This window comes from Rhinolophus sinicus, linkage group LG01 (genome assembly GCF_036562045.2).
Source record: "Rhinolophus sinicus isolate RSC01 linkage group LG01, ASM3656204v1, whole genome shotgun sequence".
NCBI lineage: Eukaryota > Metazoa > Chordata > Mammalia > Chiroptera > Rhinolophidae > Rhinolophus > Rhinolophus sinicus.
This window is the reverse complement of record NC_133751.1, coordinates 133,606,962-133,751,140: the sequence shown is the minus strand read 5'-3', so window position 1 is coordinate 133,751,140 and position 144,179 is coordinate 133,606,962. Positions and strand designations below refer to the sequence as shown.

At 34.1% G+C, this 144,179-nt stretch overlaps 1 protein-coding gene across 6 annotated transcripts; it reads right to left on the bottom strand.

The window, feature by feature from the left end:
* Positions 1-26,978: 26,978 nt before the first annotated feature.
* On the bottom strand, positions 26,979-132,250 carry KYNU (kynureninase). Of its 6 annotated transcripts, XM_074335797.1 has the most exons (15): positions 128,862-129,105; positions 125,775-125,911; positions 122,245-122,426; positions 103,185-103,305; positions 97,436-97,518; positions 89,285-89,346; positions 87,429-87,500; positions 83,912-83,986; positions 81,462-81,608; positions 66,951-67,049; positions 66,091-66,164; positions 44,231-44,283; positions 42,262-42,347; positions 35,960-36,190; positions 26,979-34,043 (listed from the first exon to the last, which is right to left on the bottom strand). In XM_074335797.1, exons 2-15 carry the CDS (start codon positions 125,783-125,785, stop codon positions 33,906-33,908), a joined length of 1,434 nt encoding a protein of 477 aa, XP_074191898.1. In that variant the 5' UTR covers positions 125,786-125,911; positions 128,862-129,105; the 3' UTR covers positions 26,979-33,905. The 6 variants fall into 6 exon arrangements, with proteins under 6 accessions (XP_074191898.1, XP_019591459.2, XP_074191910.1 ...); XM_019735900.2 differs by lacking the exons at positions 125,775-125,911; positions 128,862-129,105 and adding an exon at positions 132,153-132,250; XM_074335809.1 differs by lacking the exon at positions 125,775-125,911 and having other exon boundaries at positions 128,920-129,105.
* Between the last annotated feature and the right edge of the window lie 11,929 nt (positions 132,251-144,179).

Below are 144,179 nucleotides of genomic sequence, written 5' to 3'. Positions count from 1 at the left end.
GGCCAGTAGGAGAAGTAGAGGTGTGGAATGGGCTGGACCCACACCTGCATATGGTGGTTGAGAATCACAAGGGATATCTTGACTGTAGAAGTTCCCCCAGAGGAACAAGGGACCCCAGACCCACAAAGGGCTCTCTAGCCTAGAGTACCAGTGCCAGGAAGTAGAGCCCCCAAAACATCTGACTGTGAAAAACAGGGGAGATTCTGTCTATCAAGGTGAGATGGAACACTGTTGGAAACCCAGGCATCCTCTTAAAGAGCCCATACACAGACTTACTAACTCACAGGCACTGAGTCTGGGCTCCAGCAGAGGGACGGTAACTGGGGAGGTGCTAGAGACATACAGGAAGAGACTGAGTTGTGTGGCTTCAGGTTGAGGACTAGAGGGATTGCTGCCATTGTCCTTTTGTAGAACCCTTCTCCCGTGCAGCCTACATTTTGGGTCCATCTTTCCTCTATTGAGCACTCCCCACAGACAGCCAAATCTGAATCTGCATTGACCTGGTGAGCTCCATTCACTTCATACTGGTGACTTCCTGGGACCCCTCCCCATCCAACCTGACCACTGCCAGAGACACTTTGAACTAAGGGCAGTCAGCCCTGCCCTGAATACTGGAGGAGTCTCTTTCAGCAACAAAGAGCTGCCCTCAGCTTACACGCTACCAGAAGCACATTCAGTGGCTAGCAGCAGCCCTGGCCCACGCAGCACTCTCTCTTTGACAACTCTTGGAGGTCTGCAATGCCAGGCAGATGGTTGCTGGCCTCAGTGTGCTCTGAGCCTTTTGCTGAGTGGCCCCAGGTTGAGCACTGGTGCCAAACCTGAATCTTCATTAAGCTGGTTAACAGTACTCTCCCCACCCTCATGACTTCCTAGACTTTGTATCACACAACTCATGTACTGCCCAAGACTTTTTTGGTGGGTGGGTGAGTCCTACAGGGTGTTGACAGTCAGCGGCAGGCCTCAGGGTGACCTGGGCCATTTCCTGAACTGCCCCAGGTCCAGTACTGGTGTCAGCCAGTTTCAGCTCACAGGAGGTCCTATTACATGTTTCAAGGTCTAGTACAGGCAGTGACCAACCACTGATCACTTTGAAGCTCTTACCATGTGGCCCTGGGTTAGTCACAGGCAGCAGCTTACCTAGGCCTGCATCAGAGGCCCTCTGCAGAGCTACCGAAACCAGCACATCCAGAGAATGTCTTCAGACGACAACAACAGAGCATCATTCAATTAGCCCCACAAACAGCAAAAAAGTGATCTCAGCAGGCACTTTAGTCCACTGGGTGGAGTCCCACTCCATGAGATCTACCCCCACACAGCAGGTCATAAGGTGGGATGACAGCCAGTCCTCACAGCCAGTCAGCTTGAGGGACAATCTAACCCACTAACATCCCAACAGCGATCAAGGCTCAACTACAACAAGAGGGCACACATAACCCTCCTGGAGCACCCAACACAAGTGAACAGGGAGTCTGAACCACTGGGTCCCACAGGGCACCTACTACATAAACCAAGATTTTGAGAGAGCAAATCAACCTAATACATAGAAACAAGCACAGAGAGGTAGCCAAAATGAGGGGGAAAGAACGCACCAAAAGAAAGAAGAGGAGAAAACTGCAGAAAAAGAACTAAATGAAATGGAGACAAGCAATGTTCCAGATACAAAGTTCAAAACACTCGTTATAAGGATTCTCAAGGAACTTAGCGAGAACTTCAATGAAGAAATGGTAAGCATAAAAAAGGACAAACTATAAAAAAGAACCAGTCAGAAAGGAAGGATACAATAACTGAAATGAAGAATACATTAGAAGAAATCAACAGCAGATTAGATGAAGTAGAGGACTGAATCAGTTATTTAGAAGATAAGGTAGCAGAAAATACCCAATTGGAACTTAAAAAATAAGTAAATAAAAAATATAAAGACAGTTTATAGAGCCTCTGGGACAACATCAAGCATAACAACATTCATATCATAGGAGTACCAGAAGGAGAAGAGAGAGATCAAGGTATTAAGAACCTATTTAAAGAAATAATGATTAAAAAATTCCCTAACCTCATGAGGAAATGGACATACAAGTCCAGGAAGCACAGAGTCTCAAACAAGATGAACCCATTGAGGCCCACACCAAGACACATCAAAATTAAAATGTTAAAGTTTAAAGACAAAGAGAGACTCCTAAAAGCAGCAAGAGAAAACCAACCAGTGAACTGGAACAGAGCATCCCTAAAACTGTCAGCTGATTTTTCAAAGGAACTTTGTAGACCAGAAGGGATTGGCATGAAATATTCAAAGTGATGAAAAGCAGGGACTACAACTAAGACTACTCCACCCAGCAAGGGTATCATTTAAAATTGAAGGAGAGATAAAGAGTTTCTTTTCATCATCACCAAACCAGTATTACAAGAAATGTTAAAGGCACTTCAGTAAGAAGAAGAAATGGGAGGGAAAAGAGAAAATAAATAAATAAATATGAATAATAAAATGGCAATAACTATGTACCTATCGATAATCACTTTAAATGTAAATGGATTAAATGCTCTAATCAAAAGGCATAGGGTAGCTGAATAGATAGAAAAACAAGACTCATGTATGTGCTGTCTACAAGAGACTTGCTTCAGATTGAAAGACACACACAGACTGAACGTAAAGGGATGGAAAAAGATATACCATGTGATTAGAAATGTAAAAAAAATAACAATAATAAGCTCAAGTAGCAATATTTATACCAGACAAAATATACTTTAAAACAAGGCTATAAAAGAAACAAAGAACAATACATAATGATAAAGGGTTCAATCTATCAAGAGGATATAACCCTTGCAAACATTATGTACCCAACATAGGAACACCTCAATACATAGGGCAAATATTGAATGACATAAAGGGAGATATCAATAGTCATAGTAAGGGATTTTAACACCCTATTAACATCAATAGACAGATCTTTCAGACATAAAACCAATAAGGAAACAGTGGCCTTAAATGACACATTAGACCAGATGGATTTAATTGATATTTTTAGAGCATTTTACCCCCAGACAGCAGAATATACATTCTTTTCAAGTGCCCATGGAATATTTTCCAACATAGACCACATGTTAGGCCACAAAACAAGTCTCAGTAAATTTAAGAATGAAATCACATCACGTTTGTTCTCTGACTACAAAGGTATGCAACTAGAAATCAGTTATAAGAAAACAAAAACAAAAACACAAACAAAAATACAAACAAAAACAAAACCTGAAAAACATGCAAACACAGGGAGGCTATATAACATGCTACTAAATAATGAATGGATCAACAATGAGATCAAGGAACAAATCAAAAGATACCTTGAGACAAATGAAAATAAAAACACAATAACCCAAAGTCTATGAGATGCAGTGAAAGCGGTTTTATGAGGGAAATTCATAGCAATTCAACCCTACTTCAAGAAATAAGAAAAATCTCAAATAAGCAATCTAAACTTACACTTAAAGGAACTAAAGAGAGGACAACAAACGAAACTGAAAATAAGCATAAGGAAGAAAATAATAAAAACCAGAGAGAAAATAAACAAAATAGTCTTTATAAAACCCAAAAGATCAATGAAACCAAGCGCTGGTTCTCTCAAAATGTAAACAGAATTGATAAACCATTAATGAGGCTCATCAAGAAAAAAAAGACAGTGGACCCAAATAAATAAAACCAGAAAGCAAAGAGGAGAAGAGACAACCAACACCACAGAACTACAATTATGAAAAACTACTGCAATTATATCTTAACAAATTGGACAATCTGGAAGAAATGGATGAATTCATAGAAACATACAATTTTCCAATACCGAATCAAGAACAAACAGAAAATCTGAACCTACTGATTATTACTAGCAAAATTGAATCAGTAATCAAGAAACTCCCAACAAATAAAAGTTCTAGATGAGATGGCTTCACAGGTGAATTTTACTGATATTCAAAGAATTAATACTTATTCTACTCAAAATATTCCAAAAAATTGAAGAGGAGGGTGAGCTTCAAAGCTTATTTTACAATGCCACCATTACCCTGATTACAAAACCAGATAAAGATATTACAAAAAAGAAAATTATAGGCTGATATCCCTCATGAACATAGATATGAAAATCCTCAACAAAATAATAGCAAACTGAATTCAGCAATACATTAGAAAGATCCTATACCATGATAAAGTGGGATTTATCCCTGGGATTAAGGTTTGGTTCAATACCTGCAAATCAATTAATGGAATACACCACATAAAGAAAATAAAATATAAACACTGTATGATCATATCAATAGAAGCAGAAAAAGCATTTGACAAAATCCAGTATCCATTTATGATAAAAACATTCAGAAAAGTGGGAGTAGAGTGAACATACTTCAACACAATAAAGGCCATGTATGAAAAGCACAGCTAACATCATACTCAATGGGGAGAAGCTAAAAGTATTTTCCTTACGATCTGGAACAAGACAAGGATGCTCACTTTCACCACTTTTAATCAACATAATATTGGAAGTCCTAGCCACAGCAATCAGACAAGAAAAAGAAATAAAATGCATTCAAATTGGAAAGGACAAAATAAAACTGTCATTATTTGTAGGTGACATAATACTACATATAGAAAACCCAAAAGATCCCACCAAAAAACTATTAAAACTGATAAATTTAGTAAAGTAGCAGGATACAAAATTAATATTCAGAAATCCGTTGCATTTTATATACAAATAATGAATTGTTAGAAAGAGAAAGTAAGAAAACAGTCCCATTTACAATTGCATCAAAAATAAAAAACCTAGGAATAAATTTAACAGAGGAGATAAAAGATCTGTACTCAAAATTATAAGACGCTAAAGAAAAAAATTGAAGAAGATACAAATAAATTGAAACATATACCATGCTCATGGATAGGAAGAATTAACAATGTTAAAATGTCTATATTACCCTAAGCAATGTATAGATTGAATGTAACACTGAGCAAGATACCAATGACATATTTCCCAGAGCTAGATCAAATAATCCTAAAATTGATATGGAACTACAAAAGACCCCAAATAGCCACATTGATCTTGAGGAAGAAGAACAAAGTTGGAGGTATTATGCTACCTGATATCAAACTATACTACAAGTCTATAGTAATCAGAACAGCATAGTGCTAACACAAAAAAAGACAATAGATCAATGGAACAGAATAGAGAGCTCAGAAATAAATCCACACATATTTGGTCATTTAATCTATAACAGAGGAGACAGGAATTTACAATGGGGTAAAGATAATCTATTCAATAAATGGTGTTTGGAAAACTGGAGAGTACGCGAAGAATTAGAATTAGAATTAGAAGGAGAAGGAGGAGGAGGAGGAAGAAGAGGAAGAGGAAGAGAAGAAGGTAAGGAGAAGGAGAATGAGGTGGAAAAGGAGGAGGAAGAGGAGGAAGAGGAGAACAATAAGAAAAAGGGAACAACATTTTTACACCATATATAAAAACAAACTCAAAATGGATTAAGGACTTAAATGTAAGACCCACAACAATAAAACTAGAAGAAAAGATAGGCAGTAAACTCTCTGAATTTGCTCTTAGTAATATTTTTTTTTCCTGATGTATCTCCTTGGGCAAGGGAAACAAACAAACAAAAAATAAAATAAACAAATGGGACTATGTCAAACTAAAAATTTCTTGCACAGCAAAGGAAACCACTAATAAAACAAAAAGACATCCTACTGAATGGGACGTAATATTTGCCAATGATACATCTGTTAAGGGGTTAATATCCAAAATTTATAAAGATCTTATACAACTTAACCCCCCCCAAAACCGACCATCCAATTTAAAAGTGGGCAGAGGACCTGAATAGACATGTCTTCAAAGTGGACATACAGATAACCAACAGACATATGAAAAGATGCTCAACATCACTAATCATCAGAGAAATGCAAATTAAAACCCAATGAAATATCACCTCATACCTGTCAGAATGGCTGTTATCAATAAATCAACAAACAACAAATGTTGGCGAGGATGTGGAGAAAAGGGAACTCTCATGCACTGCTGTTGGGATTGCAGATTGGTACAGCCAGCATGCAAAATGGTTTGGACGTTCCTCAAAAAATTAAAAACAGAACTACTTTATGACCCAGAAATTCCAATTATGGGTACTTATCAGAAGAAATCCAAAACACTAAATCAGAAAGTATGCACCCCTATGTTCATTGCAGTGTTATTTACAATAGCCAAGATATGAGGCAACCTAAGTGTTCATCAATAGATGACTGGATAATGAAACAGTTGTACGTATATACAATGGAATATTACTCAGCCATATAAAATGAAATCTTCCCATTTTGCAACAATATGGGTGGACCTAGAGGATTTATTTATGCTAAGTAAAATAAGTCAGACAGAGAAATATGAATGCCATATGATCTCACTTATAAATAGAATCTAAAGAACAATATAAATAAATAAATAAATAAATAAATAAATAAATAAATAAATAAAACAGACATACTCATATATAGAGGGAACAAACTGATGGTTACCAGATGAGAGGGGTTTGGGGGCTGGGTGCAAAAAGTAAAGGGATTAAAAAGTACAAATTGGTAGTTACACAGTAGTCATGGGGATGCCAAGTAAAGCACAGAGAATATAGTCAATAATATGGTGATAACTATGTATGCCAGGTGGGTACTAGATTAATTGGGGGATCACTGTCTAAATTATACAAATGTCTAACCACTGTGCTGTTCACCAGAAACTAATATAAAATAATATTGAATGTCAACTTAACAACAACAAAAAATGGGGTGGATGATCATCAAGACTAATTTGGTATATTTTACATTTTCTCAAATGACTGGACCAGAATAAGGGCTATTACCTTTAAATCAATTTAATAGAGGAATACAGAGACATTATTAAAAGGGTCATACTAAGAATGCTCAGCATTTTTGTAGGAAATAATTTCAACAATAAATAGCGTTTGGCACTCACTTTAGAGACTCCAAAATGTGGTCATCACACTTAATTGATTTTTGCCTTTTGAAAAGTTCCTTAACTTCTTTACCGTCTTCACAACAACCTCAACAATAATAGTAAATAATGGTACTACAACCTATCTTGGGTTATTGAAAGGCTTGAATTAAATGAAGTATGTGTAAATGCCTAGTGTATTAACTAATATTTAAGATATAACAGAACTAAAAAAACACCAAAAAACCCAAAACAAACAAAGATATCTTAAAGGGTTTATTTTCCCCCTTGTAATGCAGGGTCTCAGCTCCCACTCCCCCCACAAGAACACAGGATATGGTGAGGCTAAAAAGGAACACCAAAGGAGCCATGGATAGGGGGTGCATACCACTATAGTCTTGCTGGTGGTTGGGTTGGAGACACAGGAAGCAGGAGCCACAGGATCTGCAGTCCATTGTCTGCTTCTCTGCCAATCAACCAACCTCCTAGCTTAGCCACAGTTGTTATATCAGTGGCTAATAGCTAACTGGTTACAGCTGATAGCCATCTACTACCTGAATCAGCACCTTTCCAAGTGAGGCGGAGAGCCTGGAAACTGCTCTCTGGGACTCCTTCCCCAAACCCCCACAAAGTATATATTTGGCTTTAGTACTAAATAACATAAATCTGTGTCCCCCCACCCTCCCACTTTTTTTTTCACTCTTTCCTCCATTTATTCAACTATTACTTTCATAGCACCTACCAAGTGTGTGGAATGATCTTCCATGTTACTAAGGAACTCCAAACAATGTAAAACATATTTCCTCAGTTGGAACAGCTTATTAAATACTTGGTATTATAAGCCTTGCAAAGGTAAAACAGTAAAACAGCAACAAGAGATCATTTCTAATGGTAAGAGAAAAAGGATGGTGAAAGAAATAGTGGACCACCTGTGTAACAAGATCTGAATGGTCCAGTTTACACTGATCACCTCTTTTTTGGTTGCCTGCGACACTTAGGCAATTGATTTGAGTCTAGTGCTCATATAGAATAAAGGTTAAAAGAGCTGCCCTTGTAGTTTATCAGCTAAGGCTTTAAATTCTGGTTCTACCAATATTAGCAACATAACTATGGGTGTAACTTAATAATAGGTTCTAACTATAACTTAGGGCCTCAAAGCCCTGGTTCTGTTATCATCCATCACCTAGCGCTGTTTAGAAGTTTAAATGAGTACTATAAAGCTCTTAAAGTAGTATCTGATCAATAACGAAAACTCAATAAAGGGTAGTTAGTAGTTGTGGTGAAAAAGAGCAACACTAATTTTATTAGAAATAAATTTTACAATTATTATCTTATTTAGTGTTCAAACAAACCTGTTAGTTGGATGTTGTTATTCTTATCTTGTAGTGAGGAAAATAATTTTTTATGGCACTGTTTTCAGAGAATGAAAGCAAAAAGTTCAAGAGCTTAGAAGAAAGGATCCTGTTCATAAAATGAGCTTGGAAATTTATGATTGAATAATAATACATAGCCAGGAGAGATATATGGAGTTAGTTTCATATCACTTTCTGCTAAAGTTATATGATACTAAGTGAAAATTCTCCAAGCTCATGGGTCTTTAGACCTGGAATGGAGACCATTTTTACAGAAATAAATGCAAAATATAATCAAATTTATTTATTCAATGAGGATTACAGGCTCTCTTGTTTCATTAGAAAATTTAGTAATGATATGTCCCAAGTCTAAGAATATCTTCCAAATGTTCACCCATTTTAAGTTAGGAAGGCTCTATTGGATCTTACATATATACATGGGAAGTCCATCAGAATCCCAGATACAGATCCATCATTTCTTAGTCAATATATTATATGGTCTCTAAGAACCAGAAACATAAAAAGCAATTCCAAAAATTTCATGGAAATTAATCCCCAAAACTATGTTGGGTGCCATAATTGTTTCACCATGGGTAGCATTTTTTTAAAATCTGGGAAGATTTAAAATTAAGTATTAAGATGTTAAAGGCAATAACATGCAGGATATTATCATTTTGTCATTATTAAGTAAGCTATGCATACTTGGTATTTCAAATATGTGAAATATTGGGGGGAATTTAGTATGTTAGAATGATTGACCAGACTTGTGACTCTAGTTTAAAACATGCAATTGTGAAATTGACTTCAACTTGAGAACTTAACTTGAAACCTCAGTAAGTTTATTTATAGTATTAGAATATCTCATTGGTATAGGTTCATTCTATTTTAAATGTTATTTAGTAAATTTTATAAGAATTACTTAAGTACTTTGAAAAATCTTTGCACAATGTAAATTAAATATGTAATAAATGAAATCAAGTATGAAATTCACAGCTGTAGTTTAAAATGTTTAGAGGATCTTATATTTCTAAATGGGAACTTATATTTCTAAATGGGACCAAATATCAATATAATACTTCCTATTTAAAAGTGTTTTTTTCTTCCAGAAAATTTAGTAATATGCACTAATTGAATTTTATTTCCAAATTGTTATTAAATCCTAATTTGGACAATTTTCAAGTTCTCTCTCTCTCTCTCTCTCTCTCTCTCTCTCTCTCTCTCTCACACACACACACACACACACACACACACACACGGAAGAGTAGTAAGATCTTTTTTACAATATATATGAAAGGGGGAAAAAAAGCAATCTGATGAAAGATCACTGAACTCTTCTTAACTATCATTCAGCTAAGTGGGATGACAACTGGTTTCCCAAAAGAGGTCTTAATACCATTAAGTTTACCTGAAAATTGCTTAAGCAGTTTATCAGGAATGCTAATTTCATCCCAGAAGGCTGTAGTGATTAAAGATCTGTCCCAGACTAGGTTAGGGGCAATTTTTCCTTTATAAATCTTTTTAATTATTAAATTTATTAAATTTTGTGGACTTACACATACAAAATTAATTTTGAGAGTTGATTATAACAGTTTAAAAATAACAGTTTTTCACTTTTTTTTTTTTTTTTTTTTTTTTTTACCAACGCAACTTAAGATTAGAGTTTTAGTTACCCCCAAACCACCTTCAAGTACACTCACTTCCCACCCCTAAAACCACATACGTTTATCAAACAATATTAGCTTTTTGCACAGACTTCTGAATATGAGTGTGTTTTTTTGGGTATATTTGTAATATACACACACATATATATGCACACATATATGTGTGTGTGTGTGTGTGTGTATATATATATATATATATATATATATATATATAACACATATATGCATATGTATATATATATATATCATGGTTAGTTTATATTTTATAACATTTCTACATTAAACATGAATTTGGGATGGTTTGTCATAAAATTCACACATAGGAGTTCTGCCAATGAAGTTCATGAACTTGCCACCATGTGCTTGCATTGGCAGCACTGTACAAACAATTCCATAAGGTTTTATAACCTTGGTATATCAGTGTCTCACAGCTGTATTCATGTCGACATATTACGGTGTCTTGCTGAGTGGTGTTCATTATTGATGTTGCCTGCTTTTGTGTGCCACTGTGAGAATGTCTGAGCTTGAATTGGAGCATTGAACAACATCAAATTCCTTGTTAAACTTGGCAAGACTGGAAGTGAAATCAGAGATATATTAGTCTAAGTTTATGGGGATAATGCCATGAAGAAAAAGGCAGTGTACAAATGGATTAAACGTTTTTCTGAGAGGAGAGAACACGTCACTGAGGGGAGAGAATGGTCAGGACAGTCAATAATGAGGAGAACTGACTAAAACATTGCAAACATTCATTGACTTGTGTTTCAAAATCATTGGCTGACTGTGAGAAACATAGCAGACCCAGTAAATATCAATAGAGAAACAGGAAAATCTTAACTGAAATTCTTGGCTTGAGAAATGTGTGTGCAAAAATGGTCTTGCATCATGACAACGCACGATCTCACATGGCACTGTTTGTGAGGGAGTTATTAGCCAGTAAACAAATAACTGTATTGGAACACTCTCCCTACTCACCCCCAATGGCTTCTTTTTTTACCCAAAGATAAAGGAAATATTGACAGGAAGACACTTTGATGATATTCAGGACATCATGGGTGATATGATGACAGCTCTAATGGCCATTCCAGAAAAATATTTCCAAAATTGCTTTAAAGGGAGGACTAAGCACTGGCATCAGTGCATAGCTTCCCAAGGGGAGTACTTCAAAGGTGACCATAGTGATATTCAGCAATGAGGTACGTAGAACTTTTTCTAGGATGAGTTCATGAACTTAATTGTCATATCTTGTATACAAGTGCACCCAGGCTCATTAGATTAAAGATAAAAAATTAGAAACCATTCTGGGAAATGGGGACTCACCAGGTAGCAGGAATAAGATCATTACCCCTATTCCTTTCTGGATAGCTAAGCCTGACATCTCACATAGATATATAAAACTAACAGCAAGTAGAAGTGACCAATATAGGAAATATTAAACTATCCCACCCCAAATTGATCCCAAACATTTTATCTTGTTTTCCTGATCTCAGTCTTTTGTTTTCGTTCTCTAACTTCGATGCCCATTTCTTACCCTTTACCCATAAAACACTCATTCCTCAAAACACTTATTGCTGAGAGTGTTGGGGACTGACCTCCTCAGTGAATTTCTGTGCCTATCCTGAAGTCATGCCTGCCCCTGCCCCATACACACACCTTGCAGCTATGGAGAGGATGTTGCAGCACCCCAAATAGAGGAACTCAATTGAAGGGCAACTCTGAAGTACGGTCTCAGCGGGGACTTCCTACAAGATTGGCCAAGAAATTTGTTGTGACTGTATTAAAATTCATCTTTTTTTTTTTTTTTTAGTTAAAGTTTTTTTGGGTGACAATGGTCAGTAAAGATACATAGGTTTCAGGTGTACAATTCTGTAATATATCATCTATATATCACACTGTGTGTTCACCACCCAGAGTCAGTTCTCTTTCCATTACCATATATTTGATCCCATTTACCCTCATCTACCGGCCCCTTCCCTCCTTACTCTCTGGTAATCACTAAACTATTGTATGCTCCCTTCAGCACAGTCTTATTTCCTTCACCATCCCCTCCCCTCCGCACAGACACACGTTGATCTCTAGAGCATTTCCCAATAAACCTTCTGCACACAAATTTTCATCTGAATCTGCTTCCTGCAACTATGAACTTCAAAGAGAACATGAAGGAATGATCTGGAAGCCTATCTTTCAAAGAAAAATCTGCCTTTGATTACTGACAGGTGGTGGAAAATGAAGGCAAAGTGTTTCAGGTTAACAAGGGATCAGGAATTCTACAAGGCAGCAAAGGGAAATAAAGAGAAACTCACTCTGGTAGACAATCTAATGACCCCCAAACGCATCCGTGTCCTATTCCCCAGAAACTGTACCTATATTACCTTAAATAGCAAAAGGGTCTTTGCAGGTGTAATTACGGTTAAGGACCTTTACACAGGAAAGTTATCCTAGATTATTTAAATGTGCCCAATCACATGAATATTTTAAAGCCAAGAACCTTTCCTGGCTATGGCCAGAGACTCTGGAGAAATGACCTGACTCCAGATGCAATGATTTTGGCTTTGGAGATGGAAGAAGGGGCCATGAGCCAAGGAATGTGTGCAGCCTCTATAAACTAGAAGAGGCAAGGAAATAGATTCTCGAGAAATGGATGCAGCCCTACCAACACCTGGATATTAGCCCAGGGAGACTTGTGTGGACTTCTAACCTGCAGAACTGTAAGTTGTATTAAGCCACTAAATTTGTAGTAATTTGTTACAGCAGCAATAGAAAACTAAGACACCAATCCAGGGAAGAACTTGAAGAAAACAAAGGCTCACTGAGGAGGTGGTAAATTATAGTGACAGAAGCTGATGACATCTTAAAGGAAGGAGGAACAAGTTGGGGAACAGAAGTCAGTTCTCATGTAAACAATATCCCAGAAGTTGGAGAACAACAGTTCCTGTTAGATAATCATTTGTTTCTCTTTAGCTGGCTGCTATGATAAATCTGAGACGACTCTTCCACATTTATGATGCTGACAGATTATTAAAATATGTGATGAGACCTGATTCTCCAGTTAGTAGAAAGGGTTATATCTACACACAAGAGCCAAGCATGTAACCCAAAGGTGCTAAATAATGTGCACAAGCAAAATGAGTCTCTGCAACTCAGTTAAGTCAGCCTAGCCTTGCTTTTGAAAGATGACTAGGTATTTAGGTGACAGGACACAGATGACCATTGAAAAGTATTTTCAATTTTGTTAATCATGAAATCTAAAAACTATGTAGCTATTGAGCAGGAAGTGGTATTCCAGTTAAAGTAGACAAATTACTCCTATGAAAATGTCCTGTAGGAGGAGTTAGTTATGGGAGAAGATTTTTATAGTGTTAATACTACTTAATATTAATTAATAATTTATTATAGATTGGATGAAAGTTTGTGGGTGGAGTGAGATTACTCTGTTTTCCTTAATTTCTTGCCTATATGTTTCAAACCTTGCTGGGCTAGCAGTAAAAAACTGAGCAGTGTGTCCCTCAGTGATGAGGGGCTTTATATTTTATCCTCATTTTTAAAAAACTTTTCTTTTAGCTGTTCTGATTGAGTGTTTTTCACTACCTGATCTTCCAAATTGCTGATTCGATCCTCTGCTTCATCTGATCTGCTGTTCATTCCATCTAATATATTCTTCATTTCAGTGATTGTATTCATTTCTGACTTTTTTTTATGTTTTCTATATCCTTTTTTATGTTTCTTATCTCTTTGTTGAATTTTTCGTCTATTCTTCCCTAAGTTTATTAAGCATCCTTATAATCAACATTGTGAACACTATATCTGCTAGATTTCTTGCCTCCATTTTATTTAGTTGTTTTTCGCTTTTGTTTTTCCCTGAAGTTTTTCCTGTTCTTTCGTTTGAGACATATTTCTTTGAGACCTATCTCCTCATTTTGGCTGCCTCCCTGCATTTTTTTTCTATATATTAGGTAGATCTGTTTTGTCTTTCAGTTTTAGCAGTGTGGTTTTATAAAGTAGTTGTCCTATGGGGCTCTGTGGCACAGTCTCCCTGTTCATCTGAGCCAGGTGCTCCGGAGATGCTCCTTGTGTGGGTAGTGTGTGTCCTCCTGTTGTAGTGGAGTCTTCATTGCTGTTGGCATGTCATTTGGTGGGATTTATCCTCAGGCTGACTGGCTACGAGGACTGGCCATGACTACAGCACAGAAGCTGTTGTGCCAGGGCTGACCCCACAAAGTGGGATTTGCTCTAGTCAGGCTTTGGTGCCTGCTGTGTCATTTGTGGCACTAGTTGAGTAGTGCTCTGATGTGGTCTGAAGCTGGCCACCAGATGTGCTGGTTGGGCCTCTTGGGTAGGGCTCTGCTGCAGGCCAAGTTCAGCTACTTCTTATGCCCAGCCAGAAGCCTGTTGGTAGGAGCTACAAGATAATCTGCAGTTGGTAGCTGCCTGTGCTGAGTTTGGAGATGCCTGGGAGTGATTAGGCTGTGAGCTGAGGCTGGCTGCCACTGGTGTTGGGCTTGAAGCAGCTTAGCAAGAGGCATAAGGCACACCAAGGCCACTTTCTGCTTGTTTGGGGTTTGTAGAGCTTTAAGAGATTTTAGGAAAGTTTGCAGCAGAAGCCCAGGCTGGACTAGCCTCTGAAAGTTCTGGTTGGCATGTGAATTGGGTAGGGTGGGGACTCAGAATCACCAGGATGGTGCAAGAGTAGGGGGCTTCTGCCTTAGAGAATCAAATTGATGGAGACTCAGATTTGATGCTCGCCTGTGCTTTCTGTTTGTGTAAGTCTCCACAAAGGAACAGTGGCACTTATTGGCACTTTAGCCCTGGAAAAAGCTGCCCCAGGAGGCAGACAAGTCAGTTCCTCACTGTATGTCCCTGGTGCATTTCAAGCTGCTGTCCCTTCTTTGGAGCTTAGGGCAAGTATTTGTGAGTGACAGAGTCGGTACTCAGGCCCTTTAAGAGGACATCTGGGGCTACAGAAGCCATCCATCTCATCTGGATAGAATCCTCACTGGTTTTCACAGTCAGATGTTGTTGGGACTTCTTTTTCTGTCACTGGTGCTCTGGGCGGGGAGTCAGGTGTGGGGCTGGAAACTCTCACTCCTCAATGGGGACCTCTGCAGCAGAGATATCCCTCCAAATTCTTAACTTCTCCATGTGGATGTGGAACCAGTCCCATTTCATGGCTGTGCCCCTCTTACCAGTCAGCATAGCTTCTTAGATATAGGAGTTTCTGTTCAGCTGGTCTTCAAGTGGTTCTCAAAGGTGATTGTTTTGTAATTTAGTTGTAATTTTGATGTGATCATGGGAGGATGCAAACACAGTGTTTACCTACTCTGTTATGTTGACCAGAAGTCTCGAGGGGCTTTTGCCTTAGAGAATTTAGGGCCATGTTGGTACCAGTGCTCAGAAAATATCTTTCCTTCTCCATAGGTTGCAGGAGGTGGGACTAAGTTAGTATCTTGGATGGCATAATGCTTAAATTATTGTTTTATTCTCCTCAAAATTAGTGTGAAAGTAGTGGAAACAGTTTGGGGAGAGAAGAAAGAAAGCAAGTTCTCCCCCAGGTGGGACCACCTCTCCTTCTTAGGATGGAGGTTAGTGTGTGGAAAGGGTTCCTCATGTACTTTCTATATATCAATAGATAGATCCTGTTTTCAATGCTAAATCTTCCATATTTAAAATAAATGTGTAGTGATTGGAGCCAGAGAATCCTCTGAGGTACTATTCTGTATTCTGACAGGGGAAAAGCAGGATTATGAAGACACTGAAGTATCTAACAGAGTCATCAGTAATCCTCACTTGTTATCCCCAGAGAGGAATTGTGTAGCAATTGAGAACTGTGAAATCTTCACAAAAACACAGTGTATAAGAGGGAGGGAAAAAAAAACATGCAGAGAGTGAGAACTTAAGAGTTCTAGAGTTCAACAGTGTTGGACCTGAGTTTCTACATCTGTAAAATGTGGAGATGTAAGATTTAAGGGTCCCAGTGGCCCATGAGCAAATGGCAAGTCTACAAAGGAGATGACATATTGGAGACCCATATTCTTTAAATAAGTCCAGTGTGAATAATTTCTCTTCCATTATTGGAAAACAGGATGTTTTGGTTGGTATCAAGATAAAGTATCTAGCTTGTATTTTGGAAAACAATGTTATTAAAAAATAGACTTCATCTTTAAAACCCTAGAATCCCATTCAGTGTGGGCCATGCTTGTTGTCTTCAGAGGTATCTGGGACGTCAGGAGGGAGTTGAGTCACCTTGTTATAGTCCACCTGGGTCTTCAGCTCATTTGGTAGAATGGAAGTCTGCATCAGTCATCCACACAATTTAGGCCATTCTTTATTTTGAATCTTTTTTGACTGAGCATATTTAGTTGACATGTTGAATGTGAAACCAGCTATATGCAGCAATGCCACTGCACATAGATGACACTGTTTCCTCCCTGATTCACTCCTTCCCTCAATTAAAATCCATTAAGCTGGGACTTTTGAGGATTTCTAGCAACTAAAAAAACCGAGAAAGTCTTCATTTATCCCCTTGGTTGGGGTAAAAACTCTCCTGTTTCTTCATATTTATAAAACCTGGTAAATGTACCTCTCTTTAGCTCACTCTCACTTAGACTTAGTGATATTAATGTATATTTCTGCTACTTGATATTTTGGGGTAGGAATTGTGTTTTCTCTGTTCCAATATCTATTTACAATGTTGGTTATAGTGCATTTAAAAAATATTTTTAAATTCTAAAGCACAATTTCTAATGATGTTATAATAAAGCAGTCCTTTATAGTTGTGAATTTAAGTTGACTCATTTTCTACCTTTATAAATAATATTTAGATAAGCTTGCTAAGTATAATAAATAAAATCAATAAATAGCTTTATATAAATTCACATCGAATGGATTGGGGACAGATCAGATTAGTAATACCTATGATTAGTACGTTTGAGTCCCCTTCCTACTCTACTCCCAGTTACTTTACAGGGCTTTGGAGCAACAAAGTTTTATCAGGAGGCGGGGAGTGAGGATGTTATATGTTTTGCTTAATTGTATGGTAATATTTAAATTCTCACTCTTTGAATTTACCACTAAGCTATGTTATATGACAATTTAAGTTTTTTGATATTTTCTCCATGCCGTCCACAGCATTGGGGATTGTCCCAGTTGTACTGATTATCTCTTGCTGTTTAAAAAATAACCCTGAAATTTAAGGGCTAAAAATCAATAAATTTTATGAATTTTTCGTCAAGAATTTGAGTAGGCCTTAGCTTAGTGATGCTTCTATTCTATTTAAAATCAATTGAGGACACTCAGTTGTATTCATGAATGGACTGGCCTAAAGGAGTGAAGATTTCTTTACTCACATATCTGTCACTTTATAGATAACTAGATAACACTAGATAACAGAGTTCAACCAGATCTGCTGATGGGATTGCCTACATGCTTTCTCCATCACGGCACTCCAAAGATAGCGGGATGCTTCCAAAGGTAGTCAGCTTCCACTTGATCCAAGAGATGAGTATAAACAGCAAGATTTCTACAACAGCTACAAAACGCTTATACCCTATTGGTCAAATAAATCATTAAAGTCAGTTCAGATTCAAGAGGAAGAGAACTAGATTCCACTTCTCAATGGGACTAGCAATCAGGAACTCTTGGACAGCTTTAATCTAATATACTCATTTAAGAAAAAGAAAAAAAAAAGATAATTTTTAGCAATTTATTTTCCAACTTGAATGTTTTCATTTTACTTTATTTTTTATTATTGAGGTTGATCATTATATTAAATATTTATTGATCATTGAAATTGTTTGTGTATGTGTGTGTTGTCTATTCATGTTCTTTGCCCTTTATTAGGCATTTATTTTTTCCTTACTGATTTGTAAGGATTCAATATAGTTTTTAAATCTTTAGGAATCTTTTTTAATTTATATATTGCATATAGATATGGAAACACTAAAATTAACTCAGACTATATCATTTTTAGAGAGATTTAGAGGTATGGAATAGATTTCATATTATTTAATCTTTGATTCTTTGGGAAATAATTCCAAACTTAGTGATATGAACACAAATAAAAGGCCTGTGAAACACACACACACACACACACACACACACACACACACACACACAGAGTTATAACATTTTGCATGATTAAGTAATTATAGATAAAAAATATTTCTATTTCCTGAAGGCCATATGCTAGATCTTTTTACCATGTTTCATTAACCCATTTGTTCAAAATAATTTAAAGATAAAAGAAACATTGGAGATGGTGGGGGGAAATGCTAATATTTGTGGGTTATCCATTGAGCTAGTCGCTTTGACAAATGGTTTATAAAAATGTGTTAGTATATTTAATCCTCACAGCAACCCTGAAGAGTAGAAGCTAGGTAAGTACTCATTCTACCCACAATGTTGTAAATTAGAAGGTTAAGGAATAACCTTCAAGGTGTTACAAATGATAAGTTTAAGAAAATTGCCCCATATCACAAGTAGGAATTCAAACTTAGTATCCTTCCCATTTCCCTATATTGCCACCCTGGTATTTTTACCATAAAACCACTCTGCCACAAAAGTGTTTTGGTTTTGTTTTTGTTTTTTTAAACTTCATTCAAATCATTATAAAGGACACTTAAAACACACTGGTTAGTACTATGTCAATATATATATTTCTACTGTCAGACATGACAAAAATATAGCAGCAGATACCTAAAAAAATGAAGTTTTAAATTTTGCTATGTAGAAATCATAAAGAACATTTCAGTAATACAAACTCCGCTCAAACCAACCAACCAACCAAACAAACAAACAAACAAAAGCAACAACAGTCGAGCAAACACTGAGTTGACATTTTCCAGTGAAAATACTGTCTGTAATAATATACTACATTTTTTTCATTGACACACACTTACTAAATAATATGTAAAATACTGACACCTAATGTTAACTTTTTGTAATATAATTTCAGAAAATTTTTTTCAGTATCCCAAAATAGAATATACTAAAGAATTAAGGTTAAGCAAATAAAAATCTCACAGTTTTTGAAAATAAAGTTATTGATTGTCTGGTGTGTTAATGGGATAATATTTCTGAAAATTAAAGGAAGAAAAAGCAGCTTACATACATTTAAAGCTTATAATAAATGTCATGGGCACACAACTGAAGTGAACTTTAGGGGCATGAGTGTGTTATTGACAACACCTCAACAAACTAATGTTTTAATGCAGGGGTCAGTAAACATTTTCTGTAAAGGACCAGAGAGTAAATGTTTAGACTTTGTGGATAATAAGGTCTACCTCAACTCTGACCTTGTAGAATGAAAGCAGTCATAGATAACACCTGAACAAATGAGCATGGCTGCATTTCAAAAAGAAGTTGGCAATGAAATTTGAATTTCATATAACGATTATGGGTCACGAAATTAAAAAAAAAATATTTTCAATCATTTGAAAATGTGAAAAAAAATATTGTTAGTTTGCAAGCCAAACAAAAAGAGATGGTGGATAGGGTTTGGCCCAGACACCATAGTTTGCTGACCCTGTTGTAATGACTCAGTTGAATGGTCAAGGTTGCCAAAATGGAGAAACATTTCTTTTCCCTTGGGATGAGAACAGATTAAATTAAGGGAACATTCAAACATCCAGTAAATGGTTTGGTTCCTATGACTACTACTCACCTCAGACTGATGTTACCCACTAGGTTGTTTTGTATTAACTGAATTAGCTACAGGAACACCAAACTATACTCACAAATTAATGTATTCACTTTGCTTCATCAAGTTATACAAATGGAAAGGAACTTAGAAAACTTAAACATGTTTTTGAACTTTTAAATAGGAAATCTTGCCCATGAAATGTTTCTCAGAATCCTGAAGTCATGTCCACGTGAAGCCTTCACACAACACAGACTGTTCCCTTGTTTTAGAATGCTCTTACCCAGACCATCTGATCCCTGTTTCCATCATCCAGGTCTTATGAAATATCACCTCCTTAGCAGGGCCTCTCCTGACCAACTAATCAGTAAAAAGTTTCCCCTTGCCAGTCTCCCTTCGTGCTCTCTCTTCTTTTTCTTTACACCCCTTACCAAAACTCGTACTCTAATGCTATCTGCAATGCTTTTGCTTAATGGCTACCTCCTCCTAGTCTCTGTGCAGCTGGGGTAATGGTGCCCCCTTTTGCTCTTCACTCTGTTCCCTGAGCCTAACTGGGCAGTGTCTGTAGCCAGGGCTCAGTTAATATTTCTGAAGGATGACTATGTAAATCAGATGAAATCTGATGACCTTTGGTTGATATGCAGTGATGAGGGTCCTGGGCCATTACCTGGTCTGATTCTGGCCCTTCTTTCAGTGTTTTTAAGGAAACTGCAGAATTTCATTTTAAAGGGAAAAGATTCAAGTCCAGTACATCATTATTTATTATTCAGCTACATAAATATCCTTAAAAATAACGGTTGCTTTTCATTTTATGGAGGCAGAGTCTAGAAAACTTAGTACAATGAAAACTACATTGAATAATATAAATATAACAGTTAAAAAGCCATAAGACAGAGAAGTGGAAAGATAAATTATACCAGAAAAGAAACCACTAGATAATCACTGATAGATGAGAAAAAGCCTCATGATATAACTCCAAAGTTTACAAAACATTTTCTTGTTTATTTTTCTAAGAAGTGAATGGAGTAAGCAGTGATTTTATCTTATTTACATTTGAGGAATTGGATATCCAAAGTTAGTATTTTATGAGTTTACATTATGAAAGGTGAGGGAGCTATGAAAAAATAAAATAAACCAAATTTTCACTGAGCTTCATGAGAGGATGTATTACACATTGTATGTGAGCTCTAGAGACAGACTGCCAGATTTGAATCCCAACTCTAGCTATTTGACCTTGGTTCAACTAAGTTGCTGCAAGTATCAATTGTCTGTTCCTTTATATTTAGAAGTAATATTCTATGGTATGTCTATACCACCATTTGTTTAAGCATTCAACCTTTGAAAGACCATTGAGTTAGTTTCAATTTTTTATCAATTGTGAATAAAGTTGTTATAAGATTTTGTACAGGTTTTTGCATTAACATAAGTATTCATTTTGCATTATATATATATATATATATATATATATATATACACATATATATACATATACACATACATATACTTATATATAATATGTATATATTAAATACACATATAGAGAATGCCACAAAAATGTATACACATTTTAAGGAAAAAAAAAACTGTATTAAAATTATGCTGATGGTAACTTTGAGCACCTCTTGTAATTAAAGAAGTCAAACGTGACTTATATTCATCTTTTCTTATCAGTATATATTATTACTATTTTAATCCAGATTTTTCCTTTCTTAAAAATGTGTATGCATTTTTTTGGCACCCTCTGGTGTAAGATAGTGGTTCAGTTCATGCTTTTGCATGTGGCTATCCAGTTTCCCAACAGTGTTTATTGAAGAGACTTTTCTTTCCCCATTGTATATTCTTGGTTCCTTCATTGCAAATTAATTGACTGTATATCCATGGGTTTCATGTGGGTTCTCTATTCTGTTCCATTGATTTATGTGTCTATTTTTATGCCAATATCATACATTTATATACCATAGCTTTACAATAGAGTTTGAAATAGGGGAGTGTGGTGCTTTGAACTTTGTTCTTTCTCCAGATTGCTTTGCCTATTTGGAGTCTTTTGTGGTTTTATACAAATTTTAGAATTGTTTGTTCTATTTCTGTGAAAAATGGCATTGGAATTTTGATAAGGATTTCACTGAATCTGTAGATTGTTTTGAGTAGTATAGATATTTTAACAATATTAATTTTTCCAATCTGTGGCATGCAACATTTTTCCATTTATTTGTGTTTTCCTCCATTTCTTTACTTAATATCTTGTAGTTTTCAGTATACAGATCTTTCACCTCCTTGGTTAAATTTATTCTTAGGTATGTGTTTTTGATGTAACTGGAAATTGGGTTGTTTCCTTAATTTTGCTCTCTAATAGTTTGTTACTAGTGCATAGAAGTGCAATAGATGTTTGTGTATTGATTTTGTATCCTGAAGCAATACTAAACTTATTAGTTCTACTAGTTTCTGATGAAAATTTTAGGAATTTCTATATATAATGTCATCTGCAAATAGTGAGTCTTACTTCTTTCTTTCCTACTTGGATGAACTTTATTTCTTTTTCTTGACTAACTGCTGTGGCTGGGACATCAAATACTCTGTTGAATAAAAATGACGAGAGCAGGAATCTTTGTTTTGCTCCTGATTTTAGAGGAAATACTTTTAGCTTGTTTAATAATTATTTTAGTATTGGTTGCCCTGGGTAATACAAGTGATATCTTAACTCAAACAATCTAGTTTGTATTAGCACCAACCTAATTTCAATAGTATATAAAAACATTGCTCTACTATAGCTCTGTTTTTTCCTGACAAATGTTTCAAAAGGAAAGCAGCAATTCACCTTCTCAGTCCTACAAATCCATTCTTCCTTCTGTGTTTTTCTTTTCTTTATTTTCTCTCTTGTAACAAACTATGAATATAATTTTAAAATATTTTCTAGGGGCGTTTGAGATCTTGCTTCCTGGCAATGTCAGCAGTGTGGCTCAAATGAAATCTTATAAAAATTCAAAATAACGTATTTTCTAACCTGCAAGTAACTAATAAATGACTAAAAATAATTTGAGTTAAATGAACAGATGGCTACTATAAAGATAATTGTACTTTATCATATAGTTTATCTGTACTCAAACTTTCTTTGTTAGACATATAAGTGTCATATGTCTGATACCAATGACTGAAATAAACTTTGTCCTTTGGATAATTTATTCTTTCCTTCAGTCAACATACACACAAATATGTGCACAAACTCACTAGCTTTAATATTTTTGGTAAAGTGTATATTATTCAAAATTTGCAGGATGTATTTAGATTTGCAGAGATAAATATCTTTTTTGTGGTTCTTTCTTGAACTTCTGATACTCAAAATAAAATACTTCTATGTCTTCACTAGATGTATCATGTCAAATGTTATCATCTGATAGCACTCCTTTTTTCCATCTTATGGATGTTAAATACATAAAGGGAAGAACAGATTTCTATTTATGTGGCATCATGCCTCCTCAACTTGCTCAAGCCTGGATTATAGTACTATGTTGTCTAGCTTCTCCAGAAACATTCTTTTTTTCAGTTACAATGGTAAAAATTCAATATTTTTTGCCCACATGTTTTAAAGATGCCATTCATTAACAGCCACAGTTTAGTTATATACAAACTGTTTGAATGTCATCAGAACTTTTTAAGTTATAACTTTCCAATTATGAGCCATGCCTTATTGTCTATATCATCTGTCAAATAAATAACTTTTCTTCTTGGAAGAAGAATATCTGGAGGTGTTTTTATTTACATGTGTGTTGAAAGTATAATAAAAAACATGGTTAACTGCATGTCACAATGAATAAAACCACTACAATGAAAATATTACCTGTTTTTCCCCAACTTAACAGCATTTCTTTAAATACAGTTAATTCTTGAAAAGAAACAAAACAAACAAAAAAAAACTTCTGTCCTTAATCTCTATTGAAGTGAAAACTTTCAGTATCAGTATTGTTGAAATTTTTGATTCACTTTTCTTGAAAGAGCATGGACGTATGTTAAAAGATGTTGAGAATTTAGGATTTTCTTAATATTAATTTGAAACATAGAAGACATATCTACTACTATGTGAGTGTACTTAAAGGAGATATATTACTAATGTTCAGGAGAATAGAAGAAATACTAGCATAAGTATTTATTAGAGTCTGACAAGCATTATTAGTTTCAAATTAATTTTACTCTCTGAATAAAGAAAGCAATAATTTTAGATTTTCTAGAAGCCTATTTTAATTTATAACCTAGGCAATATGTTCATATACTGATAATTAGAATGGGCACAAATTAATCTTTCATGATTAAGCATAAATAATAAAATGTTCTTGTTTAGATATTAGATAATAAACATACTTTAATAGTGTAAGCCGGTTTAATTTCATTAACGACTTCATCAATTTTTAGTTTTTAAATATAATGATTCTTCATGTTTCTTAACTATTTTCTACATATCACACAATGCATTATGCTTTCTGTTTAATTTTTTTATTAAAGCAATTCATGTAACTAGTTAACAGTTACACAGTATTGCCTGTATTAGTAATGTGTGCTATATACTATTTAAAAGATTGTATGTATTAAACTACTTAATCTGTAAGACAACCCGGTGAGGTACTACTATTATTGTCTAATTATTACAAAGAAGAAATGAAGGCATTGAGTGTTTAAGTCACAAGATCATATGACTAGTAACTACCAAAACCAATATTTGCAGCCTGTATTTTGGTTTCAGAGTCTGTGAGCTTAACCCTTACAGAGTACCTTTTCGCATATTTCAACTTTTATGCCCTAAACTGTAGTCCTCTGACCTATCATACCTGCCTTTAATTCTTTCTAACAAAGAGGCAATGGCTTGCAACTATTTCAGCTGTTTATGCTTATGTTTAGTTCCATATTTTTAAATAGTATAAATTTATTGCAATTTCTTTAACTTCAAATTTGCAACATTATTTTTCTTCCTACTGTGGAAATTAAAGATTTAGTTATTATAAATTTCCCTCTCCCCCATGGCCCACAAACACATACACACAAATATACTTTCTCTTCCCTCATTCTCTGAATATAGTGAAATCATGATTTAGATTATATCAATATTCATTGTTTGCATGTTTATAACTCCATAAATATTATTTACAGCTGGTGTTGTGTGTATGTAAAAGAATAGGAACATATGTTAAAATATAATGAAAACATTGCATTTTTGTAACATTAAATTGAGAAATAGAGGGTATATCTTCTGCACTACATGGTTTACCCTGATAATGTTTATTTTATTGTACAATCTTATTTTCTTGTTTTACATTTGCTCAATATTGTTGTCTCTATACTAATTTGAATCCTCAAATTAGTTCTGAGAGAATTTAAAACTCTTCTCAAAATAGTGAAATATATCAGGCATTAGGTATTTCATCAATTTGTGTGTGTGTGTGTGTGTGTGTGTGTGTGTGTGTGTGTGTGTGTGTATGTGTGAACGAGAGAGAAAGACAGCTAAATATATATTGCATAGAGCCCTCTGAGCAGTCTGGTGTGGTTCACCTCTAGGGCTGAAGGACAACTTGACAACTTTTGCCACGGAACTTCTCTTCACACTCAATTTGGGAATTCCACTTTATTTTTTATTTTTGGCAGCTTAGTTTTTCCCAGTAACTTCTGAGAAGTAGTACATGGAAAGAAAACATTCTAAAACCTTGCTCACCTGAAAATATCTTTATATTATCTTCACATTTAATTGATAGCACTGCTTTCCACAGACTTCTAAATTGAAAATAATTTTTCATCTGAATTTCAAAAGCATCCTCCGTTGTTCTCGTTAGTGGTGAGAATTAGTGGTGAGACTCTCTGTATCATTGTGATTGCTGATATTTTGAATGTAACAATTTTCTCTGTAAAAGTTTTTAGAATTTTCTTTTTATCCCTAGTGCCTTACATTTTTCCCATGATGTGATTTACATTTTTAAAAAAGATAAACTTATTTTGTTTAGTACTCATTGAGGCTCTTTTGAAAGCACATCCTTGTTTGGGAAAGTTTCATTTTTTGATGATTTCCTCCTTTGTATTTTATCTATTCTCTCATTTTGTGATTACTATAAATAGTCATGGGGATATAAACTGAAGCATAGAGAATATAATAAAAAATATGCTAATAAGTATGTATATTGCCAGGTGGGTACTAGTCATGGGGTCCACTTTGTAAATTGGAAAAATGTCTAATTACTAGTCTGTACACCTGAAATTATGTTGTACACCTGAAACTAATATAAAATAATACTGAATGTCAACTATAGTTATATCTATAGCTATAATTACATAATTATAGCTATAGCCATATAGCTGTAGCTATATGTATGTCATCTATATTTATATTTATATCTATACTGATATATAGTCACAGGATTTAAAACACAGCGTAGGGAATATAGACAACAGTATTGTAATAACTATGTACAGTGTCAGATGGGTAATAGACTTGGTGGGGTTACCACTTATGAGGGTTATAAATGTTTAATTATTATGTTTTTTTGTATACTTGAAACTAATAATAAAAAATAATTGGGAAAAAAAAAGAGTAGAATAAACGTCTACCTTGTTGGTGCCAAAAGTAAATAAACCTATGTATACAGAGGGTGCCAAAAAATGTATACACATTTTAAGAAAGGAAAAAACTATTAAAATTGTAGTACTCAATATATACCAATAACAAAAAATGAATATAACTCACGTTTGACTTCTATGATTACAAGAGGTGCTCAAAATGCTTACCATCAGCGTCCAGACACTTCTGATTACGAGGAACTACTGCTTGAGCAACTTTACCAAAGCGCCCACTTGTGTACATTTTTTCGGCACCCCTGGTGTATACACATATGATGAAGATAGTATATATTATATATGATTAAACTAGTAATTAATATTATTAGAACTTAGATTTTTAACATAAGAGATAAAAATGTAAACAATTTAAATAAAAGATCCTGTTATATTTAATTGAATTTAAATATGAATATGAAATAAAGATATAATTTCTCTTAAATTATGTATTTTCTAAATGTGGTAACTTAAAATTCTGTAAACAATAATCAATCTAATTACAATGAACTTCTTACTGTTATGATTTTGGTTTCTAAATACCAATTTCCTCCAAAAGGAACTTGAGATTGCTAGAAGATTAGGTGGTATCAAGTTTGAGATATGAAATATACAAGGTAAGGCAATATCTTGTCAACCTAAAAACAATAAAGCTATCAAGAAATAGTTGAGGTAATATCAAAAGACTCAGGAGCCACCTTAGAGGGTCAAAAATCGAGAAAGTGGAACATTAATAAACATAATAATTGCAATAAACCAAAAACACATCAGAAATGTTCAAATCTATTAGTTTGTAAAGATCTTCTTTATTATTTTGTTCTTTGAAGATACATCTTGCTGAGATTAAAAATAACATTACTAGAGGGCAGGGAACATACAATGCATCTTTCTCAAACACATAATGTACGTGCTAATTGCCCATACATGCATTAAATCCATCATCTCAGTAATAGGGTACCCTAATTCAGTGACTTTCATGTTGTGCTTTATGATGTGATGACTCCACAGTGTTTGCAGGTTTCTTTCTTAAGATTACGCAAAAATCCATTTACTTAAAAATCAATAGTCTAGCAACTTCAGTTTAGGAAACAGACAACCTAATTTGATGCAAATACATATAATTTTGAACTCAAGAATAAGTAAAAAGTTATTGAGCAGAAAATAGCTATAGCAAAAGTTTATTTTTTTTAATTTGAAATTAAGTTATTGACCTCACATCCCGCATTATCTTCAGTCAGTTTTATATAACAAATGTAATTCAGTGATACACAGATAAGCCTATGTAGTACAATAGCTCTCAAGAGCATCACTCTAAAAGAATTGGTATTTATATAAATGCACTTGAGTTATTGAGAAAGCATAATTAATTCTTCACATATTCTACTTAAGAAAACAAAGAGTACTCATCCATCATATTTTTGTTTTTAGTTATAAAACATTTCTTGACAATTTAACATGTTGCAGGGGTTAGAGAAAAACAACAACAACAACAACAACAGCCTTTTAAAGTGAGATGGCAGGAAACTAAGAAATTCTCAGAACCCCCAAATGAAACAAAAGCAAAACTTGGCAGATAAGCAAGGATCAAGGTTAGCTGAGGAACAAGCATGGCTTTCATCCTTAAGAGTTTCTGCCAAATCCTAGAGTCATTGAGCTGCAGTGTTCATGACTAAATGGGACATGGAACAAGCCTAGGACTGGCCAAGGTAAAAAAAAAAAAAAACTGATAGGAGAGCCCTGTAGGATGTTGACAGCCAAAGAATAAGTAAAGGGTCAGCAAGAAAAAGTATTACCTTCTGAGAACTTGTAACTATAAATTGGCCCTCACATAGATTAATATACCCAGTTTCATACTATTCATGCAATCTGAAAAACCTGAAAACAAGAACTTAAAATGTTCTTGTGTCAGAAATAACCCTGGGCAACAATTTAAAGTTAACAATTACCATATACAGAGGGAAACAAGCATTATATATGAAAACCAACAAAAACAGAACTGTGAATTGATCATTTATTAGATGTAGAATATAAAATACTTATGATTATTAAGATTTGATAAAGGAGATTTTGTCTTAGATTGGGTTCCCTAGACATGGAGCTTGAGGTTGGGATTTAGATAATGTTTTAATTGAAAAAGTGCCCATCAGGAGAGATTTAAGGAGAATATGGAAGCGGAAAGAACTGAGCAAGTGTAAAATCCAGGTAAACTTCTAGCCTTGGCTTAATCCGCTGATTAATGATAGTTTTTGAAGCATAAACTGCAGTGTGTGTGTGTGTGTGTGTGTGTGTGTGTGTGTGTGTGTGTGTGTGTGTGTGTCCTCATTCTGTTTTTCCTTTCTACTTGTGTGGAAGTTATACATTTATTCTCTGCTATTTTAGTAATCACACTGGCTATTTTAACACCCATATATGACAAAGACAATCAATACTAGCTACTATTGGCATGGTTCAGGAGCAGGGAAATCCTCATTTCTTACTGTTTGAAGTGGAAACTGATGAAACCACTTTGAAAAATAGTGGAATTACTATTAATGACTAATAAAATTGAACATGTGTGTGCCCTATGAACCCAGCATTTTCAGTTATATGTCCCGGTCAAACTTTTGAGTGTGTATACTAAGAATGTCAATAGCAGCATTGCTGCAAAATTTAAAATATTTGGAACAACTTATGCGTGCATCAGTTATAGAATGAATTAATAACTACAATTATATAAAAGAACACTGAGCAGCAATGGAAATAGATGAAAATGAATATGCAACGATTGGATGAATCTTAAAAAATATAATGTTGAGCAAAAGAAGCAGAAGAATGTATACAGTATGATTACCTATATACAAAGGTCACACAGGAAAAATTCGTTAATATAGGTATTTCATAGGTACATGCATAGGAATAAAACTTCGAAGAAAGAAAATTATTATCATGAAATATAATACAGTATCTCTGCATTTGGGGAGGCAGAGGAATGCAAGCTGGGAGAAAGGGAATTTCTAATGCTGTTTCTTAACGTAGGTGATGAGGACATAGTGCTGATTATGCTTTGAATGGCTTGTATATATAATTTGATGTAATTTTAATGTGATTAGTATGAATTATTTTAGAATGTAAACTTATGAGTAGCTTCATACACCTTCTCTTATTCAACCACTAATTAATATCCTGAGATTCTTCTTTCATGGTGTCATCTGTTTGTCTTTTGTAGAAGTTACAGTTTTTAATTACATATTTACTTGGGTATTTATTTATTTATTATGTATTTCTCCCACTAAGCTACATGTTCCATAAAAGCTGAAACCATGTCTTATTTTTTATTTTATTTATTTATTTTTTTACAACACCGAGGTTCAAAAACAATTCCCTCTACATGAAATCATATATGGTTGAATTTTAACGTTTTGAAGATGAATTTTGCCAAAAGTTGTAGTGGGATGCTTTGCTAAATCAATTATGCAATCATTCAATTAAGTAAAGGAAAATATAAATAGAGTAGCACACTACGTGGTACTTGGTAAGTTATCAATAAATATCAGTTGTTGCTGGTGTTGTTGAACAAGTCCTCATCTTTTTATTTCACTCTACCATCCAAAGTAGCTGTACAAGTTAATTTCATTCCAATTTGTTTCAACGAGGCAATAGTTATGTTATAGTCACTCTTGCTGTTAATATATACAAATGTGCAATATTTTGCCAATCCATGAATAGTGGTTATTGCATCAACTGCTGGAAAGCTATGAAGTCCAATGGGACTGAATGCAACTGTAAGTTTTACAGTGGACAAGAAGGGTCTGTAAATTTGGGATAGAGGTTGAGAGGTGAAGCACTAATTTCCTAATTCTAATACTCAAATGCAAGTATTTTGGGGGTAATTTATTTCACTATTTTAGAGACAGAACAATGTTTGGAGTATTTCATCAAGGGAAATTCCCATAAAAAAAGAAATTGTGATAACATTATAAAGAGACATCTTTAAATGACATCTGTGGGAACGAGATCCTTAAATGGATAACATTATAAAAGGACATCCTCAACTGACATTTGTGGGAATGAGATAAAATAGATAATAAATATCAGAGCACAGTTAAATAATTTATGAAACTTTTGTTTTTGCTATATATACAATTATAAATAGGATATAAAATGCTATCCACTGTGAGAAGCATGCTAATGTCAGGGATAGTAATGGCAAAGTATGGCCAATGGCATTTGTAAGAAGTTGTTGACTGAAAATTGAAAGACTTTTCTTTCACAGATGTTAAAATATGATTAAAAATTGTGTATTAGAATTAATTAAATAAGGTATAGACTCACATAAATACTGGTCTCTGATATTAGATATATTTCTTAGTGTGGATTGTAACCTAAAATATTTTAAAGCCACTGTACTAGAAAATGTCTTTTCTGTTCTTTACAATGGAGTTGGATGGAATATTGCAAAATTATACATATATCAGACTGTTCAACTATAGTGCTTTTTAAGAAACTCTTTGGTAAATTAAAACTAAAGTAGTAAGCAATATTTCTAAAGTTGACACAAAAACTCCCCATACATTATGAAATTGCCAGTCAAATTATAAATTAAACCAACAAAAATATTTCACTAAGCATGAAATATAATAGGTAACCAATACTGTGTACATAATATTGGGACGAATGAAGACCTTGATCCAAAAATACCAAGAAATTGGACAGCCAAGTAGATTCCTCAGTGACACAGACTCTAAAAATTATATCCAAATTTTCTGAAAAGTATACAACTCATTGCCAGTTATGTGTAATCAGTTTTTCAATACTTCCAACAGAGGAGTTCCAACATGGTGGAGTAAACACTGAACTGTGCCTGTGTTCTTCCATGAACACATTAAAATTACAAGTAAATTATAGAACAATCAATCTGGAGAACAATCTGAAGTCTAACTGAGCAGAAGTCCTATAATTAAAATTAAAAAAGAAGCCACATCAAGATTGGTAGGAGGGGCAGAAACGCCGAACAGACCTCAGACCTGCATATGGTGGTTGAGAATCAGGAGGGCTATCTCAACTACCTTTGTTCCCCCCAGAGGAGCAAGCGACCGCAGCCCCCACACCAAACTTCCCAGCCTGCAGCACTGGTGCTGAGAAAAGTTGCCCTGACAACATCTGACTGTGAAAAACAGTGGGAATTCTTACCATTCGGGTGGGACAAAAGGCTGTGGGAAAACCAGACATAGTCTTAAATGGTTTACACACAGACTCACTTGCTCGCCGGCACTGACCTTGGACTCCAGAAGAGGGACGGTGACTTGGGGAAGCCTTGGAGACACATAGGAGTGCAGACTGAGGTGTGTGACTTTGGAGGGAGGACTGGAGGACAGTTGGCATTTTCCCTATATGAGGTCCACCTTCCACACAGCCGGCAGCGGCCGCCATCTTTCTTGTATTGAGCCCGCCCCCACAGGTCAAATCTGAATCTGATTGGCCTGGTGAGCTGCACTGCTCTGCCCTGCTGAGTCACTGGGACCCTGCCCAACCCAACTTCAGCACCACTGGAGGCACTTTCTCCTCAAGCAGCCATCCCCACCCATATTGAACTTTATTTTGGAAAACTATCAGAGTCTTGCAGGTACCATGTGGGTAGTGACTGGCCTTGGTGTGCTCTGAAGCTTTTGCTGAGTAGCTCCAGGCTCAACATCGGCCCCAAACCAGAATCTACATTAACCTGGTGACCACAACTCTTCCCACTCCAGTGACTCCCTAAGACCCTGCCTTATACAACTCACATACTGCATGAGGTGTTATCAGCAGCTGAACCATAAGGGAGCCAGCAGGTAGCTGCAGGCCTTGGGGAGTTTTTTTTTTTTTTTGTGGAGAACTGGTACTCATGGCAGAAGTCCTCAGTTTGCAGCATGGCCTCCCCACATGCCTCCAGGTCCAGTACAGGCAGTGAACTGCAGGTCACTTTGTAGCTCCTACCAGGTAGCCCCGGCCAGTCACAGGCAGTGGCTGATCTAGGCCTGCACCAGAGTTCCTCCCAAGAGGCCCCACAACCAACACACTTGGAGGTTGGCTTCAGATCACAGCAGAGCACTGCCCAAGTAGCCCCACAAGCAGCACAGACAAAGGGTGGTCTCAACAAACACCATAGCCTTTTTGGGTGAAGCCCACTCAGTGGGGTTAGCCCCCTACACAGCAGCCCATAAGCTGTGGACGTGACCAAATCTCATAGCCAGTCAGCCTGAGGGTTAATCCCACCCACTGACATGCCAACAGCAATCAGGCTCAACTATAAAAGGAGGGAACACACAACCCACACAAGGGAGCACCAGAGCAGGTAACCAGGAAGACTGTACCAGGGCCCCACAAGGCATTTACTACATAAGGACACCTGGCCAAGACTGAGAGAAATAGCAGGTCTACCCAATAAACAGAAAAACAAACAAACAAACAAACAAACAAACAAAAAACAGAGAAGCAGCCAAAATGAGGAAACAGAAAAATGTATCCCAAATGAAAGAACAGGAGAAAACTCTAGGAAAATAACTCAATCAAATGGAGACAAGCAACCTACTGGACAAAGAGTTCAAGACAATGGTCATCAGAATGCTCAAGGAACTTAGTGAGAACTTCAACAAAGATATAGCAAGCATACAAGAGGACATAGAAAGCATGAATAACAACCAGTCAGATGTGGAGGCAGCCTGTGTATCCTTCAATGGATGAATGGATACATATATTCAATGGAATATTGCTCAGCCAGTAAAGGGAATGGGTTCTTGCCGTCTGTAGCAGCATGGATGGACCTGGAGGATATTGTGCTGAGTGGAGTATGTCAGACAGAGAAAGACAGATGCAATGTGATTTCACTTATATGTGGAATCTAAGAACAAAATTAAGGAATGAACCAGAAACAAACTCATAGTTACAGAAAACATTTTGATGGTTGCCAAATGTGAGGGTGGTTGGGGATGTAGGTGAAAAAAAGGGGGAAGGATTAAGAAGTACAAATTGGTCATTACAAAGTAGTTAATGGGGATGTAGGGTACAGCATAAGCAATATAGTCAATAATATGGTAATAACTATGTAGTGTCACATGGGTACTAAATCTATTGGGTGATAGATGGGAGGACGTTGGGGGACAGGGTGAAAAAAGGTGAAAAGATTAAAAAGTACAAATTGGTAGTTACAAAATAGTCATGGGGATGTAAAGTAACACATAGGGAAAATAGTCAATGATGTGGTAATAACTGTATGGTTTCACGTGGGTACTAGACTAGTCATAGGGATCACTTCTTAAATTATATTAATGTCTAACCACTATGCTGTACACCTGAAATTAATATAAAATAATATTGAATGCCAACTGTAATTAATACATTTAAAAACGGAGGAAAAGGGGGAGGGGAAGATGTCCAAATTTCCAGGTATAAAATAGAGTCATGGTTACGTAATGTACAGCGTGGGGAATATAGTCAGTAATTTTGTGATAGAATAGTATGGTGTCAGATGGTTGCTTGGCTTATCATGGTGATCACTTCTTTAGGTATATAAATGTTGACTAACTGTGGTGTACCCCTGAAATTAATACAATATTGTATGTTAGCTGTATTTTTAATAAAAATCTTTAAAAATAAAATCAAAACGTTAAAACACTAAAAAGGATACCTCCAATAATTAAAATGAATAGTAATAAAATAATCACAGAAATTTTCAGTATTATTTGCTTAATTTGTTCTAGACAACACTGCCACATTTTCTTTCTGCAGAGTCGATTGCAGAAATGAGATGATTGATAAATTTATAAACATCATGGAAAGAATTATAGAGAGGAACTGGAGCCACTCGTAAGCCATTTGGATCCCGCTTGTCACACTATGGGGGAAAAAATAAAGCCACAATAGGGTTAGCGTTATTCACATAATAAAAATCTGTATTCAAGATAAACTACACAAAACAGTCATGATTTCCTTAAAACTTAATATATAAGCATTTTTTTTAACTTTAAGTAAAATGTAGTGTTTCTGTTATTTGAAACTCTCCTCTTAATTATAATTAAAATATTAATGGGTTGTTACATGCATTTCCAAAAGCACTTTTCTGAAGTCCACTCAGCAATCATCTTCTTTAAGCATTCAATAGATCATATATATCTAATTTGAGTGTGGAGAGACAACAGAGGGCCTGAAATCTTGGGCACATTTAAATGAATAGAACCTCACACTGTTTTGCAGAATTTTAGTCAAATTATCCTACATGTAATTCTCTAATCCCTAATTTTGCAGGTAAGGCATTAGCTATATTCCTGATGTGAACCCCGAGAAGATTTATTTGATGTGAACCCACCTACTGAGATGGACCAGTGTCAACTGGGGACTCAAATTTTATGAATAATGAGAGTGTAATGGACATTTACTATTAGGGGTTCCTCACATACTCTGTATACCTGGAAAACCATCAGACTGAACACTCAGCTTCCTGCACTATGTCCTGCTTATTTATGCCATCTGCAACAACTGCAGAGAAACCTTGGTTTCAACTTTCTACCAACGTGCTGAGACCTACACTGTCCAACCAGAACTGCACAAATTGTATTCTCACTTGCATCTATCCTGATGAGTCAGAACTGCCCAATTTGGATACCTCATTTACATAAATAGATATAATTGGGAATTCCAGTGGGAACCTCCCTTTTGTTTTGGGAGGACATACTTTAAGCTGCTATGTGAACGTGTGTCTCCCAAACTACAGCTCCTTTTACTCAAATAAATGCTTTTTATTCTTTATTACAGTCTAAAATTAATTTTAGTTTACAGTAAAAATGCTGAAATGTTATGAAATGGGTCCAGATATCTTGGACTAGTCTGAAGATCACTACAACTATCTTATGAAATACCCACGATAGGCTAGACAACAAGCAAGTAGTAAATGGTTTGTGCACTGGTCTACTTAATTTCCATAACAACTTTTTGAGGCTTTTGCACCCAAAAAACAGATGAGAAGTCTCAATCCAGCAGATGTTAACTAACTTTCCAAAGAACACATAGCTTGAACATAATAGAGCTTCATTTGGAACGCTGATATTCTGATTTTTGCCTCCAGAATCTGCTGTGACTTCTAAAGTTTTAGAGGACTGCATGAGTGGAGCAGTCCCTGGATCACATTACCAGTGGAAATACATATGATATCACCATTTTTTTCCTGAAATTATCCTATTAACACTTATTGTTCCCTTCAAGAAACTAAGAAGGCTACTTAGGCCCAAAAGTTAAAAATAAAAATTATTCCATGCAATGCTAACACTCTTGAGATGTGTCTATATGTTTTATGACTTAACTGACAAGGATGAAATAATTTGACTCAATCAAATAACTAAATAAGACTGACTTCGTTTCCCCCTCCTCCAACATACTGATATATTCTTTAATTCCATTTATTCAATAAATATATATTGGGGTTTTCACTAGTAAAAACTAGTGAAAATGTGTCCTAATTGATTATGGTGAAACATTATCCTTTGCTCAAATTGTAATGAAAAGACTGAATAAGTGAAATAAAATCATTTCCTATATTTAAAATTTGTGGTTTCTTTTCTTTTATCAGAAATGACAGATCTCTATGCCCTTCGATTATCAGTGCTGAATACTTTAGTTGGCACTCAATTTATCCTCACTAACTGATGGATTGATGTGAAATAACATGCAATAGGGAATAAACCAAAGATTCTAAATTTTATTCTTAACATGCAACTGATAGAAAAAACCAGGTAGCAAAGCAAGAGATATACTTACAACTACTCCTCTTTTTTCTAGTTCTTGGAATATATAGTCAATTGGACAAGAAAATGATAATGTGAGCTGACAGCCGCGATCCTCTATACAGGATGGGGTAATTATGTTCACAACTGGTTTCTTGGTTCCTTCTTTATCTTTGCCATAGCAGTGCTTGATCATGTATTCCAGATAACCAGTTAGCAAAATAGATTTTCTTCTCAATGCTTTCATAGTTGCTTTCTTAAAGATCTGTAGAAAGAGAAACAATCAGATTAACAATGTCTTGATGATTTACAAAAAAGCAAAATTTAACTATAAATCATGCATAAAAAAGGAAATGACCATTTTTAACCTCTCCAATAATCATTTCATTTAAAATACTCTTTTTGTAAAAAACATGTACTCTTTTAAATCCTTTGCCATTAAAAACTGAGTGCAAAGTTTCCATACCAGAAAAATTATACAAATGTCATTTAAACAATATTTGTAAAAGAAGAAAAAAATTAATACAATATTTCTTAAATTAGCTTAGTATAATTACTATAAGTAAATAAATACTTAATAAATAAATACATTTAAATATCATAAAATTCAAGCTTTTTCTCCAAAACCACTTTTTTACAACCATAGTCAAGAAGACTTTTTTCTATTCCAATATAAAGATTGTTTGGTCCACAAAACAATGCAATAAGAGGTAAATGTTTGTACATATGTGGAAGGCAGTATTACCAATATTAATTATAATTGTTTTACCAATTTCTAAACCTCCCTCAGTTTAACAATAAGAAAAAAAGCAGGTAAGTAATAAAGCCAAGTTTTGTCAGATGGTGAAGCAAAAAATGTTACATAATACATTTATTACTGAGGCATTTTGGCTTTCCTTTTTTCTACTTTTTCTTTCATCATTTTGGTTTACTTTCTTCTGTTAAACTCTAGCACTGGTCTGAACATACTGCTATTTGCTGCCTGAGGTGTCTTATATTAAGATGAGTGACAAGGGTACACAATAACTGGTGTAGGAACATTAGAGGTCAGAACAGACATGCTTTTCTAGCTTATCTCTTAAGGTCAAGTAGAGTTTAAAAATATATCCTACATATAAGAACTGAATGAACTGCAAGCAGAGTGTGATGCACTGGCTTGTCACTTAATGTCCCTTTTCTGTATCATGTTATGCCACAGAGCAAAGATAAGGTCATTCAGTGATATCTAGACTTTATAAAGTCTGTGAAAACAGTTTTTTTCTGTATATATGTGTGGGCAGGCATTCTAATAGAACTCAAACCTTTTGGATATGCGTTTTCTTGACTTTTATTGCATGGAGGCTATAGATTTGGCTGAAGGAGAGAAAGGGAGTTTTACTGAAGATCTAACGAGGAGAAAAGAAAGAGAGGATAGGGTTTTATCTGACCTCACAAACTATGTCTGCAGCTTGGGAAGAGATCAGCTGCAAGTAGAAGCTGATATCTTTGTTTTAAAAGGCATCTGAGATATGCAGTGAAAATAATATAGTAGTCCCCCTTTATCTATGGTTTCACTTCCCATGGTTTCAGTTGCCCTCGGTCAACCGAGGTCCAAAACACTAAACAGAAAATTCCAGAAATAAACAATTGATCAGTTTTAAATTGTGCCATTCTGAGTAGCATGATGGACTCTCTCACAGTTCTGCTCCATCATGCCTGGGACATAAATCATCCCTTTGTCCAGCAGCTCCGCGCTATTTACACTCTTGCCCCTTAGTCACTTAGTAGTCGTCTAGGTTATCAGATTAACTGTCACTGTATCACAGAGCTTATATTCAAATCACCCTTATTTTACTTAAGAATGACCCCAAAGCACAAGAGTTATGATGCTGGCAATTCACATATGACAAAAAGAAGCTATAAAGTGCTTCCATTAAGTGAGAAGGTGAAAGTTCTCTGCTTAATAAAGAAAAAAATTGTATGCTGAAGTTGCTAAGATCTACGGTAAGAGTGAATCATCTATTTGTGAAATTGTGAAGAAGTATGAGTACAGTACAAGGTATTTTAAGAGAGACCACATTCATATAACTTGTATTACAATATATATTGTAATAATTTATTATTAGACAGTGTTGTTAATCTCTCACTGTGCCTAATGTATAAATTAAACTTTATCGTAGGTATGTATGTGTAGAAAAGAAAAATAGTATATATGGAGTTTGATACTGTCTGTGGTTTCAGGCATCCATTGGGGGGTCTTAAAACATCTTAAAAGGGGGTGCTACTGTACTGCTTTAGGACTCAGGTAACCCTGGTTATATGAGTTTGGTAGGAGGCATCTCTTCGTCTCCTTGTATGAAACAAAATGTATGCAGATATGGCACAATGAAGACTGGAGGGAACACCTCCAAGTTTGGGAACAAATGAGTCCAGTTCCAGAATCAACATTCTCACAGAGGACTGGAGCAGGGGCTGGCGAGGCACGTCCAACCAGAGTTCCGACTGTCAGGTTTGGAATTTTAAATATGAGATGAATCTTTCCCAGCTTTTCTTTGGAGATTAATAATTAGTTGATGAAATTTTAATTAATAAGTAATTCTGGAACGTTTTCTAATTCTGATATGGGCTCCATAAGAAGCAGATGCGGGTAATATGTGAAGTAGCAATGATTATTTCATTTATGTTCATAGGTTAGTAAGACTTTGGGGACTATTACTCATGTTCATAGTTTTTTTACAGAAGATTTTGCTCTTGCAAATTTCTTTTGATAACTAGAAACCAAACTTTTTTATGTCATATCTCAATTCTAACATACTGTTACTCTTTGTTAACAACAAAATAACTTTTAAATATTAAACTATTTTCCACATTGCAACCACAAAAGGACACCTGCATTCTAAAGCACTCTTAAATTCGCAGAGTGTAAACGTCTCTTCTGAGGCCTTACATAAAAATATTGAGAGGGACTAATAGAAGGAGTTAACAGGGAAATGAAATAAATATCCTCTTTTCTTTTTTGTTTCTCATTATTTCTGTGCCTTCGGTACTGAGAAAGAATAATTTCTTTAAAAATAAAAAAATGAAAAGTGTAGTTTGAAAATTTTCAACTTATAACAGAAGTCTTGGCAGAGTTTCAACTACTTGCATTATTTTTCTGAGTAAAATGAATGCAAAGCTAGGAAAGTTAGATACGTTTAAATAGGAAAAATAAGTATAGCATGGAGTTTTCAATTGTCATGTTTTTTCTTATACTCTTAAAATTGGCTGCCTAATAACTTTCTGAGGAAATACATAGTACATTTCTTTTGACTTGCTTTGTATTTTAATTGAATCCTCTAATTTTGTATTTTGAAGCTATTTATTTCATTATAAATTCATGTACTGAAAGGGTTTAAAAATTGTCTATGTACAAGGATTGCTACACACAACTATGACTTTTGAAAATACAATATAAGTATTATTTAAATTCAAATTAGTAATTGAATGATTTAGGGGGACCTCTAAAGTAATCTTGTCAAAATATCTTCATTTAAAAATTGAGGCAAATCAATTAAAGAGTAGTTGCCACGTGTGTAAGCCACACTTAGTGTCCCCATGAGAGACAAAATATGTGCCACCTGGTTCCTACGCTAGTGTTCTTTCCTTTGATCCACAATATTTAAAAATAATATTGTATAAATGATTAAGAGGCAACAATATAAGGAAAAAGACAATTTGAAACTGATTATAAGATGCTATTTTAATGGTACAATCAAATGAACATATAATTAGAAACAAAGCCGTATTGATCTCTTTTTAAATCGCATTTCAAATCTGAGATCATATTTATGTACACTGATTCTTAAGTATAGTATCTCTTCTAGGTGACATTTGACTATGTAGAATATTTTTCAAAAGGTAAGTAGATACAACAAAGTAATTGAATCATGTGTTTATTTCTTTCATTTAACTCAACCTTCAGATATGACCAACCATATGCAACAACTTTTAAAAAATTACGTAGGTACCAACATGGTTAATTTACCGATGCTTACTCATATGACAAACTCAGAAACATCTAGAAAGTAGAACATTTTTAACACTTAGGTAGAGAAGAGGAAGCAGTGATATATATTGTTTTGTAATTTCAGAATTTTGCAAGTTATAATGGGAAAAATTTTTTTTCTTAAAATACTTTCTTCAACATAAGGTGTGATTCCCTAAAAAAAGGTTTGGTTAAATATAGCCTCAACAGTGGATTACCTAAGTGAGGTATTTCCAAGAGTCTCCAGAGAAATACTTAGGTGATAAGAAGCTCCAGAGAAGTGTATATCTATTTTCTTATGGCTCTTAGGGTCCTTTTGCTAGATTTAAGTTTAGATATTAAAGGAAAATGTAACTCAATCTTCAGATTCCAGCTGAGAATAAAAACCTTGTCTAGGTGACTATCAGTGTGGTAGGAAACTAATGATAGGGAAAATAAGAATCTAACTCTTCCCATAGCATAAGGAGTGAATATTAGAAGAGTCCACTCACAGCAAAGAATATACCAAATTGAGTTGTTTAAAAGAAAATGTCTAGATATTGTTGAGAAGTCATTTGCAAAGATAAGGAAATTAAAAGGAAATAACTTGAAATACTATTTCTTTCTAAGGCCTGGTGTCTTTCTTTTATAGTGTAATTCATCTTCTACCTGATACAAACTTGCAAAGTAAGCAAAACTTTATTTTATTTAAAATGTTTAAGGGGGGTGGGAGATGAGGATAAGGGGGATCGAATATATGGTGATGGAAGGAGAACTGACTCTGGGTGATGAACACTCAATGGGATTTATAGATGATGTAATACAGAATTGTACACCTGAAACCTATGTAATTTTACTAACAATTGTCATCCCAATAAATTTAATAAAATAAAATAAAAAATAGAATATTCAAAAAAAAATGTTTAACAGAAGTTTCTCTGAATGAGTATTATAAAAACAATTCAAATATCGTTATCTAATTTGCTAAGCAGATTCCAAAAAAATAAAAAATAAATAAATGTATCACTGACTGAAAAATCTTGTTACTGGGTCTATTTCAACTTAAAACAAAAAAAATCTGCCAAAAAGAAAAAACAGCATAAGCTCCATCTAGTGGTCAAACTGAGTAAGTTCTCTTTAAATTGAGATGAATTGATTCCTAGGATGTAGTGGTGAAGTTGTATTAAAACAGAGGAATTTGACACTGCCATCCAGTGACCAAAACGAGAAACTGCTATAAGTGGTCACAGAATTCTAGAATTTAGGTTTAGAAGAGATTTTGGAAGTCTTTCAGTTATTCATGCTGGAATATTCCACAGCAGGATTTCCTAAAATATCATAAACTAGATTGTTTTAGGAGGCTTTCTATTTTAAAAAATCAAAATTTTATTTGAATAGCTATCTATTTTAAAATATGTATGTATATTTACTTAAAATATATTTTACTTAAATGTGTATATATGACACATATTTCCTTAACATTTATATATTTTAATGTTATTATATAGAATATAATTAGTAACAAAATAGATTTACTTAGATAACTTTAGTCTCATCCTGAAATTAATTAATATCCAAATAACCAGTTAAAATATATATAGGTAGATATAGATAAGTATCTAGATATATAGAAATAGATAAGATATGCATATGTAGAAAAACAAACTGATTCCTTGGATATTATTATTTAGAGTGAGACTAACTTATATAAAGTGAAATATGAATAAATTTAAAGAAAAATATTGAGCTAGCAAGAGTAGAAAATATACATGGACACAATGGCATAGAAACCCCAGTTAAAAAAAATTCACCTTATCTCATGAGATAATTTTTTTTTCCCTCCTTAAAGTTAGCCTTTTTAAGCTTTGTCACCTGGTACTTTGTCAGTTCATTGATTCACAGAACTGGAAGAAGAGTCCCCAGTAATCATAGCAATGTCTGGCACACAGTACTTTCTTAATAAATAAATATTGAATGATTGAATTAATTGAGAATTAAATATTTCATGATTATTTTGTCTGTTGAGATACTCATATAAGATGAAATAATTTATTCGAGTTTACACAAATTCTAAGTGGAACTAAAAATGCGTCTCCCCAGGTCTGTTCCGTTAAACATTTATTAAGTGCCAACAATGTTCTGCTAATGGCTGGAAATACAAATAAAAGGAGACAATTAGCACACAGGTACTATCCTAAAGGAAAACACTACCCTTGGCATGCTGTTTGTGCACAGTGCACATTTATAATCTTGGATTAGCTAATAATTGGATTAGCAGAGAAAGTACTACAGCATATCACAATCAGCTAAAGAAAAAGGAAAGGTGTGGGAAGGTTGAAACATAGAGTACTTACCTCTAAACTAGCATATAAGGGACAGATCAACAAAATGGGAGGATTTGAAATTCGAAATCCACTGGCCCCAGGGATTAACTGCAATTCTGAAAAATTATATGTCATTTTTATAGAATGCATCTTAAAAAGTGATCTTTATAGATATTTTTAATGACAGTAAAATAGTAGAAAGAAAAATAATAAGATTTAAAAACATTTAATCCTGAGATTTCGGAGATATTTAAGAGAAATTCTGTGGATCTAAAATACTGGCATATTTCTTCTTCACCTACAATGTCTGTCTCTCCTTCCCCACCATTTTAGCAGCATACCAAACACTAGAGCCCTTAGACTCAAGATAAAAATGACCTAGAAGCTTTTCTGGACTCCATCCTCTGCCCTCCAGATCCTAAGCCAGCATTCTTTGTTCTGCTCCATGCTTTGCTTTTCTATTATGAAACCGTGTCAGTGAGAGGAAAATATTAGGATTTACATGGCTTCTAATTGTAATGCCCAAAGGAATATATATGAAAGAAATGATCTATGAAGGTGACTTTTAACACTAGGATTATTAAGACAATGGCTTCTCTTACAAAAAAAAGGGGGGAGAGGGAATGTAAAAAATAATCTGCCTAAGTATGATACATTGAAAACATAAATTAATACCAGATATTATCTTAATTAGAATTAATTAGATTGAATAGTAGAAAATTAAATCCAATAGAATTAAGATTGCTATTTAGAGATCAAATTAAAGCTAAGACTGACTAAAAGAACTTTAGAATAGTCTGGGTCTTTAGAGATTCATCTAACCCAGGATTAAACAAACTATGTCCTGTGAGTCAAATGTGGCCCACCATTTGTTTCTATAAATAAAGTTTTATTGAAACATAGTGACACTCATTTATGAATGTCTATGACGGCTTTAGCACTACAATGGCAGAGCTGAGTATTTGCCACAGAGATAGTAGTATAGCCCCAAAAGCTTTAAAATATCTCCTGTATGGCCCTTCACAGAAAAACTTTGCCCCAGATCTAGTCCAATTCCCTCATTTATAGATAAGAAAATCCAGAAGAAATACTGCAAGTAACTGGAATTATAACACAGCTAATCATTTCAGCAGCCAAGATAAAATACAGGTTTTCTGATTTGACTGGAAGAGCCAGCTCATCTTGATCCTTTGTATCTTGGTTGTTGTAAATATAAATATACTTAAAATAGCATCTCAGAGTTGGAAGCAATCTGAAGGATCAAGTTTGTTTAAGTTGAACTTTCAAAACCCTTATAAAGCTTTCTGTATCCCATGTGACTGAAGAATAGAGTCACTGAGGAAAAGAAGTAGGGTGGCAATGTGAGAGCACCCTGTGCATGGTGTACTTTCATTTCTACCCACTGGGGTGTAACCACTACCATTTAGTATGTGGCAAAAGCTACAAAAGGAGGGAAATTTGGGAGAAGAAAAGGATAAAAATGAACATTTCTTAAACAGCACTGTTATATGTCACTTTATTTAGAGATTTGAACTTGTCTTATCCTCAAATCAAATCTTGAAATATATATTATTCATATTAAATATGTTGAGAAGAAAAAACTTAAAAATATGATAATAACTTGTGCAGCATCACAAGACTAGTAAGCAGCAAAATGGCATCGACATCGAATTCTCTCTGGGTCTGACTTCAAGCCAAAAAATTCCTCTTGTCCTCACTGCCTGATGTTTTGGATACTCCATATTGCTGAGATCTGAGTCCCTTATGCTAGATTTCACTTCATCTTCTCTCTCTACAAAGAGATAGACTCAAAATCATGCTAAAATCTATAAACACAGTCTTACATTCTGGAAATGTCACTTCTTATCTTAAAAGTTCTCTGTGGCATTTTCAAAGTGCACTCTCCAGGAGACATGTGTATTACATATCATACAACGACAGTTGAAAATTAAAATAAAGTTAAAATAAAATGACATGAAGTAAAATTGAATATACTTACTGTTATCCATTTTAAATCTTGTGCTGAGTTCATGGCCAAACCATCCCACTAACCTAAAATATAAATTACAACATTAGATATTTTAGTCTATAAAAATAAACACAATTAATATAGGAATCTGGGCCTGCATATTGAAGCCATTTGTGAGAGAAGTCAGCAAATATTTAAGCATATAAATACTATATGATATCCTAAGATAATATTTATAATCTTATCAAGAATGAGGATAAAATCAATTTATTCATATTACTAGTTATATTATTTTGTGAAGTTGTCATCTGAATAGCTACATTTAATGACTTTTTTGTTATTTAAAATAAAATACAATAAACAAAAACATTGAGTTTTTTAAAGCAAAGATAAAAGCTCAACAAATCAATTAATGCAATAATACAGTTTTCACAGTAGTATCTCTAAAGAGAAATGGCATAAAAATAACCTATATTTTGTTGAAAATTTTTGAGTGATTTTATAAAGAAATCAGTTACCTTCATACTTTAATAAGAATGTTAATTGGCTGACATAAAATACAAAATATGTAGGAAAAATCATGTACATGTGTGTGCATATTAGATTTTAAAAAATTACAAAATAACTTAAAGGAAAATGTAAAATTTGAGAAAGGGTAATAGAATATTCCTGCTAATCATTTCTCCCTAAATATATTATTTAGTTTTAATGTTGCCAAAATTAAAACAAAATTATTTTTTTAATTATTATTATTTTTTACAAGATAACAAATCCACTTTATTTACTTTTCAGTAAGTTTAAATCCTTGAGGGTATAGCATTACACGGATTCTGTGTCCGATGGCCTTTCCACTGTGGTTGGCAGCCCACGGAGGGCACAGCTCACTGGCCCATGTGGGAATCAAACCGGCAACTTCGGTGTTAGGAGCACGGTGCTCCAACCACCTGAGTCACCAGGCTGGCCCCCACAAAGTTGTTTTTTCAAGGCAGTTTTCTTTGGAACTTGGCAAATGTTTTTACATTTATGCAGAATATATGAGTGAAAATAATACATGAATAATACATTTTGAAATAGAAGAATATAAAGGTTATTGTGCTACATTTTATATAGCAGATTACTAAGTTCATTTAATAAATTAACATTGTACTGGTAAAAGAATCATCAGGGACACAAATGGAACACGACAGAGAACAAAAACAGACCTCAAATCACATAACAATTTATAATTGATAATTGTGACATTTCAAAAAATGCAGAAATTAAGAAAATATTTTCACATATTTATATGATTTTTATGAGAAATTATTTTTTAACTATAAAATATACTAAGAAAATATACAGGAACTTATCAATAGATTCATAAACATTAAAATTCTATATAAAAAAGACAGACAAAATTAAATGGCAAACCAAACCAACGATGAGGAGAAGGGTGCTACTTTCCTAATATAAAAGAGTTTTCAACAAGTTTTTTGTTAGAAAATCGGCTCCTATCCAAGTATTATAGAATTGTACACTTGAAACCTAATTTTACTAACCATTGTCACACCAATAAATTTAATTTAAAAAAAATAAAAAGAAAATGGGCAATGTCCCCAAAATCTACATAATCATAGAGCATGAAAAGATCATTTATAAAAGGAGAAATGCAAATGCCCTACAAATTCAGGAAAAAAATGCATAATTAAAAATATGAAATACCATAAAGATGAACCCATACTTCATATACCAAATCGGTGAAGTCAATTGAAAATTATGAAGCCTGTTTTCATCAATGATTCAAAGAAAAGGAAGTGAGCCCTTTGCCTAATCATAACAATAGTAAAGTAATAAAATCTTATTATAGAGTACAATTTGAGAATATATGTGAAAAACGTATAATTTTCTGTCTTAGTACTTTTACTCTTTCCAATTTACGCAAAGGACTATTTGGATTACACTATTTGGGGTACACTAAGATTTCTGTACTAGGACAATTAGCACAATGCTGTTTAAGTATAAAAAAAAAAACCCTAAATATCTTCTAATAGAACAGATTATACTACTTTCATATGATGGAATACTGTATAACCATTATAAAAATTCTATTTAAAAGAATATTAAAAAAGAATAAAAAATGGAGATTACAATAGAGTATTATTCAAATTTAAGAACAATAAAATATATGAATGCATTTATACATAACTCTGGCCAAACTATTAATATTTTAATTTTCTGCTTTATTCATGTCTATGTTTTCCAGTATTTTCTAAAGAGCATGTGTGGTTCTTGTATCAGAGAAAATTTCTAATTATAGTTTTAACCCATATTTATTAGTCCAAACTTTTTAAGTTCTAAAATAGCGTATTTTGTACATCTTGTGTATCTATGTATCTATGTATCTATGTATCTATGTATCTATGTATCTATGTATCTATCTATCTATCTATCTATCTATAGATACATACATAGATGTATGTCTATATATATATATATATACAGAATTAGCAAAGTCTGATTAATTATGTAAAATGGTTAATCATTTTACTTTACCATTTTAAAATATTACTAAAGGGAAAATTTATAGCCTATCAGCTCAACCATACCTTTTAAACCTCATTTATAGTATTTCTTCTCTTATTTTAAATCATTCATTCTTAAACTTTATTGAGAACTTCCCCCAAACCCTGTATTTTTCTGTCTGAAATGCCGACATAGGTAGAAGCTGCAGAGAAGACATAGAAAAGAATCAGAGTGGTGGGCAGAGTGGTGAAAGCCCAAGTGACATAATATCTAAGGAAGTTCCAGTAAAAATATGCTTTCTAAAGTAAAGGCAAGGTTTTTCAATTTGAATTTTAAAAGCTACACCCTTGGTGCAACGATAGGTAAAGGACAGGGTGAGAAGAGTCATTTTCAGAATGGCTATACTAGGTCATATGCAGAAAAAGAGAGGAGGCGTATAAAGAATCGGGAGGAGCTCTAATAGTAGGAAGTAGTCACAGAATGAGAAACCTGAAAGGTTACCCTGTGCCCTCATCTAACTTCCAGTTTAGGTATCTCTGCCAAATTGCTGATCCAGGATAATTCAACTCATTCAGTGATGAGCAACGAAAAAGGAACTGGTTATTGCCCTGGCACAGAGAGTCTACATAAAAACTGTGAAAATAGCAAAATCTACCTACAGATGAAAAACATGCACCAGAAAAAAGTTTCCAGAAATCTGATAAAAATGTAAAGCAAATGAATGAATAAAATAATAGAAAATAAAATAAAATTCCATATGATGGAAAAATGTCAAGCAGAAATGCAGGCATAATACCCATATAGTTTGGCAATAGGAAAAATAAGAAATGAACCTGCAGAAGCTAGAAAATAATTACAAAAGAAACATAAACATAAAAGATATGGAGAAAAATTTGGAAGGAATGCAAGGAAGTCGGGAAACTATGGAAAAGAGGCAGAGGAAAACTGTGAGAAAAAAATAAAAAGAAAAGGTACAAAGAAAGATTTAAAATAGTTTAGAAGAAAATGATAAATATAATAAGCAAACAAAAAAGTTCAATCATAATCAAAGTGCGCTTCCAACATACTCTGTGTGTGTGTGTGTGTGTGTGTGTGTGTGCGCGCGCGTGTGTGTACTAGACTGTTTGACCGTAAATGAATTCTGTTGACTTTTTAAATTAAGTTTATTAAATTTCTAGGTGTGCACTTAATATTCAACTTCAGGATTGTTGTCAAATTATTTTTACAGAATAGAGTACCAAATCTGACTAGAAAACTGATGGTGCAGTTTGGGTTCTGCTCCTGCTGCCTGTTATTTTTAGTCATACATTAATTGCCAATTTCCCCTAGTGCTTGCAAAACCTACAGAGCATTCAGAGACAACTACTGATATAATATTGTTTGAAAAAAATGTTTCAGGTAGTGAAAACTTTAAAAATATTAATTAAGATTTTTTTTTTCTCATCATTTATATAGTTTCCTACAGCTCTTTCCTTCCCCACAGTGAATCAAAAAAAATTCATTGCTTCAAGGAATTTGTTCAGTGGAGAGCACCAAAGACAGTACCAAAACTCTTTTCAGCTTGGATTCCAAAATGAGGTTTTGAAACTTAGAGCAGAGACAGTAATCTTTAAAAGACAAGGCTTCTGATTTGCAATAGAGACGCTTTGCAATTCTAGTGGCCACATGTCTCATATAGCCCAGCATAAAGTTTACGCTGTAAATATCAAAGAGAATAGAAGGAGCAATGAATCCAATCCACGAATAAAATAAGTTTTGTCATGCTAAGGAAGGAGAAGCTTAAAAAATGAAAGAGAAAAATTGGATTCAGTTTCCTAATATTGAACCCAGATGCACTCCCTTCCCCCAGTTAAGTTCTAGGGAATGGTTGAAGAGGACAGTGGGAATTCCAGATATGTTTAAGAGGACTCGATGATAAAAATTGCCTGAGTCATGTTCTCTTAGCCCTACGAGGCAATCCAAAGGATTTGTATAGAATCTCCCCTTGCCAGTTTGGTACTATAGTCTTCATGTAAAAATGTTAGCAGCATGGACCTGAGATAGTACCTGCGTTTGCAACCTAGGATCATACTAACCCAACAGAGCCAAGAGAGCATCCTGAGATTCCTGTGACCTTAGGGAAGGGAGCAGAAGTGAGTGAGAAACTTAGCATCATTAATGGAGCTGGAAGGTTGGGATAAAGGGCAAAGGGTCTTGGTAGTTCCACAGACGTCTTGGAGCATGCAGCAGTAGGGAAAAAATGACCAAGGTGGTGCCAAGTACATTTTAATAGATCCTAGGAGATGGCTGTTGGCCAGATGCCTCTCCCTCATCTATGTCTGAGTGCTCTGCACATCATCTAACCCTGCAAGCTTAGATACCATCTTAAGGAGAAAAGGACAAGAAAAGGACTCTACTGACAGTGCTAAAACTATGAATTTACTGAGAAAAATCACAAAAGTCACTTAGCTTACCTACATCAGATAAGTTGATAGATAAAAATGAAGAAAATAAATGTATTTGCCCACCTAAGTTTATGGCCTGATGACATTTACATATATAACTTTAAAAAAATTGTCAAATTCTGATGAAAACTGGAATCAATAAAATTAAAAGTATGTTGATCAAAGTTCTGAAATGTTTTTGTGTTAAATATCAGAATGAGGACCTATCTTAAGTTAATTTAAACATATAACTGAACTATATCAATGAATGAAATTGAGTGGGAAAACAACACTACTATACATAGTATTTGTTTATTTGAGGTGCTTTTGTTTATTGTGATGTATACATATTGATAGCCTATTCTGTCAGCAGGCATGGAACTGTGCTGGATACTGAGGAGAATTCAGTATCACCCCTTCTACTGAGGTGAAGATGTGGTATGTATACACAATGGAATACTATTCTGCCATAAGAAAAGATGAAATGGTTCCATTTGCGACAACATGGATGGATCTTGAGATTATTATGCTAAGCAAAATAAGTCAGAAAAAGTCGAGAACCATATGATTTCACTCATATGTGGTATATAAAACTGAAAACAACAAAAGAACAAGACAAACAAATGAGAAACAAAAACTCATAGACAGACAATAGTTTAGTGGTTACCAGAGGGTAAGGGTGGAGGGGGCTGGCAGAAGAGGGTAAAGGGGATCAAATATGTGGTGATGGAAGGAGAATTGACTCTGGGTGGTGAACACACAATGTGATACATAGATGATGTATTATAGAATTGTATACCTGAAATCTATGTAACTTTACTAACCATTATCATCCCAATAAACTTTAATTAAAAAAAAGTCTATGGAGAATTATCAAAAGACTTTAAACATGAAAGTAACATAAAAAAAAAAGGAGGAATTAAGGAAGGAGTTCTAGCCTGAACGAATTAGATCCATTAATCATCATTTAGAACAGAGGAATTAACTATTATTTCATTTTACTTTTTACCTTTTGAAAGAGAAGAAAAACGCTACAGTTTTTAAAAGAGAATTATGTCTTCTGTAGTTATATCAAAAAATAATACATGAGCTTTTTTGCACAAAAAATTTCTGTGGAAACAGATTCAAAATTTACTTTTGGCATTTTATTTTTTTTAAAAATCAAAGGCAAATACAGTGGCTGTGAGGCAGGGTAATGAACAAATATGGCAACAGGTTTTTTGTTTTGGCTTTTTTTTTTTTTTTTCCATTCTTTTTAATGGGATCAAAATAAAACTTGGGAAAATATTTCAATACTTTTTTCTTATTTAGCACCTTTTCTCTCAGTTTTGTGCACTTGCTATAGACTAGGTATTTGTCTTTTCTGTTTGTGGAGTGATATTAAAAGTTCAAGAATATGAGTTATGATTATTGCTGGGCATATCTGACAGAAACATCAAAGACCTAGTATGCAAATCTGGTATCATAGGAGGAAATAACAGCTTCTACTTAATGTACTCATGACATGTTCATAACCTAAATATAAAAGAAACAAGTGACTCCACGGAAGGAAAAATATGTTCTTCTTAGAGAAAGCAACAACAACAACTCAGAACTGATTCCATAATGGAGATAAAGTCATCATTTTTTTGCTTTATTTATTGACTCTATAAAAGTACTTTATATCTGAAAACATACAAATCTATTATGATTGTTTCCAAATTGTTTACCTCATTATTTGATGGTGATATGCCTCTTTTGCATTTATTCACTAAATTATATTTTGCTATCCAACTGCTTAGTATAAAGGACACTTGGAGACCAATCCCTGGACCAGCCCCATTGGAGATTCTAATTGTTTGCCATCTATCACCCTTCACCATCATATCTATATCACCTGGATGGAAGTTATATCATCCCACAGAACATTTAAGAGTGGTTTGGCTAATAAAATTATTGATTTTTATGCCAATAGGAAATCCTGTTTCTAAGACATGGTTGATCAACGCTTTTGCACAGCAAACTGCTAAGGAAAAAAAGGATAGAAACTAAAACAGGTTTGCGGTGAAATGGCCATGATAGTTTCATGTCATCTCACATAATCTTTGCAACAACACTCTGAACTAGGTACATAAGGCTTCCGGAAGTGGAATGTCATCCAGAGAAACATAGCTAGTTAAGCCCGTATCTTGCTGAGTAATCAGCAACACTAACCCAAAACAGGAAGCTATAGTTAAGATGGCATTATCAGAAAGAAGTTGAAGGAGGGTGTTCAAAGTGAGTATCTTAACAAGTCAATAGGTGAGTAAAATCTGAGATGCTCAGTCCCTGAAGCTGAGTGGAAGAGCAGAAGTTAAAAGTAAACCTGCATAAAGGAGTTTAATGGAAGTGAGAGAGAAGTTAGACTAGAGTTGATACTTGTTATTAGTGACTGCATTTCTATTTATGTTCCTATTTAAATTACCTTCCTTTTTTTTTTGAGGCTTACTAGAGTTTTTCGATATTTCATTCATTAATTCTTCAAAAACAGTTAATGAGACACTTTGCGAGAAATGAGATAAAGACAACACAAAAGTGAGCTTATAAAGAGGTGATCCCTGACTATAAGCTATGGTGGGGTAGGGACCACTTAAACAAATATTAATTCAGTTAAAGTGTGGGCAGGTACCCCTCCGTCTCTGCCTCTGGGTATTGGATATTCATGACTTTGAATGACCCCTTCCCTCTTAACTATGGGTGGGACCTGTGCTCTTCATCAAGAAGGGAGAATCCACGGGACATAGTAAAGTGGAAAGAATTGAGAGAAGGAAAATGGACTCAAACCTAGATATTTGATAGTACTAAGCAACAGCAAGGAAGACAGAGTTGCTGACATTCCATTAGGAGTGAGACACTGAGTGGATTGAAACCCTGAAAGAAATGAAACCAGAGACTCAGGAAGATGGGAAATTTCAGTGTCATCCATATGAACACTGAATTTATTAAAAGAAGAAAAGTGAGTTTGAGAAACAGAAGAAAATAACAGCTGTTTATAGAGACTATTTATACCATAATTCCCTAATAACTAGTAGTAAGTGGGGTCAGAGTACTCCAGAGCAGGAAGATAACATAATTTTCTATATATCATGCCACAAAGTCTAATATCTAGAGGTGAGAGTGATATCATTAAATTCAGTGACCAAAGTAATCCCTTGAAGAAAATATTCATCAAAATAATTCAATAAATCATAAATAAAACTTTCTTACAGTTTTCTGCCATTTGCCATTAAGAAAATGAGGAAAGATATTCCATGTTTTATGTGCTTCAGAGTCCTGGGGCCAGTAGGGGTTAATTGTTTCAAACTGTCACTGATTTTTCATATGATGTTTTTCTTCCTTTGCATCAGTATTCTTATATAAAGTATTAATAATTACCATGTTCTTTAATCACTGGTGCTATCTTTAATCTAAATGAAATTCTAAATGTTATTTCTTCTGGAAATAATTGCAACTTTTCAAAATTAATTGCTCTACATTTTCACTTGATAAAAAGAAATGTAATCATTTAAATGGGAGCCTTATAATAAAAGAGTGACATTTTAATCTTATTAAAATTTATTTTTACCTATAACCCCTTGTGAAGTAAAAAGTCTTTAGATCTCTTCCTTAATGTCTGGCATTTTTAGATTATTTGGATATTTTCATGGAAAACAACATCAATGATATATTTTTAATATAAAAGACCATATTAACATAACTCTTACCGTAAGTAGATTAAACATTTGAAAAACATTGCTCATTTAAATAAAATAAGAAAAGAAAACACAACTCTATTTACTAAAATAACGTGTTAGATAAAGTCTGTTCCCCATCTAGTCTTCCAATTAATAGAAAGTGAATGTAAGTCCAGGTAATTGACTCCTCAAACATTTAGCAAATGTGTTACAAAGACAGTCAAACAAGTTTAACTTAGGATATGTAGGTTTTTCTTGATTGGGTTCTTGTGGTTCTAATATTTTTGAGAGCAACAAAAACAAATGTTAGTTGAACTTTTGTTATGAGTCAGACACTGTTCTAAGCAATCACTTAATCTTCAAAATAATCACATGAAGTAGATATTGTTATTATTTTTATTACACAGATAGGGAAATTGAGATTTCCAAAACACTCAATGAATAGCCTACCATACACAATTACTAATCTTTCAAAACCAAATGTAGAATGACCTGGGATATTCACAAACAAATGCAAAATTACCTAGGGCAGGTTTTTTAAAAAATGCATCAGAGATTCTATAAAAACAATACTCCCCAGATTACTTAAATGCCCGCACTTAAGTTTCTGAGCTGGCAGAATGCTAAGCTAAATCACAGCAAAATTCTTTATATAGAATGCTTTTTTCTCCCCTTAAAAACTGTTTGTTTTTGTTTTTGTTTTTTTACTTTCTCTGTTCTTTTTTAATTTCTATAGCCAGTTCCTCTTCTTCAAAGTGCATACACCTCGGCATCTAATTTAAGGAACTTGGGTAAGCAGATCACTAAGATATTATGCCTTGAAGTCTTTACAAATGGATAAATGGATGTTTAACGTCAAATAAAGAAATTATTGTTTCAGAAATTATTCATTCAAACTCAAAATACATCACCTAGGGGAAAGCTAAATTCATTTTAAGATCCCACCACATGGAACAAAGGAAAGGTAAAATCAAAATACAATAGAAATATAATCTAAATTAAATCTTGGCAGAAATTCTAAAACACAAATATTCTAAAGTTAATGAAGTAAAATTAAAAACCATTAAATTAGTTTATAAGTAGCTATTATCACAACAAGCTCATAAATCATTCCTACAAACTGAATATGAACAACAATTAAGATGAAATCTCATCATACTTGGACTAGAAATTTGAATCTTTTGCCATCAAAAATCAAGCAGAGAGTTAATTTAGTTAGAAGGAAGATATTAACAGAATTTTGAGAGAAGGTTTGGAAGAGATCCAATAAGTAATAAAAAGTAAAGATTTCAATAGGCTTTGTGTTCTTTGATCATCATAAATTTCCTAAAAGGAATTTCAAGTAAGTATAATCAAATGGAAAGCATCACTTATCATAAAGGTATCTTGAGGCATGATATTTAGATTCAGTAAGAGAAAGCCACCAGGGATCCACTTATATGATTTTGGATGCTGAGATTTATAAAATGAAATATCCAAACTCTCCTTGATCTCCTTAACAAGCCTTTAGTGGCAGAACCTCCGGTATAAAGCCCTAAATATTTCATACAGTGAATTAATTTAATTTATTCTGCAAACCCTTTACCTCACCCCATACCTTACCAACATTAAACAACGTATCCCAGTTTTCTTAGCCTGTGTTAAATATGCACTTGATGACTGAAGCAAAATCCGACACACTCGTATAAAGAAATAAGATTATAGTCTTTTCTAATCAGATACATTTCCATAAAAGACTGATTTCATAGTATTCTTTAATTTGAAAATTTTCACCATACAGTTAATAATTTAAGTCTGCACTTAGGAATATGAACCTTACTGGGAGTGAGTTTTTTTGTGTTTTGTTTTTTTCATTTCTTTTTCGTCTTCCTCTTCCCTTTCTCTTCTCCTCCCCTCTCCTCATTCTCTCTTTTTTAAGGTCACAACTTAGAACTAAATCCAATTGTCTTACTGCTGTCATGACTTCAAAACATGTATTTAATCAGACAAACAGTTCTAGCATTACATTTGGGATACAGCATAATTGTATAATCTTAAACAAAATCTGTAATAGCAACTGGGGATAACTTTGAATGTCTGTCATCTTATAGCCTAATGTCCTCTCTAACCTAACCTCAAGAGGAAGTATATTACTTAAATCCTCATCAAATAATCATGTTTCACAGAATCAAAGTTTCCATAAAGGCTGTTTTACTCAGAAAGTAGTGAGACATTTATTCATTCAAATAGTTTTTATGTATTCTTAATTTTCATAATAAAAATTTGGGCAGCTGAACTTTAAGAAATAGGTCCATAGTACTTTTTCATACTTGAGAAAGGGAAAAAGATGAGAAAGTTATAGTAAAGTTTGTTACAAATTATCTGCACTTATTGTACTTTATTGCATCCACCTATTACAAAAAGGTGGAGGGGAAGATGGTCACCAGAGTCATCAACAGTCAATGACATACAGATTTCCATCAAATGGTTTTAGATTTCAAGCTATTCCTACCAGCAATTTGCCTCATCCTGACATTTTATTTTCATCACTTGAGAATCATAGAGTTTAAAATCTGGAAGGGAACCTTAGAGATCCCCCAGGTCTAACTATTTACTTTTTTCCATGAGCAAACCAAGACCTGGTGAGGTGAAGATACCTAAATTTTGTTCCACATAAACCATCAATGGCTCCTCTTTGTCTTTAAGGTAAAATCAAAATTCCTTCCTTGAAACACAAAGATTTCAGTGTCCTGGCCCCTAACTGGGATGCACGTAAAACCACCCTACCTGGAACACCCCACCACTACCTGTTGCCCTTTAGTCTAAGAGTTAGGAGGATTTCTCCATCAGCTCAAAATTACCTCCTTAGCGAAGGAGTCTCTGACCTCACTGTTTCTTTTTATTGCTTACACTGAATGGTAAGTTTCAGGACAATAGGGGCTCATTCAAACTTGTATCCCTAATACTTTGCACACTGCTTCTGCTTATAGTAGATGCTCAAGAAGGATTATTTTTAGTTGATAAATGAAATAACTGAATGCATTTGATTAATGATTTAGCATCCTTTTGCCAAACATCAAATTAATCTTTGATACTCTTCTCATTCCAAATATTTCTCTATGTCCTCTTGATTCAATTACCTAATAAATCTGTCCTGTTTTCTTCATCTCATTTGCATAACCATATTTTAGGTAATGGGCAACTCACTTCTGTATGATTGCAAACATCCCTTAACCGACATTCACGTTTCTATTCTTGACCTCCTTTAGAGTCCTGCAACCTGTCTTTTATAATAGGTCCAGAATCCTACAACTTCTCCTCACTTCCTCTGTTACTCCTGTACTTTGAATTGTTGTCTCATCTTGCCTGCTTCCCATAATGGTTCCCCAGCAGGTCTTTCAAAATCCACCCTTACTCTCTTACAGAGGATTCACAACAAAGCCATTCAGAATGATCATTTTAAGTTGGAATGTCATGTCACTGGCAAAAACGGGCAATGGCTGCCAAATCTTTATATTGCCCTATAAGACCCTGCATTTTATGGACCCCTTTATCTCTCTAATTTCATCTACTAATCTTCAGTTTGCTCAATCTATTCCAGCCATGGGGGCCTTCTTAACTGTCCCTCAAACACTCAAGACACGCTCCTGTTGTGGAGCCTTTGATAAAGTATTCACTCTGCTTGGAACGCTCATAACCAGGTAACAACTTGGTTTTCTCCTCCTCTTTCAGCTCTGCATCTTCATCTTATTTTCCCAGTATGGGCTTTCCTGAATGCCTTTTTAATACTGCACCTTGCCAAGAATCCCACATAGAGTATTCAAATATCTCCATTTTCTGTCCTACTTATTCCATTTCCCATAGGACCCACCAACTTCAAGAAAATATTTAATTTTCTCTTTATTGTGTGTGTATAGCTTATCTTTCCTTGCTGGAATGTAAACTCTCTGAGGGCAGGGATCTTTGCTTTCTTTGTCCATACATCCCAAAACTTTAAAAATTGCCTGGAATATACCAGATGCTCAATAAATAATTTTTAATGAATGCAAGAGTCATACAGGGGCATTTTGCAGCTGTTTCTTCAAGAATTAGAAATCAAAATTCTTCCACAGTGTTCAGTGAAAATATTAACTTCTTTTCATGAATAATTACATACTTTTTTTGTTCTTTTTTGGTTATTCCAAGTTCTATTTTCATCTATCATCAGTAAAAGTGTTTCTTCCAGCCTCCACTGAGTCTTTCTAGCCAATCAATCCGATTTGGATGACCAAATGCCAAAAAAAAAAAAAAAAAAAAGATGCATTTGAGTGTACTGAAACCCTGTCCAAAGAAAAGTAAGATCAGTTTGGTAGGATTTGGACATGGTTGCATGGGTACATGAGTCTCCCTGTCAAGTTTTTAGACCATCCCTCACTGTAGGGCATTGATGCTGCTGAAGTACCATATAGAATGAGAAAAAAGGCTTAAGAAACAGAAACACAGTTGCTATAGTTCAAGACGATATTAGAATCCAAAAATAAGAGTAGTTCAGAGACTGTTCTGTAGGGACGGCGGAGCGCATAGGAAGAACGATCAGAGAAAATAGTACATATAAACTATAACAAGAGGCCTCCAAAAAACCCAACTGAAAAACAGACAAAGAGCAAGGGCAGTCTAAATCTAGGCAGTTGGTGACCAGCACATTTGTAGGAAAAGTAAAAGCAAGGGTAAGTGACTGAAACAGATTCAAAAGGGCTAATGACAAATAAAAATCTTGAAAATTGACAAAATAAGTTATTTCAGCCTGTAAATTTTACATTCATCCCTTGATGCCAGCAACCAGTCCCCAAGCCTGACCATTATAAAGCTTGGTATGGCCATGACAAGTGGAATATTACCAACCTAAATGTAGTAAAGACGTTCAATTCCAATTTTCTAAAAAATAGTCATCTATTCACAATTTGTCTGCTCTGTTCTAACAAAAGTGATTCAACACTACTCTGGAAAGTAAGTTGAGGAGGTATCACGAGTTCAATTCCTTTTTCTCCTCTCATTTGCTCACTCATCTGTAAATATTGCTAAGATAGAGTGCTTCAGTTAGTTCTGTTACATATTCAATTACCTCTTCAAATCTTACTCAACAGGAGGCTTGTTCAAATATGTCCAGTGAGTTAACAGTGTGATAACTATAGTTATTAAAAAAAACAAAACACTCCTTGATATCATGAGTTTTAGTTAATGAAAATTATTTCCTGAAGTTCAAGAATAACATGTTGTTCTTACAAGAGCTAAGTCAATATTTTTTTGGTATGAAACCTTTATTAACAAATAAAGCCTCTGAAAATTTCCTGCATATGTTTTTTTGAAATGTATTATTATTTTGAAATACTGGTTTATTATCTTTTGAGGTACTATTGACGTTAAATGCCCTAAAACAAAGTGAATACATCTGAATTTAGGACTTTAGAAGAAATATTTGCAATGTTGCTTAAAATGCCTATGAAGGATTTTTTTTTAAGTTGTCTGCGGCTAGTTTTCATGGGTATATTTGGTTTTTGTAGAAGCATATGGAAATACATATTTAATTTGACAGTATTTTGCAAATCATACCCCCTTCAGAATAACTTGCAAAGTAGAACTGCTTCCATATGCTAGAAGATGGTTTGTCTATTACGCTGAGAGTAAAGAAAGAGCTATATATTCAACGACAAAGTTTTAAAAAATATTTTCTTGGGCATCTTGGATTATGGAAGTAAAGAAAGATCAAAAGGACAATGTCCCTGTACTCAAGAAATTTAGAATTAATTTATAATTAATTTTTTAAGCAGGCTCTTTCAAAAATGAAAGAACCAAATAGCAGTTTTCCTGCCTAAGTTGCCATGGCTTGTGCCAAATCTTCTGTGACCTCCAAAGCTGATTGGAGCAGGGATTGATATGAGAACGAAGACTACCTATCTATACATGAACTGGTCATAATTAAGCCAGAATTTGACTCTAGAGAAAAAAATAATGCCCATTCAATAAAATCTTCTCCCCTAGAGTAGAGCAAAAACAAGTGAACAAAGATAAAATGGGTCATGTGGGTTCAGACTTTTTTTCTGAGCAACGTATTACAAATGTGTGAAGTTAACCCATCCCAACCTGGAAGTAGCAGGACCCAGTGGGTCTGCGTGTGATGAGCAATTGTCCATGCTGCCTCACACAGCATGGCATTGTACCATGGCTGTTTTGGCAATAATAAAGAGCCAGAGGGACACATGTATTTTCTGAACAAAAACAAAAAAATGTTCAACAATTGTTCTTCATAGTGAATAAAAAGAATAAAAAAAAGACTAAGAAAAAGCAGAGTTCAAAAGTCACTTTAGGGATAAAACTTGAAACAATTAAAACAAGAGCTGAAGCCCTTCAACAAGTTTTACTTTTTGCATCTGAAATGTTCATTGACCTCATATATCTTCATAGACACTAGATGGAAAGTTTAGAAGAGAAAATGAACTTTGAGGTTTCAAAAGCCTTCACTTTCCCCAAATTGATGATTATGTCATCATTATCTGAGAGTAGTGATTTGCAAGCAAAAATAATTTATCTTTTTATACTGATAATTACTATTTCAGCTTTCTTTCAAGAGCCAGGATTACCTTATCTCTTGAATTAAAAAAAAAAAATCAGATTATTTACAGAACCTATTTTTAACTGTGATCACTCCTCTGTGAATAAATATTATTTTTATGATCACAGCTTAAATTCACCACACATGAAAATTTTCTGGACAATTTTGCGTAGTAAAAATTGTCAAGACAAGAAGATGAGGGATCCTTTTAGAATTATTTATCTAAAATGGTCTTCAAATGAAGATAGTGTAGGTTATATGTCATGATTCTATAGATGAGTTTTCTTCAATTAATTTGTCTCCTTTTGGATCCCTTACAAGTGAGAATTTAGAGACTAGGAGTTACAGCAGGTATAACCCAGTCCAGGAGTGTGGCTTTGGAACTAAGTGAAAGCATGAAGCAAACTAGATTTTTACCACTGTTTATAATTTCTAAAATATTGTAGAATAAGTATAAAGAGCAATTTTATGATATGAGGCATACATTTAAATGTTAAGTCAATAACTCAGATTCCATAAAAATTTTACTGAAGAGTATAAAAAAGAAAATATCACTTGTAGAAATGCCATTTAAGTAATTCTTTCTCCTTCTTTATACTTTCTTAAATTTATGAAATTAATCCAGTGAAATCTCTCTCAGAGGCAACAATTTCAGCTTTCAGCATAACAGTAAATTTATTCACTTAGTTAACACAGCATTCCATTTTGCAGAGGATTTGTATCTGTAAGTTTCCCCACCGCCTTGCTCAAGATTTTCAAAACAGCTTTAAGTTAAAGTCATATATCCTGCCACGGCTCTGATGGCAGTGTCCGAGAATTCACTAGCAATTATTAAAAAGTTGCCTTGTGGTATATATTCTAACTTTGTGTTACCTGTTATTTAAATAATTTATTTGACTATTGAAATGATATCTCCTAATGGACTGTAAGATTTTAAAATCATAGCCAATAGCCTATATTTATTTCCATCTACGAAAGTCTTTTGTACAAACATGCTTTGTTGGTTATATGGGTTCATGTCTCCTTGACTCAGAATCATTCTCTTTACATGATAAACCAATGAGTACCTTAGAAAGGACACTTTCGTTGGATTAAGATAAGATGGAAGTTTCACCCTGTTAAATTCCTGAGATTAGAAAGGCATATGGATATACTGGAAGTCCTCATTATTTTATGACAAATGAAATACTGGAAAAAAGCTATTTAATGCAAATCCATTTTAAACTCATAACCATATTTTTAGTAGTTAATGGAGGAAAAAATAAAATATTTGATTGAGATGCTCTTGAAAAAGTTTAACATTATATAAAAATTTAAACTTATAATTTTACAATACTTAGATTAAAATTATAATATTCTAACTATTAAAAATAATAAATAATAAATCTGGCTTTGATTCTTTGGTGTATTTTGAAAAACGTTATCATAGCAAAATATAATCTCTTTTATATTACATTTAACTTGTTCAGCATGAAAATAAAGATGATCATTTCTACAAAAGTTTTTGAAGCATTCATCATTTCTTTTTAATCCCTGATATTCAATTCATTTGTTTCTGAAGTACCATGTCTAATTTCCTCTGCTTTATCTCTTAATGATCCTAACTCTGAAAGATTTTCATTGTCCATGATTCTGTGACTTAGCAGTTCTTCAGCATCACTTGCATCATGAAATACTGAGTCTCTTGAAAACATTTACTTTACATTTTCATTATGTTTTCATTGTGTTATTTGATATTTATAACATTCTATAATCAGCAAGAGACCAAGATTTTAAAAAAATAATAATTCATAGAGATAAATGCTAATACTAATTAGGAAAAGGTGCTACATAGGGCTAGTTTTATAAATGGGTAGTTCATGAATGAATATTTCCTATCATGACAATCTTTGCTTTCCTACCTTACCATGTATCTTTGAGGACTGGGGTAATGCTTTGATAATCAGGAACTCTTGCAATTTGCAATCAGATGAAAATAAGGGCTAAAAGTAAGCAAGTGGTAAAGCTGGAAATTGGTGTCCTCTACAAATGTCGATTGTTGAAATCATGACTGTGGATGAGATACTCCTGGGCAAGAAGACCAATTGAGAGAATTGAGAGAATCAATGAAATGGTGACAGAGTAAACCTTGTAAATAAAGAAGAGCACTACATTGGTATAAGAAGCAAGAGAAAATGGTACACTGGGAGCTTAGGACTGTGGGAAGTAACTATTAATGACAAAGGAAATGGCCAACTATATCTAATATGGCTGAGAGAGCATGAGGTTGTGGCTGAGAAGTCATCCATATTAATACTGAACACTGAACTCCAGGAATATACGAAATAGGTAGAACAGGTGGCCTGGGAGGGATAGGTCGTATCTCGACTAGAGGTTCCGTGAAAAACCTCATTTAGAAATCTACTGGTATTGGTTTATCTCAGTTGAAAGCATCTGGAGTCTTGTGAATTCGCACACCTTGCTACTGCCAGGTACACTTCTTCATTCTCTCAGTCTTTAACAAAGAGACTTCATTCAGGCACTAAACAAGGATGTAGAAAGTAGTAAGTCAGAAAGGATCACTAAAAAAACAAAAGAGCTTTAAGTTATACCTAAGTTTTGGGCTATGGCATTCTCCAGCATTGCCTGGACAAGTATGTGGAATCAAATAAATAATCAAGTCAGCATTGCCCAGAACAAAGATGCATTAGATGTTCTCCCGATATAACATTAACTGTATAGTTGGGCCGAGAATGGCATGAGATTGTAATTTTTTAAGTTTTCTTTTTTTTTTGTCAGATTTTTTGCTGCTTATTTTTATCTTTTCTTAGATGTTTTTGAATATTTTTTGATGTGTCGTCTTTTCTTTTTTTCAGGTTGCCAAATGATAATAATAACCTACATTCCTGAGTTCTAAAATTTGTCTTAACGACGCATTGAAGTCAGCCAGCCTCTTCAGTGGTTCTTTTTAACCTGAAAATTACTTATTACAATAAAGAAGATGACTCAAGCCCTCAATAAAGTCTTTAAAATGTCATCCTTATTTAAAGCCTTCAATCAAACACCTCTAGTTGATTATGGAAATGTGTTGGCATGATTTGAAATTCTAGAATTTTCATAAAAATTATCACTTGGCCCCATTCTTGGCCACTGAGAAAGCTTAAAAAAATTCAAGGAGAAATGAGTACTCAAGAGATCTAATACATGGGGACATTTGGAGGTTTGTTGCATCAGCATGGAAAGTAAGGAATAGCAGTTTTCCAGTTTGTACGGTTTCACAGGACTTGGTAAAAAAGTAAATGGTAGAAAGAATCTTAATAGCTCATATGCTCCATTTCTGTATTCATGCTGGACTCTCTCAAAAAAATCTGTGGCAGGGGGTGGGGCTGGATCTTGAATTGTAGTGTATGGGCTCTTACAGAAAAATGTTTTTATGAGCTTCAGATATCTTTGAAACCACAAAAATCAAAAGGTTAAGTATTGATCTAAAGTGTACCAGAAAAGTCAACATTTATAAAGTTAAAAAGAAAAATTCAAAGGTATTTAAGTACTTATTTAGTGATACATTTCTGATTGTCAAGTTCTTACTATTAAAAATATTTGTCTTCATATCTCAGAACAATAATTACAAATTTTATAGACTGAATTGAAGTCAGCCCTAAAGCAAAAAAAGCACAAAATGATATGTATTCATGATCCGTCCTAATTTAGTATAATTCTTAGCTACAGTCAAGTTTTAGCATATGACACTGGAATGAGAAATAGTGTTGATAAACTAGGAAAAGGTAAAATTCTAGGTGAGAATAACTTCAGTGCTGATGCTTAATGCAGTGGGTCGACTCTGACCTCTACTCATTCTCTTTATTGGCAAAGGGTTCTTGGAAAAAGTCTTAGTTCATTAGTTTTGAACAATGGCCAAAATGCCTGTTTAAACCAAAAAAAAACAAAAAACGTCTTGGTAGAGATGCAATTTACCAGTTGCTAATAGAAACATCATATAAAAGATATTTCGAAATTACATTCTGAATACTAAACTTATAGAATTCAGGGTTATTACATATCCTGGGATCCCCTCTCTCCAGCAGGTGGGCCAACCATACTGTTCTTTCCCAGCCTTGATGAACATTTATGCGTGCTGCTTAACCATGCACCTAGAATACCCCTCACCTTGACTTCCTCCTTCATTCTTTTATACCTCTTTTTCAAAGGTTTTAACTACACAATTGTTGAACTACAAATATACAGTCAAATATATAAAAGAAAAATAATTTAAATATATAATTTATATACTTTAAAAATACTTGCTAAAGAATGAATGACTAGATCAGGAAAAGAACTATTATTTGGATACTATTTATCTGAAATAACATGGTTAGCCACTAGATGTCAGCCATTTTTAAGCAACAAATTTCGCAACATCACTGTCAGTTACATTCCACTATAGGACAGAAGTTGGCATGATTGTAACGAGTCATTCTGACATCACATAAAAAGAAGCTTTAACAGCAACAAGGACCAGGGTTTCCTGAAGGAGGGCTTCCCAAGTCAAGCCTGATTTGAATTTTGTAAGTCTCCAAAGCCAGCTAGTTACAATGCAACAATAGCTAATAATGTGTAATTTTCAAAAAAAAAGTTAAAAACTAGGTTCTGGTACAAATATAAAATGAACATGCACAAATATCTCATTTAACTCATTATTAATTAGTGAAGAAAATAAGATGGTAAGGCTGGTATAAGAGAGAATTCAAGGAATGGAGACTCATACAGTCAGTCTGCCAAGGGCCTCTGAAATGAACTTGGTAATAGGGAAAAGCTGTTTAATGTCCTAAGGTCACAAAACATAACCTTTGGGGCTATGTTTCCTGCTGGAGAGAAAAGATTTGAGCTAGGCAAAAGTCTATAAGTTAAAAATACAATGTCACAGTGAGACACCAAAATACTTAGCCTCCAGGTGTGGGTCACACGTAATGCTTAAGTGGCTTACATGCATCATCCCATTTTATTCTCATAATAATGGACTATGAGGTAGGTGCTGCTATTGTCTTTATTAAGAGGCTAGAACACTGAGATGGCAAGAAACATTCTTCAGGTTATTGACCAGTGAGTGGTTCAAGTGGAATGTGAATCTGCTCTGCCTAGATGGTCTTTCTCCTGGGAACACAGACTTAAGTATTACAGCATCTAGAGGATGTTGGGATTCTACAAGATGAACACATGTATGCACACTACAACCCCTTTACCCCTCCTGCTCCTCACCCATAAAGGACAAATATTGGTGAAAGAGATCTCAAGAACAATAGACAGATGCTCTAAGACCAGAGCTTAACTGTTAACACTTGCATTCTCTAGAATTTGTGTAGACTATTTACAACATCCCACGTTACCCCCACTGGCTTGCCCCTTGGATTGATATATCAGATCCTCTATCAATACATCAGATCCTCTATTACAATTTAAATAAGTGGAGAGTGGGAAGTGGTCAGGGCGGTGAATCTTCACACAAAAACCAGCAATATCTTACATACCGTCTATATGGAAAACAAATATGCTAGGTAAAACATTTTCAATGATGTTTGCAAAAAATGAAAAAGACACCTTTTTAAAATATGCATGGTATTCCTATAATATTATATATCCTTTATATTCTTCTCAGAGATTTTGAGACATGGTGAAAAATCTAATGTACTGACAATTATTAGAAGGGGATGTCTGCCTGACAAAATACCTGTCTAAAGAAAATGTTCTATGTGATTTTAAAACTTTAAAATCTTGAAGAATTTTTAGATGTGATTAAATGCACTACAGAAAATCATCTTAAATTTCTAGGATTTATATGTGTAGAAACTCAGAAATATGAGGCGCTCCAAGCTTTATTACTAATTCAAATTCATTTCTTATAAAGATTATACCACTCAAACAGTGGCTGAGAAGATTCAGAAAACTAATCAAACATTATTATATTACTTATTAAGAGTCTAGACAGAGACATCTTCTTATCATGCATACTCTGATATAACAACTATAAAACGTTCTTCTTTCCTAGAATATTATCCCTTTATCTCCATACCAGACAAAAGTAAAAGAAACACTGTGAGTTCCCCAGTCAAATAAAAATGTGTAAATTTGTTGGTGTATTACATTTGCATTTACATGTGCTCTAAAAAATGAAGAAAGTTATATAAAATAGAAAAGTATTGCTTTTTATGTAGTCAGTCTGTTGTTCAGTGTTCAGCTTCTTCAGTTTTCATGGATTATAAAACCTTTCAGGACAGAAGATATTCCTTAAAAGACCATCACATTATGTTTCTAGCTTTAGAGGTAGATGTGATTTTAATAATAACATACCACATTTAAGGCTCTATTAGGCACATCTCTGTTTGCCTTTGATTTATTCATCAATGTGAGAAATCTAAGATTTTCTAAAGTCTGATTTTTGAAAAAAAATTAAGTAGTCTCTTTGCATTAAGCCATCTGCTCTACATGATTACAGTGACTCATTTTTAGCATCGAAGCTTCTCTTTCTGTGATTAAATTTCTTGTTCAACTAACTGAACTCTTTGGAAAGCATTTATTTATGATAAAGCACATCATTGTTAATACAGTAGTAAAATAATTATGATCAATCCAGATTCTTAATGTCTAGCGTCTTAAAGAATGTAAATTTAGCATATTATTGATGCAAATTAATTTATTCATCATGAAAGAAGATCTAAAGATGGTACTCACTGAGGTTTAATTGTATGGGTATGCTTTTCATGGACAAAGGCACCACCAATACCTCCTGCTCCTGCATTTAAATACTGGATTGAAAATAAATTAAATTATATGGGTTTATCTGGATATATGACAAAAATAAACAATGCAATCAGACATTTTTTTTTTTTTTTTTTTATGAAACCAACTTTTGACCAGTTCAAAATGGGTGATTACTTAAACATTTATATAAAGCAGAGTTTTGGGTCACCTTGTTCAAAGAAAAAAACAAATGAAACATAGTATTATTAATTGAGAATAAATAACTATTACTTTTTTAGCCAAATTTTGCCCCAACCAGTAGATAACAGTTCCACTTAAGTCTAATTTCAAAACTTTTCATTTCAATTATTTTGTCACGAAAAATATTTAAATAGTAAAAGTGTGATATTTTAAAAATGCCTACATTAAAATAAAATTGGTTTCATTTCGATGCTCCCTGTTAATTAAATGGTCTTTAAATGTCAATGCCAAGTTGATTCCATAGGAATTATCTTACATATGTAGACATTTCACAACATATCAAAAAACTAAGAACCTAATCAATTTGAATTAAGTTTTAAGTGTGGAGCTGTTTTCCAGAATCTTCTGACTTTTTTTTTATAACAGCCAGGGAATTGAAAGAATAACTAACTATTCTATAGTGGATGGAAACCCCAGAATTTAATCATATTATTCTATCCTATGATTACAATTAACTACAATTTTTTAAAAAATATACAAATTGAAGAAACGAAGAACTGTAATTAAAATAATTAAAATCGATCACCTATCTAGTTTTTTATTTAGTTAATGTTAATGTGGAACAAAAATATGTAACTACTAGTTTGTACCTTGTAGGAGCACCAACAGGCAAAATCAACTCCCCAGTCATGTAAGTGGAGTTCAACATTTCCAACTGCGTGAGCTAGATCAAAGCCAACAAAACAACCCTGGGGGAGAACATAAGAACAAGTTTTAAATTTGCTTAATGATTCAAAAGAGTAAGTACAAATATCTTAAAGGAAATCTTTGACAAACTGCTGTACCATAAATATGGTTTATCCTTTGGTGCAGTGGTTCCCTAAGCGTAAATCACAAAACCCTGGGCATTCCCAAGATCCTTTTAGGTCAAAACAATTTTCATAAGATAAAGACTTTCTTTGCTTTCTTCACGCACCGCTGACATTTGCACTGATAATGCAAAAGTACTGATGGCACCTTAAAACTGCTGGCACCTTAGCACAGATCAAAGCTGTGGCACCAAATTGTATAGTCGTCACTGCATGTCAAAGCCATTCAGTTGCAGGGGGAAAAAGATAATTTCACTTAAAAGTTTCCTTGATAAAGCTGTAAAAGTGATAAATTTGTATTAAATCTTAATACCTATATTTTAAAGGTTAAATGTTGGAAGTATGCGAAAACATTTCACCACATTCTGATGTAAGATGGTTGTCTCAAAGTAATGCATTTATGAGATTATTTGAGTTGCAAACTGAACAAGCCACTTTTACTTGATGAAGAACCATTTCTTTTCATGAAAGAGACATTGATAGAAAATAGTATGAATTGCATAAGTTTAGCAATTCAAGGAAAAACAACTCATAGTATAATATTTATTTCTAATGGAAAAAAAATCTTCCAAGAGACATTAGAATTTGGAAAACTTGTATTCACTTCTATGGGTATGACCCCTTCCCAGTATTTAAAGGTATTTCTGATGAGTTTGATAGTAATATATAATTGCAAAATATGTAATGAAATATGTAAGTATTTGGAAAATATTCAACTCAGTGTACCAGTTTTCCAAATGACTAATGTTTGATGTTACATGTCATGGATAAAACATCTATTCAAAATGCAAAATCAACCAATGGATTTTAATGTAACAAAGTACAGAAAGTTCAGTAATTTAGTTTCACATTCTGTACTACAACTCCCAAGAAGTTCTCACTTGTCAAACTCTGGTGCATTATTAAACAACTTCTGCTTTTTCTGACTCTTTATCTTCATGAGGACCTTTTTTTTTTTTTTCCAGATTCTTCATAAAGAAAAGTAAAATCAAGAATTTGAATATAGAAGCAGATATAAAAACAAAACAAACAAACAAACAAACAAACAAACAAATAAGAAACAGCTATCTTCTATTAAACCAAACAGTACAGGGATTTGCCGAACATAAAATATTATTTTTTTGTTTGGTTCAGAAAATATGGTTTTGTTTCCCTAACAATATATTATTTATGTTAATGTATAATGCATTTGTTATTGCTATTTTAAAATACGTAAATAAATGTATTTTAAAATTCTGTTTTAATTACAAACATGAGAAATGTAAATAGATATAAACACAATATTAAAACATTTTTGATGTCCTCAATGATACTTAAGAGTGTAAAAGCTTTCCATTACTAAAAAGTTTGAAAATTGCTACTTTAGTGTATCCTAGTAACCTGAAGGAATTAATAGAAGTTTTCAGTTTATCACTTAAACCCACACCTTGCCCCTGTTTAATTTAATAAATTCAAGTGTATACATGCTGTGGTAAATGGCCTTAATAGTTGCAATTCTTTGTCCCTTCTTGTATCAATGTCCTTTGTCATGTAAGTTTTCAGTTCTCCCCACTGTGGGCAGGGTTGAATTCTCTGCCACTTGGATAAACCAAGGGACTTGACCAGTGGAATGTTAGCACACATGACACAAGCAAAGTCCTCAAAGCACTTGAATGCTTGCTCTCTCTTGCCCTCTGCCATCTTTGTGAGAAAAACTAGATTGGGCCAACCAACTGGCCCGGATGGAAGATGAAAAAAATGTGGGGGGATCTATAACTGATATAAATGTCTAACCACTACACTGTATATCTGAAACTAATATAAAATAATACTGAATGTCATTTATAAATTTAAAAAACAGTCACGGAGATATATAGCACAGCATAGGGAACATAGTCAGTAATATTGTAATAACTATATGTACAGTGTCAGGTGGGTAATAGACTTGTTGGGGTTATTACCTTGTGAGGTATATAAATGTCTAATCACTATGTTCTTTTGTACACCTGAAACTAATTAACTAAATAAATAAGTAAATAATTTTTTAAAATATGGATTAAAACCATCCTTCCTGAGATATGCCCGGATCTGCTAGTCTCCCCACCTCCCCTAGTTAGCTAGAGGTGCATGAATAAGCTCAGCTGAGACTAGCAGTATCCCTGAGATACTGCCTAGATCCTGCCTAGATCAGCTGAGAAAGTTCACCTATAAAATATGATGCTGTTTTTGAATCCACACTGTATTCTCCCTATTGACTTGAGATGATAATAACCTCTTCCTGTCTGACTCTGTTCTGTCTTAGTTATTTACTCATACGGCTTCAAGTCTTTTGTATGTCTGCCTAATAGAAGTTAGTGTTTTAGTAATGAATCCTTTGTTTCTACTAAGTTTCCAGAAGGACAACCTGGAGCAGTGAATTTATATTATCCAAAGTGTACCTAAGTGGTCACTTTCTAATTTAATGGCTTACCATGAAAACCATTTAGCTTTCTGCATATCAAAATGTTAAAAGTTTTACTTAGAGAATATAGTGATTCATTCCACATTAAGACAACTTTGTACATGAACATGAAATTAAAAAGAAAAAAAAAATAAACTGATCATTAAGTAGGGGTGCTAGTACACTCTGCAAATTTTTTACTTCTAAGTTCTTCTATTCTTAGCTTACTAAATGCACATATGATAATTACATTCTCAAAGCTTTAGATTTCCTGCAACTCTGAAGAAACACATCTATTGATTGAAGTTTTTGAAGGAAATAATTGCAGAGGGACCAAGTTTAGATCATTCGAACACCTCTTAAGACTAAATAACCCCAAATTGCTATCAGAGGTACTTTACCTAGAACAGAGGGATGCAAACTATGACCTTTGTAAAATAAAGTTATATTTGAACATAACGATCTAATTTGTTTAAATGATGTCTATGGCTACTTTTGCAAGCAGAATTGAGTAGTTGCAACAGAGATTATATGGCTGACAAAGTCTAAAATATTTCCTTTCTAGCCATTGCGGAAAAGATTGGCTGACCCCTACCCGATAGCATAGTCTCTATAAAGAAAACTCAAAATATTGAAGAGTCAATTAATAGAAACCTTTCCCATTGTAATGTAGCCACAACTACTATCTCTTAAAAAAAGACAAAAAAAGTTTTTACTGGTACTATATAATTTTTTTTTGGGTGGAGAGGAATTGAGGTTTTGTTTCTCACAAAAAAATAAGCAACACATGTAATAAAAATACAATAGATGCTCCATGCTAGCATAAATTTGGGAGTGATAGGAAAGAAATACAATTAATCTCATCAAAATTGAGAAGTTATCAAAATCTGGGTTTGCAGACTAATGTTTAGGTTCAATAGACACACACACGCACACACACGTTTGCTTGTATTTTAAGATACAGTTTTAATACTGAAGTTCCATTTGAGGGGAAAAAAAATCTGAATTTGAAATACTTACTTTGCCAGCATTTCTAATTAAACCACTGATCTTTTTTTCATGAAGCAATTTTTACAATTCAACTATTCATAGATACTTATTTACCACTCAACTTTTCAGAGAAAACTCAAGGAATAGAAAAGGCAGCACTTTTATTTTATCATCATTTATTTATAAAGAATGGCAAAAATGAAGAAACCATGAAACTTTATATACCTTATCTCGTTATTAAAAGCCCTGTGGTCACATCTGTGACACCACATCAAAAAAATCACTTGCGGCTCCTATAGTATATTTTAGTGCATGCTTGATTCTTTCCCCATGGATGGTAGAAAACATAAATTATTAAAATATAATTGTTTTGAGGAAAGGATACAAAATGCGAACTTCAGAGATTACCACAGTGATTTTGCAAAAGTTTCACTAGATGGCAGCATCATAAAAATAAAACCTAATAGTTCCCCCAAACCTCTTTATAGCCATCTGGTTAATATTCTTTAATATTTTACTTCTAAAAGTAGGTAAAGCAGTCTGAATAGGTGAAAACTCCACACATGAGCACCTACTTTATGCATTTTTTAAAATAACAAATGTCTTTTTCAACAGATTTTTATTATAATTACCCACAAGAGCTCACACTCATATTGATACAACCACAGAAACACAACAGTGTTCAGCACTTTGTTTTATAGTCAATCCCCAAACTCTTGCAGTAGTCTTCTAACCATTCTGAACACTTCCAGCCTGCCTTTCTCCAATGAGCTTTCTAAATCACACATTTGATTATAAGACTCCCGGTGTCCCTTCCTAGAGCTCCCCTTTCACTTCAGAATGTAACTCTCTTTCTTTGGTATGACTTTTAACTACTTTATGATCTGGTCCTTTCCAGCTTTCCTATCGTTGGTGCCCCATATGTACCTCCCTCCCTCTATTTGCACAAACCTTTCTCTGTCTCTAGGGTATTCTGTCCCTCCTCATTTGCCTGGATAGCTCAGATTTTGATTTCAGGATAACTTCTACAGAAAGATTCTTTTTCCAAATGCTCTCTGCTCTCTCATCTTATAGCCGTGTTTGCATTGATCTCTTGCAGCAATTTTCTAGTTAATTGTCCTCTACTTTTACACAATGTGAACCCAAATAATTGTTGAATAAGTAAAGGAAATGAACAGGTAATAAAGTAATACAATTATCAATAAATCGTCTCTAAACTGATGTTTAATTTTAAAATAATATAATTTGAGGTCCTTTATTTCTGTTGTAATTTTATTGCATAAGCTCTTCATTCAGACAACATTCTTTAAAATGAAGTTTCTTAGATAATTAATAGTAGTTTTAAAATGTTCAAAATCCTTCTCAATAAAGCAAGGGATATCGTTGTGTTTTTGTCCTTGCCATCTTCTTTAGCACAATGCTAAACATTTTTTTAACCAGTGGAATACTATCATACATGGGGCCTGTGCTGAGATTTCCAGGTGAAGAGCTAGCTCAACTGTCTCTCAAATTTGATTCATTATTTATCTATTTATTACAATTAAATATGAAGTAGTACGACTTAGTGTTTCCCCTAATAGCATTAAAGTCCTGCTAACTTTATTGATTCAGTCTGTAACAGATTGACTTTGAACTGACATCTTCAGCTTGTTCTTTCTTCACCAAAAAAAAACCAATACTATAAATGATGAAAACCATCAATAAGTAGCAGATTCGGTGTTTACAAAGGTAATTATACAAGATAAGATATTTGCAGCTATACAGAGCTGATCGTCATGCACAGGTATGCACAGGTATACTCATATAATTGTTAAAGTAATAAAATCCTTATGGTAGGTAAATAGCCTTTGTGCTGAGTCACTTGAGTAACCACCTATGGCTGTGGGCTCCATGGTTCCTGGGAGGTACCTGCAAGGGGTGGCTGCCAACTAGTCTAGGTACATTCATAAATAGCAGCCTCTGCAAGTTCCCTGCTCAGTGTAGGTCCAGACTCCAGTGGATGCCCTTGGCAGTGGCATCAGCATCATGGCCAGCAAATTATAGGTGTCTATAAGTCCCTTCAAAACTAGAATGAGAATTAGCGATGGAAGTGTGACCTTCTCCTGACTGTTTGCGGAAACTACAGTTTCACACCATACTATTCAGATCTTAATATATTCACAATATCACTGTTGGTTTGAAATAAAAGTCACAGGAAACAATCAAAGAACCAAAGTGCTATGAATTTAGACAATATTACCTGAAGAAAAAACTCACAGGGAAATGTGATAAAAGTGAACAAAAAAAGAAAGTTATAGATATAGGTATGCATGTGTGTGTGCACGCGCGTTGGTCAACTCTATATAGATGGTATAAACAAATGGTGGATTAACAATAACAGGTTGGATGGTGAGCTCTGATCTTGGGATTTCCCAAAGAAGTTCATAATTAGGAAGTTGTTGGACAGTATTGGGGGAAGGTAGGAATGAAGAGAAAAAAGTTGAAAGCTGGTAGTAAGGTTTCTTGCCAGTCTTGAAGCACTTGATTTTCCAAAACTCATTCAAGTGCTATGATTCTTTTTTTTTCCTCCCTCTTTGGCAAGTGCTATGATACTTAAAAAAAAAGAAAAAATGCCCAGTAAATATCCCTATAATAAGGGCCTCTATCATCTCTGTAAATATTTCATTTCAGAGTACACTTTTATTCTGAAAGTCTTTCCTTTCATCCAACCTAAATTTGTTATGGTCTCCAAATCTCTTTCTCTCTTTTTTTTTAATTTATTTCCATCCAGCTTTATGGAGGAGTTAAGCATTATTTCTTGTTTTCTGTTCACTCTGTACTTAAAGTCAATGTTATTTGTATCACAATTTCCTTCCAAAAATTATTTTATACAGCCATCTACTATTTTTTTGAAATAGTATGTTAAGCCTTCACTTATTTATGCCAATAGTTTGATTAGAATAGCAGTTCCTCACTATTAAAACATAAAACAACACAAAATAACAATACACACACAAATAAAAAAGGACAAGACAATATTTTTCAACTGAAGCAATAGAAAATCTTTCCAGAAATCAAGTAGCATGGCAACCAGAATCAAAGCTTAAAATTTTGGGCAGAGCAGATCCAGAATGTCACTCAAAGTTATTTTAGTCTTGAGGCTCTTATAGATAATACATAAGACCAGAAAAAATGGATAATCAGCAGATGTATTGCAGAAAAAAAATACACAAAATGTTCCATCCTGGAAGCTAGCCACCTGATATTCAAATCAAAATGTTCATATTGAAGTTCAACAGCAAACAGGAAACTGGGAGGGTTGACAAGATTTTACCTAGACAATTGGAAGAATTACTGCAAGATTAAGGTGTAATTATTTCAAATGTATCTTTATCAAAATATTTGTTAATGTGCAAGTGTACAAAGAAGGATATCGCAAATAACCCTTATCCTACACGATAAGTTGATTGAGAAAACTCCTACATTGTCCTAGAGCTACTGATTGAAGGTATTTATGCCAATGTGTGTTTACAGATGAGACAATACAATTTCTTGAGAGCAGTCTGCCACTGAGCTAGCATTAGTGAGCTCAGCGGACTTCCTGCTGAAATTCTCCTATGTCGTGTAGATTAGTTTCTTAGTAATATAGGAGTTTCTAAGATCTTTTAATTAGAGGGAGAGCTCCTGCACACATTTCTAAGGCCTTGAAGAGCTCCTAACAAGAGTGAGGATGGAGCCATCATTTGTGGGAGTGATTGCCAATGGAATAACTTTCTGAAAGACTCACCAGAAGGAGCTCTTGAGGAGTCAGAGTCTTTGGGCCTCTCTTAAAGAGGGCAGTTAGGAGTGGGTTTGAGGCTCTAAGATGTGTCACTGCTGAATGCTGGCACTAAACAGAATCTTAATTGCAATAATTCTGATTTCTGTCCTTGACATCTAGTGGCAAAGTAAAAATCATAGGTTTTCAAAATTCTCTGAACTGAAGAGACAATTGGATCAGAAGTAAAAACAAACACCTCAGGTACCCACAAAAAGAAATGACCAAAAAAGGAGGGATAGATAGATAGAGATATAGATATCTGCCTAGATACCTATATAGATATATAGATATAGATATATAGGTATATATAGATAGATAGGTAGATATAGATATCTAGATAGATATCTATATCTACCTGTAGCTATATCTATCTATATCTATTTCTATATATATATCTTTGAGTTTTTTAGGTGTTGAGATCTCTTTGCCGTTATATGACTAGTTTACATATATAAAAAAGAGACAATATAGTGGAAAGAGGTGTGGTATTGGTCAGAACTAAATTCCAATTCTAGCTTTACTGGCTGGCTAAATCACCTTGGGCAAGTGCTAACCTCTCAGACTCAATTTCCTCAATTGAACCATGGTAAAGCTAACTAATTGTTAGGGTTGTTGGAAAGAATGGAAATACTACATGTCAAATGCCTGAAGCTAAGTAGACCATCGATAGTACATATAATTGTTCACATTTATACAAAGCACTATTGCAGAAACTAGATTCATCCTTTTAGCCTGAACCTTTGAAAGTAGATATTTATGAGATTGGTAAATCCAGAGATGAGAAATAGGCGGTGGGGGAGCATGGGAGTATTTTGCTAATAAAATTTAAAGGGAATGTGTCAGTTAAGAAGACATGAGGCAGAAAGAGTAAAGTATGTGGGAGAAACGAACAGCAAAAAAAATCTTGAGACCCTAAAAGGTTGAGTGATTTGCAGGTGAAGATGTCTTGCTATTTAAGGGTGTGCTTTCAAGAGCAAATTTCAGCTTTTTTTTTTTTTTTTCCCCATGAAAAACAGTGCTTGTCTCCTCTATTTATTATCACTAGTAAGTATAAAACTGAAGGGGAAGAACAAAACAGATTGAGTAGTGCTGTTCTCCTATAGTCTTTCTCCAGCTGCTAAGGACATCACACAAAACATGGTTTGATTTATTTCATATAGCCAAGATGGGAAAAATAGCTCAAGGTAATTTTTCAAGCATAATTTAGTTCATTTAATATTTAATGACTGAATGGAACACTCTACATATCCTAGGTGTGTAAAATAAAGAAAACAGAATTTGGAAAAGAATTCAAAATTTACAAAAAGTATTTTGATTTTTTGAGTAACCATTATAAATAATCCTTCAAAATTTTCTGATTCTATTTAAATGGGAAGAGCATTGTGCTTTTTATGCAATATGTGATCCATAAAATTAGCCTAATCCACTCTTGCTGAGGTACACACACTTATCCTTCCACTGGCCAAACAGGTATGTGTTTAAAGATAAATGACAATGTGTAAGGTGTTAGCTTCAATCAATCATTGAACACATTATTGACATAAACTTTTTAAATTTGAGAGTTAAGATAGAGAAATAATTACAAGACAGTGCAAAAGGTGGCCAATAAGACAGTTTCCATCATGCTATAAAAAATACAAAAGAAAGATAGATTTAGCCTGACAGAGAAGAGCAGAAAATTTTTGATGATGAAGGTCAAGTATTGTACAATCATGTTTCTACAGGAGTTAGTCAAGTAATAGATGAGTTTGGTCTATAAGAAATATTTTTTTTTTACCCTTTACTGTAAGAATACTGTAACATAAACATAAATATACATGAGCTGTCACTGTTCGTCAGTGTTGGGGCCAATTAGATAGTGGTGGGAGTTGTACTGAACTGCTCAAGTTCCATCTAATAGGCAGAGCTGTTACTCAGCCTTGCCACTCATTATCCTATAGGATGATGGTCCAGTATTGCCCAACTTCTAATTTTCAGAAGATATCTGAAACGAGGAGTTTTTATATGAAAGCTCCTGATAGTCCATTAATGGTATGTGATTAAAAATTTTTAAATATACCATATTTGCATATACAAAGAGGGCTAAACAAAGCAAATCTCTAGGAAAGCTTGTAAACTGTGAAGCAGGTAGCGGTTGAGCTGAGGTGGAGGGACAGAAAATATTTACATATGGAAGTTCTAGTTGGAGGGAAAAGTAAGAATAAAAGCTTGGAGGGAGAAAATATAATATCTGGGCAGGGAACTTATTAAATGCTTGGTTTAGCTGCAACATATGTGGAGAGCAAAACATGATATTCATAATTTAAATATGCAAACTCATAAAAGGCTAAAGTGATTTGGACTCTTTTACACAAATGGTAGAAGGAGAGTGATGGTCAATATGTGGGAGAAACACAGGTGGAGAATCAAATCGGAGATTTATGAGCCCAATCATAAACTTCTAAGATTATGCAGTTTAAATTTTTGGATGTGTGGTGATTTTTAACTTTTCCTTATCTATTTTCTTTCTGTCTGTCCTGTTATAAAGTGGATTTAAGGCAACTATCTAATTTATAAATCACATAGTAATGATACTTTTACTGGGAGAGAGACCCATTTAGATGTGAAGTGAAAATATTCTCTTCCGTAAGATATTTTTCCAGTGGTTACTATGAGAATCTAACACAGACACAAGGATCAACAAAATAGAATAGAGGTCCTAGACATAAACCCTTACATATATAGTCAATTAATCTATGAGAAAAGAGGTAAGAATATATAATGGGGAAAAGAAAGTAAATGGTATTAGGAAAACTAGACAGCTGCACGCAAAAGAATAAAACTGGACCACTATCTTATACCATATATAAAAACAAATTCAAAATGGATTAAGGACTTCAATGTAAGACTTAAGACCATAAAACTCCTAGAAGAAAATACACACAGTATGCTCCTTGACATTCATATATATATATTATATATATTTCTTTTTGTTGTTGTTGTTGGTTTGTTTGTTTTGTTTTGTTTTTGTTGTTGTTGGGGTTTTTTGTTGTTGTTGTTGTTGCAAAGGGGTTAGTTTCCTCAGGCAAAGGCAACAAAAGCAAAAATAAACAAATGGGATTACATCAAACTAAAAAGTTTTTGCACAGTGAAGGGAACCATCAACAAAACGAAAAGACAACCTACTATATAGGACAAGATATTTGCCAATGATACATCTGATAAAGGGTTAATATCTAAAGCATATCACAAACTCATACAACTTAACACACAAAAACGAAACAATCCAATTAAAAAATGGGCAGAGGACCTGAGTAGACATTGCTTCCAAGAGGGCATAAAGATGGCCAAAAGACATATGAAAAGATGGCTCAACATTATTAATCATCAGGTAAATGCAAATTAAAACCATAATAACATATCACCTCACAATTGTCAGAATGGCTATCATCAATAAATCAGTAAATAATAAAGGCCAGCGAGAATGTAGAGAAAAGGGAACCCTAGTATACTTTTGGTGGCATTGTAAATTAGTGCAGCCACTATGGAAAACAGTACAAAGATTCCTCAAAAAATTAACAATAGAGCTGACCTATGATCCAGAGATTCCACTTCTGGATATTTATTTGAAGAAAACAAAAACACTAATTCAAAAAGATATATGAGCCCCTATGTTCATTGTAACATTACTAGTAATAGCCAAGATCTGGAAGCAACCTAGATATTCAGCAATAGCTGAATGGATAAAGAAGATGTGATAAATACACACACACATACACACACACACACACACACACACACACACACACACACTCACCCGCAGGCACACGCATACATACAATGGAATATTATTTAACAATAAAAAGTAAAATTTTGCCATTTGTAAAAACACAGATGGATCTAGAGCATATTTATTACACTAAGAGAAATAAGTCAGTGAAAGAAAAATGCTGTATGATGTCACTTTTGTGTGGAATCTGAAAAAACAAAATAAATGAATAAACAAAACAAAACCTAAACAGACTCATAGATCCAGGAAAGAAACTAGTGGATACCAGAGAGAGGAGGTATTGGGGGGATAGTGATTAAACAGGTGAAGGGGATTAAGAGGTTCAAACTTCCAGTTATAAAATAATATGTTAGGGGGGTGTACGGTAGAGCACAGGGAAAATAATAATAACTTTGTGTGGTGACACATGACAACCAGACTTATTGTGGGGGTCATTTTATAATGTACATAAATATAAAATCACTATGATATACATCTTAAACTAACAGGATATTGTATGTCAATTATGCATCAACAGGAAACCACAAAACACAAAAAACTACGATGTGATAGTTACCATTTCAAACTAATCAGATCGGCTTTTGGGAGGATAGAGAGCAATAGAAACTCTCAGACAGGTAAGAGTACATGCCAATTCATACAACCCTTTGGAAAGTTGATATTATTGATTAAAATTCAACATACACACAATATCTCACATTCTAAGAATTCCATTTTTAGCTACTCTTAACAGAAATGTATACGAATGCTTACTCAAAGAAATTTATAAAAATCCTCAGAGTATCATTAATATTAATAACCCTCAAGCAGAAATAAAACCCAAATATCTATTCTGACTGAAAGAGAAAAACAATTGTGACTTATTTTGTATACTGTAATAATATACTGAAATGAAAACAAAAACAATCAAAATGACTGTTGCACGCGAGATGGATGAATCTCACAAATATAAGAGTGAGCAAATCAACCAGGCACAAAACAATGTGTATTAATCCATTTATATAAAGTTAAAAGATGGACAAAGCTAATATTCATGGTTAGAAGTCAGGAGAGATGGTACCTTTGGAGGGGAGGTAACAGGCAGTATTTGGGAGAAGGCACAATTGAGGATTCGGCATGTTATAAATGTTCTAGAAGTTTCTCAATGTAGGTATGATGGTTCTAAGCGTTCAAAACAACTAATCAAGCCACTTATTTATGATTTGTGCCCTTGCATTTCTTTAATTAATATGTTTCAAAATTCCTGTCCTCACTTCTCTTTTACACAATTTTGAAGTTCTTACTTCAATACTTACTCTTGTTGACTTTCATTGCTCCCTTCCAACATAACTTTTGTTTCCTACCATACTTCATTTCTGAAAACTTTCTTCTTTTGTAAATCTCACTTAGCCATTCCTAACCTTTTCTTTCCTAGAATATCCTCTCTTTCTTGATTGACACCTTCAATATTCTCTCTGCCTCTCATTCAGCTTATCTTTATAGACCACCTAAGAGAGCTATGCAAGTCTACATTTTAAAGAAGTTTTCTCAACATCCATTGAGAATGGGGGGGATTGTCTAGCAAGAGTATAAATGTTTGTTAGAATAATTTTATAGTGGATATAGCTAAGTCTGTTATATCACCATTTAACTCCCATGGTATCCATCACTTCTTTGCGGTTAAATTTAGATGGAATAGATCGTTTCTATCCTCCTTTATTTGACTGAAAGCTCCAAGAGAATTTCACTTTGGAGGCAACTATTCTACTTTTTACATAAAATAAAACATGCAAAATGATAAGAGAATGGTTTTAGCAACCAAAGTAGTTAAGAACGAGAATTACATATAACACTTTTAAGTAAACAAATGCATTTTGCTTTTTAATGGGAAATAAAAGAAAAAGTATATCTGAGCCACTTTCCATAACTGCATATTTGTTGAGCACAGTAGATAAGGGAGGCAACTATCACTTAGCAGCAGAATCTGTGCAATCCAATACATATTTTCCACTCTTTAATCCCTACACTAAATTTATGAACTGGGTCTTATTAGGCCAAAACAACACTTTTTAAAACAGATTCAGAAAAATTAAGCAGCTTGCTAAAGATCATATAACAATTAAATGATGTAGTCAAGATTTGAACCTCAGACTGTGTGATTGATTCCAAAACCCATGGTCTTCCTTTATCTTCCTGCTTCATTTCTATGAAGGTTAATGAGATGTGCATGTATAGCGAGGGATTCAGGGACTACTGATTACTTGCATAAGATTTTAAAATATGATTTTTTATTATTGGCTTCCGTTTATTTTGGTGCCTAACATTTAATAACTAAATTAAGAAGACATTATCTTTATGTCTTTTGTAATGCACCACTTTCACAGTTATCCATCAAACCAGTTGGAAGTCGTGGCTAGAAATTCCTAGACTGCTGATAACGATGCTGAATGTCTTTTCATTAGTTCCATTCATTAGCTTCAATAACTGAATATATTAACTAGAACTCACACACATATTAATCCTATAACTTATTAATGTTCAGAACAAAATTCTATTGTCACCTTTTTAAATACCTGACTTGACTGATGAATTGAATAGAACTGTTATTTAAGAATTTTCAGGACTTATTTTAACTGTTGAATACTGCTCCTCTCTAACTTCTTTTTTATGGCAAAGAAATATTAAAATCAATTTCTTTTTTTTTTTTTTACAAACATATATAAAGAGACTCAATTTCAAAATGGTAAACAATTTAATGTGATTTAGTAATACATAAAGAAAAATACTCATTACAGGCATTATAATAATTCTTAAGATTCTTAGGGGAAAAAAGGCTTCTTAAAGTAAACTGTAAAAGTCAATCTACAGATAAACTTCTATTCTACATCACTACTCCTTCAGGTACCTAGAGTTAACTGAGAACTGAATTATACTTAGAATGAGTTATAGTATGACAAAGTACTAGTTGAGTTTCTGACAGTCCTCGCCTGTAGTTATATCCTAAATATTCTGTGTGCATCCTGCTGAATGAGCAACTCAGTACCAATGACATCACCTGTAGAAAGCTCATCTGTCCCACTGATTAGAAGTAAACATTGGGACAGCGGATGCTAGCAAGCAGATGAGACTACAGAAGTGACAAAATGAAGTTTAAAAAGAGATGCCTAAAGCAAAAAAGAGTACAGGCTTTTTTTTAAAATGTAAAGCTTACTCTTTTTTTTAACTCTTTAAATAACTTTACACAGACACAAGCAAAGGTATTTCACTAGACATGCAGTTAGAATACTTCTTAGTAAAGTTTGGGGTGAGGTGGGAAGGAGCAAAAAATGTGCATACCTTTGCTTGTCCAGCTTTTGTGATGGCAGGTATATTAAAGAGTTGTCCAGTGTAATAATGTACCCCACTGAACAGGACCACTGCAATAGAGTCTCCTTCCTTCTCAATTACTTCAAGGATATCTTCAGTTCTCCAGGTTTCTTCCCCCTAAAATTGTGTTCGACACAAGTTCCATCATATCCACCATAATGAATTGCTCACTTCATATTTCCCAATCTAAATTTCACTGGGAGCTCTTTCCCATCATATGTACAATCAAAGGTAAATTTTTTTCAGATTAATGGTCATCAAAAATCTGTCAAGAGAGCAGCATTTGAGCATGCTTTTTGTTATGATTAAGTAGTGATAATAAAATGGAGTTTTATAAAGTTAAGTCTTTGCAAAACCTTACTTGATTTATTCTTCAGTTTTTTCATTAATCTTTACTATTTGCTTGCCTATAAATTGTTTCTTCCTTATTCCCATTCAATAAAATACCAGAAAGTACAAGAAGTTCATGAAATAGTAAATGGCAAGAGAAAAAGCAATCTAGTATCATGATTTTTTGCAGAATAAAAACACTTATGCGTTTTTCATCTAGATATATCCTAACCAATATCTTCTATTAACTTAAGAGTTAACTCTCCTCCACACCAGTCTAAAGATCAAGACCCAAACATGAAGAAAAATATCAATAAAACTCTATTATTAAGGTAATTTTTTTTCCATTTCTTCTCACCGATGACTAATGACTGGTTACTTTGGGAAAATTGTGAATGAATTTAGATTTCGTCTTGCAAACAACTTAAGCAAAAATAAATTGGTTAAATACTTAGCATCTATAGTATCCTAAGAAGTTTTATCTATTTATGAAATCTTCATGAATTTTCTCCAGTGCTCAATGTGACATGATTTTGAGGTCAAAGCATTATTAACTGCATTAATATTTGGGGGAATGTCATTAAGACATTCGTAAGTTTCCCTTCAGTTCTTATTAATTTTTGGTAATTCTTGCTACTTGCCAATTACTGTATTCCATGTTAGGTATATATTATATATGTCACAAATATAATACTCCAGTTACTACTAGAAGCCCGGAACTTGTTTGCAAAATGAGAATCTATGAAAATGGTATTGCTATTGAAATCTCTTAATTATTAAGTGATGCATACTTTATATATAAAGAGAACTATTTCAGTAATTCTAAGAAAAATTATAAGTAAGATGAATAACATAGTAATTCAAAACTTTTTCTTAGAAGAATCGAATACTTGTCCATCATAACTTCAAAAAAAGAGGGAAAGTAATATATATATATATATATATATATATATATATATATATATATACACACACATATATATATACTTAATGTATACATATATACTTAATATATATAATACTTAATTTATTTCTTTAAAGAATCAGTATTAAGCAAATAAGAAATATATTTCCTAAAGATAAAATACAGTCCTCTCTCACATTGACTTGATCTAATCTAGTAATGCTCTAGCGTGCTCCCAGATTATGATGAACTCACATGGCTCCACAACACTTGCCACTTTTAACATTAAGACTTATGATATATTAGTGGCAATATTCACTTTTGCTGGAAATTACCAATTTATATATGACCTATGAAAAGTATATCCTCTCACAGTTGTGAGTACTTTCTACTTCATTGATTTATTGCATGTTGGCAAATAGAAGTGAATGAAGTAAATTTTAATTTCTCAAAGTATTCTGTGTTGAAAGAAATAATTGCTCAAACATTGACTTAACAGCCTGGGAGCATCATTTGTGAAACCTAAAATTTATTCTGTATGGGTCTCTTAGTGTGAAATTTCACAAGCTGCAGGGTTTATATGTCAAAGTTTGTACCACTTAGACTATATCTCTACTCAGAGAGATAAAGTAACTTTCCCAAAGTCACTCACCCAGTAACTTGGTGGGTTTCGGATTTCTCTGGGGTATATTAGCCAGGTATAAAGCCCAAGCTTTTCCCACTGTACCACATCCCTTTCTATTCCCTAGTCCAAGCTCAAAGGAAAACATTTGATACTTCGATCAAAAGGAAACATAAAAGACAGGCATCACTCAATTCCACCAAATATCACTTAGTCTTTAATATGACTTTAATGGCATTCACAGGCAACAGCATTTAAAGTTGAAAATGATATATGCATTTACCATCTCATCCCATCCCACTGAATAATATAGAAGACTCCAAGGCTGTTAACAGAAAAACAATTTGCTTCTATGACTAGCCCTTAAAATGAAAATACACTTCTGAGTTAATCTTCCATTTTAAGCAAAATGACCTAACAGTAACAGAAGTATAGGTCTTTTGTAATTTCTTGAAAGTTTCATTAAAGTGATGAAGATAATAAGCACTTGAGGAAAATGGAGAAAAATCAATACTAAATAGAAACATAATGAATATTTGTTATTTATTTCTCTTTATCATATACCTCTCTTGGCTTTATAATCCTCATACTTTTCTCGATGTCGAGTCCATGAAGTTGAAGTTGTGATTCAATAGCATACTGGAAAAGAAAGGTGATTTATTAAATTAAGTTCAATGCACAAAAGTACTTTGAAATATTTCCAAAAAAAATAAATAAAATAACAATAAAAGTATATTATGATATTAAATCCAAGTTCAAGGTTAAAAGTGACTAAACACAATACATCAGAGAAGAACTGCTTAATATAATTAACATGCAGGAATCTGAACAGTCCTTGAAACACTAAATATCAGAGATCAATGGAAACTTAGGAGTCATCTCAACTTTAAGGTGTTACAAGAGATTTTTAGAATAAGGTGTTAATAGATGCAGAAAAAAGCATTTGACAAGATACAACATCCATTTATGATTAAAACACTTAATAAAATAGGTATAGAAGGAAAATACCTTAACTAATAAAGGCCATATATGACAAGCCCTCTGCTAATATCATAATTAATGGAGAAAAACTAAAGCCCTTTGCTCTACATTCAGGAACACGACAGGGCTGTCCCCTATCACCTCTGCTTTTCAACATAGTGTTGGAAGTCCTTGCAAGAGCAATGAGGCAAGAGAAATAAATAAAAGGCATCCAAATTGGGAATGAAGAAGTTAAATTATCACTCTTTGCAGATGACATGATGCTATATATAGAAAACCCTAAAGACTCCATCAAAAAGCTATTAGAAACAATCAACGAATACAGTAAAGTTGCTGGCTACAAAATCAATGTACAAAAGTCCATTGGTTTCCTATATACTAACAATGAAATCTCAGAAAAAGAAATACAAAAAACAATTCCTTTTGCAATTGCAGCAAAAAGAATAAAATTCCTAGGAACAAACTTAACCAAGGATGTGAAAGACCTAGATGCTGAAAACTATAAGACATTTTGAAAGAAATTGAAGAAGACACAAAGAAATGGAAAGACATTCCGTGTTCATGGATTGGAAGAATCAACATAGTTAAAATGGCCATATTACCCAAAGCAATACACAGATTTAATGCAATCCCCATCAAAGTCCCAATGGCATTTTTTAAAGAAATAGAACAAAAAATCATCAGATTTGTTTGGAACCACAAAAGACCCCCGAATAGCCAAAACAATCTTAAGAAAAAGAACAATAATGGAGGTATCACCTTCCTGACTTTAGCTTGTAATACAGGGCTACAATAATCAAAACAGCATGGTATTGGCAGAAAAACAGACACATAGACCAATGGAATAGAATTGAGAACCCAGAAATAAAACCACATAAATATTGACAGATAATTTTTGACAAAGAAGCAAAAAACATACAATGGAGAAAAGACAGCATCTTCAATAAATGGTGCTGGGAGAATTGGATAACCACGTGCAAAAGAATGAAACTGGACTGCTATTTGTCACCATGTACCAAAATTAATTCAAAATGGATCAAAGACTTAAGCATAAGACCTGACAGAATAAACTGCATAGAAGAAAACATAGGTACTAAACTTATGGACCTTGGGTTCAAAGAGCATTTTATGAACTTGACTCCAAAGGCAATGGAAGTAAAAGCTAAAATAAACGAATGAAACTATATGAAACTTAAAAGCTTCTGCACAGCAAAAGAAACCATCGACAAAATAAAGAGGCAACCAACTGAATGGGAGAAGATTTTTGCAAACAATGCCTCCGATAAGGGGCTAATATCCAAAATATACAAGGAACTCATGCACCTCAACAACAAAAAAACAAACAACCCAATTGAAAAATGGGCAGAAGACCTGGAGAGACATTTCTCCAAAGAGGACATACAAATGGCAAATAGACATATGAAAAAAATGCTCAACATCACTAATCATCAGAGAAATGCAAATAAAAACCACAATGAGATATCACCTCACCCTATCAGAATGGCTATCATCAAGAAGACAAATAGTAACAAGTGTTGGAGAGGCTGTGGAGAAAAAGGAACCCTCATACACTGTTGGTGGGAATGCAGACTGGTGCAGCCGTTATGGAAGGCATTGTGGAGGTTCCTCAAAAAATTACGAATAGAATTACCATATGACCCAGCAATCCCTCTCCTGGGTATCTACCCAAAAAATCTGAAAACATTTATACATAAAGACACGTGTGCTCCAATGTTCATTGCAACTTTGTTTACGGTGGCCAAGACATGGAAACAACCAAAATGTCCTTCGATAGATGAATGGATAAAGAAGTTGTGGTATATATACACAATGGAATACTATTCGGCGGTAAGAAAAGATGATATAGGAACATTTGTGACAACATGGATGGATCTTGTGAGTGTAATGCTGAGCGAAATAAGTCAGAAAAAGCAGAGAACCATGTGATTTCACTGATATGTAGTATATAAACCAAAAACAACAAAAGAACAAGACAAACAAATGAGGAACAGAAACTCATAGACACAGACAATAGGTTAGTGGTTACCAGAGGTAGGGGGGATCAAATATATGGTGATGGAAGAACTGACTCTGGGTGATGAACACACAATGGGATTTATAGATAATGTAATACAGAATTGTACACCTGAAATTTATGTAATTTTACTAACAATTGTCACCCCGATAAATTAAAAAAAGAAAAAAGGAAAAAAAAAAAAAAGAATAAAGTGTTAAAACATGCCTATAAGTCAAAACCAGAGTTTACAAAATAACAAAATGAGTAGTGTGGACTTGCCAGGCTTAAACACAGAATATAGAAATGGCTCACCATGAAAAGAAAAAGCTAGTCCAAGGATAAAAACATCAAAAAGCTCTCTACATTGAGAGTACAAAATATGAATGGGAACAAACAATTATAGGGACCCTGAATTTTTTTCAAGGTATGAAAAAAAGGTAATTCATAAGGTAATTATTAATTTGGACATGATTAAATGACCTAAAATTACAAAATGTGGGCTAGAATAGTTAACAGTGATAATATAAAGACAAAAATCAGGTTTCTCTAACACTAAAACTAAAATGTGCAACATACTTTTATCTGCATCTGTGTCAATTAGAATCAAACTTACCAACAGAATTTCTGATAAAGTAGCATGATTTTTTTAGTGAACAACAAGAAATATTTTTAATCTCTAGTAAATATATATTTTTTAATAATAAAGTACCAAGAATTAGCTTGCATGGTATAGAAACAAATGGACAAGTAAAAGTTTATATTCCTATTCTGTGTAGCTTAAAGAGTTAACCACTAGGATATGTATCAATTTGATTTCATAAAAGAACAAGAAGAACTAACAAAAACACTTATAACTGTACTTGATTTAAACCAGCGATTTGCTCAAGCATGTGTTTTACTTAAACAAAAGAAATCGAGCTACAGTCTACTTTTTTTTACTGCTTAAATCAAAAGCATTTGACAGACCTTTTTTATTCTATGGTTACTTGGGAAAGTCTAGTGAATAAACATTGAAGTCAGGCAAATGATATGCTCCTCTAGGAAGAGTAGAAAGAATGCAAATATAATTTGAAGAATCCTTACATGATCTGAAGGGAAGGCTTTGGCTTCTAGAAGAATTTTATACCGCGTTGGTGTAGGCTTAAAAAATGATAACTGTAATAAAATGAATTAATTGAGAAAAGCATTAATGCACAATTTATACATTTGTTTAATTTATACCAAACTTTCATTTTATAATCTCTAGCATTTTAAAGGCATTAATTAATTACACATCTAGATGTCTGTCAGGGGTACCTTTTCCAATTAGCTTTGTTTCCGGTGAATTATAAAGAAGACAATATTAGCTCATTATATTTATCGATAAAAAAAGCAAATTCAGGAGAAAATGTGAATCAGATAAGTACAAATTCTCACACTTTACTTAAATTTTAATTGAAAACCTAATAGTACTTTCTCTATAGTGAGACTGAACTCTCATGTTCTATGTACATCTTATTAATAACGATTTACCTTGCACTGCCGATTTGGTTTCTAGTACATAGTATTTCCATGGCTTTATTATTTTATGGGATTTTATTTTAGATCCAAGTAAAAGTACCTTAGCCCTAATATGAAATATTTGACATGTCCAGAGGCACCAGGGAGCAGTGGCTCATTTGTTCAGTGGGACCCCTTGATTTCTCCCCATGGTTCCTGGAGAATGAGACTGACAATGATAAGAATGAACATGATTGCTATGGTTAATTAAGTGTTGGTCATTGGCCTGGGTGCTAAAGCAATTTTCACATATTATTAGATTTCATATATGTGCATATCTATAAGTAGGTATTTTTGTCCTCATTTTTACAGAGGAGAAAATTAAGATTTACAAATGGAAAAAAAAAAATGTCTAAAGTCAACAAGCATTATTGAGTAAATTAACTGTGAGTCAAATCCAGGGGTTTCTGAACTTACAACTATATTTATCATGATACTTACATGCTCCATAAGCATGTTCTTTCAGTCATGTTTAATAATCATTTCTCAATTTTACTAAAATAAAATATGAATATCTTCATTGTACATCTTGGACATGTAGACATGTTTTTGATGCGGTTAAAAGGGATCAAATATATGGTCATAGAAGGAGAACTGACTCTGGATGGTGAACACACAATGTGATACATAGATGATGTATTACAGAATTGTACACCTGAAACCTATATAACTTTACTAACAATTGTCACCTCAATAAACTTTAATTAAAAAAAGAAAAAGAAAACTATTATGGACATTGAAAAAAAAACTTATTTAAAAAATAAAAATTTTCAAAGCATTAAGCAACTAATATAGTTACCATATTCCAAATCAAGAATATATTTGACATTTTAAGGTATATATATATATATATATATATATATATATATATATATATATATACTTATTAAGTAGATGGGATGTAAGAAGCACTTTAAAACAGTAAGTCATTTAAGGTTATACTTGCATGTCCTTTTTCTCCAATTTAGTTTTATTTTCATTTTTTAAACTTACTCCCCCAAAATTATCTACAAAACATACTGATCCATAAGCCTACCCTGCTATATAGTCCAGCTTATTGGAAAACTGTCTTTCTGAAGACCTCGGTATTTACTAGCATATGTACATCATCGTTTTGTGTGCTTGAAAGCAGTTTTGCTTTGCCCCCACTATGACTTTTATTCCTTATGTTCTGAGATAAGAGCTGTTCATTATTCTAAAGCTCTTTGCAAGAGTCAGCTCTCCCATGATTACGAAGACGCCATTCTATCATGGTCCAGCATTTCCTGGTAAAAATGAAAATAACCTCACAACTTATTTTTAAATGAGTAAACTATCAGATGCTCATGAATTAAAGATAGAAAAATGTCAGATTCTGTAAACTTAATATATACTAAACATTGGTGGGAAAGGAAACTTACCAGTAGAAGATGTAAATTAACACTCAAAGCATTCATTAAGACTATTTCTTTCTCATTGGCTCCTGCAAAGTAAATGTGTCATAATTTAAATTGTTTTATTAGTGCTAAAGCTAGTTAGAAAAACCACTCCTTCATCCTTAATGTTTTTAGAGATAAGGGCATATTTGATGTGCCATCACAAACAAATTGAAGTTTTCCCACTTGACTCATTTTTATCAAATGATATCTGGACTTACATGCACACAGCTAGCTAAAAATCATATTTTCTCTTTGATATAGCAAATAATAACAACAAAATAATGAAGCATTTGCTTTTTTCCTGAAAACTGAAAATAATTTATCCTGTTATCAGCTAGTTTGTCAAATTCCCACAGAGCATATTTTTGTGGTAAGTGTATTTCTAAAAGAAATCTTAAAAGAAATGAAGGCCAATCACACTTTTAAAGACAGTTGCTTCTAGCATCAAATTAAAATGCACCTTTAATAAAAGAAGCCTACTTTGCCAAACATACTTCACTCTTATTAAAGTGAGATACATAATAGTTTATAAGACAAAAGAACTAGAAAATAAAATACAAATAGCTAAATAGCTCTGAGTCTTATTCATACACACTGATTTAAGATAATTAACATAGATATGCATTGTCTGATAGAGAAAATATGCAAAATTAAGATATCTACTATCCAAAGATAATATGATCTAATTCCTATTACTGAGGATTTTGGTACTAGAAACAAACCCAGAGACAAAGCATATATTGGATACTAAAGAATTCAGAGTATAATAACAACAATAACAATACTTTCCCTATTTTTAGTTCTTATGATGTCTCTTAAAGGAAATTAGACCTGTGTAATAGGAATAACGTCTCTTTAGCATCATTGAAAAAAATGGGCTATGAGCTTTAATGTTTGTAAGACTGTATTAGGTGTTAGAGAAAATGTACAAAACAAGTTCTACATTTTTGAATCCAAAGAGATACTTCTGCTCTAGTCCCATTTTAAAGGAATAGACAGTAAGTGGACTAATTAATCTAATTAATAGATTCCAGGATAAGTTCACTTGAGGTGAGGCCACTGGCCAGAAGTGTACAACTTAGGAATGTGGATTTTAACATAACAATTTTAAGTAAGGACTCATGTTTTCATTTAGTCAAAACACACACACACAAGGGAAAAAAAAACCTTGTTGTATTGGGCTGATGGATTTCCCCATTTGATGTGCAAGGCTGGTAAATAAGAGGTGGGTGTATCCCCAGTCATTGTAAGGTGTATAGTGTCTGAAGTCAAGGGGCGTTAGGAATCTCATTCCACATTCCCAGCACTAAATACAATTTCTCTTAAACATACTGCATAGATACGAATATGGTAAGTTTATGTTGTACAGAGTTATATATGTTTTCTCCTACAATATGAAAATTTTTTTGAGCTATTGTAAAATAAATGATACCAACATTATTATGGTTGTTTCTTTGCATTATGGTATAAATTTTTACTGTTATTTCTAAAATAAAACATTATCTAAGATATATAATCTAATGTTATTCTTAACTCTTTGTTAGTTATCTACATGCATCTTTTCTAAAAACCATTTATTTCAATTACAAAAACTACTTTGGCACGGAGAATGGAAGGAGGAAAGGAAGGAAACATAAACATAAAGAGAGAAGAATTACTAGAAAGGGAATCAGTTGAAAGAATGCACTATAATGAGGAGAAGTAAAAAATGAAAATAAAAAATGGAAGAGTAAGGAAGGGGTAGGGGCAACTTTCTACAGAAGCTCAGACATTCCATTTTTGCTTAACAGTTATATTCTAATTAAAATAATTATAGATTCCTGGAAGACTTTAGTCCTCCAAACAATACAGCATTGGTTTGGGATCACTTAAAATTTTTCTTGAGGAATGTGAAGAACCAGATGTGTTGGGCTGAATTAACCTAGACATACACTTGGCAGTGTGCTTTCCTCCCCTCACATTCAATGGCTTATTAACACGGAATCAATTCTTTGTAAATAATCCTTCATTGACTTGAATGATTTGTGGGCCCACCCGCACAAAAATTATTCCGCCTTTAAATTCACTTTAAATTAAGTTCAACCAAGTGCTTCACAAATGCTCTCCTCATTGCTACCGAACTTTATCAAGGACTGGGTCAGTCTAACATGTGAACAGGCAAACACATGTATATCTGAGGGTGGTGTTGATGCTAAAGTTTCAAAACATTAACTGAAATGTTTATTCCAAAGATAACCTAAAGGCGCTGAATAATAAAGTGTTCTTATTAAGTGCCACAAATCATACTGATTTTTAGTGTATTTTTGAAAGGAACTTTACCTGATTGACTCATCTCTTTTAGTTCAAATTGCATTTCTCAAACCAACATTGCTCTTCTAACATATTTCAGTATTATCAGAATTCCATACAAAAATAAACATTTTTTTTTAAAGTAAACTGAAATTCTTTCATGTTATTTTTCTTTGTTCTCTTCTTTGTCCTAGAAGTTTTTTTCAAAATTAATGTTGCAACATCACGAACTACAAGTACTGAAGGGCATGAATTTTTTTAAAGCCTCCAGAAAGATTATTAAGCTTTGAAAGACTTTACTTTCAAGATCATCAACAACTCACTGCAGTAAATGTCAAGATCTGAATCACATCACCTGAGATGGGGGGTGAGCCAGGACGCTCATGTGAAGAGTGAGTTCCTGCTTGTTTATTTATTGAACATAAGTTTGTGCTTTACCAGAAGGTGAAACGTGGTTAAATGCAAGCTGTGCCTTCTTGTCTCAGTACCTGGCAAGCTAAAGTATATTGAGAAGTGCCAACACTTTTAATTATGTGACTTGTATTATCTCAGGTAGTCTTCACAGTAACCTGATAAAGTATCTACTTGCTTTTTCATATTTTATCAGTTAGGAAACTGACATCCAAAGAAATGAATTAACTTTCCTAAAGTCTCAGAGATAGGAAGTAGTAGACAAAAACTTACACTCATGCAGAAAAAAAATGCAATTAATATCTTTTGTTCAAGATTACATTTGTAAAATTTGTCTGTGTTATCTACTCTCTGTTAGTCAAATACAGAGGTCGATGTTCATCACAGACTTCCCTCTGTGTCTAATTAGAATTTAATTTCAAATATATTGTAAAATGAGGATGACAGGGCCCTCAGCTGCTTAGCATTTGATAACAGGGTTTATGAACTGCCATACTATTTTCTGTATATTTGATTAAACAGATGCAAATGTGATTGTGGATGTGGTAGTAAGGTTTGTACTTAGGCAAAGTCGGAGAACTTTCCACTCTATTTTTCAAGTAGCAAATTCCTGTGACTTCTAGAAGTGGCTACTGCATGGCTGAGCATTCAAAACTGTTTGGAGAGAACTTCCAGGGATTATTGCTTCTCTAAGGGTCAACCACAAATTTCATAAAACAAATTTATGTTCACATTACAGCATTTTTATAAGCCAGAATGCTTGTATCTAGCCCTTTGTGATTTTTAAGTACCCAGGGAGAAGTAGGCTTGATAATAGTACTAATAATATTCTTCAGCAATTCTATTTCTAGCATCTTGATAATATGACATTAATTATAAGCGAAAGTTATTCCATATTTTGCAGAACTGTTGGCTCTGTGTACAATGTTTTCTTAATAGTTTTTCTTCTTCCCCTATGAAATTGAAATTCTTTTCTATGTCTATGTATAAATATGGTTGCTCACTGTCTCTTCCTTCTCTCTATTCATTCTATTGGCTTTTACACATAATAATTTTTATTATTTTCCTCTTACTTCTTTTTGAAATATTTTATGGTGAAATAAAGGCTTTGATTTTAAGAATTTGGGAGATTCAATTATAGCCCAAAATACACAAATTGTTTATTTGCTCATGATAGATTTAGCCTAGCAAGTAGCAAAAATAAATAGGACTTTTGCTGCTCTTTACTGTAGTTACCATGTAGCTATTTTAATTATTTTGTGATTTATACCACATTTACTTGCAAAGAGGATTCCAGGTTTCTTGTATTACCACATGAGGAAAGATAATAGAGTACAATAGATGCAGATAAGAAACAAATTAGAAGGTATTAAATGTTTTTTTAATTCAAACTTGACCAAATTTTCTTAGAACTTCCTAGTAACTAAGGCAATAAGGGAAACTGCATGGGGTTTGCAACAAAAAGATAAACACAACCCACACAAGCAATGTCCTGAATCTGTTTCTACTAAAGAAAAAAGTGAACTCATTCATTTTTCAATTTGGCTTAAGAATCATTTCTCTGACTAATATATACAATTGTAAGGTAAAAAAAATTGGGGGAGGTGGGGAGGTAATAGTTACTAAAATTTAAAAGAAAATACAAAACTTTTAAAATATTGCTTGTAATACACTTTTACAGACACTTTCAATTTTTATGCCTTTGGTCAACAAGAAAGTAGAAATATTTTCCCTGGTAAAACATGATTGTAGAGACCAAAACAAACACTTAATAAAATAACCATTAAACTAAAGATTGTTTTCATTCACTGACAATATTTCAAATGAAATCTGACAAAAATACAGAAAATTAAAATAAGTTTGTTCCATATGTGTTGTAACTGTGTATTGTATTTTAATAACAAACAAAACCTCCTAAAGCTAGAATTAATAGATATTCTTAGGAAAATTAAATAAGTTCAGACTCTTTACAAATCTGGATACTTTTTGTTTTTTTCTTTCCATTTTCCTTACTAATGACAATAAGAGGTGACTGGCTTGAAATTTCAGGGGTCATTGTTATATATGTGTATTTACTGGACACACGTGTACATTTAATAAGTAGCAATAGAGCTATAAACTTTTAAATAGTCAAAATAAATCTTTTTGCCAGGTTTATTTACTTCATAAATAAATCTCACAAAATAATGCCACCTTAACACTTCCCTGGCCTTTATATAAACATCCAAACTCCTCTTTAGAGAATGAAAAATACTAAGCACAGCATAACAGGATGAGAATAGAATTTATATTCTGAAAGCATACCTAGTAAAGTAAGATCTACAGTTAAGGAAAACATATATTTTCAGGTCAAACTATTCCAAGATTTTTTTCAGTTTTTTTATGTACATTTGAATGACCATAAGTGGCTTCTAAATATGAACACAAGTGAAAGCATTATTAAACAGCTATTCAACACACCTTTAAACACAATCTAGGATTGTTCGGGTGGTAATTAATTTCTATGTTAGAATATATACTCCTCTAAGTAATGCTGAGGCTGATCAAATGTTATGTTCCCTAGAACCTGAGTGGTCTGGCAGGAAACACTCAGTTTTCGCCTTTATCTGCCCTGGCTCACAAAAATTCTGGCTTTGAGTCCCAGTCCCAGGCATCCAGGGCTGAGCGGATTCGCTCTGGGGCTTCAGGGGAAGGTCCTGGACTCAGTCCATACACACAGACTGGCTCCCCTGAGCTGCCCCTGAAAGCCTTTCTAGGCAGGCTTTCAAGGGCTCCTTTCTTCAGCAACGGCTGTTTCTGGTCTGTAGGAACTTCTATTTATTTTTTGTAAAGTGACTATATGTTTGTTAACTTAATTTTTCTATCCTTTCTCTGTGTCTGAAATAGAAGGCATTATTTTTAGTTTGTACTTAATCTGTTAGTATTCTGATCCTGTAATAAAAACCACATAAAACAGAAATGTGCACAGTGTAATAATTACTCAATGATAATGAGTAGGAAATAGAGCTTGCTTTAGCTTGCAACCCTTTTATGGAGTTTTTCTTATTTTTTAAAACATTTTGAATAGATAACATAGTCATATGGTTCATAAACTAAAAACAGAATTTCCTTAAAAGTCTGGTAAGTTGGGCCACTTTAAACATGAGTGTGTTCTACTTTGTACATGTGCTGGGATGTGATCCTATTGGGCCGTTGTACTGGGAAATCTTATGTCAGAACGTTGAGGTTGTTCATATATCACAGAGAAGACGTTTCCAGTCTCCTTCATGGTTACTGCCTGCTAAATTAGAAGTGGATAAACATTTATTTAATTCTTTTGTGTTCACCACGGAATATGTTATGGACAGACTGTGTACTCCCAAAATTCATATGTTAAATATCTAATCCCAAATATGACTGGATTTGAGAATAGGGCCTAAGTGGAAGTAATGAAGGTTGAATTAAGTTATAAGGGTGAGGCCTTAATCTGACAGGACTGGTATTCTTATAATAGAGGAAAGGACACCAGAGATCTCTTTCTCTCTGAGCATGTACAACAGAAAGGTCAAGTGAGGACACTGATGGCAGCATCTACAAGCCAGGAAGAGATGCCAAACCAGAAATCAACCCTTGTTCTTGGACTTCTAGCCTCCATCCAACACTGAGGGAAAATAAATTTCTGTTGTTTAAGATACCTAGTCTGTGGCATTTTGTTACAGCAGTCTCAGCTAATACAGTATACTACATATCCTCCCCTGGGAACCTTTCTTCTCCCTTCTGCAGAGACTCATCCAGTTGTCTCCCGGAGTAGGGTTGGGGAGGAGTTACCTGGCTGCATGGAGTGAGCAAGGGGATCTGGTATTCCAACTACATTTTAAACAGACTTCCAACAAAAAACCTCTCTGTTTTTATTCCTATCTTCAGTTCCACTTCTAGAGGTGCTTATTATGAGTAGTGCCCAAACTTTGGAAGGATCTGCAGTGTAAACAGGTGGCTCTCCGTTTTTTTACCCACCATTGGGAGATTAGGATTTGGTTTGCTTTTTTTTTTTTTTTTCAACAAGACAGTTACCATTTGTCCACCTGCTCGCCAGCTCCTAAAATGTTGTTACTGTCATCTCCTTTGCCATTCTATTTCTCCATGGGTTTACACATTTTTTCCCCCCTAATTCCATTTAAGAGTTGTTTATTGACATTTCAGCAAAAAAAACAGTACTCAAATGCATGTGTTCAGTCCTCCATCATTAATTGGAAATTGCCTGTTTTGAAGCACTAATCCCAATGATTAACTTTATATTTCTTTGTACTACATGGTTATGTGTATATACTAAGTTTACATTAAGTTTACATTTATTTGTCTCTTCCATTTATGGGAGTACCATGAGGATAAGGGAGGTAAGGATGTGTTAGGGCCTACTACAAGTCCTGACTCATAGCAGAGGTTCCGTAATTATTTTGTGAATAAATGAGATATTCCCAGATTTCCATGATTGCCAACTGACATAATTCTTTCTGGGTGTAAGTTCTACTTTCCCTACTCTAATTCCATTTTCTCTCCAGCTCAAGTTGATTTTCTCTTCTGATTACTGGCCAAGATACAGTTGGGGTGAAACAATAAAGATATTTTTGTACATGCCTATAAGGGAGTGAGTTTTGACAAAACATTTTGAAAGCTAGGGTTTTTCTAAGTCCTCCATATACTTCCAAATAACACCACTCCAATTATTTAAATGTCATTAATTTTTGTGTGTGTAATATCCTAAATTTCATATAAGATTTCAGGCATTATGGAATATTCATTCAACCCAATTAAATAAATAACTCTTTTTTGAAATGTTAACACATTTACCATCTAAAACTATGTTGAATACCACTAACAGTACACATAACTCCCTTTGGGAAACACATTATAGACCAAAGAACAGCATAAACTGTATTATTTTCAACAATGCTCACCCTAATTTTAAATAGATTACCACAGATTAAATTGAAATGAGACAAAAAAAAAAAAAAAAAAAAAAAAGATTGGTATTTTAAATCCTTAGCAAGACAAAAAAAAAAAAAAGATTGGTATTTTAAATCCTTAGCAAGTGAAGGTTAGTTCTTTTAACCATATAATAAAATCTTAGAAATTTCATTTTAAGTTGATTTTATTAAATTTGTTTCATTATAATAAATGAATACAATGAATGTGTTATTCATTGGAGAATAAACATTCATTTTTAAAATGTACAAGAAAAAAGTAATAACATATTTTGTTTTTGTGCCAAATAACACAGTTATGCTCTGTATAGCAATCAAGTCTTTAGGAAAGGTAGGCTTACTCTTTACTGTGATGGGTTAAAATATAAAATTAGAATGCTCTTCCATAAGATTTTGACTTTATAATCTATGTTTATCAATAAATGATAATCTCTTTACAATTGCTTTGGAAAAAAATTAATTTTGTACTTACCGACAATGTCTGTCATGAAGCCTAAAATACACTCATCAGCTGTAATCCAAGGCCATTTCCCTATGCTATGACCAAAGACTCCCCTGAAATTGAAAAGGGACATAAACAGTCTTAGCTTGTGTGGGGTGTGTATATGTGTGTGTGCACATGTGTGTGATTTTTCAAATATCAGCATTAGCAACTGGACATTTCTAAATGAGTCTTTGTAATGTTTCAGTAATTATATAAAAGCATGCTTTCTAAAACCAAAAGCAATACTTGAGAACTTTGTGCTAAAACTTTTCATTTTTAATTTTTTTTAAATTTCCTTTTTGTTGGAGGTTAGGGAAGATTGTCCATAAACTATTTCATCATCATCATCATCATCATCATCATTACTTTAGAATCTAAGCTGTAATTTTTTTTCTCTTTTATTTTGAAAATTTCACCACTATTTGAATACTCTACTTATATACCTGTAACATATGTGGTATTTATACTAAAACATACCAATTTTTGAGGCTAGAGATAAATCTTATATACTCAATTTTAATACATAGCTACAATCTGTAAATTAAATAAAAATATATAAAATGTTAGCTATACTCATAATGACATTTTAAGTAGATAAAGAAACGGCAATAATCAAAGCCACGACTACAACTTGATGTATTTTCTGACAATTTCATCTACCATATTCCAGCTTAATTTCATTATCCCAATAAGTATCCTAGTAGGTATAATGGTAAAACGCAAAATACATAAGAGAACTTTAACTCTCAAAAACTTTGCATCAAATGAGGAAGGCAAATACATTTGAAGCAGAGAAGGAATTAAAACAAAAGATCAGTATGGGAGTTATTATAAACTCCCATATTAAAAACTCCCATATTATAAACTCCCATATTAAAAAAAATATCTTTCCTAATGTAAATCTAATACTTCTTAGGAAGCTCTGAATTAGATTGTTCTTAATTCTTTAAAAATTCAGAAACTATGCAAACTTAGAAGAAAGGAATGAGTATATGTTTTTCATATAGTGCAAACTGTGACTCCATGCTCTGAAATTCATTAAGCTGGCAGTGGTGAGCAAGTGAACCTCCTCTTAGAAGTAAAAGGTTGCAGGATACTCGGATGTCTCCCAAAAATATGTTTCTGTGGTACATTGATTATCTTGAACTGTAGGCATTTGAAAAATATCAAATACAGGGAGGGGCTTTCTCTAAACTCTCCAATCTGCCTAAAAACAGGTCCTCTAAAAAGAACTCAATTTTCATAAATTCTCTACTTACAGATTTCATCAACCAAGAAAGATTGACTCTTATCACAGAAGAGATTAGAAGTCAACACCACACCCAGACAAACTTTGACACAAACTTCATGTCTCCTATCTGTTTTTCACAGGTCCATTCATCTTTCCTGAAAATCATTTACTCTCCCCTAAGAGGCCTTCATTAGCCCTCCCCTTTCCGTAGTAAGATGGTATTTCAGCCTGAATTCTAAACCACCTCAGGGAGATACTCATTTTCCCCTGGGTCCCTCCCATGTATACATGAGGGATACATGTTAATAAACTTATTTGTTTTTTTTCTTTTGTTACCTGTCCTTTATTACAGGGGTCTCAGCTAAGAACTCAGAAGGGTAGGTGAAAACTTATTTTTCTTCTCTTAGAGATCAGTGAGAGAACTGGAGGAGAGGAAACCTGTTTTGTGTTTTGTAGACTTTGCTGATTTTCATGATGGGAATACTACCATCGTGGCCAATTTCAGGGTATCAACAAAATTCCTGAATATTTAACAATTGGCATTCATCACCTGGTTGGAGTCAGTTCCAGGTCACTACTTGTTATGAGACTATATTTATTAGAAGCTTAGAAGGCCTAATTTCCCACTTTTGTAAAAGTAAATGGGTGACAATATGTATCTTAACAGATTGCCCTGAAAAATAAGTAACATGTAAAAAAGACTGGTACGTAATATCCTTTTTCTGAGTCTTCTTTCCTAATGTAAATCTAATACTAAAACTCCTTTCATGGGCATGTAGTGTATAATACAATTTTTAAGCTAATATTTCAATTACCATATAAACTGAGATGAAGGAAGAGGACTTTCTTTGAGGACATACATAAACTACAAGAACTAAGGAATAAGAGAAGGGCTGTTGTTAGTTATTATTATTCATATTATTATTACATAGTTTGCAGCATGCCTCATTCTTGACTTCCAATATAAATGCTAAAGACAAAAATCATTATCATTAAAAGGTAGTTAAAGGCAGATACTTGGATCCTTTTTTATTTTAATCACATAGAGCTTCATGGCCTTCGCTGATAGCACAATACATCTTATTACATTTAGGTAGTAAAACTCTATGTTCTGCCTCAGAGAATTTATATCTCAGAATATTATGCCACCTACTTCTCACTCTGTTAGACACCATGGTAGTGGTAATAATCTTTAAGGATATGTTTCTTCCTGCAATGCTTTTGGCATCTCCCTCCCTTTAAAATATCACACAGAGTCTGCTTCTTCATTTGGCAGGCCACTAGCCTGGGGTAATGAAATGTATTTAAAAAGTGTTACCCAAATAAACTCAAAGTAAAGTGGCCTGTCATTAGAAAGAGTTGGTGTAGATTACAGAGCAGTTATAAACATTGGTATTAGAGTTAAGAAAAAGATTATATTGCTCTCAGTCAAAACTGCTTAAAACAGTTACAGCATAGTTGCAGTCTTCATTTACAAATACTGGAAAGGAAGACAGAATGGGAAAGAATTAACTCACTACCACAGCATCAGTCATTGCTATGAGCAGGGTATTCCCTGAGATGTCTACAAAACAGTATTTGCTCATGAAATTGGATTGCAAGACATCAAATCTAATTAGGAGCTTAATAGAAACATGGATCCTCTTTAAAATGGACTATGCTTTAACCATCCTACAAAATGAAAAGTAGCCCTGCTTTTAAAAGCTCTCTTCCTCCCAATAAGTAAATAAACAAGAATTCACAGTCTTCCTTCAGGAGATATCACAACTGTTTTTTCTGTGACCCAAATGATGATTAACCAACACAGCTATTAGGAAAATCTTTGTAACATCATACCATGTACTCTGTTATTTACACTGAAGGGAGGCAGAATATGCCGCACTAAAATTTTCCTCTTTGGCATAAGGATTGTTTTGAGATAAAGATACTTGAAAAACAGCAAATGCAGGGAGAGGTTGCCTCTGACCTCCCCTTATCTACCTAAAGACTCATCTTCCAAAAGGAACTCAGTTGTCATAAATCCCCTCCCCAGGAGTTTCATCAACCAGGGAAGAATAAGTCTTGTCACAGGAGAAGAGACTATAAGTTGACACCGCCTCCAAACTGTCACACACTATCATACTCCCCATCTATTCTTCTGAGGGCCCCATTCATCATTCCTAAAAATCATTTACTCACCGCTAGGTAGAGAGTAACATCTCCCAACTTTTCTCCTCTTAAGATGGTATATAAGCTCTCAAATCTCACTGCTTTTTTTGGGTATTCAATTTTTCTTTTCCTGTGATGCCCTCATGCACATGTTAAAAATTAATAAATGTACATGCCTTTTCTTATGTTCTTTCTCCTGTTAATCTGCATAACGTCAGTTTATTTCGTAGACTCAGCTATCAAATCTAAGAAGGTAGAGGAAATCTTTCCTCCCCTATATGCACGATTTGTTGTTAAAGAAGGAAACACTTCAAGTGATGGAGATGCAGTGTCCGCAACAGCACACCTCTCCAGTGTGTTTCCCCAGTGCCCTTTTTGCACACACACCGCCATGTAAAGTCATTTTCTGCAAACCAGGATATTTGTTCCTTATACCGGTATGTAGTTCAGTAGGCCATTTATCGCTTTTAATAATCCTACATAAAATGTCACAATTTTTAGAAGAATCCCTATAAAGATACAAGTACAGGGCATTTTTCTACTATAAAAAAAAAGAAAATCAATTATCTAGCAGATATGACAACACTTTAGACCTAAAATATTGTGATTATAATTTAGGGACATAACAAATTTCTCAACTTACAACATGCACTTTAAGACTGATGTATCTTTCCCTTCTAGATGAACTTTACCACTAGGGTTATTAACCTATGCTAATTCATCCTTTAAATAATCTGGGCCATTAGTATATATCTAATGTAAAATGTTCTCAAAAAATTCTTTAAGCTTATTGCCTACTCATTCTAGCAGACTCACAGGGTCTAAGCATATCAATCTTGTTTCTTATTGTTATAACACTATTTTGTTAATATTTAATTATTATATATCAAGTAGATCAAATTGCACTAAATATTTTCTATTTCAGAATGTTATCTAAATACAGTAAGTCTAAAATGAGGATTAACCATTTTTATTAACTATGACCACCATTTTTAAAGTCCTAAAATCTGCTTGTGGAAAATACTTTCAAATGTAGTGATATTTATTTTCTAAAGTATGCATAAAAGTTATGCAAATAACATTATAACAGACTTAATAGATTATGTAAACCTCTATCATTTTTGCATTAAGCTGTGAACTTATAATTTTAACCATTAAAATTAAGAACCTTGCAGCATTGTCTAATAGCTGTGTAAGTAATTATTTGCACAGTCAGTGTAAACTAACTTTAAAAAATAGATACTATTCCCAGTATGAAAGACCAGTGGCATAAAGAATAAAGAGAGAAGGAAAGGACATTCTGAGTTTCTATGAAAGTCAAATATCTTGCCTTTGGAATTCTTACATGGCTCTGTTTCATCTTCCCGATTTTTTTCTGACCTTCATGTTTCACTGCCCTTCATAACGACTTTTCAAATTCTAATAACCAGAATATATTTTTAAAAAATATGTCTACTTATTTTTAAATTTTAAATATGTAAAATTTTTAAATAGTATAAAAATTTTAAAATAGTCAAACATATTTTGAACTCATTCTAGTTTCAGCTTTATCGGCAGTCACCAGGGAAGGCTAAGACGTACCTATGATTAAGGGTTTATAATACAGCAAATAGACATCTCTAAACTGACTATTAATGCAATGGACAAATGGGAAGGTTACCAGTGTGGCTGAACCAGGTTGGGATTAAAGAGGGTAAGCACTCAGGTACACAGAGTGTATGAAAGATTTCATAGGCAAGAAAGTAGAGCAGAAAAGATAGAGAAAAGAATGAGTGGATACTGATTTGAGATGCCTGCATGGTTGGAGTGAAGCTGCGTAGCTAAGCCCAAATGGAGAATCACCTCAATCATCATGTTCAGTTTAGGGAGGAAGGTGTCTTCCACTCCACTCATCCTCTTGCCCTGTCCCCCACCAATTTTTATTCCCTTCTTTATAAAAATTAGTGTGATAGAGTTTAGCCAAGAACAAATTGTAAAAACACTAAATTAAATCCTAAATGTTAACTCACTTGTTAATCATTAAAAAAAATAATAAAATGATTACACTTGTTTTAAAAGTGACAATTCAGGAAAGAAACTTACATTTTTAATTTTTTTTATTAGTTTACATTTTTAAATGCTTTAAAAGTTTTACTCTTGACCTTGTCACTACACTAACTTGCTATATGACCCTATTTACTGATCCTCAGTAATTTCATCAATAAAATGAGAGCATTGAATAACATAATCACTAATGTTCCTGTCTGCCCTAAAATTCCAGGATTCTATTACACACCTTTCCAAATATTAGACAACCCAGTGTGATTTTTAAAATTCTTATATGAGATTTTGAATGATAGCTTTTGAAATCATACTTACATTTTGGCCCACTTATCTAATTCTCCTTCGAGATATGTTTTAACTGTTTTTGGTTGAAGGCCAAGAGAATTTCCTGAGAAATAGATGGCATTTTCATCCTTCTTCACTAAAGATAAGTCAACTGAAACAGAAGAAAATGTAAAAAAATAAATAAATAAATGCTTATTCAATTAATTCACATTCTTCCATTTCACATTGCTAATCCAGTACAAACAATTAATACAATTAACTCCAAGAAGGATAATAAATAACTTCATATCCTCTCAAGGATAACATCAGGTCCTCTGAAAAATAATTAATCTTTTATATTTATATTTTAAAGTATAACTTATACTTACAGAAGCTTTTGTTCAGATCTCTCATATTTACTTTGTTCCATGACAAAATTTAAATTGGCAACTACTCCTAATTATAAATAGCAAAAGGCATTAGAAAAGAGTTTTAAAAAATGCATTTTTACAGGAAGTAAATCAGCCTATTTAGTCAAAATGGAAGGTTAACAGAATTTAGGCAAGTATTAACCCTCCGAATAAATTGGTGGTATAGATATAACAACTATTAAAGAAATCTGCATGATTATTTACATATTTGAAGTAGATGTTTTAGATTGTTACTTTTTTTTTTCATTCTGTATATCTATATATACAGCATTGCTACAAAGAGAAAGTAGAAGTCTTTTTTATTTACTTTCTTTTTTTTAGAAAATTCAGTTTTACTTAAAGTTGAGTTAAAACCTTGTTGATAGATTGAGGAGATGTAAAGAGTGAAAAATACATCCTATATTTATACAGAAAGAAAAAATGTAACAATTTAAACTATCTACTTCAAATATGAAAATAATCATGTAGATGATTATTTAAATAATAATTTAAATAATTCAATATATCAAATATATCGATATATATATATATACACACACACACACACATATATATACAGAATGAAAAAATGTAACGGCAAGAATCATTCTCTATATCTATCTTCTTGTTCAAATAAATCAGAAATTTAGTGATTTGTCTCTCTTACAACTCTCCCAAGACTACAACAAATGCAGTTTCATTAGTTAACTAATCCAGGTGCTTAAAATACACAAGTTTATAACTGTGCTCTACTAAGCATTGTCTTAATTCTATGGAAAATAAGTTACCTTATGGCTAATATATCATTCGAATCATTTGGTAATATATTTGTCTTTACTTTAGACTGTCTAATTAAACCTTTCCTTTTTAAAGACTTTCCACCTATTTCAATTTGATCTCTGTTATGGATACTGTGCACCTTTTCACTGGCATCTGTTAAGACTGACCCGACAAAACAGGTGCAAACATTGTTCACTATTTAAATTGATTGGTTAATATTTCTATGTTGATCTAGAGAACAAATATTGAAGGGTTTAATTTAGAATTCAGTGCTTCTAATTGGTGTACCATGGGTTAAATTTGAACTAAGCATTCAAATAAGTACATGCTGAAGACTAAACATGTTGTGTGTGCGTCAGCCATGTCAGTGATCCAGGATGAGAAGGCAACAACCCAGATCTCTACTCTCATTGTCTTATATTGTTCTTTCATTGCTGATGCTTTTACAGACAGGTAATGGGCTGCCTTTATTTAGAAAGTCATTTGTGTGTGTGTGTGTGTGTGTGTGTGTGTGTGTGTGTGTGTGTGCATGTGTGTGTATGTGTGTGTTTGTGTGTGCTCAGTGTGAGAGAAATGCAGAATTATACACTAAATTATCTTGTCCCATGCCGGCCCAAAGTATGGTTCATAATAAATTAGCTTTATCTTTCTCACACCTTGGCTCTTCAAACAAATGTCACTTAAGACTCATTCATCCACCTGCTTTATATCTTGTGCAGGTCCCACACTTGTTGGTATTACAGATTTTTCTCTCTCTCTTTCTCTGTATCCTCCCACCACTCTCCCACCGTCTCCCCCTCTCTCTCCTTCTCTCTCTCTCTCTCTCTCTCTCTCTCCCTCTCTCGTAGAACTGCCAGAATGGCTTATTTTCTTAAAGAAAAGAGAAAATAAAGTTAGCAATGTGAGGATGCTGACTGAGGTTGGGAAGAACAACCTCCCTCCTTCATACAAACCTACTGTACACTCCCCTCCCTCCTGCACTTCCCCATCAGTAACTAACCATGAGAAACAATAGCTATGATAGCTTGGGTGGGGGAAATACAGAACTCAAGTGACAGCAGTAAAGAACTGATGAGGGTGTTGCGAGGGCCCTCAGACAGCTGATGTACAAAGAATACATCACGCATATAGATATTATATTTATAATTATACAGCTCAAAGTTATTCTCCCTTTTCCCCTTCTCTCCCTTCTGTTCCTTACTCATTGTTGCAACCCAGCTACTCTTAACATCTTTCATATATGAGGGGAAAAGGAAATAAATTGAGTACAACATTCCCAAATTATGATCAGCTTCTGTATCTTCTTCAATTACAGGATTCTTTATGGGTTCCCTGAGTGTCGGGGGTTGTTCTGCATTTGTGCCAAGGGGAGCTCCTTAGTTAGGATACCAGTTATTTGCTAGACCTTGGGGTCAGCCATGACTCATTGCTTCCCATCCTCAAGATTGTCATGTCAATTGTTATTGATTGTCACATCAGTCATTAGTGATAATCATTGGCTGTTCTTTTATAGACAGAGTTCAAGTCTAGACTCTTTTGCATGAGAGTGTTTGGGCTCTGGATGAGAACCTATTTCTTACTGTCAGTGCCAGTTTCCTGGCTGTTATACAATTCAACATCTTGTGGTTTCTATTGGATGGCGTATTTAATAGTGTGGGTTCATGGCCTTGGGAGAGTCCCCTTAATGAAAACATTCATTGTATTTATTGTATTCATTGTCTGTCTCCAAATTTCCTCTTTTTTGTAAGTGATATTAAATTAGAGCCCACATTAATGACCTCATTTTAACCCGATCGTGTCTATAAAGACTATCTCCAAATAAGGTCACATTCTATCATACTAGGGTTAGGATTTCAACACAAAAATTTTTTGGGGACACAATTCAACCCATAATGCCCTCCTTATAGGTTCACTTGACTTCAAATGGTCTAAGAAGTTGAGTTTCAGCTTTCTGCAAATATTCCTCACCTCAATTAGGCCTTTAGTCAACAGTTTTAGAGTCATTTGGCTGGAGGTCTCCTCTCTTGACAAAGGTTGCAATATGATTGCTACAGAGCTCATGATTTTGGAAGTTCTGAGCAACATTTTAGTGCATCAAAAATATCCTTATTTGCTTACTCGTTTAGTTTATTTGTGTATTTCATGTCTAACCCAAGAACCAGTTTCATTTTTGCAAGATCAACACAGGAAAAATAAAGTAATTCTATCTTTGTTTTCTTTTCACATATTAAAAAGGAAACCTAGAAGTAACCCTTTGGCTTTACTGAAAAACAATGGTAAGTTTCAAAGATTTTAAAAGTGACTTGTCTATGTAAAGAATATTTTCTAAAATACAATTGTTATGAAAACAAACTTAGATGTTAACAGTTTTATCTATCAGGTGCCAGTGTGTATCTTTGGTATGTATGCTATAGGGGTAATATATACACATAAGCCCACGTTAAATGGGAGAGTCACCATTTGAAATAAGTCTAAATATTTCCTTTCAGCATTTCAAAGATGTTTTGCTCCATTCCACGTGATTAATGTTTATTGTTGGAATATTACTAGATGTTTGTTTATTAGAATTAAAGACTAGTTTGTTAACGTATCCTGCTCAAATAAAAAACAAAAAAAGATAAATGTTTCTTTTTTAAAAAAACTATAGTTTAATTTTAATTGATTTTTTTCTCAAATTTAGGGATTCTACTCCCTGGCTGTTACACTTCAGAAGTGTTAAGATGCAATTTGATATAAGTAAGCAAAGCTGAATCAAAGCCTCAGTCAACGACATAAGGGAGAGTGTGATTTCTCCAAAGCTACTTTGGTGAGCAATGTCCTGGGAATAGTTGCTGTAACTGCTAGATTTTCATGATAATTTTTTGAAATATCTCTTTGGAAGTTAATCCCAACAAAAAAGATATTAGTTATTTGTTTAAAAAAAAAACTTATATTTAAGAGGTCTTCCTACCATATGTGTACCAAAAGATGGATCTCCATAAATCCCATTAAAAGGTCATGTAATATGTACGTTTTGGGTATTGTTAGAGTGCTCTTCTGATTAGAAGTCCTAGGCTAAAATTTTAACATACTATGACTATTCATTTGAAGAATCTAAGCTATTTTTTTTTTCTTTTAAACAAGAAATTCTGTTATCAAATTTAGGAAGAAAAAGAAAAGAAGCAAGAAAAGAAAGGAAAAGACCCTCCTCAAAGATATACAATATTTCTGCAGACTGGTGAACATAAAATTGTTGCTGATTGTATTATAATTAGTAATGGAAAGCATAGAGATTCCAGCTGTGATTGTTTCATTTGTATTGATTATTTGGAGCCCTTTTAATACCAAGAATATTACAAGCAACTAATGTGCATTTGATGGATAACAGCTATCTAATTGTAAAATGGTCCCAATCGTAATACTTGAGTTACTAACATGATTGGGTTTTGGTGGTTGCTTGCAATATTGAATTGAATTTTGGCAATTTGGAATACTTTTAACGGGGATTGATGTTTATGTCCATAAATCTCTGACATCTTAGTACTCGAGGAACTATACCAAAATTTACTGATACACAAATGATCTTCAGAAGCAACAGATAAGCCCAGAATTGATCACTTTCATTACATGACATAAAGAGAACTGCATCTCAGTATTTCTAAGGACTAGTTCCGGTTCTGGTCATTAGAATGAAAGACTAGCTTGCTAACACATTCTTCTTCTTCTTTTTTAAAAAAATGTTTTAAAATAAATGTGCCTTCTTTTTAAGTATAGTTTAGCTTTAATAGGCATTTTTTTCTTACACCACAGCAAAGCATTTCTTGCCTTCTATACTTCAGAGAAGTCTAAGAAACAACTTGACATAGAGAAGTACAATCAACTCAGATACAGTAAACATAACTAAAATGCAGTACCATTTTAGAATCTGAGTAGTCTGAAAAACAAATGGTAACAAGTATATTGGAGAAGAAAACTAGAATTTGAAATACCACCAAACTGGTATTGAGCTTATTTTCTTTTCACCTCCGATTCTATCTAGGCGTGGTGTCAAATACAGCCAGAAACCCCAAACTATGTCATGAGTATAGATTTTAATAACTCTAAGAGAAGCCCACTATCCCTGTTTTTGTTCAGAGTAGGAGAATCTGGTCAGAATCATTAAGGGACAGAGAGAGAGATTGGGGGGGGGATGCTATAGGATTTTACTTTATTTTTTCTCTTTTCTTTCATGGTAGCCACCAGTGAATCCTGTGTCAGTGGTGGCAGTTATAACAGCAGCACAGACTCCCAAATTACTGAGGAAGGAATCCCTTCTCTCTAATCAGAGGAAGGATTGTTCTAAGAAAATGGAGTTAAATTGTTTGCTTTTGTTCTCTCTCTGTCCTCTGAACCAGAAACAATCATAGTCAAAGGTAATGCATAACAAAATGGGTAAAGTTGCAGTTTTCTAGCCAGTGAAAAATGAAAGCAGGCCCCTGGGAATAGGAAAGTGTTAGGCCTATGGCAAAGAGAGAGCTTAAGTAAATGATCATATAAAGTTGTACATCAAATCCTTAGCTCACCCGTGCACTGTGCCTCAATTTATCCAACCCTAAACAATATAATAAAACTCATGAGAACTAAACCTGGTCCCAGTTTGGTGATTAAGTAGCATACACAAAGGATAGATCCAGAGTACTGCAAAAGCTTTGAAAACTGAATATACATTGGAACAACCATCCGCAGTCAAAGAATTTAACAAGACACCATATCTCATAAGATGATACAGTCATGTGTCACTTAAACAGGGTGATACATTCAGAGAAATGCATCCTTAAGCAATTTTGTCCTTGTGTGAACACTATAGAGTTAACTTACACAGATCTGGATAGCCCACTACACACCTAGGCTATATGTATAGCCTATTACTCTGTAGAGGAGAAAAAAATAATGTATCCTCTACACTTCTTGTTTCTTGACTGAGACACCCTGAAATAATAGATTTACAGTAGGAAAAAAAGTTTAACAACATGTGTACCTCTGGTATATACAGGACAGAACCAGAAAAACTGAGTAACTTGCCAAAAAGGCTGAAGTCACCGCCTTAAAAACAATCTTCAGCTGAAGAGAAGATGGTGGGGGTAGGAGAGTCAATTATGGGAGGTTACTAGGAAAAGCTGGGTAAACCCTGGTAAGGTTGTTAACCAGATTTAAATCTTTGTCTTCGGCAGTGATAAAAATTTCTAGACATAACATCATCCCCTTGTTCCTGGTACAGCCAGGGATACATCTTTACAAATGGAGATTCCCCTTACAAACGTGAATGTATTGTACAAGGGTAACTTCTACCTGGCTTTCAGAGCTTCTCCCATGTTGTTTCTTAAAATTAACCCAACTAAATAATACTTACGATAAACAGACATATTTTGAGATGACCAATTCTATTCCCCTATAGCTCCTAAGCTACAAACCTATGTAACATGTTATTATACTGAATACTGCAGTCAATTGTAACACAATGGTAAGTATTTGTGTAATGCATTGCACTATGATGTTACAATAGCTACGATGTCACTAGGTGACAGGAACTTTTCAATTCCATTATAATATAATGGGACCACCATGATATATGTAGTCCATTATTGAACAAACATCCTTATATGGTGCCTGGCTATATTCAAATATCTAGGATACCATACAAAATTATTCAATGTAAGAAGAACCAGAACAAACACAACTCCTAATGGAAAAGAATATCAATGGACATCAACCCCAACATAACATAGCTAGTAGAATTATCAAAGACTTTAATGTAGCTATTATAACCATGATTAAGTTGTAAAGGAAGACACCCTTGCAATAAGTAAAAAAAATAGGAAATTTAGCAGAGAAGAAAATATTTTTCAAACTGAACCTTTAGAACTGAAAAATACAAGTGTGATTTTTAGAAATTCCAAGAACTCAAAGAAAGATGGAGTCAACAGACAAAAAAGGCAAAGAACTTATAGAAAAATTAACAGAAATTATCCAATCTGTGCAACAGATTTTAAAAAAAAAGATTACAAGAAAATGAACCTAGATTCAACAATATGTAGGTCAATACCAAAAGGTTAAACATTCATGTCATTGAAATACCAGATAGAAAGGAGAGTGCAGTGCAAAAGTGTTTTAAGAAATAATGGTTAAAAACTCCCCCAAATTGTCAAAAGATTTAAATTTGCATATTCAAAAAACTCAGGAAACTCCAAGTTCATACCCAGACTCATTGTAATCAAACTGCTGATAATTAAAGATAAAAATAAAAAATAAAAAAATAAAACAAACTGAGAAAAATAGTCCATTGCCTGTAGAGGACCCAGAATTCTAATGACTACATATTTCACCTCAAATACCATGGAATCCAGAACACAATGGGACAAATTTTTTAAGAAGTGACTGAAGTAAAATAATTGTCACTACAGAATTCTATACACAGCAAAAATATATTTCAGGAATGTTACTACTAAGATGGCCAAGATGAGGATCCTTTGACTCTTCTAAATTAATCTTTTTTGTGCACAATTAGAAAAATCTGGCTATAAAATTAGGCAGAAAGAATGGAAAACATATTTAATTGGATTTTGAAAGATTCAAAAAAGAGGATTTAGATAAATAGATCAACCTATGCTGTAGTTTAGGTGTCAACCCAATTCTTTGCGATATTAAAAATGGCCGTTCCTTATTGGGACTTGACTTGTCAAGGACAGATATAAGTTATAAGAGGCCTCCAAAATAAAATTTGGATCTAACTGTTCTCTGTTAGCGTCTGTCTGTGTATGTCTATATATGTAGGTTGTAAATGTGAGATAATTTTCTACCTTTAGATGGTATTGTTAAAATTAATTTAAAGGCAAGTATTTGTAAGGATTGGGTATTCTAAAATTCTCAGAAATATAGTGAAACTAACTCAAATGCTTTTCCAGTGCATGTGATCTAAGATTAATTCTTAGCAAATAAAAGCTAGTTTAAGTTTGCTGGTTTAATTAAAACAGACATGTCTTTATTTTACCTAAGTTTTACAAAAAAAATAAATCCATGTTAATAATTGATTTTGATGTCTGTGTAATATGTTTCTAGAGGTTATAAAATGTCTTTATAAATCAGGCAAGGTAAAGAATGATAACTGCTTAGGCAAAGATAAGCCTCTGAGTAAAGAAGTTGTATGCCTGGGCATGACCACTCACTATGACATACCCAGTTTGGAATTTATGGTCAGATCACCCTGTGAAGTTACTTTCCATAGAACCTCTTTTTCGTTGTTGTTGTTTTTGGTCTACATGGCAATTCCAAGTGTGAATTCATCTAACAATGGATACAAAGCAAGAACTGATAGAACTGAAAGGAGAAATTATAAAACCCACAGGTATTGTTTAGGACTTCAATGCCCCTCTTCCATTGATTGTTATAAATGAATAAAAAATCAGTAAGAATGCAGAACTGAAAAATATCATCAAGCAAATGCATGCAATTGACATTTACAGCAAACAACAGCAGAGTAATACACATGAAGAATTCACCAAGATAGACCATTATATTATCTTGGATTAAAAACAACAACAACAACAACAACAACAAAACTGAACAACAACAACCGAACAAATTTAGAAGAAGTTCTGTGAATATTCTGTGAATATTGAATATTCTGTGACCATAATAGAATTAAACTAGAGATGAGTGATAAAAAGAAAACTATTTAAACATTTGGAAATTAAATAACACACTTCTAAATAAAGATGGGTCAAGGAAGTCTTTGGAACCTAAGGTTGACATGGCACCAAAAGCACAATCTATGAAAGAAAAAATCACATCTTAGGCATCCTCAAAAGTAAAAACCTCTGCTCTGTGAAAGACACTTTTATGAGTATTAAAAGATGAACTACAGACTTGGAGAAAATATTTTCCTATCACTTATTTAACAAATGACATATACCGAATATTTAAAGATCTCTTAAAACTTGACAATAAGAAAACTCACTTAAAAATGGTCAAACAATTGGAGCAGACATTTTTTTTTAAAGGAGAAATGTGGATGGTACACAAACTTATAAAATGATTAATGCTTAAGTTCATTAACCATTAGGGAAATGCATATAAATATCAAAATAATATTACTATACACATTAGAATGGCTAAACAAAACAACAAAAGTTTGACAATACCAACTGCTGGTAACAATAGGGACCAACAGACTCTCATACATTGCTGGTAGGAATGCAACATGCAAAATGGTACAACCACTCTGGAAAAGTTTGGCAATTCCTTATAAAGTTACAAATCCAATTGCAATATGATAAGGTATACTAGATCAGGTTTTAACAAATTATGGCTATTGTGCCAATTCCAGCCCATTGCTCATTTCTGTGTAGCCTGCAAGCTAAGATTTTTTTCCTTTTACCTTTTTAAATGGAAAAAAGAAAAAAAAGAAAAGAAAGATATTGAATATGTGGCCTGCCAAGAGTAATATATTTACTATCTGACCTTTCACATGCACAAAATAAGTTGGATAAACAATCTACACTCACAGAAAATCTTGTATATTATTATGTTTATAGCAGCAACTTATAATTACCAAAACTGGACACAACTCGAGTGCCCTTTTTAAAATCAAAATCAAAAGCAAACAAAGTGCAGCCTTGAAGTTTTCCTGAAGAGTCGAAATCAGTTTAGGCGCCTTAATTTAGCTTATTACCAATCACTTTGAATAATAAAGTCACTGCCTTTACAAGCTGCTTTGTAACAATATACCCCGAAAAGTCATTTGATGTTTTGGTTTGAGTGTTCCTGGTCCTCCAACTGTCTTTTTGGTGTGTGTACAATAAATTGTTACTAATTCAACTTCAGTAATTCACTGGATTTACTTTGGCTATTCCTGAACATTTTATAGCATCAGAAGTGAAATCCAAAGAAGACAAATCCCTGTAAACTTGAGGCCAGTGAACAAACCAGGTGTTGGTACCCGCAGGGCCCTTTACGCTCACGGCTTTCTGGCTGACTGTGGAGTTCTTGGGTAAGTCTCAGATCTGATCCTTGCTTGCTTTGCATTCTGAACTCTCCAACTTTATTGTGCACACTTATTTTCTACTACTATTTACTTGTTCTGTTCTCTTGGTTGAAGCTTCTTGGTAAGTCACCCATCATGTTCAAAAGGTGGTGGAACACACCTAGTTCCTGATGTTTTGGAACAGCTGTTGAAAAACGGGCCATTTTAGGAATTTTAGACATTTTAGGGAATCCAAAGGCAAGGTATGTTCCCTCTGGACCTTGAACCAGGAACTTCTTCCTTTCTTGAAAAATGGGAGGTCTTTTGGATGCTTTGGAATTGTAATGGTCATTCTGGGGAATGTGTGTTTTAGACAAGTCCACCTTAAAGGAAATCCTTAAAAAGACAGTCTCTCATACCTTTTAGACACAAAGTAATGCATTCTTTTACAGGTATGAAGAAGCTTCTAACAGACAAATTGACTCCAAAAATAGCTCTAAAAGGATCTTCATAGCATGAAATAAAAATCGTTAATGAAAGACTTTGGCCATCTGAGCAGGTAACCTTAACTTAGTCCATCTGCCAGAAATACTACTTGGATACAACTGTTCTTTTGAGTTTTGTATCTGAGACATAACTAATTTTTTTTTTAAGCTCTAAGATTTCTGTTTGTGTCTATCTGTATGTTTATTGTTTATGTATGTATATGTATGTGTATATGTTATATAGGTACCTGACAGATGTGTATATATATATATATATATATATATATATATATATTTTTTTTTTTACCACCTCTGGAAAGTAGCACCAAAATTAGTTTACAAAGAGCCCTATTCAATCATTTTGAAGACAAACAAGAGCTATATAAATTAAGTATACTCTCAAAAATATAGAAGTTAATCCAAATGTTTTCAAGTTCACAGAACCTGGGATAATATTTGATAAATATAAACAAGTTTAAGTTTGTTGATTTAATAAAAACAAGCATGTTTTCAGAGTTGTCAATACTGAATGTAATGCAAACATATGACTTTTCCTATCTGGGTTGCTGATCAATTAAGCTCATGCTGTCTCTGTTACAAAACTCATCAACAAGAAAAATAACTTGAGATCATCACTGGTCGTTTAATGCTTAATCCAAGCATAATTGTTCAAAGCAAGTAACTCAAATAAATGAAAATAAAATAAAAATGTGTACTAAGTTAAACTAAATAATTGATATTCGTTGAATAGTAAATCATTTCCAAATATTTAATTTTGGCTTTTTATTCTTGTTACAAAGAGACAAAGATATTTGGGTATGTCACATTTAAAAAAAATTACTATGAGGAAGAATGTACTTCTAAAATTTTTGAAATGTATTTACAGTTTGCTAATCTACTACAGGATGCTAATATATGATAGCATCCTGTTTCCTAGATGCCTGTTTCCTAGTTTTACTGGAAAGCAACAACTGCAAATAGTTAAAAAATTGGAAAAAGAGCTGAGATTAGAAAAATATATGTGGTTGTCCACTATTCTGCTAGCTTCAGGGCTGTCAGACAAGATTGGAAAGCAGAAAAATAAGTTGTAGAACCTAGACTGTCATTTTGCAAAGCTAGGAAGGCACAAGATGCTGCATATTAAAATACGGTGCTAGCCATGCCCTAAATTCAATTCAATTCTTCTTCTATACTAATAGAATTGAAAGCTTTAAATGTGGTTTCCAAGCATAGAAATGATATTTTACACTCAGTCTTCCTTACACATACTGTGTTTCAAGGAAAATAAGACCTAGCCAGACTATTAGCTCTAATGAGTCTTTTGGAGCAAAAATTAATATAAGACCAGGTATAATATAATATAATATAATATAATATAATATAATATAATATAATATAATATAATATAATGTCATATAATAATATAATCCCGGGTCTTATATTAATTTTTGTTCAAAATTTTTGCATTAGACTGATGGTCTGGCTAGGTCTTATTTTCGAAAATACCATAGATGGCCCATGAACATACAACTGGCCCATGGCATGTAGGAAATGCAAAATGTACCGAGGCTACTTCTGAGAACCTTCCTCAAGGGAGAGCCCATATGCACCCTGTCTTTTCTTCTTTGACCCCATCTTTTTTCTATTGCTTGAAACACAGCTGCCAATGTCTTAACTCTGAGGTCAAGGCCACACGAAGCAGAGCAACAAAAGAGAAAACAAAGCAAAACAAAACTGGATTCTCTTTAAATGAACAGTTCCCAAATAAGCTAATTATATTGGTGATAGCTACCTGTTGAGAAGATGTTAGGAAAATTCTCCTTCATTGACTGATATAGCTTCATTGTTTCATGTTGTCTGTTTCTCCCTCATGAGGTGATGGTTAGATTTGTCTGTTAGCTTTTTGTTCCCTCACGTGAGATGCTGTTGTTTTTCCCTCATGTGAAGTGATGGTTAGTTTTTTGTTCCATCACATGAGGTGTTGTTGTTCTTTCCCTCTTGTGAGGTGATGGTTACCTTAAGGTTAAGAAAATTTTCCCTCATCTCATCCCTGGCAGGAGAGATATGGGATGACATTGCTTTCTGTCTGTTTCACCTGCGTCAGCATCGCAATGTCAGCATTGCCCTTGTCAGCTGATGAAGTAAAAAAGTAACTAAGTTATATAAGAGTGATGTGACAGACATGTTGCCAGGTTTTGGAAGGTCTTCGGCCAATGATCCCAGGCAAGAACAGGAGGTATTGTTTGTCCAAATGAATTGGCCCTTCAGCCAGATAAACAATATTTTTATCACAGTAATTCCCAAACCCTCCGGGAGCTGACCATTCCTGGGGCGGGGGGGGGGGGGTTGGGGTTGTCGGGGGGACAGGGGGAGGCAGGAACAAAAAACTTGGCTCAAAAATACATTTAAAGAGATACATAAGACAGACCTCAGTTGGCAATACATTTGTCATTTGTCATTATTCTACAGATTATCTCATTTGCATGCTCTGTAAGACCCTAAACATTTTTAAGCAGTATGTGGCTTTTCCATATGGAGGTACTGAAAGGCTGTTTTCTTCTCAAAATTCACCCAACTATAGAGTTAGAACCAGAAATTCACCGCAATCTTAGACCACAGTGGCTTCCAAGACAAACATTATGACTTTTGTTAGTTGCTCATGCTATGAATGACAGAGATGGATTAGAAAGCAAATTTCAAAACCATGTGGAGGAATGTGAAAAGGTAAATAATCAATATTTGTTGAATGAAAGTGACTCAACCTGAGGATGAAAGTTATGTTAGTTAATGAGTGTTAGATTCAGAAACAGAAAAAGTAACAAATTCAAAATACCATTTTAATGTTCTGTGTACCCCGTAATTTCCAGTCTTTTGTTCCTGGAAATTCAGGGTTAGATCTTACCTGAAATCCTTAATGGTATTGTATAGAATAAAGGCATCTTAAGAAAAGAAAGTCAAAGACACCAAACTCCCCTAATGCATCCCCTCCAGGTGCAGGAAATAGTCGTTGCTCATAAATGTGTGTCTAGATGTGGCTGCTATTGTGTGGCTGTTATTATGTCATTCCCCAAGACATCCAGCCCAAGCTGAAGCCGCAGTGGACCACTGGCCGTTTTCTCATCTCAGTGCTTCTGCCACGTTCTTCCTTCTCTCTGTTATACCATCATCTATCCTCACTGGAAAGGTTTTGTTAGTATTTTTGTTTGCTTACTTTGCTGCATCTGGTTTCCTAATCACTCATGAAAATAAATAAATTATTTTTAATTGTGAGGAACTTATAATTTTCAATAAATGTCATAAAGCTCTAGAGCCCTGATTCCTGATTTACAGCTCTTGTTGTGTGCTGAAAAGGTGGCCTAAAGCTCTGAGACACTCCAGGGTCCTGGTGTCATGCCTCAAACAGAAGCTCATCAAATCTCCCAGGCAACCCAAGGGCTGGAGAGCACAGTGAGGCAGGGTCACCAGAGCTTACTGTCTCAAGTGAGTCCTGAGTATTTCTGAGGACTTCCACACTATGTCCTGCAGGCCACTGAGTCCCTTTTCTCCCATCACTGAAGGAATGATTTGAGATATAATTTCCTCATTTTCACGCATTAATAGTTCTTTTCATCTCTTAAGATTCAAATCAAAATACGCTTTCATTCTAGATTTCTAGAAAGCCTTAGAAGATTTTTCATCTGTGATTTCAGGTCACTTCATCTACAGCCCCATTTTATCTGGTCTCATGCAACTGTCATTTGTATCAATGTATTTCTCAATTGATATTAAGCTCTAGGATTTCTGTTTGTGTCTACCTGTATGTTTATGTATGTATATGTATGTGTATATGTTATATAGGAACCTGACAGATATATATATATATATATATATATATATATATATATATATATATATATATATACAATTTTTTCCCCCCCCACCTCTGGAAAGTAGCACCAAAATTAGTTTACAAAGAGCCCTATTCAATCATTTTGAAGACAAACAAGAGCTATATAAATTAAGTATACTCTCAAAAATATAGAAGTTAATCCAAATGTTTTCAAGTTCACAGAACCTGGGATAATATTTGATAAATATAAACAAGTTTAAGTTTGTTGATTTAATAAAAACAAGCATATTTTCAGAGTTGTCAATACTGAATGTAATGCAAACATATGACTTTTCCTATCTGGGTTGCTGATCAATTAAGCTCACGCTGTCTCTGTTACAAAACTTGTCAACAAGAAAAATAACTTGAGATCATCACTGGTCGTTTAATGCTTAACCCAAGCATAATTGTTCAAAGCAAGTAACTCAAATAAATGAAAATAAAATAAAAATGTGTACTAAGTTAAACTAAATAATTGATATTTGTTGAATAGTAAATCATTTCCAAATATTTAATTTTGGCTTTTTATTCTTGTTACAAAGAGACAACGATATTTGGGTATGTCACATTTAAAAAAAATTACTATGAGGAAGAACGTACTTCTAAAATTTTTGAAATGTATTTATAGTTTGCTAATCTACTACAGGATGCTAATATATGATAGCATTCTGTTTCCTAGATGCCTGTTTCCTAGTTTTTACTGGAAAGCAACAACTGCAAATAGTTAAAAAATTGGAAAAAGAGCTGAGATTAGAAAAATATATGTGGTTGTCCACTATTCTGCTAGCTTCAGGGCTGTCAGACAAGATTGGAAAGCAGAAAAATAAGTTGTAGAACCTAGACTGTCATTTTGCAAAGCTAGGAAGGCACAAGATGCTGCATATTAAAATACGGTGCTAGCCATGCCCTAAATTCAATTCAATTCTTCTTCTATACTAATAGAATTGAAAGCTTTAAATGTGGTTTCCAAGCATAGAAATGATATTTTACACTCAGTCTTCCTTACACATACTGTGTTTCCCCGAAAATAAGACCTAGCCAGACTATTAGCTCTAATGAGTCTTTTGGAGCAAAAATTAATATAAGACCAGGTATAATATAATATAATATAATATAATATAATATAATATAATATAATATAATATAATATAATGTCATATAATAATATAATCCCGGGTCTTATATTAATTTTTGTTCAAAATTTTTGCATTAGACTGATGGTCTGGCTAGGTCTTATTTTCGGGAAAATACCATAGATGGCCCATGAACATACAACTGGCCCATGGCATGTAGGAAATGCAAAATGTACCGAGGCTACTTCTGAGAACCTTCCTCAAGGGAGAGCCCATATGCACCCTGTCTTTTCTTCTTTGACCCCATCTTTTTTCTATTGCTTGAAACACAGCTGCCAATGTCTTAACTCTGAGGTCAAGGCCACACGAAGCAGAGCAACAAAAGAGAAAACAAAGCAAAACAAAACTGGGTTCTCTTTAAATGAACAGTTCCCAAATAAGCTAATTATATTGGTGATAGCTACCTGTTGAGAAGATGTTAGGAAAATTCTCCTTCATTGATTGATATAGCTTTCAGGACTGATATAGCTTCATTGTTTCATGTTGTCTTTTTCTCCCTCATGAGGTGATGGTTAGATTTGTCTGTTAGCTTTTTGTTCCCTCATGTGAGATTCTGTTGTTTTTCCCTCATGTGAAGTGATGGTTAGTTTTTCGTTCCATCACATGAGGTGTTGTTGTTCTTTCCCTCTTGTGAGGTGATGGTTACCTTAAGGTTAAGAAAATTCTCCCTCATCTCATCCCTGGCAGGAGAGATATGGGATGACATTGCTTTCTGTCTGTTTCACCTGCGTCAGCATCGCAATGTCAGCATTGCCCTTGTCAGCTGATGAAGTAAAAAAGTAACTAAGTTATATAAGAGTGATGTGACAGACATGTTGCCAGGTTTTGGAAGGTCTTCGGCCAATGATCCCAGGCAAGAACAGGAGGTATTGTTTGTCCAAATGAATTGGCCCTTCAGCCAGATAAACAATATTTTTATCACAGTAGTTCCCAAACCCTCCGGGAGCTGACCATTCCTGGGGGGAGGGGGGGTTGTTGGGGGGACAGGGGGAGGCAGGAACAAAAAACTTGGCTCAAAAATACATTTAAAGAGATACATAAGACAGACCTCAGTTGGCAATACATTTGTCATTCGTCATTATTCTACAGATTATCTCATTTGCATGCTCTGTAAGACCCTAAACATTTTTAAGCAGTATGTGGCTTTTCCATATGAAGGTACTGAAAGGCTGGTTTCTCAAAATTCACCCAACTATAGAGTTAGAACCAGAAATTCACTGCAATCTTAGACCACAGTGGCTTCCAAGACAAACATTATGACTTTTGTTAGTTGCTCATGCTATGAATGACAGAGATGGATTAGAAAGCAAATTTCAAAACCATGTGGAGGAATGTGAAAAGGTAAATAATCAATATTTGTTGAATGAAAGTGACTCAACCTGAGGATGAAAGTTATGTTAGTTAATGAGTGTTAGATTCAAAAACAGAAAAAGTAACAAATTCAAAATACCATTTTAATATTCTGTGTACCCCGTAATTTCCAGTCTTTTGTTCCTGGAAATTCAGGGTTAGATCTTACCTGAAATCCTTAATGGTATTGTATAGAATAAAGGCATCTTAAGAAAAGAAAGTCAAAGACACCAAACTCGCCTAATGCATCCCCTCCAGGTGCAGGAAATAGTCGTTGCTCATAAATGTGTGTCTAGATGTGGCTGCTATTGTGTGGCTGTTATTATGTCATTCCCCAAGACATCCAGCCCAAGCTGAAGCCGCAGTGGACCACTGGCCGTTTTCTCATCTCAGTGCTTCTGCCACGTTCTTCCTTCTCTCTGTTATACCATCATCTATCCTCACTGGAAAGGTTTTGTTAGTATTTTTGTTTGCTTACTTTGTTGCATCTGGTTTCCTAATCACTCATGAAAATAAATAAATTATTTTTAATTGTGAGGAACTTATACTTTTCAATAAATGTCATAAAGCTCTAGAGCCCTGATTCCTGATTTACAGCTCTTGTTGTGTGCTGAAAAGGTGGCCTAAAGCTCTGAGACACTCCAGGGTCCTGGTGTCATGCCTCAAACAGAAGCTCATCAAATCTCCCAGGCAACCCAAGGGCTGGAGAGCACAGTGAGGCAGGGTCACCAGAGCTTATTGTCTCAAGTGAGTCCTGAGTATTTTGAGGACTTCCACACTATGTCCTGCAGGCCACTGAGTCCCTTTTCTCCCATCACTGAAGGAATGATTTGAGATATAATTTCCTCATTTTCACGCATTAATAGTTCTTTTCATCTCTTAAGATTCAAATCAAAATACGCTTTCATTCTAGATTTCTAGAAAGCCTTAGAAGATTTTTCATCTGTGATCTCAGGTCACTTCATCTACAGCCCCATTTTATCTGGTCTCATGCAACTGTCATTTGTATCAATGTATTTCTCAATTGATATTAAGCAAGTTGAAATTGAAAATAGGGCTTTCTCTTATTTCATCCTTCCATAATACTACAGGGTGTCATCCTGTTACATAATAACATGTAAGCTGATTAAGACAGTTATGTGATGTAATTTTATCCTAAAATCATATTACCGTGTTTCCCCCAAAATAAGACCTAACCTGAAAATAAGCCCGAGCATGATTTTTCAGGATAACATCCCCTGAACATAAGCCCTAGTGCATCTTTTGGAGCAAAAATTAATATAAAACCCAGTCTTATATTCAGGAAACATGGTAGCTGATTCTCGTGGATTATGAGTATCAAAAATTGCATTTGCCTCACTTAATCTGAAGAAAAAAAGAAAATTAGACTCTACTGTAAAGTATGTGAAACCCATTTTGGTGGATCAATTCCATTCAACCTCATAGTCTTTTTCCTTGATTTAAAATGGAGCAAAGCCAAATATGAACATTTATTTCATATTTTTATATCTGTGCTGCCTAGGTTTTGTTTTTCTTTTTTAAACAGAACATCTCCCTATCCAACAACAGAGTCAGCTTACTCCACTATTTTGTTAATGCAGTATTTATTTCTTAATAATTGACTTTTTTTTTTGGTAAGTCTTATTCATACCATCTTTACTCAAAAAATGGCAATTCACATAAAAATGAATATACCAAGTCCCAAAATAACATTCTCTCTAAGGCAAATACGCTATCTTAAACGAGGTGCCACAAAATAAGAGATATTCTAACACTATATTGGAAAAGAATAGTTTTGAGCTCTAAATACTTAGAGAACACATAAATGCATCTGCCTATAACTTTCACTCTTTTGTTCAGAGAAGTAAATGATAGTATACACACCATGTAAGTATTTTATACAGAAGAAGAGAGGAAACAAAGGATCCGAGACTAAGGTAGGTTGACAGATTGATTTAGCAGCACCAGGAACCGGCTGTTTTTCAGACAATTGCAATGGCTCTCATGTAATAGAATTATGATTTTTTCAAAGATTTATAATAAACATTTGTGGTAGCAAAAATAAGTTAATAAATTAAGACAAATAAAATCCTTTCCAGTGTTCTTACTTGGAGGCAGATCCTGCACTTTGGGAATATAAAAGTAGTCCTTGAAGTGCTTCAGCTTATCTTCTTCATCCAGGCGGAGGGCAACCCTTTCATCCGTTGGGGGACATCTAAGTTCAGATGCCACACGTTGCACTGTGTCAGCTGGTAACTCAAGGGGTAAAGGCTCCATTACAAGTTGTTTGCTAAAAATGAAAACAAAAATTAAAAATAATTAAGCCACCATAATTTCCCTGCAGAAAACTAGCCCTTTAGGTAAAACATCTTTTGTTTTAACTTAGATTCCATCTTCCCAATCTGAGAAATAATATAATTAACCAGAGAGCATCAAACTCCATGCTTAATTGTTTTCTCATATATAAAAGAAGAAAATAATAGTAACTAAGGGATGTTGAAGGGACTAAATTAGGTAATGGTGCTCTCAATAAATATTAGCTCTTTTGATTTTTCTTTTCTGGAAAATGAACAATAGAGTGACTTTCAAATATATATATATATATATATATATATATATATATATATATATATATATATATATATATCAATGCCTTACTAGAAGATAACAGTAAAGATGCTCTTTTGAAAAGAATAGAAAAACAGTGCCCCACCTAGCTTGTCCTTCTCCCTAAGCCACCTCCACTATCTCATTGTCAAGGATTCTTAGATCATAGTTTTAAAACTATGGAGATATGTATAATAGAAACATAAGAAATTCTTTACTGTGAATAAAAACTATATTGATAAAAAAGGTAACTTTAAATAATGTTAATAATTTGGGGCATATGAAGACCAATGAGATCTACTTGCTGCTGATAATGAGAAACTTATTTTACGGAGATATATATATATATATATATATATATATATATATATATATATATATATATATATATACACATATACATATATATTATATATATTACATATATTATATATATATATATATATGTAATCTTAGAACAAACAAGACCATTTAGTGTTTCTTGAAACCACAGTATATTCCATTTAGTCATCATTGAACATTCCCCACCTTTTTTGGAAAGAAAACTTAATCTTTCTGAAGGGGATGAATGGCAATGGAGAGTTAAATACATATTTTTAAACTCCACCCGAGTTTTATACTTATTTATAATTCTCAAAGTTTTAGTTTTTTGAAATTGTGTAAGAATAGTATTAGAGAAAAAAGAATTTCCTCTTGCTAGCTTGATTTACATATGTTTACTTTTGTTGCCTTCACTTCCACATTCCTCCATTCACTGACTCTTTCAATAAATATTTACTGAGCATCTACTGTGTAGCACCATGCACTGGTGGAACAGCAGTGTATAAGACAGTGCATAAGTAGTGACTCTTACGGAGTTTACTTTTCAGTAGCAGAATGAAAAAAATAAGTAAATTATGTAATTTCAGATAGTTTAAGAGCTATGAGGAAACAGAGCAGAGTAATGGAATAGAGAACCACAAAGGTATGGAATATATGATCATTTTTTAATCATATTATGGAGAAGACCTGGTCTTGAAGGAAGATAACAGCAAATGCAAAGGCCCTGAGGTAGAGATGGACTTGACCTATTTAACTAATGCACTAAGGAAAGTAGGAGGAGGGGGAAACTATGATGTAAGAAAAGCAGAGACAGAGTTAGTCATGAAAAACTTTGAAGACCAGAAAGGAGTTGGAGTATTTTTCTAAATTTAATGGGAAATCATTAGAGAATCTCGAGTAGGAAAATGATGCGACATAATTTTACATTACATAAAAGTCACTTTTTCTGATATCTGTTGTGTTATGAGTTTAAAAAAAAGAGGTAAATTAAGGTTATTTTAGTAGTTCAGGGGGAAATGATGGTAGATTAAACGTAGTGAGGGGAAAGGTAGAGAGGAGTATCTGGATTTACAATATATTTTGGAGAAAATAAAGATAATTTCTGGTGAAGATAGGAAAGGGGATTACTTTTAGCTTTGGGATCTGAGCAAATATGTTAAAGGAAGTGAAAGAAGAAATACCTAGGGAAATAAACATTTTGAAGAGAAAATCAGAGTACTATTTAGGACATGTTAAGTTTTAGAGAAATATTGAACATCCTAGTAGAAATATCAAGCTGCTTATTGAATGTTTAAGTCTGTAGCTCAGGGGAATATTGGATCACAAGATAAATGTTTGATGTTTTTCAACTCATAGCTTAGAATGCTTAGGGACCAACTAAAACTAACATAGATAAGTCTCTAGAATCACAATTAATGATCTTTCCTCTACACCCCACTCTCCTTCCTCTTACCCCAACACATCCAGTGTTAGGCAATAAACAATTGCATGTCTGAGGTTATAAAATGCCAGTAAAATAGACATCCTTCCTGTCCCCTGCACTTAAATTCTTCTGCTTATTTGACCTCTTCCTTTCTCAACTGCCAATGGTCTCCCCTAATGAGCCGTCCTTTATATTTCCAAATAAGGATACTGAGCTTCATCTGATGTTTTTAGCTTTGATACTGGTAATGGCTTCCAATTGCTACACTCCATGCTTTTGTACAAAAGTCAATGGTCTCAACATTGATGGTTCTTTCAGTATCTGACATACTAAATTATTTGTTTCCTTCATGAATTTGTCTCTGTGATTTTTCTCATGCCATTCCCGTTGCCTAATATGTGTTACTTCCCCTTCTACATATTCGAATCCTAGTCATCCTTCAAAACCTTAGTTCAAATGTGACTTTTTTCATGAGTCCTGTCATGATGTCTCAGCTAAAAGTAGTCTTTCCTCCTCTGAACACCTGTAACACTTATGAGCACAAATCTTATAACAAGTATACTCATAATAAGTAGTACATTCTGCCAGGTACTGTATATAAATACATATATGAATGGGAAAGATCAAACACACTTGACATGCTGACAATTTGATTCTAAATGGGTCTCTACCTACATTAGCTTTCTAATGAAGAAAACATCTACTGAATAGAGATGACTGTGACTCCACCACTTGACATTATCGATTGCCTGGTCACCATTTATTAGACCTCTAATGGACACTTGACCCGCTAATGACAATGGTTTTGTCAGTGATCTGTGAATGACTTGCTGTGAAAGCTCTGACCACACAACCATGATGATGTTTAGCTGAGCATATAATGAAATTATTTCAGGAATCTGAGCTGTTAGGTATAGTTATTCACGCATTTAGAAACAGGAGCAAAAATTTTAAAGAATCGTAGGAAGAAGAAATAAAATGAGAGAGTCTATAAGGAGTATTGCCATGAGTGATTCATTTTTCAGAGTCAAACAGACCATTGATTGTTATAGCATGAAGTGATTCCAGCTGTAAGTAAGAAATACTGTTGCACAATAGACGGAAATGGAATAACTATTCTTCTTGAAAGCATGACAGGGCAAGCCAGTCTGGAGAGTCATTGAATCTTTCTATGACACAAACTATGTGTAAGCCTGAGGGGATGTCTGCTTGGCTCTTCAGAAAACCTCAGGAGCTGTTTTTCTGCCTAACTGTCAGGTGTGTCTTCACTATAAACCCATTACTTACAGTAGCTTCATTGAGTTGCTGGTCTACCCCACTGAACTGTATTCCACCTGGGAGCCAGAATCTCATTTAATTTATCTTTGTAATCACCCCGTTGCTGAATAGTTCCTTTTAGGTGGAGTGTTCTCCCAAAATGGCAGCTGAATAAGAATACACAAAATTGCTGGGTTAATTGTTTGACGTGACTAATGGACATGTTACTAGCGGGATAACTTCTCTCATTCCAAGTACATGAGTAATAAATAGAGGAACGTTTCCAGTGAGACTCAGAATCAAGAAAACTTGCCTTGTGTTTTGGATTTTCTTTGGAGAGTCAACACTTTAAGAATTTGTTGGGGTTGATTCTAACTCTGAACTGGGTTACCTAAATAAATATACAGATTATTCTGCAACCATTATATCCAGGTAAAATTCAACTTTCCTTATTTAAAAAATAACCCATGTTCATTTTTTCTTAGCCTCTTATGTAATCCTTGTAACATTCCTAAAGGATCAGAATAATTTTCCTCATTTCAGGACTAAACTCTTAAATAAAAAGAGTACAAACAAAAACAGAAATAGAAGGATAATAAAGGTCAGTATTTGGGAGTACACTTTGCCTGAGGAGCTAAGTCAGCTGTGTTTGTCTTTTGACATGGCATGTGAGTGACACATGCAGAGCAGAATTCCTGGTCTGAGACCTGAACCTCTCACTGTATTTTTATTTGCCTCTTATTTTATAAATTTTCTTTTTTTTCTACGTACTTCTTTGGCCCATTTCCTTTATCTCCCTTTATTTCCTGTTTCAGTCCTATACTCAGTCTGCAATGTGTCACAGGCTATGAACCCATTTACTCTTTTTTTTCCTGCTTATCTCACCAGTATCCCACTTTTTAAATGTGTTTATTTATTTATTTTATTTTATTTTTTAAAATAAATTTTATTGGGGTGCCAATTGTTCATGAAGTTTATAGGTCTCAGGTATCCAATTCTGTAATACATCATCTATATATCCCATCGTGTGTTCACCACCCAGAGCCAGGGCTCCTTGCATCACCATATATTTGATCCAAAGGAACAAGACAAACAAATGAAGAAACAAAAACCCATTTTCTTTTTTTAATCAACCCTTCCCATTCAGCCTGGCTAGGCAAAGAAAGATTAAAGTGGCTGGTTCCACTTCTGGGCCTGCACAGTCCAAGTGTCACACCCTCACTGACACTGATAGTGGGGTATGTCTCAGCAGAATAGTCTTTCAGGAATACCACACTTAACCTCACCCTTTCACCCCACACAGCCTCCAACAGAAGTAAATTCAATCCTCAGTGCCCATGATAGCACAGTGCCCTCCCTCACTTCAAGGAAACAACTTATGAACTCATAATAATTGCCGCTTAGTTCTGCATTCAATCCACCAGCTATGACAATTCATGCTTTGCAAGCCATAATGTATGTTTTATGTAGGTTTACCATTTCCAAGTAAATTGACGTGCTATTATTTTGAAATAAATTCAATCTAAGTTAAACAAAACTTTACACTTTATACCGGGGTTGCCAAAAAAATGTACACAAGTGGACACTTTGGTCAACATTGCTCAAGCAGTAGTTCACTGTCATCAGAACTGTCTGGACGCTGATGGTAACTACTTTGAGCACCTCTTGTAATTACAGAAGTCAAAAGTGACTTGTATTCATCTTTTGTTATCGTATATATCGAGTATTACAATTTTAATGTTTTTTTTTCCTTTTTTAAAATGTGTATACATTTTTTGGCACCCTCTGTATTTTATATATTTAGTGATAATTTTATTAAGAAGGTGGGCATATACACATATAGTCTTGGGCAGGTCACCTAAACTTTTGTGCTGCAATGTTATATAAAATTAAGTTAAATTCTACTTTCTTCAGAGGATCTTGATTAGGATCTAATGAAATTAATGAAGTAAAGTCCTTTATAAAGAGATAAAATATGTTCTCATAATATCTTTCAATTTAATACCTTTTGATAAAAATTGCTTTTGAAATTTTGTAAATTGCATTTTCACAATTTTATTTAGGTAGCTAAAACTTCATAGGTAAAATTTCTATAGTTATAAGAACTGATTATTTTTATGGAATCATGGAAATCCGGATCTCTTAGTAACCCCTGGGTCTAAGATTAAAAAGTTAAATAAATGACAGTGTACCAAGTGGCTAATCATTACACAGTTGCAGATTTCATGTCTGAAATGAGCAAATTATACACGTTAGTTTAAAGTTTAGAATCTGTTAAAGCAAATTATAAAGGAGGTGTGTAGCTTTTTATTGAGAAAAAGAGAAAGAAAATGTCATTTAATATATATATAGAGAGGAATAGTTCTTTAAAACTATCATTGAGAAATGAGTGACATCACTTTGTTACAACTGCACATTTCACATCTAGGTTTATATTTATTACATACTGAGTCTCACATTAGGAAGATCAATGGATTTGATCCAATGTGTTATCTAAATAACACCCCACCCTCCTTAAAATAAAAGCAGGAAACCATAAACACCTTCTTTTAACTATACAGAGAAAAGTATATCAAGTTTCCATTCTTAGGCAAATATTTTATAAAATGAAAGTGGAAGAAACCCTGCTTAAGAAACAGACATTTTCAGTTCTCTAAATATTTAATATGACTAATAGCAACCACGAGAGACTAGAGTTACAGAAAGCAAAGGACTTAAAGCTTATTTAATGATCTGAATTTTGATCTAATTTTACCATGTAAACTAAAGTAACTACAGAATTCATTTTAATTAATCAAAAGTCTTTATCTTTTAGTAGATGATTTCAGTGTAGTATCGATTTTCACTACATTGATAAAGATTCCTTCATTTAACACAAAATTTTATGAATTATAAATGATCCCTGAAATTAGTCTTAACAGAATTTTTTAAAGGAGGTTGTACTACTTTTATGAGTATAATTTAAAGCAAAAAAAAAAAAAAAAAAAAAAGAAGACGAAACTAGTGAAATAAGCCTCTAAAGCATTGTGATAAGGATACTAGCAGAGAATATCGCTTTGAAAAAATTACTGAATATCTATTTCTGTACAGAGAGTGTATCAGTGTCTCAGCGCTTACCGGCTACAATTCTGATAGGATTCACAGCTCCCAGTCGTGTTTTAAAAGAGAAACCAACCTCTCAAGAGTTCCTTGCAGATTTATAGGACAGACTTCAGAGTGACAAATTCAAGGCGCTGCTGCTCAGACTCCACCTTGTGGGGGAATTTGTGAGTTAACTTTAGTTCCTCCCACCGTATCTAAGGTCATTGTAAATTTGTCACAAACATATAAGCGCAAGGCTGCTTTTGCTTTCTGTTTCAAACATTAGGGGCTCCCTAAGCAGCTCTGCCCTTTGGACTCCAGTAAACACAGCCTTGTCCTCCAACGAGGTAGATCTCTGGGCCTGTGAACCATATCCCATAGTAATACTGTAGAGTAGGGTGTCCTCATTTGTGTGTGAGCTGAACAAACGAGTTTGTCCAGGAGCTAAATTCCAAAATTTGCATTCCTTCTTTGTTTTGGATTTTCTTTGGAGAGTCAACACTTTAAGAATTTGTTGGGGTTGATTCTAACTCTGAACTGGGTTACCTAAATAAATATACAGATTATTCTGCAACCATTATATCCAGGTAAAATTCAACTTTCCTTATTTAAAAAATAACCCATGTTCATTTTTTCTTAGCCTCTTATGTAATCCTTGTAACATTCCTAAAGGATCAGAATAATTTTCCTCATTTCAGGACTAAACTCTTAAATAAAAAGAGTACAAACAAAAACAGAAATAGAAGGATAGTAAAGGTCAGTATTTGGGACTACACTTTGCCTTAGGAGCTAAGTCAGCTATGTTTGTCTTTGACATGGCATGTGAGTGACACATGCAGAGCAGAATTCCTGGTCTGAGACCTGAACCTCTCACTGTATTTTTATTTGCCTCTTATTTTATAAATTTTCTTTTTTTTCTACGTACTTCTTTGGCCCATTTCCTTTATCTCCCTTTATTTCCTGTTTCAGTCCTATACTCAGTCTGCAATGTGTCACAGGCTATGAACCCATTTACTCTTTTTTTTCCTGCTTATCTCACCAGTATCCCACTTTTTAAATGTGTTTATTTATTTATTTTATTTTATTTTTTAAAATAAATTTTATTGGGGTGACAATTGTTCATGAAGTTTATAGGTTTCAGGTTCACAATTCTGTAATACATCATCTATATATCACATCCTGTGTTCACCACCCAGAGTCAGTTCTCCTTCCATCACCATATATTTGATCCAAAGGAACAAGACAAACAAATGAAGAAACAAAAACCCATTTTCTTTTTTTAATCAACCCTTCCCATTCAGCCTGGCTAGGCAAAGAAAGATTAAAGTGGCTGGTTCCACTTCTGGGCCTGCACAGTCCAAGTGTCACACCCTCACTGACACTGATAGTGGGGTGTGTCTCAGCAGAATAGTCTTTCAGGAATACCACACTTAACTTCACCCTTTCACCCCACACAGCCTCCAACAGAAGTAAATTCAATCCTCAGTGCCCATGAGAGCACAGTGCCCTCCCTCACTTCAAGGAAACAACTTATGAACTCATAATAATTGCCGCTTAGTTCTGCATTCAATCCACCAGCTATGACAATTCATGCTTTGCAAGCCATAATGTATGTTTTATGTAGGTTTATCATTTCCAAGTAAATTGACGTGCTATTATTTTGAAATAAATTCAATCTAAGTTAAACAAAACTTTACACTTTATACCGGGGTTGCCAAAAAAATGTACACAAGTGGACACTTTGGTCAACATTGCTCAAGCAGTAGTTCACTGTCATCAGAAGTGTCTGGACGCTGATGGTAACTACTTTGAGCACCTCTTGTAATTACAGAAGTCAAAAGTGACTTGTATTCATTTTTTGTTATCGTATATATCGAGTATTACAATTTTAATGTTTTTTTTTCCTTTTTTAAAATGTGTATACATTTTTTGGCACCCTCTGTATTTTATATATTTAGTGATAATTTTATTAAGAAGGTGGGCATATACACATATAGTCTTGGGCAGGTCACCTAAACTTTTGTGCTGCAATGTTATATAAAATTAAGTTAAATTCTACTTTCTTCAGAGGATCTTGATTAGGATCTAATGAAATTAATGAAGTAAAGTCCTTTATAAAGAGATAAAATATGTTCTCATAATATCTTTCAATTTAATACCTTTTGATAAAAATTGCTTTTGAAATTTTGTAAATTGCATTTTCACAATTTTATTTAGGTAGCTAAAACTTCATAGGTAAAATTTCTATAGTTATAAGAACTGATTATTTTTATGGAATCATGGAAATCCGGATCTCTTAGTAACCCCTGGGTCTAAGATTAAAAAGTTAAATAAATGACTGTGTACCAAGTGGCTAATCATTACACAGTTGCAGGTTTCATGTCTGAAATGAGCAAATTATACACGTTAGTTTAAAGTTTAGAATCTGTTAAAGCAAATTATAAAGGAGGTGTGTAGCTTTTTATTGAGAAAAAGAGAAAGAAAATGTCATTTAATATATATAGAGAGAGGAATAGTTCTTTAAAACTATCATTGTTTGAGAAATGAGTGACATCACTTTGTTACAACTGCACATTTCACATCTAGGTTTATATTTATTACATACTGAGTCTCACATTAGGAAGATCAATGGATTTGATCCAATGTGTTATCTAAATAACACCCCACCCTCCTTAAAATAAAAGCAGGAAACCATAAACACCTTCTTTTAACTATACAGAGAAAAGTATATCAAGTTTCCATTCTTAGGCAAATATTTTATAAAATGAAAGTGGAAGAAACCCTGCTTAAGAAACAGACATTTTCAGTTCTCTAAATATTTAATATGACTAATAGCAACCATGAGAGACTAGAGTTACAGAAAGCAAAGGACTTAAAGCTTATTTAATGATCTGAATTTTGATCTAATTTTACCATGTAAACTAAAGTAACTACAGAATTCATTTTAATTAATCAAAAGTCTTTATCTTTTAGTAGATGATTTCAGTGTAGTATCGATTTTCACTACATTGATAAAGATTCCTTCATTTAACACAAAATTTTATGAATTATAAATGATCCCTGAAATTAGTCTTAACAGAATTTTTTAAAGGAGGTTGTACTACTTTTATGAGTATAATTTAAAGCAAAAAAAAAAAAAAAAGAAGACGAAACTAGTGAAATAAGCCTCTAAAGCATTGTGATAAGGATACTAGCAGAGAATATCGCTTTGAAAAAATTACTGAATATCTATTTCTGTACAGAGAGTGTATCAGTGTCTCAGCGCTTACCGGCTACAATTCTGATAGGATTCACAGCTCCCAGTCGTGTTTTAAAAGAGAAACCAACCTCTCAAGAGTTCCTTGTAGATTTATAGGACAGACTTCAGAGTGACAAATTCAAGGCGCTGCTGCTCAGACTCCACCTTGTGGGGGAATTTGTGAGTTAACTTTAGTTCCTCCCACCGTATCTAAGGTCATTGTAAATTTGTCACAAACATATAAGCGCAAGGCTGCTTTTGCTTTCTGTTTCAAACATTAGGGGCTCCCTAAGCAGCTCTGCCCTTTGGACTCCAGTAAACACAGCCTTGTCCTCCAACGAGGTAGATCTCTGGGCCTGTGAACCATATCCCATAGTAATACTGTAGAGTAGGGTGTCCTCATTTGTGTGTGAGCTGAACAAACGAGTTTGTCCAGGAGCTAAATTCCAAAATTTGCATTCCTTCTTTGCTTTGGATTCTGGAATAGGCTAAGTAAGGACTGGAGAAAAGTTCTTAGGGAAACTTGGATTTTGAGGCAGTATCCCACTGTCTAATGCATTGCTGAGTTTCCAGCCTGAAGGCAGAGTTTGACATTTAACAGATGAACATTTTAGTTAAAGGTTTAAAATAGTCTTTCAGTTCTAGAATATACTTATTGTCCAATAGGTGAGTATTAAAAACACCTAGATCATAAATTTAGACAGTTAACAAGACTATCAAAGAAGAAAGATTTAGAGTTTGCAGATCAAGAAGAAAGTAGCCTTGGAAATTTCATAAATGCAAATTAATTTTTTAAGCCTGTGGGTTATCTACTGTTCTACCTCCATTATCTCTTTCTGCTTATTTTTAAATGTGGGTCTTTTGGTGAATACCCTTTTAGGTATAAAAATTCAAGAGCAAAGAGTTTCAGAATTAAAATCAAAGATAGAAACTGTGCCCAAATAACTGAATCACTTTTGTATACCTGTGCCTTGTTGAGCTCCCACAACACTTCAGATGAAGCATTATTTGATTTAATCATCTCCTACCATGTGTTCCATGTATAACCTTGGACAATTCATTTAATGTGTGCTGAGGCTCAGTATCACATCTTTCAAATGAAGACATAAAAGAAACTTTCCTCAAAAGATTTATATATACACATATATATATATGAATATATATATGAATGGCCAGGGTACCAAGACACATAAGTCAATGTGACTTTTTTTTTTAATTAGACCAAAGGTACTGTCTTCCCATCTCTAAGAGAAGGGGATAAAATTGATGCTGTCACGAGCAACTGCTAGCCTCACAGTCTGTGCTGTAGTCTCTTCCTGCAAGTCAGGGGAACTAACCCCTAAGAGACTTTCCGACCCCCAGGATCTACCCTGCACTGACTGAGGCCTCCATGATAGCCATTGGCACAAGCAAAGAACAGAACATGCAAGATCTTAGAAGCCTTCCAATATGTTCTTTACTCAAAATCAATCATCAACACACCAAACAGTGAAGCATTAACCATCACTACATTAAACAATAAAGCACACAGAGTAATATAATAATTGAGTAAAATAGAGAAACAAACTCGTCCCAAAGTTAGAGTCCTGGTGGAGGGAGGAAGGATGGCTGGTCCCAGAGGTCAGTTTGGTCTGAGCGGAGCAGAGCATAATGGAGGGTTCTTGGAGCAGAGTGGCAGTGTGGTCACCTTTCAGTCATGATCGGTTCTCTGAGCTGCAAAAGTCCTCAGTTCTTATGCAGTTCTGAGTGCCTTCCTGACGTCACCTTATCAGGGAAGCCAGTCGGCGACCCTGATGTCCTCATATCTTCAGTAGAAGACCTTCAGAGTGTAGTTGGTTACACCCATTACCAGGACAACGCGCAAAGGGGCAGCTCCCTGGGCGTTGTCTGCTAAATTCTCTGCTCATGCCCAAAATGGAATTACTCTTGCTCATTCAATATGGAGTCACTCTTGCTCACACAAAACTCACTTTAACAGATTCCAGGGGTGCTCTACACAGATGCAATTACTTGAATACAAGTAATTGAACCATGAAAAGAAAATATATCACATTTTGTCAATCCTATCTTTACAGTAATCCTGGAGTCAGTAGAGCTGCCTTGTTTTGTTAAGTTGGAAGTTTAAAACTTTAAATTTAATCAGGTTGTGGGGACAGAGCCAGGAGTGAAGTTTCCAGGCTCTTGGCCTCATGTGAAAAGGTGTTGGCTCAGGTAGTAAATGGCCATCAACTGATTGGATGACCATCAGCTGTGGCTAGTTGGCTGTCAGTGAGCCATTGGCCACTAATGCAACTGTTATGGCTATGCTAGCAGAAATTGGGTAAGAAGATGGTGACTGAGCTAGAAAGAGTAGATTGCAGTAAGCACGGCGGATTTCAGCTAGCAAGTGAGCTTGGTTGGCAGATAGAAGTGGATGGCAGGCTGTGGATAGTGTGGCTCCTGCTTCCTGTGTCTCCAACCCAGCCGCCAGCAAGACTATGGTGGTATGACTCCCCTATTTATGCCTCTGTGGGTGTTCCTTTTTGGCTTCACTATATCCTGCATTCTTATGTGGGGAGCAGGACCAGAGACCCCGCATGACACCCTGCATGACACAGGGTATCTCAAAATTTATACTTTTTTTTCTGTTTTGTTTATTCCTTGTGCTGTAAGAACTTTGGAAGATTTGCCAAGTTTGAATATCAAGGAAGTGAGCCTGAGGGTGGAGTTTGTGTCATTGATGGTAGAAGACTCACTGTTTTAATTACTCACCATGGTTATTGATATAGAAATAGAGATAGAGATTGACATATCAGGTTCTTGCTTTCACACTGTTTCTTCTGAAATCTTTTGATAATAGTGTTAAAAACCATTCCATCAAAATATTATCATAAAAACTATTATTCAACATAATCACTTTTAAAGAACTTGTTTGGAGGTCTAAGCTATACTCCTATTTGTTACATTTTGTAAATCTTTTTGTTTTTTAATTTGTTACCTTTCTTCATTTAAAAGAAAAAGTATTAACCATATTCTTTGCACTAGGAGGAGAGCCAAATATCAGGGATATAATGGTGAGCAAAATCTTTATAATATTAAAACAAGTCCTTACAAATACAAAGGAACTGTGTGATAGCAAGTCATGGGGCAAGTGGTGAAAGCAAGATTCCCTGAAGGGCCGGCTGTGCAGGGAAAAGAAAGAACAGACCAATCTTCCATTCCTTCTTTTTTTTTGGCAAGAGAAAGAAGAAATGTTCCAAGGATAAATATTTGTACTAATTTAGACTTGGCTGTTAATTCCCACGTACGTCATCTTGCTTACATGCCACGAGTATGTCTGAGTGTCAGAGACTGATTTTATCCTCCTCAAATCCTTGACCATGAATGCAGCTATATAAATATCTCTTGAATTAGTTAATATTTTTTTATAAAAAAATTCAGTTCCTTTCATCAAAATTAATGATTGGGGTTATAAGAGAAGTTTTGTTCTCTCACAGGGTAGTTCTTAGACTGTGAACTTTATTCGTATTCTTCAGGGCTTGTTCACCATGGCTAGGCCAGTTACTGGTATATAGTAGACTTCAGTGAGCACTTGCTGTATTATTAACCAAATTAAATTTATTGTAGAAAAATGTTTCTGTAAGAATCCAAGGCTACAGATCCAACTGTAACACACTATTGCTGAATGGGCGATAAATAAAAAAGTGTTTCAGGAGATTGAAAAGTAAAAATAATAAAATTATTTTGTAGAAGTGAAAGAAAACTACAACCTTGGGGTCCAGTGGGGAAGGATGGACACGAAGCTGCATTCTCAAACTTGGGTGCTGAACAGTAGCAGAATATACACCCCAAAATATGACTGTATGAATTTAACACTTGCCATCCAAAATATGCTGCTTTGGTATATTAATTATTTTAAGCATTAGGCACTTGAAAAACAGCGAATGCAGGGAGAGGATTTCTCTAAACTCCCCTTATCTGCCTCGAGACAGATCCTCCGGAAGGAATTCAGGTGTTATAAGACCTCTACTTGGGAGTTTCATCAACCAGGGAAAAGTGACTCTTCTCACAGAAAAGACTGAAAGTAGACAGTACACACAGACAACTTTGTCACAAACTCTAATCTTCCCATTTATTCTTCAAGGGTTCATTTTTCTTTCCTAAAAATCATTTACTCTCCCCTAGCAGGTTTTCATCCCCCTGCCCCTTTCCCTATTCAGATAGGATTAAAACCTGAATTCTAAGCTACCTCAATGAGTTATTCATTTTTCCTGAGTATCTCCCATATATACAAGACAGACGTATACACGTTAATAAATTCTGCATTCATTAAATAATTTATCTCTTCCTAATCTGTCTTTTATTACAGGGAATCTAGCTAAAAACTCAGAAGGTTAGAGGGAAAATTATTTTTCCACCCTTGTAGTATATAGGAAATTTCACATTAATATTTTAAATTAAACAAAAACTTTTTAGGAGTTCACTTCTCATTTTTGTAGAGGGAATTTTTATCTGAGTCATTACTGGGACTCTCCTTTCTTTTTTAAGTGGGTGATGAAAATGTCCCAGATGTTTTACCACACCAAAATACTCTGGGTCCAGCCTGTTAGCTTTCTTCTCTCTCTCTGCCCTTCTTCCTCTCTCTTTCCCCCACCCCACCACCCTGTACACCCAAGCACTCTTTGCCCTTCCTCTTGGGGTTAACCAATATCACATAACATAAGCTTTCCCAAAACCCAGGTCAGGGCTGTCTCATCAAGCATTTTTCTATTCTGAAGCCAAGGAATGAAGAATCTTCTATATATGAGTAGGGAAAAATATAAACAACAGAACACACACACACACCACACACACACACACCCTAAACATTCTCTTTCCTCTGCTATTTTCCTGTTCCTTTCCTTTCCTCCTCTATACTCCACTTTCCTCCCTTCATTCTTTTCTGCCCTCTCTACTCCCCTAACCTTCCGTTCCTTCCCCTCTCCCTCATTATTCTCTCCCTTCCCCTTCTCTTCGCCTCTTCTCTCTCCATTTCCTCCTTCCTTCAACTTCCCCCCAATCTGCCCCCTCTCTTTTTCTATTTTCTTCTTCTCCTGTCCCCTCCTCTTCCTTCTCCTCTACTCTCTTCCCCTCTTCTTTTCTTCCCTTTCCCTCTTCTTCACTTCTACAGCAGAGAAAGCAAAGCATATTAGTGTGCCAATCAATCACTACGTTATATTTAGATAATCTGTCCTCTCCTCCTTTTAAGGCACACATTTTAGCTATGAGAAAAATCCCCATAGGGGCAGGGACTTTCCTTTCCTTTACATGTAGTATTTTCTGGGTTTTTTTTTTTTTGTTTGTTTGGTTCTTTTTTCTTTTTTTTTTGAGAAAAACAAATTCTCATTATAAGCAAAAGGTAATTTGCCAGTTTTTAATTAAAATTCATTTTGAAACTAAAATTCCAATAACCCACTTACTTTTTCTTACCTCAGAATTTCTCTGTCACTGTTAAATTCACAGAGTTGTTTAAGATAATTGATATGTTGTGCTGTAGCGGGGAACATTTCATAGTTCTCTATTATGTGTAATTGCGTGTCAATTTTCTCACATCTGATTGTTTACATGAAGAATTGGAATTAACAAAATAATCTATTTTTCATCTGTTTTTAAATAGTAAGTGGATAAAGGAATCAGAGCTGAGCTATAAAGAGTTTTCAAAATAATTTTGAAACTAACAGATGCTATTTCAATAAGTCATCCCATCTGAATATATAGAACTTTGATTAACCAGTAAATGACCATTAAGGACTGTAAAACTCCTACTGTACAGCAAGGGTTTGATTTCAAATAAACCATTTTGTAGTCATGGTTGTTGTTTTTACTGTTTATCTAATAACACAGACTTTCTCAAAGTAATTCTATTACTGCTATCATCATCCTTTTGGTAACTAGAGGTCCCTGAGGTTTCTGTAAAACACTAAACAAACTTGAGTCATATTGACACTATTGACTTCATGACATTGTTGACATTGTGATGACATTTGCAAAATGGGAAGAAGCCATGCGAAATTTCCATTGGAATGCAAAGCTTTTATACACTCGTACTTTTTTCACCGTACAAAAGCCAATACAAGTGCTCTCCTTTTACCATAACAACTCATATCTCATTAAAACAATTCTTTAAAATATTAAAAATGACTATCAAGAGAAGGCAGTAAAGTAAATTTGTTTCAAGGTGTTTCTTCAAGATCTTCTGGTATTTGACTTTCTTCCTGTGATTGACTGATAGAGTGGTTTCTAGCACCACTAATAAATGATATTAAAGTCCTACTCTGCATGTGTCCAGTATCTGGAGCAATTATGCCAGTTCATATTCGTTTGTGACTTCCCACAGCTATAATACACATCTACTAAAGTATAGCAAATTACTAAATTTTCTTAATTTATGCTACAGACAAAGGGAACGAGTTTACAAGCCTAGAATCCAAAGAACGTTACAGTAAATACTCAACAGCCAAAGGGAAGTGCTTCTAAGGGGCTTTTCTTTAGATAAGAAACATACATTGTGTTAGAGATGAGTAAGAGCTAGTGAGAAGTGGAAAAGGACATTCATTAATTTGGAATTTTAACTTGTTTTTATATATATATGAGAATTATATACTACTCTACAGAATTATTTTTATAATCCGACGGGAAAAGATCATTGTTTAACAAAATTTACATTTTCAAAATTGACTGAATTAGAGGAACACCTGAAAACAATTCCTGTGGAAGACATTGAAAAAGTGTTTAAAGGGTTAACATATAGAAGAGTATGTCACGTTTGAATAGTTTTGCACAGCTAATGTTGAGTTTTAGCTCAACTTTAAAGAATAGGGGATTCCTATATTATTCAAACTATTCCAGGCTACAGCAAAAGATGAGCTCTCCCATCCAGTCCATTTTCTGAAATTATCCTAATCTCAATTCCCAAACTTGGTAAGAATAGGAGTTTAAGCTACAAAGTGCTGTTTCAGTTTAAAAAAAAAAAAAAAAATGATAAGGAATTATGTCACCAATTTTCATCAGAATCATTCATTTCTATTCAGGATATATTAATTCTGTTTAAAATGAGTTATAGGTATTTCCCATTACAATGCATTAGCATATTTTGTTCTGTTTTACATGGCTTTGGAAGTTTTCCTTTTTAACTTATTTATTTTTTTATTTTTAATTTTCTTATATAGACTTTATTTTTAGAGCAGCTTTAGGTTCACAGTTGGTAAATAACTTGATTAATTTCTACTTGGTTCTTATCTTGATTTTCTCTAAAACTTAGGTGAAAAAAAAAGGATTCATTATCATTTCTAAAAATGCAGTATCATAAAATTTGATAAATTTGATTTTGCAAAAATAATTTTTTAAATATCTCTTTACATTGCAACAAACAAACAAATAATAAGATGATTACTGCTCCCATACAAATTTCCCCACTCTCACTTTATTTCACTCAGTAATCCATTTAGTCCTAACCTACTGACTCAATATTGTCATCTCTAGAGCATACATTTAAAATGTCTATTCTCATGAGCCTGCATCTGAGGAAGGCTTCATAAATCAGGGTCAGGAGCTTCCGGTCAAGATGGTGGAGTAGGTAAATGCTGTGCCTACCTCCTGTCAAAACCACATCAAAATTACAACTAAACTACAGAACAACAATCATTGAGAATCATGTGAAGTCTACTTGAACAGAAGTTCTATAACTAAGGAAGAAGCCATGTTAAGACTGATAGGAGGGGCAGAGATGTGGAATGGGAAGGTCACACACTAATCTGTGACAGTTAAAAATCTGGAGGGCTATCTCAGCTGTAGAGGTTCCCTTTTGAGCAGTATAGGGCCTAGCCCCACACTAGGTTCTGCAGCCCAAGTTTCCAGTGTCTGGAAGAAAAGTCCCCACAACTTCTGGTTGTGAAAACCAGTGGAGATTGTGGCTGAGTGAGACAAGGGTGCCTGCAGTCCCATGCAATCCACTTAAAAGGCCCCCACACAGACTTATTCGCTGACAGACTCACTCACTTTGAGCTCCAGTGCTGAAGCAGCAGTTTGAAAGAATCTAAAGACTTACAGGGAGGTACTGAATTATTTGGCTTCAGGGAAAAGGCTTGACGGACAGCTTTCTCCCAGACAGAAGTGCTGGCAGAAGCCATCATTCCAAACCTCCACCCAGCCTGCAAACATAGGCAGGCATCGTATCTGTCTCTATCAGCCTGGGTAACACAATTTGACCTGCTCTGGTAATTCTCTGATACCCTATCCCAACCAACTTGTGGGCCCACACAAGCCACTTCAAGTGGCTTTTCCATAAAAATGGGAAGGGTTGGCTCATCTTAAAGATTCACAAACACAAAATAAGCAGTATTTGGCCTCAGCATGCTCTGTATTTCTTGCTAAGCAGCCCCAGCCCAGCACTAGTGGCAACCAACCGTGGTTTACAGCTTAGCCTCTCCCAGGCACTGCCAAGTCCAACACAAGGAGAAATCATCTGTAAATCATTTGTAGTTCCTACCAGGTGGCATTGGACAAAGCACGGGCAGCAGCTGACCTTGGCCAGCAATAGAGGCTCTCTCAAGAGGCCCCAGCAGCAACATACCAAGTGACTAGCTTCAGAGCAGACCAGAGCACCACCCAACCACCTCCATAAAACTACAAATCGAAAGCATAGGCTCATCAGGCACCAGAGTCCCACTAAAGCAAATTCTGCTCCACAGGATCAACCCCTGCACAACAGCTCCTAAATTGTAATCGTGGCCAGTCTTCACAACCAATCAGCCTGAAAGTCAGTCACTCCCAGTGACATGCAAATAGCAACCAAGACTCAACTACAACAGGAGTGCACACACAACCCACACAAGGGATACACCTGGAGCACCTGGCTCAAGTGACCAGGAAGACTGTGCCACTGGACTCTATAGGACATCTACTATATAAAGCCACTCTACTAAGTCCAGGAGGAATAGCAGCCTTACCAAAACAAAACAACAACAACAACAGAAACACAAAAAACATAGGGAGGCAGCAAAAATGGGGAGACAAAGGAACATGTCCCAAATAAAGAATAGAACAAAGCTCCAGAAAAACAACTAAACAAAATGGAGACAAACAATCTACCAGATACAGAGTCCAAAATGCTTGTTATAAGCATGCTGAATATTCTCAGGGAGAACTTCAACAAAGATATAGGAAACAAAAACCTGGAGATAGAAAACATAAAAAAAGAACCAATCAGAAATGAAGAATACAATAACTGAAATAAAGAATACATTAAAGGGGATCAACATAGATTAGATGAAGCAGAAGATTGAATTAGCAATTTGGAACATAAGGTAGCAGGAAACACCCAATCAGAAGAGCAAAAAGAAAAAAATATTATACACACACACAGACACAAATGAAGATAGTTTAAGCATGCCAACATTTGCATTATAGGGATACTAGGAGGAAAAGAGAAAGAGCACGGAATTGAAAACCTATTTGAAGACATACTGATAGAAAACTTCCCTAACATAGTGAAGAAAATAAACATACATACCAAGGAAAGTCAGAGACCCAAACAAGATGAATGCAAAGAGGCCCACAACAAGACACATCATACTTAAATTGCCAAAACTTAAAGATAAAGAGAGAATCTCAAAAGCAGCAAGAGAAAAGCAATTAGTTAACCATAGGGAACTTTCATAAGACTGTTAACTAATTTCTCAACAGAAAATCCCCTTGCAAGTCAGGAAATATTGGCAAGAAATATTCAAAGTGATGAAAAGGAAGGAAAGGAAGCACCTATAACTAAGATTACTTTACCCAGAAAAGTTGTCATTTAGAATTGAAGGAGAGATAAAGAGCTTCCTAGACAAGAAAAAGTTAAAGGAGTTTATTACCACAAAACCAGTATTACAAAAAAATGTTAAAGAGACTTCTTCAAGAAGAACAAAGAAAGAATATAAAGAATATGAATAATATAATGGCAATACCAATATATCAAAAATTACTTTAAATATAAATTGATTAAATGGTCCAATCAAAAGACGTAGGGTGGCTGAATGGATAAGAAAACAAGACCCTTAATATACTGCCTATGAGAGTCTCACTTCAGATCAAAAGACTTGCAGACTGAAATTAAAGTGGTGGAAAAAATAGTTTATGAAAATGGAAACAACAACAAAATAAAAGCTGAAGTAGCAATATTTCCTGATACCTGACAAAATAGACTTTAAAACAAAGGCCTTAATTGGAGACAAAGAAGGACCCAGTAATCCCTCTTCCGGGTATTTATCCAAAGAAACCCAAAATACTACTTCAAAGAGACATGTGCATTCATATGTTCATTGTGGCATTATTTACAATAGCCAAGACATGGAGGCAAATTGGGTGTCCATCAATAGATGAATGGATAAAGAAGAGGTGGTACATATACACAATGTAATATTACTCAGCCATACAAAAGAATAAAATCTTGCCATCTGCAACAACATGGATATATGGAGAGGATATTATGCTGGGTGGATTAAGTCAGACAGAGAAAGACAAATGGCATGTAATTTCACTTATGTGAAATCTAATGAACAAAATAAACATTTAACTGTAACTGAAAGAAAATAAATAATTTTTAAAAAGAACAAAATAAATGAACAAATAAAACAGAAAAAAAAACCTCATAGATACAGAGAACATGTTGATGGTTGTCATATGGGAGGAGTGTTGGGCTGATGGATGAAAAAGGAGAAGGAATTAAGAAGTACAAGTTTGTAATTACAAAATAGTTATAGTGTTGTAATGTATAGCCTAAGGAATATAGTCAGTAATATTGTAATAATTTTGTATGGTGTAAAATTGGTGCATACCGGATTGACCACTGTGTAAGTTATATAAATGTCTAATCACTATGTTGTAAACCTGAAACTAATATACTATGAATGTCAACCTTAATTGAAAAATAAAATAAAATTATTGAACAAAAAAAGCAGTGCCAGATCTCCATAGTCTTTACTGTATTGATTAGAGCAACTTCAGGCTATTTTGCACGACACGAGGACATTATGGTCTGGATGTTCGTTGTGGGGTCAGCAGGGCTAGCAATGTAGTTGTGGAGTGGTGAGCAACTAGGTAAATCTTGTATGTGGTTTATAGAGGACCTACTTTCAATAAGAAAATTTATATATCCTTTAACTTCTAACTTTTCAATTACCTTTGTTCTTTGTCAAAACAAAGATAATTCCATTGTAATTATCCCCCTAAGAAATTCCTTGCAGTTCTTCTCCCCCCCCCCACACACACATACACAAAATAGGTGGTTTATTTGGGAATAGCAGAGAATCCTAATTCTGGACAAGCATGCTCTAGAAAAACTAGACAAGTCAAGCAAACAAAGGAGGGAGACATTATAAGGAAAAAAGAAAGAAGTTGAAAGGGATTGTTTTGAACAAAAGTCTATTGGAGGGAAAGAGTTTAGGGTGTCAAGTTTTTCATTGGCTGAGTTGCTGGGTAAGGAAGAAAAACTTCCTTCTTCCTATTGGAATAGTAGTGTTAACCGAGAACGGGCTCTTTTCTGAGCGATGTCTCGGAGGCTTGGTTTCCACAATGGGGATTGAATTCAGTGGTGTCTGGGTTAGATTCGCAGACTGGGGGTCAAACCCGGGCCTTCGAGCAAAACTGGGAATCTTAGCTGCTCTGGCTGCCAGAGGATGGGTCTTCCTCGGCACAGTGTCCAGGTTCCTTGCATCTTGAGCAAAGAATTAAACGAGATACTGAGGTAAAGTAGTGAAAAAGCAGTTTAATAGAAGAAAAAGTACACTTCAAAGAGGTAGAAGCGGGCCTGAGCAGAAAGCAGTGGCTCAAGGGCCGTTATTAGAAGAGAAAGTACACTCTAAAGAGATTGGAACGTGCCTGAGCAGAAGCGTGATTCAAAAGGCTCAAAGGCCAAGGCATCATTATTAGGAGAAAAAGTAGCGAGCAAAAGAAGAGGCTCAAAAGGTCCCTGTAGTTATTCTTAAGAAATGCCTTGTAATTATTTCCCACACATAAGAAATCTGTGTCTTTATTGTGCTTGCCAGAATGAACTTTTGGACTCACTGCCCTAACACCATATGCAATGGTAGGTTAATGTTTTACTATTGTCAGTAACT

Coding starts and splice junctions, on each gene's coding strand:
- KYNU (XM_074335797.1), bottom strand. Junction 83,987..87,428: donor AAGCCTTCCCTTCAGATCAT/GTAAGGATTCTT, acceptor TTTCTTTTCCAG/TATGCTATTGAATCACAACT. Junction 44,284..66,090: donor ACCCATACAATTAAACCTCA/GTGAGTACCATC, acceptor TTTATATTTTAG/GTTAGTGGGATGGTTTGGCC.